This window comes from Peromyscus eremicus, chromosome 3 (genome assembly GCF_949786415.1).
Source record: "Peromyscus eremicus chromosome 3, PerEre_H2_v1, whole genome shotgun sequence".
Classification (NCBI taxonomy): domain Eukaryota; kingdom Metazoa; phylum Chordata; class Mammalia; order Rodentia; family Cricetidae; genus Peromyscus; species Peromyscus eremicus.
In genome coordinates, this window is record NC_081418.1 from 67337686 (window position 1) to 67459581 (window position 121896).

The 121896-nt window shown below is 44.9% G+C and overlaps 3 protein-coding genes across 13 annotated transcripts; 2 read left to right on the forward strand and 1 right to left on the reverse strand.

Moving 5' to 3' along the window:
- Nucleotides 1-58650: 58650 nt before the first annotated feature.
- On the forward strand, nucleotides 58651-81218 carry Nfe2l3 (NFE2 like bZIP transcription factor 3). The gene is given in 5 exon segments (XM_059256662.1): nucleotides 58651-58790; nucleotides 58792-59152; nucleotides 75417-75593; nucleotides 79063-79146; nucleotides 79992-81218. Coding segments are annotated over 5 exon segments (1983 nt in total). The 3' UTR covers nucleotides 81213-81218.
- A 2718-nt stretch (nucleotides 81219-83936) lies between these two features.
- On the reverse strand, nucleotides 83937-93687 carry Hnrnpa2b1 (heterogeneous nuclear ribonucleoprotein A2/B1). 7 transcript variants are annotated; one of them, XR_009378250.1, is made up of 13 exons: nucleotides 93453-93687; nucleotides 90842-90877; nucleotides 90634-90744; nucleotides 89999-90145; nucleotides 89596-89806; nucleotides 89366-89467; nucleotides 89208-89288; nucleotides 88522-88584; nucleotides 87625-87744; nucleotides 87289-87411; nucleotides 86259-86341; nucleotides 84831-84903; nucleotides 83937-84264 (listed from the first exon to the last, which is right to left on the reverse strand). XR_009378250.1 is itself a non-coding variant. In XM_059257836.1 (12 exons), exons 1-11 carry the CDS (start codon nucleotides 93456-93458, stop codon nucleotides 86280-86282), a joined length of 1062 nt encoding a protein of 353 aa, XP_059113819.1. In that variant the 5' UTR covers nucleotides 93459-93687; the 3' UTR covers nucleotides 83937-84264; nucleotides 86259-86279. The 7 variants fall into 7 exon arrangements, 4 of the variants coding, with proteins under 4 accessions (XP_059113819.1, XP_059113818.1, XP_059113820.1 ...); XR_009378249.1 differs by having other exon boundaries at nucleotides 84768-84903; XR_009378248.1 differs by having other exon boundaries at nucleotides 84768-85418.
- Nucleotides 93688-93892: 205 nt separating this feature from the next.
- Cbx3 (chromobox 3) lies at nucleotides 93893-107860 on the forward strand. Of its 5 annotated transcripts, none has more exons than XM_059257839.1 (6): nucleotides 93894-94303; nucleotides 95664-95715; nucleotides 98658-98800; nucleotides 101201-101363; nucleotides 105636-105730; nucleotides 106581-107860. In XM_059257839.1, exons 2-6 carry the CDS (start codon nucleotides 95692-95694, stop codon nucleotides 106705-106707), a joined length of 552 nt encoding a protein of 183 aa, XP_059113822.1. In that variant the 5' UTR covers nucleotides 93894-94303; nucleotides 95664-95691; the 3' UTR covers nucleotides 106708-107860. The 5 variants fall into 5 exon arrangements, with proteins under 5 accessions (XP_059113826.1, XP_059113822.1, XP_059113823.1 ...); XM_059257840.1 differs by lacking the exon at nucleotides 93894-94303 and adding an exon at nucleotides 94377-94493; XM_059257841.1 differs by lacking the exon at nucleotides 93894-94303 and adding an exon at nucleotides 94427-94497.
- Nucleotides 107861-121896: the final 14036 nt, after the last annotated feature.

A 121896-nucleotide genomic window follows, 5' to 3' on the forward strand; every position in this document is an offset into this window, starting at 1 on the left:
AACTTCTACTTCCTTCCCACAACCTAACCAAAAGCAAAGGAATCCACCTTATAACCACGCTAACAGAAAGGTTAAGGCAGAGAGCTGGTGTGACTCACAATTAAATCTGACCAAGTTAGGGAGGGCCAGGCCACAGGAGCTGAAGTTTAGAGAGCTCTTCCTGCCATAGCCGGAGAAGTTGCCAGAAGATAAATGTCTGGGGGCAGAACCACCCGCACACCCATTCAAGAATTTCCAGTTTCTTAAGATCTTCATTAGTGTCAGCTGAGGAGCACAGAGGGGATTATGTTAGAGAATAAACAATGGAAAGAACACAGATTAGAGCCCTTGAGGGCAAAAAGCAAAGGGAAGATTGCCGGGTGTGAAATGAAGGAGGTTCAGCCCCTAACAGAGACAGTTGGGTTGCACTGTCTCAGACAGACCCTGACCTTACACGGGTTGCCAGACTCCGCAATGGCTGAGAAGCGCAAGCTAACGATCATTGCTTCCCGTATTTCTAGCCTTTGAATCAAAATATGAGAACAAGGGCTAGCGAGATGGCTCAGCGGTTAAGAGAGCTTGATGCTCTTGAAGAGGTCCCAAGTTTGGTTCCCAACACCCATGTTAGGTAACTCAGAACTGCCTATAATAACTCCAGGGAATCCAACACTGTGTGCCGGCCTCTGCAGGTACCCACACATACATAAATAAAATTTTTTTAATGTTTGTTTATTTATTATTTATTTATTTTATGTACATTGGTGTTTCGCCTGCATGTATGTCTATGTAAGGGTATCAGGTCCCCTGGAATTGGAGTTACAGACAGTTGTGAGCTGCCATGTGGGTGCTGGGAATCAAACCCAGGTCCTCTGAAAGGACAACAAGAGCTCTTAACTGCTGAACCATCTCTCCAGCCTCCAAAATTAATTTTTTTAATTGCACTAAAACATGAGACGGGAAAAGACTGTATGGCTGGGGTCAGGCAACAGATAACAGCTGATGCTCAAACTTCATCAAACTTCAGCATACACAGTCTGCAGAGCCTTGCGGATGCACTGCATTATCCCTTCTTCCCAAGCCAGTCAAACTACGGCTTTCTTAGCTCCATTTTACAGATGAGAAAGACTGAGGATTGAGAAAATCAAACAGCATTTTTAAGAAAAAGTCTTGCTGTGTAGGCCAGGCTAGCATCCAGCTGACTCAATCCTCCAGGGAGCCTCGAGGGCGCTAGAATTGCAGGTGTGCAGCAAACATGCTCAGTGGAAGAGTCAAGTAACTTTTCTAAAAGTTACAAGCTAGTAAGCACCAATGGTAGAAAATTTCGATTTAAAATGTCCTGTTTTTGAGACAGAGTCTAGTGTAACCCAGGTTAGCCTTGATCTCACTGTGCAACCCACTAGAAAGGCTTTTCAGCAACTCTGCACTGGGTAGAGACACAACACACACACACACACACACACACACACACACACACACACACACACACACACACGCACTTTGCCCCAGATGTTCTGAAAGTAGAGAGCTCCTGTTTAGGGAGTCACTGTGACCACATCTGAAAGGTATTAGACACAATGTCACCCTCCTTCGCCAGCAGCATGATGTCCTTCCTGGAGTGACCAAGCAGGGAAGTGCATTGGCCAGGGCTGCGTGTGGACTAAGGAGACTGCATCGAAACCAGTGAAGGGCTGAATGGAAGCTGTCGTTGGTGGATTCTTGCCAAAGACTCTAGACCCAGATGTTGCACCTAAAGACCAGCTTTTGAGGAAAGAGAAGAGAAAATATCAGTGGTCAAAATATGTGATGGTTTACCGGGCAAATTTGTGTGTGTATTTGTGTACACCGCAAGTCTCAGCATAAAATCTCAAGCTATGATTCAAGAAGCTGGTGATCGAGCTTAACATGCACAAAGCCTTGGGTTGCACCCCCAGCCCTGTATAAACTGGGCAAGGAGAGGCATGTAGCTAATTCCGGCACTCCACAAGTGGAGGCAGGAGGATCAGAAGTTCAGGGTTGGGGATGGAGAAATGGCTTTATGGGTAGAGGAACTGAATCCAAAACCCCAGAATCCGCAGAAAGCTAAGTACAACGGCATTCATCCTGGGCAAGATGAGAGGCAGAGAATGCATGGTGGGCCGGCTAGCCAGGCTCACCCAGCAGAAGCCAACAAAGAGATCCTCTGTGAAACAAGACGGTGAGGACTAACACCAAAGTTGCCCTTTGACCTCTACACTGGCGCTGTGGCATGCTCTCGCTCCCCCCCCCTCCCTCTCTGTCTCTCTCCTATGTGTCTGTCTGTCTGTCTCTCTCTCTCTCTCACACACACACACAGCACACATACACACACAAAAAGAAAAGAAACTCAAGGTCATCCCTGGCTACGTAGCAGGTGTGCAGAGGAATCACCGGGGTGCTTGTCAGACATCCAGGTTCTTGAGTCCTAGCTCCAGAATTTCTGATTCCACTGGGGAGGGAAAAAAGGAGGTGGCAGAGATCCCCACCCACCCACACTTGGGAACCACTGGGAAAAAGAAGTGTTCCGTACACATACCAGCAGGAGCTCAGGCAGTTTCCATCTGTCAGCAAGCTTGGGGACAGCAAACCGAGCTGGAGCACGCTAGGGACCTACAGGTACGGCCGGGATTAAATAGATGCTGGGGTCTTGCCTTAAGGAGCTTACATGTGAGTTACAGCATTGTGTGCATGTGTAGAATGTACAAGTGTAATTTAATTAAGGGCAGGGAAATCAACGGGAAAGAAGGTAAGTAGAAAAGGATACACATGCTCTTCCTCCTCTGGAGTACTCGGGGAGTGAGGCTGCCGCCTCTCTTTTTTCTAAGACAATGATAAGGGGGATAATATGGACAAGGTCAGGGATCCTCAGAGAGGCTTTTCTCTACAAAGTGGAAGGAGGGAGCTGACCTTCAGAAACAAGCCGGGGGAGTGTCCGATCCAGACAAGCCATTCAAACACGCTCACCTGCTGTGAGCCAGATCTGAGAGAGGGCCAGTACCTGCCTGGCTACTGGGTGGCTAAAGCTAAAGTTGAGGCTAACAACAAAACAGAGACACAGACTTCTGAGCTCACTGTGCAGCAGAGGAAATGGAGCCTGGCTGAGGCAGACTGTTTGCCCAAAGCTGAGACAGGACTTGAACTGAAAGCCCCTTTGATGAGTATATTTGCTCTGCCTTTTTATTCCGGATATGAATGGTTGGCTGGCCACATATGTTTAAAAAAAATCAACAAAACTAAGACCCAAAGCTACAGTACAGTAAGTACCTGGAAACAGTTAGGATCTTAATAAATATTTGTTAAATGAATCCATGTCTTAATTAAAAGTTACATAATGTTAAGTCAGATGGCTGTGAAGGGGCCAGATGCAGGGCCTTTCTCTACGAAGCATGCTCAATAATAAAACACGCTAGCTGGGCTAGTGGTGGCGCACACCTTTAATCCCAGCACTCAGGAGGCAGAGCCAGGCGGATCTCTGTGAGTTCGAGGCCAACCTGGTCTACAGAGCAAGATCTAGGACAGGCACCAAAGCTACACAGAGAAACCCTGTCTCAGGGAAAAACAAAAACAAAAACAACAAAACAAAACAAAAACATGCTGTTTGATCCTTTTTGCATGCACACAGTATCAAAGACTATTGGAATCCAGCCCCTAATACCTTTTCCCAGAGTCCATAGAAGAATCTAACAACGAGCTGAGGAATCTAATCTTAACAATATCAAATGAATTTACATACACAAAACTCTTTAGTCCATTCACTTTATTCTTCTGAGTCAGTTCTCTCTCTACACGGCTTCTATTCTGCTCTCTTACTCAGCTCCTTTCTTGCCTGATTTCTCTCTGCATTTTTCTGCTGTTCCTTCTATGTGCCATCTTAATTCCTTCATCCAGTTCTGCCCATCTAGGTTCTCATCCGTCTAGTTCTTCCCATCTTAGCTCCTTTCTTCATTCTTCTAAGTTCTCTCTTGTTCTTCCCCATCTAGTTCTTCCCATCTCCTTCTTTCTCATCTAGTTCTTCCTTATCTTGTTCTTCTCCATCGTCCATCTTGTTCCTCTCTTCTAATTTTCCTCTTCCTCTCTCTCCAGTCCATTTAAAATACACACAATCTGCAGTTCTCTGGTTCAAGCGCTTTCTGGTCAGGCGGGGCAGGTCTGCTCGGTAGCTAGGCACCCTGTGTCACAACTGGAAGTACCTGGTAAGTAAAAGCCCTTTAGTTCTGGGTTAATTGTTAAAGGGAGAGCTAGATTTAGAAATAACACTTGGAGGAGAGGAGGGTTAAGCTTAATTAGCACATTCAACAGGCCTTCACTAACAGACGTCTGGATGCTTATCTGTCTGCAGTCAGTTCTTAGGAAGTCTGGAAAGTATCTCAGATAAGAGACTTTTGTCTGGAGAAGGTCCTGGCTGGATGTTGCCAATGACGATAATTACAGAAAGGCCTGAAAGGAAGGGTCTGGCTATGTGACTGCTTTTAGCACAGTTGGGAGATGTATATCCAAATACTTCAATTGTATAGGAGAAATTGTGCCCAATGAATGATCAAACACTGTTCTTAGAAAAAGAATTGAATGGAAGAGCTATGATAGCACGCAAGAAATTCATTGCAAGAGATAGCTAATATTCAAAAGCCAATAACACCAAGACTTCCTTGAGTCTTGGCTTTACCCTCTGGAAATGCCCTTGGCTTCTTCCAGGTGTAGCTTTGTCATAGTCAGCTGAATTCCTCTTCATATTTCTGCAGCTCCTAGCAACACAGGACAATAATAGCTAACACTGTTAACACTAGTGGCTAGCACTGCCTTTGTACATGTGACCCTAACCACATCTGTGATCTCTGTACTCAGAGGATGGAGGTGGGAGGACCAGACAATGTCAGTCTGGACTGTGATGTGGGACCCTGCCTCAAAACAAACTGATGACAACGATGATGATAAAGGGAACCAAATGACTGAATAAGCAAAGGCCTGGAGCCAGAATCAAGTGAGCACACACATGTTCCCCTGCCTGGAATGGGCAATGTGCCTGGGGGATTAGTGAAGCTGATAACTTGCATAATATAGGGAAGACTAGGACTGTAAAGAAGTTACAGGTAGGCAAGAGAGTTAGGCTGATTTTTGAAGAATGTCACCTGGTTTTTTTGACTAAGAAGTAACCCAGCAAGAACTGAATTGAAAAGATTCCAGTTTAGCTGGGCATAGCAGCACAGTGCTGCTGCAACCCCATGCTCAGGAGGCTGAGGCAGGAGACCACTGCCAATGTAAGGCCAGCCTGGGCTGTAGATAGCAAGACCCTGTCTCAAAAACAAAAAACAAAAAATGAAAAGCTTAGCGGCCAGAGCCTACAGGAACCATGGGAGAAGGTGGCAGGAGCCAGTCCAGAGGTCTGTATTCCACAGCTGTATCAATTCAGGCCAGGAGGCCATAGAAATTGGGGAAAGATTGTATTCATAAAAAATGGGGGGGTGGGGTGGAGAGAAAGGTCAGTGGTTAAGAGCACTGGTTGCTCTTCCAGAGGTCCTGAGTTCAATTCCCAGCACCCACATGGTGGCTCACAATCATCTCTAGTGAGAATCTGATGCCCTCTTCTGGCATAAAGGTATACATGCAGATCAAGCACTCATACATGAAATAAATAATAAATAAATCTTTAAAAAAAACAAAAAAACATGCTGTGTACCTCAGCTAGGCTGCACACGATGAGCACCTGTGAGTTCACCTAGAAAGCAGACTAGGGAATGGATTATGTTCCCCATTTTCAAGAAATAAAACTGAGGCCACGACTTCAGAGCCTGTACTGGGACTGACGTGGCTGACAGAGTCTTCTTCTGTTGTCAAAGGCGTGAGGGCAGGGAAGACGTTGGAGAGGATAATTCTGAGGTTTGCTGTGTCTGAGGTAAATAGCAGGGCATGTCTGTGCAGGGAGCTGAAGGACTGGGTGGGAACAGGGCCTCTCTGAGCTCCTGGCCCTCCAGAAGATGAGGCTGTGTGTGGAAGGGCGCGAGAGAAGGGATACACCCAGCCTCTACCTGCTACCTCGGTCTGTGAATTCAACAATCCTCTCCACCCTACAGAGTAGGCCTAGAAAAGGCGGGCGATGAGTCCCCAAGAGAGGCTGGGCTAGACTCCAGCAGGACCACTCTTCCCCAGATAAGATGCACATCAGGGTGTCTGCTGGCTGGCCTAGAAGAAGGCCTCTGTCTACAGATCTGTCCTGCAGGGCCCTTCACTACAGTCTGTGGATTTAAAAACGACCGGAAAGCACAATAGGGAAAGATTGCCTTTCCTCAAAGAACTCTGGCCAGGGAGAGCACCCAAAACAACACATCTCGGTAAGCTATCTGCACAGGCTCCTTTCCAGAACATTCATATTCCGCGAGTAGACGACAGCTTTTCCAAATAGGAGACAAGATGTGTCCCTGCAAAACCTTGTGAATGTCTGAAAAGTAATTTTGCGATCCACCAGCAGGTGTCGCTGTTTTGCCTGCGTGAACAAGGCTCTTTGTTCTCGGCCACTACACTTCACTCTCGCAGTTAAAAACATTCAGCCCGCGCTCAGCTTATCCCCAGAGACTTCAATATTGGTCTTCGGTCCGAGACAAAGAAATTCCTTCCTCCTTAATTTTTTAAGTGGAGAAAGATAATGAGATTACATCTAAATTCTCTAAAAACTTGCATTGACGTCTCCTATCCCGATTTCTAGGGAGTCATATAAAAGCAAGCTCACACTGGAGTAGCAGAGGGCTGAGAGGAAGAAGACAGAAATCATTATCTGATGAGGGTAGAGTTTTCGTTTCATAAGCTAAAAAGAGTGATGGGCATTGAATGTGGGATGCATTTAACACCACTAAACTGAGCACTAAGAATGGTTAAAATGGTAAATTTTAAGCTATCTGTATTTGGACATGTTGGTTGTGAGCCTAAACTTTGCTGGCTGAACCATCTCTCCAGGCCATACTGTGTGTATTTTATCACAACAAAACTTCTGAATAAAAGCTAAATAAAACCCAATGCTAAGGAATCTAGCCTCGTCTCTAGTCCCTGTTGTAAATCCCACTCATGAGTTGGCAATGTGAGCCTAGAGATGAAAGTCTGCCCTCTGGGTGCTCAGAAAGAAGGGACCCCTTTTCTTAAGAACTAAGAAAGCCTAGCCAGGCAGTCAGGAGGCAGAGGCAGGTGGATCTCTGTGAGTTTGAGGTCAGCCTGGTCTACAGAGTGAGTTCCAGGACAGCCAAGGCTGTTATAGAGAAACCCTGTCTTAAAAAAAAAAAAAGAAAAAGAACTAAGGAAGCCGTCTTGAGTAGAAGTCAAACGCCTCCCAGAGGAGTCCTGGAAAAGATACAGAAGGAAACATTTAAGCTTATGATGGGGTGAGTTTATATTTAAAGAACCCACTGTGTGAAACAGATTCTGTCCTTTCCTGTTACACCAGCTCCCTAGAACTCTGAACTTAAAAATCCAGAAAATAATTACTACTGTTGGCTGAGTCATCCCACCTCATCTAGTAGTATGAGCAGATGTAGACCCTGTTTTCAGTATGTCCACGTGGGCCTAGGGAACGCTGTTCCTTGTGTCCAAGCGGGTCCACCCATGCTGGGACCTGGTTTCATCTGTTTGTTTAAGACGGTCTCTATCTACAGCCCAGGCTGGCCTCGAACGCCTGCTTCTCCTCCGCCCAGCCTCCCAGTGCAGGAATTACAGCAAGTAACATTCTGCTCAGCTCTACTGGAAAAACTTCTCATTCAGGATCTCTGGTATGGGAATGCCCCAAACTAAAAACTCTGCTCTAAGAACTGTGAAATTTATCTGAAACAGCCAGAAATTCCACTTAAAATTCTAATTCAGGCCGGGCGGTGGTGGCGCACGCCTTTAATCCCAGCACTCGGGAGGCAGAGCCAGGCAGATCTCTGTGAGTTCGAGGCCAGCCTGGGCTACCAAGCGAGTTCCAGGAAAGGCGCAAAGCTACACAGAGAAACCCTGTCTCGAAAAAAACAAAAAAAAAAAAAAAAAAAGAGAGAGAGAGAGAGAGAGAGAGAGGGATGAGGAATTCTATGAGCAAGGGGCATCATGATGAGGAAACCTACAGAGACAACAAAACCAAGCTAGTGGGAACTTACGAACTTTAGATCAATAGCTGTGGAGCCTCCACGGGACTGGAGTAGGCCCTCTGCATAAGCGAGACAGTTGTGTAGCTTGATCTGCTTAAGGATAAAATTCCATCCCTGGTGTATGTGAGGGCTTTTGGGATCCCACTACCTAGGATGGGACACCTCGCATAGCCTTGAGGCAGGGGGAGGGGCTTGGACCTGCCTCTACTAAATGTGCCTCCCCATGGGAGGCCTTACCTTCTTGTGGGAGGGAATGGGGGGTGGGTTGGGACAGGGAGGCAGGAGGGGTGGGAGAAGAGAAGAAGGGGATCTTTGATTGGTATGTAAAATGAATTAAAAAAACCTTTTTCTTAATAAAGAAAGAAAACATACATTTTGAAATGAAGACTGAGCTTTGCCGAGGACGTGGTACTGACCTTCTCTGTGCATGGAAGGGTCTAGTGGCCTTTGAAGTGCATTGATTCGATCACTGTATGCCAAGCGAGTCTGGATTGCTCTTATTCACTGGGTGTCATTTTCCTTTGTATTCCAGAAGACACGGCTTTCGGTGTCATTTTCTTGAATATCTCCCCAACTCCCATGCTGGCTAACAGCGTCCTAATAAGTGACCAGACAGATTTTCAGCCGTGTTGGATGACAGAGTCAGCTGTGCCTTAGACAGACCCTCTCAGTGGAAAAAGCAACTGGAATGTGTCGGTTGGTGATGTCATGACACCGTGGCCTCTCACCATATCCTCCTTGTTATTTTTAGCTCTTACGTGACAGGTGAGTACCATCTCTCTCCTCCGCTGTTGCCCCCTCTCTGGAGCTGGTAGGAAAGTTCCAGGTGGTAAAAGGTGCTGGGATGGAGGGCACCACCATGCATGGGACCGATCTGCACAGTGTCAGAAGAAAGCAGGGACTTCACACCAAACATCCTCCCAGCCAAGCCCCAGCATGGAGGACAGCCACCTGGCTACCCCAGGGAAACCCAGTTCATAGCCAGAGGGAGAAGAGGAGCAGAGACCCAGATGGAGAGCTGTAGAGCCTAGCGGAGGGCGTGACGCCTGATCCTGCTTCCAAGGTGAAGTCTGATCCTGCTTCCAAGGATCAAGCAGCCTGCTAGGACCTGGCTGTTCTTTGTCACTGTTGGCCTGCAATACATTGAGTGAATCCTGAGGCCTCCGTTTCTTCATGTGGAAAACGGGGTTAAGAAAATCCACCTCCGAAGGCTGTGACGATAACTCAGATGGTAAAGAGCTTGCCGTGTAAGCATGAACGACCCGAGTTCTGTCCCCAGAATCCACAGGAAAGAAAGAGTGACTGCACCAAGCACAGCATACTAGAACCCAGGGCTGGAGGGCAGAGACAAGCAGACCCCTGGGGCTCGCGGGCCAGTCAGCCTAGACTAAAGTGAGTTCCAGGCAGTGAGAATATATCTCAAAAAAAAAGAAAGATGAGGACGGGCAAAATGTCACCATGGGTTGGGGTACTTGCCACCATGCCTGACAATCTGAGTTCAATCCCTGGGATTCACACAGTAGGAGAGAACAGACTTCTGAAAGCTGTTCACTGACCTCCATGCACACATACCATTGGTGGACACACACACACACACACACACACACACACACACACACACACACGTAATAAGAAATGTTAAAGGTAGACATCATCTGAAGAATAACACTGGAGTCATCCTCTGACCATCACACATATGTGCATATATACATGTACCTGCATGCACACATACACAAAATCCAAACATGCATGCTATTTTTTGATAGATGTAACAAAGTATAATGTATTCATGGGAGAGTGAACAAATTATAAACTCAGTCAGTTTTCACAAAGCAAATACACTGTGGTTTGAATGAGAATGGTCCCCATGGATTCGGATGTTTGAATGCTTGGTCCCCAGCTGTGGAACTGTTTTGGAAGGATTAGGAGGTGTGGCCTTGTTGGAGGAGGTGAGTCACTGGGGTAGGCTTTGTCTGGTGTTTCAAAGAGCCCAAGCCAGAGCCTGTGGGTGGTAGTGCGTATCTTTAATCCCAGCACTCAGAAGACAAAAGCAAGAGGAGTTCTGTGAGTCTGAGGCCAGCCTGGTCTACAGATCGAGTTCCAGGACACCTAAGGCTACACAGAGAAAACAGAAGAAAAAACAAAAGCCCGTGCCGCTCTGGGTCAGCAGGTGTAAGTTCTCAGCTACTGCTTCAGAGCCTGCCGGTCTGCTGCCATGCTCCCTGCCCTGATGGTCATGGACTCTCACCCTCTGGAACTGTGAGCCCCAAATTAAATGTTTCTTTTGTATGTAGCCTTGGTCATGGCATTTTTATCACAGCAATAGAACAGTAACCAAGACATACCCCTAGAATCAAAAAGCAACATTACCACAGGAACCAAGAGATACCTTATGCTGACATATAATATCATAGACTTAATCATATGCCTGATTTTGAACTAGATTTAAATGGACTCATACTGTGTGTGTTTCTTGTACTAAGTTTCTTTTTTTTTTTTTTTTTTTTTTTTTTTGTCTCTCAAAACAGGGTTTCTACACGTTGTTTTGGTGCCTGTGCTGGATCTCGCTCTGTAGACCAGGCAGGCCTCAAACTCACAGAGATCCACCTGGCTCTGCCTCCTGAGTGCTGGGATTAAAGGCATGCGCCATCAATGGCCGGCTTGTACACAGTTTCTAGCATTATATTTATCTAAGAAATATTCATAATTATTCCTGCTCATTGTCACATAATATTTCATTGTAATACAATTTTTTTAATTGCAGATCTGAAAAGATGGCTCAGAGGTTAAGATCACTGGGTAGGCAAACTTTAATTTAAAAAATTATCTTACTTACATAATTTTTGGTTTATGTTGTGGTTTGAATGAGAAATGTCCCCTCTAGGCACAGGTACTTCAACAGTTGGTCCCAGGTTGATGGCATAGTTTGGAGAGGTTATGGAACCCTTAGGAAATGCAGCCTTGTTGGAAGAAGTATCACTGGGTTGGGCCTCACCCCACTTCCGGTTCCTTCTCTCTGCTTCCTGTATGTGATTGACACGTGATCCCTCAGCTTCCTGTTCTTGAGGCCAAGCCTCCTCCTGCCATTATGGGCTCTTCCTCTGGATCCTTAAATCCCATAAACTCTTTGTTCTAGAAGCTGCTTTTGGTCCTGGTGTTTTATCACAGCAACAGAAAAGTAGCTAATATGGTTTGTGTTTGTTTGCAGTAATGGGAATGGACCTTTCCAGGGTACCCAGGGACCTTTACATGGTAAGCAAACATTCTTCTACCGAGCTGTAGCCCAGCTCTAGGACTTTGCTCGAACATGGGAGGAAACATTTCCTAATCTCCTTTAGCTCCCATTTTAAGAAGGAGAGGAGATGAGTCAGTTCTGCACCCCAACCTCCCTTCTCAGTCCAAGAGTGAAGCGGTACATTAGGTGAGAACACTTAGAGGAGGCGAGAGGGGAGTGAGGCCTCCCGCTTCTCCACTCAGAAGAAGCACTTCAGTGTCCCTTGTGCCCCTGCACACAGGAGCATCAGCCAGTGGGCAGCAGGCAGCCTGGGGCTTGCTCCTCAGCTGCCTCCGCTACCCTGGAGTTTCGGTCCTGTCCAGAAGTTCTCAGTTGTGAGAACTAACCAAGGGATGCAGGATAAAACTGAGCATGTGGCTAAGGAGTCTGGTCACCACGGTATTAATGAGCAGGTATTAATGAACACTCCCTGCAGTGTTGATAGGGAGGCCCCACACTGAGCCACCACATGCATGACCCAAATTATCGCAACACCTCACTTCTGCACTGGCATGAATTTGCATCCAGTCTGTTCTTTTCCTGAACTTTGAGGGGTCACCAATCTATTCCTGACCTTCTCATCATCATCTTGAGCTGAGCTGAGATTCAAAATTATTCCCACTGTGTATGTGTTCCCTCTCTCCGACCCCTCCTCCTCTCCACACAAGGTCTCACAGTATAACCTAGCCTGACCTAAGAACTGGAATTACAGGCATGCACAGCCCTGTTGGTGCATCGAATGCCTATCTGTATCATCTGTATCTCTTTTGAAGGCATACTTTGTAAGCCAGGCATAGACATATTCCTTATAATCCCAGCAGTCCAAAGGTAGAGGCAGGAGGATGAGCAGTTCAAGGCTAGCCTGGGCTATGTGAGCCCCCTAAGGTTCCATGTGTACAGGATTTTCCATGATAGCCTCAATTTTTAATCTCTCTTCCATTGTTTCTGTAATTTTCCTACCACTTTTCATACCGTGTCGTAAGTTCCAGGTTGGGTTCTGGAAAAAATAGTCAATATTCGATTACTATCTCCAAAGCGACCAAAGCAATTGTCCTGTACCTTTCAGACGAAGAGGAAAGGAATGTTTAGGGGCTTCCTGGGGCCTCAGCCATGCCTTACTTTTCCCACTCTTTGAATCCAGGAGCTCAGGAAATCAAGACTGCGGAGCAAGCCGACAGCTGAGCCTGACTCTGAGGAAGCCGGCTACCAGCACCTTCCCCCAACTTTCAGACAGAGCAGGTCTCAGCCGGCCTCAGGCATCATCCCTTGTTGGTGGCTCCTCCGTAAGCAATGAACCTTTCTCCTCCTCACTTTTCTTCTCCATTAAATGGGGCGAACAAGGGTGTTAAAGGACATAATTGACGTTTATGGGGAGCCTTAGCGTCTTGGATGAAAGTCTCTGGAGCTGGGGAAAGCTTGTCCAAGATGAGTTAATACTTTGATTAATGGAGACCAGGGGAGACAAACACACCCTGCGTCATCTGGAATTATCCTGCCTGGTGTGGTGTTCTAGTTTGGTTTTGTTGCTGTGATAAAACACTGGCCAACGCTAACTTGGGGAGGAAAGAGCACATTTCATCTCACAGCTTCCAGGTCACAGAGCATTGAGGGTAGGAACTCAAGGCAGGACCATAGAGGCAGGAACCAAAGCAGAAACCACTAGGGAACACTGGCTTGCTCTCCAGGGCTTATTCAGCCTGTTTTCTAGTACTGACCAGGACCGGCTGCCTGGGAGGACCACCCACAGTGGGCTGGGATCTCCTCTATCAATAATTAATCAAAAATATTCCACACTTTCTTGCCTACCGGCCAGTCTGATAGAGGCATTTTCTCAATCAAGGTTTCTTCTTCCTTGGTGAAGCTCGTTTATGTGGAGGTGACAGAAGCTAACCAGCCATGTGGGTAGCAAAGTTTCATCTAACAGGGGCTTATGGGGACTTTTTTGCCCTCTTTTTAACAGTGTTCACGATCCCTGACCTCTACTCCAGGCTTTGGTTACATGGGGATATCAGATCAGCAGGACTGCCGGCATTCAAGTTTCTGCTCCCACGCACATAGCAAATGCTCAGTAAATATTTGCTAGGGAAACCAATAAATCACTTTATTTGTTCAAATCTATGGAACAGGTTTAAGAACCACATTGCCCTAGTAGTTTCAAATCCCAAGATGATGAAGAACATAATGAAACAGAAGATTGTCTTGAGTTGTTAAGAATGCTCATTCGTTAAGAGTAAAGAGGTTGGGCTAGTGAGATGGTTAGGATAAAGGAGAGCACTGCCAAAGCTCACAACCTGAGTTCAATCCCCAAGACCCCTGTGATGGAAGGAGAGAACCAAGCTGCCCCTGGACCTCTATCTGTGCACTGTGGTGTGTGCATCCACACATATCTACATGCATACAAAACAAATAAATACAGAAAAAAAAAAAAAGAATAAAGACCTACGCAATCTCCCCAAAGCTGAGGGCAGTGCTTCAGGCAAGAGCAAATTCGGAGGAAATTCACTTTATTTGTATTATTTTCACCTTTAGAGAGAAAAACTTTATGCAACTAAACACATTGGAACACATTGCTGTTGTTGTGAACACAGTCTGGTAGGTCACATCTTTTTTCCAACATCATGTCATGGCTCAAAGCCTTTTAAAGTTTCTCCTTAAGAATTTTACACAGAATCTGCCGGGCGGTGGTGGTGCATGCCTTTAATCCCAGCACTCGGGAGGCAGAGCCAGGCGGATCTTTGTGAGTTCGAGACCAGCCTGGGCTACCAAGTGAGTCCTAGGAAAGGCGCAAAGCTACACAGAGAAACCCTGTCTCAAAAAATCGGAAAAAAAAAAAAATTTTACACAGAATCAGGCCTGTTATTTTAGTACCTGGCATAGTGTTAAATCTTCATGTTTGGAGAGCAAATGTGATTATTTAAAACAGCAAAAGGAAGCTGGATGTGGTGGCATGTGCCTTTAATCTCAGCAGGCAGATCCCTGAGGGGTAGAGGCCAGCCTGGTCTACATAGTGATTTCTAGGACAGTCAGGACTAGCCCTAGCCAGAGGGAGACCCTGTCTCAAAAAACAAAAACAAAATAAAATAGAAAAGGATGTTAGGAACACATGTACGACTGAACAGTCTGGGTAATTGACCCCAAGGGGGTGTGGCCATGATGTAATGGAAATTACCCCCTTGCAGAGCTTTGAAGCTGGATCTAAAGAATATTTTATGGAAGTGCTTTCAGAAGTGGCTTTTGTTCCATCTTTGGTTCAGGGGTTTTGTTTGGTTTTGGAATAGGGTTTTAGGTAGCCCACTGGCCTTGAGTTCATACATACTTAAAGATGACCTTGAACTCCTGATCTCCCTGCCTACACTTTCCAGGTGCCAAGATTACAGGCTTACTCCAGCACACCCAGCTCAGACATGGTTTTGAGGATTGGCTTAGTAAATCTTCCCACTCCCACAGAGAGGAGGAAACAATGAAGAAGGGCACCCTGTGTCCCAGCACCTGACACCTGTGCATCAGGCTTCAGCAGTGACGATTGCCTTGATCCAGGAGGACTGTGGCGGTTTGGGTCGGAATGTCTTCAACAGGCTTGTGTGTTTAGTCGGTCCCCAGATGGCTGCACTGACTTGTGTGAGGTGGTGAAACCTTCGGGACATCTGACCTGGTTGGAAAGATGTGTCCCTGGAGGCTGGCCTCTGAAGTCACACCCAGTACCAGTGCCTGTCCCCTTCTTTGCCTTCTGGCCATCTGAGAAACAGCAGCCACGAGCTCCCATGGCCAGGGAGTCTGTGCCGCTCCAGCCTGCCTTCCCTGTCGTGACAGACTGTCCCCTGAAACTGTGGGCCTGATGAAGCTGCCCTCCTCCCTCAGTCATTTCCTGTGTGCTGTCACAGTGATGAGAAAAGTAATTGCCTTTCTCATCTGGCCCCGTCAAAAGTCAGACTACAGGTCCAGGTTCATTGGGCACTGGAGAGTCTACAGGGTACAGCCCTGAGACAGACACTTTGGCAGTGCTCTATACTTAAAAACATCTGCTTGAAAATACTCCCCAATGAAAATATGTTACTTGTTCTCCCCCCCCCCCGTGTGTGTGTGTGTGTGTATGTGTGTTCAACCATGGAGGGGGTTATGTGTTCAGGTAGTCAGGTGAGTATAGACATGTGTGTGCATGTGCGTATAGAAGCCAGATGTCAACATCAGTCACCTTTCTCAATCCCCACCATCTTCTTTTTTGAGACAGGGTCTCTTACTGACTCTGGATTCCCCATTTATCTAGACTGGATGACCAGCAAGCCCCAGGAATCCCCCTGTCTCCGCATCCTCCACGGTGCTAGGACTCATGCTGTCATGCTTGACTTTTGTTTGGTTTGAGTCACGGTCTCTCTATGTAGCCCTGGCTGTCCTGAAACTCACCATGTAGACCAGGCTGGCCTTGAACTCACAGAGGTCTCTACTTTCTGAGTGCTGGGATTAAAGGCACGACCCCCCCCCCCCCACACACACACAGCTATGCCTGACTTTGCACATGGGTGCCGGAGGTCTGAACTCAGGTCCTCGTGCTCACATGGCAAGCACGTTACCAGTTGAGCCATTCTGCAGCCTCCAGCCTCCCTTCCCCCTTTTTCGTAAGTATCTCTAGTAGTTACACGAGTTTTCCAGAGTGAACAGGACCTCAAGATAAAGTATGCTCCTTGGAGGTCAAGGTGCCTAGACTACAAGGGCACAGGGAAGCGGTCTTTCCACTGAGCAGTACGAGCTGGGTGAAGCGGCCTCGTGTGAACAGCTAAACCATCAGAGCAAAGAGGGAAATCAGGGAGTTGGGAGACCACAAGAAAGGCCAGCAAAATGGCTCAGCAGAGAAAGGTGTTTGCCACCAAGCCTGATGACCTGGGTTCGATTCTTAGAACCTATATATATATATGGTGGGAGGAGGGAACTGACTCCTGCATGCTGACCTCTGTCCTCCACACAAGTGTGGTGGCACACATCGCCCCTGCCCTGTGTGAAAACAATCATTCATTCATTTATTCAATGAACATACAGAGTGCCTAATGCCAAGCATTGTCCTAGAAGCTAGGATGAGAGCGTGGAATAAAACACACCCTCGGCCTTCCTTGAGTTGACATTCTCGTGGAAGAGACTAAAGAGGGAGACCCTGAGAAACACGGTCCAAATTCTATGGCTTTATCCAGAGAGTCGGTGTTCTTCCCTAAACGTACTCATTCAATTAGAAAATCTACAATCTATGGAAAAGACATCGCTAAGCAACCAGATACCATCTGCGGGCTACTATACTGTCCCAAGCCAGAGCTGGAGATGATAACAGAGATGAGAGGCAGGATTTATGTAGTAATTATTGATAGCACAGTAGAAAGAGGCACACACAGGAAAGGGCTAATGTCATCCAGTTGGTGATGTCTTACAGAAACAAATTCTACCCCAGTAGTTGTCAAAATATACACTAAGAATCAAAACAATTTCTCTCTGGGCCTATGGGACTTTGCACATGGGATTCAAGTGCTGTCTACTCACCTACCAGAGGAGGTAGGACAATGGTTCTCAGCCTGTGGGTTGCGACCCCTTTGGAAACCTGACTGGCCTTTTCACATGGGGTTGCCTATCGGAAAACGCAGATCTTTACATTACAATTCATAGCGGTAGCAAAATTACACTTATGAAGTAGGAACAAAATAATGTTATGGTTGGGGTCACCACAATGTGAGGAACTGCATTAAAAGGTCGCATATTAGGAAGGTTGAGAACCACTGAGATAGAGGAAGATTGTCCCCAGAGTGACTACCCTAGTTTGTCCACAGTTGTCCTAGTTTAGGCCCTGGAGGTCTACATCACAGAAAACCCTCAGTTCCAGGCAGTCTGGGACAGACTGCTGAGCAAAGGGACCAGGCGCCAACGTGAGGGCAGAAGACACAGGGCAGGCATCAGCAGGGGTGGGAGACAGCTCTCCTGACCCCGTCCATTAGATCAGCATGCCTTTTTGGCTAGCGCTCAACTCCAGAACTAACTTTTCCAAACTTGTCACTCAACATGCTAAAGAAGAACATGAAGGCAGATTCCCAGTCCCAAATTCAGCCTCACACTGAGCCGGGCCACCCTTCCTTCCTGGACCTCAGAGCCATTGCGTGTTAAGTAAAGGGCTGGACCACATCGGAGCTACTACACTCCAGACAGCGGGTCCATTTTCATTGTCATAAGTTGATCAAGTGGATTGCAAATGCTATATTTTGTAATAGTTTATTACGTTTATTTATTGTGTATGTGTGATGGAGGCATGCACGTGCCACCACATGTGTGGCGGTCAGAGAATAACTTGCAGGATTTGGTTCTCTCCGACTACTAGGTGGGACCAAAGGATTGAACTCAGATCATCAGGTATGGTGGCAAGCAACTCTACCTGCTGAGCCATCTCTCTGGAACCGCAAAAGATATTTTTAATTAATGAAACAAATTAAGTAAGAGATATTAGAGATCATGGCATATCATACTAAGGAAGTATTGTTTGTAATCTGTATTTCTGCTGTGTATACATGTCCCTGTGTTGAGTCTCAGTGTAAACTGTAATGCTCAGTGTGGGCTGCAGCCAACCTTTAAAGTCAAAAGTTGGGTACTCCAACTGTCCTGCAGGTTCTAGATTTTTGTTTTATTGAAAATAGTTTTTTTTTCTCATATAATATAACTGATTATGGTTTCCCCTCCCTCTTCTCCTCAAAGTTCCTCCCCACCTCCCCTCCCATCTGGGTCCACCCCTTTCTGTCTGTCATTAGAAAACAAACAGGATTCTAAGGGATTATTATACAATATAATATAATGTAATAAACTATAATAAGATAAAACAAAAGCTAAGACATCAGAATAGGACAAAACAGAGGGAAAAGAGTCCAAGAAAAGGCACAAGAAACAGATAAAAATGCAGATACCCACTCATTTGAACACTCAGGAATCCCATAAAAAACGTTAAACCGGAAGTCATACATACACACACAAAGGACCTATGGAGGGAGGGAGGGAAGAAGGGGGAGAGAGAGAGAGAGAGAGAGAGTCTCTGAAACAGCCTGTGGAATGCTGCCTTCCAGCTGGAGGGACTCAGAGAGCCCAGCAAATGCCACAAGCATTGACACCACGGTCCCCTGGGGAAAAAGCCGGGAGAAGATGTGTGATGGAATTATCCACAGATGCACACTCACCGTAGCCACTTGCCAAGCGTGGAACCTGACAGGCACTGCCTGCACCCTGCTGAGGAAACCGTGGTCTCGTGACTTGTCATCTACAGTATCGAGATCCAGAATGAATAAAAGTTAGCGCTTTTCACATGAGGAGTCACCATCAGAGAACCCTTCGGTTTCCTACCCACCTCCCCTGCACACGCAAAAGGAGTCGCACAGGAATTTCCACACAGTCGAGATCTGGATGAAAATACCAGCGTCCTGAAAGAAAAATGTGGTTCGTTTGGTTTGGTTTTTCCTTTCAGGTCACCATTTCTTTCCAGTCCAGTTTGGTGACAGGATGGGATTGGAAAAGGCTGCTGTGGGTGGTCCCCAGTGTTTAAAAACTTAGGAAGTGATGTCACTCTTTCAAAGCATAAAAAATACCGCCCTTGCAGAAGACCCAAGTTAGTTCCCAAGGCCCACCTATGAGTCTTCTGGCCTCTGAGGCAGTGTATGCACACACACACACTTTCAGTCACACAAACACATAATTAGTAATAAAAAGAATCAATCTTTTAAAAACAGACAAAAATTTAAGATTTTACAGTGGAACCTGAATGTGGGGCTACCTCAGGGGCAGGGCTGGTCACGGGATGAGCTCAGCCCAGATGAAGGTGCCTGAGCCCCTGGGGCCACATCCCACACAGGTGAGGGGTGTGTGCCTGGGTATGAGGAAGCTTCCTATAGAGCTCACTGCCTTCTGGTTAGTCCCGGCAGTGGGTGGGGACTGGGTGTACAAACAGATGGCTGTACTAGTCGGGACCTGTCACTTTGGGAAAACAGGGTTTATGGAAAGGACAGCCATGCTCGCAGGCCCACCCTGAACTGAGCAGCCAGGCATCGGGACTGGAGGAACGGTAGCTGCTCAGCTCTGGCCAGTCCCTTCCTCTCCGTATTTCTGTGTTTCTTGAGGCTAGGTAAATATCAAACAGCCTTCAAATAAATCAAACAAAGCTGCGGAACTAGCAGCCACATTTCTCATGGTCTTTAGCTCCTGTTGCTAGACTCCAAATTCCAAGATTCTCTCAGCTCATCTCTTGGCTGCACATGGCCCCTTGCCTGGCTAGGATGGGGATGACTTCAGGGCAGCCTTGACCCATCAGCTGCTGCTAGGAGAACTTCAGAGCCCAGGAGAGCAAGCATATTGAGAGCAGGCAAGTGCCCAGGGATCCCGAAGCTTCAGGAGATCTCCACGGCAGGAGACAAGCAGGGCTCCCAGGAGACAGAGTCCTGAGGGTGGCATGGAATCCAAATTCCAGAGGAGTGAAGAGACAAATACCAGCATGGATCTGGAGCAAGAGAACAATACGAGTACCCAGTGAATAAAACTGGGGCGCTGTGGGAGGTGTCATTACAGGAAAAAGATCGCAGTCACCAGATGTGGGGCACAGACTGAGGGAAGCACAGAGGCCCACCTGAATAATCACCTTTCTTGCCTCGTCTCAGAGCGGAGCCTTGATGCCATAGGCAACTGATGAAGATAACCTGGCTGTCTAATTCGTTAGCTCAGCATTTTGTTTAGGCAACCCAGGGCTGTGGAGTATTTACATGAGTAGAAACTGGATAGGCACGCACGAAGGCAGGGCTGCATGCCCCTACATCAAAATCACCTCAAGAGCTCGTTTAAAATGCAGACCTCAGGGTTCCCCAAGAAACACAAGGACCCTAACCTCTTGGCCCAGGGCACTACACAACAGTAGGATGCAGGTCATCTTGTTCTGTTGGGAACAATTTCAGACTATTGGGTTCTGTTTGTCCTGAACAGGTCAATGTTCATTCATGTGAAGACCTCCTGTGTGATTTTCCCCCCCTGCCTGGGAAGACATGACACCTAGGAGAGTGTTATCTCACACCCTACCCCCACAGCAGACAGGTTCCCTCAGCCCCAGCTGCAGTCCGGGTTTTTGATGTAATCCCAATGTCCAGACCTCAGCCCCACCCTCCACCCACTGTGGCTATAATTATGCCATCCTTTCCAGACCTTGGCCGGAGCCCAGCCGCCCCTGCTCCTTGCTAGTCCCTAAAAGTGCTTCAGAGCTTTGGGCGAGGAGTCCAAAAACATCTCCAAGAGCCAGAATCTTCCCTGCCCTCCGCACACTGGCCTAAGCCATAAGAATGGCCTCTGCCTTCATTTCTTGCGCTAATTTCTTCCCTTCATTGAGAAACAAATATCTGTTGAATACCAGGCTACCAAAGAGAGAATGTCCTTTGATTCCCGGGAAATACTCACTTCTCAGGAAGAGTTCCATATTGGCTTTTTTTTTTTTTTTTTTGCTTGTTTTTCACTTTAAGGATAATTTCTAATGACATTTTCATATAAAGTTAGAGATTAAATATGTATTCACTAAGTAAAGGTCAAATGATATTACATTATGAGGAACAACAAACAGTCCAAACAAGTTCAATACATTTAAGCCTTGAGCATGCTCAGTAGTTTGGTATCTAAACTGGCTGGAAGGAACCTTGTAGCACTCAGAACCACAGAACCACAGAACCTGGGCCCCAGGTTGAAGCTCCCAACTTGTCAAAGTTCTTTTATTGTGGGCACGGTCATCAAGGAACAATAGAGAGCCTCTGTTCCTGATTCCAGCAATTATGCAATTTAGAAGCTTAGCACAAATCCCCAGGACACCGTGAAACGGCCGTTCTCAATGAATAAAACAGTCTCCAGCTTACCAAGCTGCCTCATTAAAAATGTGATTTCAGGAGTGCTTGAGGGAAGAACTTAACTCTGAAGTCTGTCTGTTCCAAAATCACCTGTGTGACAGACAACCTCTGTACTAGCACTTGGTCCCCCGGGCTAGGGACAGTAGAGAACTGGCTTCCTACTGTCATGCTCAACCGGACACTAGCTTCAAGACGACAGTGATGTCTACCATACAGGCTGGTGTAACTTACTCGTGTTATGTTGATGTCGAAGTTGTTTGGGCATCATTAATATGTAGACTTTGCTATACACATGCTTATGGAATGTTTGTGCTACGTGCTGGCCACCTTGAAGACACTTTTTCCTTTCTTTCTTTTTTTTTTTTTTTTTTTTGGTTTTTCGAGACTGGGTTTCTCTATGTAGCTTTGTGCCTTTCCTGGATCTCGCTCTGTAGACCAGGCTGGCCTCGAACTCACAAAGATCCGCCTGCCTCTGCCTCCCGAGTGCTGGGATTAAAGGCATGCGCCACCACCGCCCGGCTGAAGACACTTTTTCAATAGCACTTTTTATGGCTAGCCCTTTCCCCTCCCCAGGATGCTCAGCTACTGAGCTGTGTGGTCCTGCCCTACTTTTTACTATTACATTTTATTATTCTGAGACAGGGTCTCAATAGGTTAACCAGATTACTCTTAAACTTGTAATCCTCCTGTCTCACCTTCCCAAATGGCTAGAATTACCTGCCTGGACCATGGATTAGCTTTGTCATCCACACAACCCTATGAGATAGTTACTATTAGCTTCCTGTCTGAGTGAGTAAAACGAGGCACACAGCTTAACTGGCTTGGGCCTGGCGTGGAGCAAGCAGTGGTTTAGATCTGAACCAAGAAGGTCTGGCTCCAGGACCTGAGTTTTCAACCCCAAACTGCACTATTTTGTCATTTACATTGTACGTTCCATATACACAAATACATATATATGAAATTATATAAATAGTACACAAAAATCTTTAGATGTCTTCATACTTTTGTAAGTTTAATTTGTTAGAATAAAAGCATGTGATCCAATATTTATCTCATGATCATTTTTTCTTATTATAAACTAAAGTTTTGTGCCAAAACTATTCAAGTCAAAACACACACACACACACACACACACACACACACACACACACACACACACACACACACACACATGTGGTGGCTCTGCTAATGTTACGGAGCTGGATCCCAGGGGTGGTACACAGGCGGAAGGAACAGACGCCGGCTCGTCTCTGAAGCCCCGCCCCTTCCTCCACTCACCTCCCTGCTGAGCCCCTGGATATGCCCGATGCCTGATTCCCTATGAACAGTCCGCGCTGTGAGGTCGGCTCTCCCAGGATGAGAAGAAGCCAGACTCAGCTAGCATCGCAGTTTTTGACCCCAGCACAGTGTTAAACCTGCCCAGACCTCAACCCCACTGCACACCTTCCGCAGGGGAGGTGAGCTCCCTGCGGCACTCAACCCCACTGCACACCTGCTGCAGGGAACGGGAGCTCCCCTGCTGACGCCTGTGTGGGGTTACCATCACCAGCAGCGTCCTCAGAATTGTCTCCCTCTTCCCAGAAGAGAAGAACATCACGGAACCACTCGTCTCAGCTGTGTGTGGCCTTAGCGGCATCGTATCTTGTGCATGCTGAAGTCTCTGGTTCTTCGGTCATGCTGGGTTTTCTTTTCTTTAAAAATGACTTTACTTTTTCTAATTTTAAGGATTTATTTCTATTTTATGTGTATGAGTTTTGCCTGCATGTATGCATGTGCATCTTATGTGTGCCAGAGTTACGGATGGTTGTGAGCCAATAAGTGAACCAACCTTGATCTTCTGCAAGAACATTGAGTTCTCTTAACCAATGAGCCACCTTGAAATCCAATCACACTGTTAGAACTGCAGTTCAAGGAGCCCTGTGCCCAAAGGGTTCCCTTTTTTGTTTGTTTTTTCGAGACAGGGTTTCTCAGTGTACTTACTTTTGGTGCCTGTCCTGGATCTCGCTCTGTAGACCAGGCTGGCCTCGATCACAGAGATCCGCCTGGCTCTGCCTCCCGAGTCCTGGGATTAAAGGTGTGCGCCACCACCACCCGGCAGGTTCCCATTTCCTAACAAGTGCTCCACCCCCATACGTTGCATTAATTCACATAACTACAGCACCATAAAAGAAAGAGTTTTATCCCTGTTTTCAGCCTAAGAAAACAAGTGAGGTTAGCTAGTCTGCTGGAAACCAACCTGAGAAACAGCAGGGCTACTGTCTGACTTAATCTAGCCCCGCCCATAGTCCAAAGGAGCCACTGACTGTCTTTTTTTTTTTTAATATTTATTTATTATGTATACAGTGTTCTGCCTCCATGTATGTCTGCGTGCCAGAAGAGAGCACCAGATCTCATTACAGACGGTTGTGAGCCACCATGTGGTTGCTGGGAATTGAACTCAGGACCTCTGGAAGAGCAGCCAGTGCTCTTAACCTCTGAGCCATCTTTCCAACCACCACTGACTGTCTTATCAGTTCAGGCAGCTATAACCAAGCACCAGAGCCTGAGAGTCTTATCAACATCAGAAATGTGTTACTTGCAGCTCTGGGGGCTAGCAGTTTACAAACAGGGTACTAGCTCACCGGGACCTACTTCCTTCTGCAACGTGCGCGCGCGCGCGCGCGCACACACACACACACACACACACACACACACACACACCTTCTAACTATAAATCCATATACCCTAAGGCATTGTACTGAGTGAAGCATGCACAAGAACATGGGTTCAGTCCCTAGCCTGGCAAAAAAATAAAATAAAAAGGTAAAAAATAATAAAAGCTCACTGGTAGAGACTTCTCCCTTCATCAGGTCATTCTCTGAACTGGCCAAGGGAAAATGTCAAGCGTCGTTTTACAATGGTTCTCAAAGGCCCCTGTGCCAAGGGGTTGGGGATCTGCTCTGGCTCCAGGCCAGTCTCCCACAACACTCAACAGAACACCAGCTGCTGCCTACGTAAAGTTACACCCGGAAAACGCTGGCACCTGCAGCCATTATTTCTTCTCTTAAAACAGGAGGAAAGAATGTCAGCGAGGCATTTGCTGTGGTCTTGCCGATAGGTGTAGTAATTAATGAGCACGAACCGGTGCTGTCTACCCCAGTGCTACAGGTAAGAGGTGAATGTGGACCGGAAGAAAACCGTGCTCGCCAACAACCGTGACCAATCAGATCTTCCAGAATCAGGTCCTAAACTACGCAGGGAGAACTTTCTAGAGCTTCCTCCACACCGCCGCCGAACAACTGCCTCCCACGGGGAATAATCTACACCAACCAAGAGAATCGCTGGAGGAAGTCCATCACTGAGGGAAGGCTGCAACCAAGACTTGGCAAGACAGGCAGCCTGCAATGACAAACGGCCGCAGGGCCGACGCCAGCTGAAACCACAGCCCGGGCCGCCATTCAACAGGAAGCACCCAGCGGAGTTCTCTCCGGCCAGGATGACGTGTAGACTCATGCCCAACCTTGCTGCTGCAGCGGCCATGTTCACTCCTTTAAAATGCGGTGTTGCCTCCAGTGACCTGGGACTAGGGCACTGGTTTTCTCTACGCATGAGTAGGAAGCAAAATATTTGTTCACTTTTCATATTAGGATCTCAAAAATGATTTGCTTTCCATTTCTTTTCACAAAATACATTGATATAAAACAAAAGTGAGGTGTGTGTGTGTGTGTGTGTGTGTGTGTGTGTGTGTATGTGTGTGAACATCCCTTTACCAAATGGCACTACCACAGCTACTGTGCTAGCCAGGTGGCAGTGATGCATGCCTTTAATCCCAGCACTTTGGAGGCAGAGGCAGGCAGATCTCTGAGATCAAGGTTAGCCTGGTCTACAGAGTAAGTTCCAGGACAGCCAGGGCTACTCAGAGAAACACGGTCTCAGGAAAAGAAGAAGAAGAAGAAGAAGAAGAAGAAGAAGAAGAAGAAGAAGAAGAAGAAGAAGAAGAAGAAGAAGAAGAAGAAGAAGAAGAAGAAGAAGAAGAAGAAGAAGAAGAAGAAGAAGAAGAAGAAGAAGAAGAAGAAGAAGAAGAAGAAGAAGAAGAAGAAGAAGAAGAAGAAGAAGAAGAAGAAGAAGAAGAAGCAGCAGAAGCAGCAGCTTCTAGTAGCTGGGAGTTCTATTCAGAGAACAATTGCTATAAAAATGTACACACTCCCCTGAAAGCAAGAGGCCAGACCAGTGAGAATGAGCTCCGCTGCAGAGGAATATAGAGCTCACAGAAAATCCCAGGAGCTAGCAGTCTGTCACTGAGCCAAGGCTAGGATGCGAGGAGAGAGGAAATCACCTCGTGTGCAAATAAACAAACGAACAAAAGAAGAAAAATCTTCTACAAGACAAATTTTACCCATGTTCGTTATATTTAATATTATTTATCTCAGATATATGGCTCAATGGTTAAGAGCACTTGTTCTTGCAAAGGACCTAGGTTCAATTCCCAGCACCCACATGGAGCTCACACCCATCCATAACTCCAGTTCCAGGGGATCCAAGGCTTTCTCCTAACCTCTGATGAGGACCACCAGGCACACACATGGTGTTCATAGAAACATATAGGCAAAGTACTCATATACATAAAAATAAAATAAATAAATCTAAAATATTTTAAATATACTATCTATCTTGCGCCTTTAAGTTTCTAATACTGCTTTAAATTCAAAATCTTCCTGCCTCAGCCTCCAGAGTACTAGAATAACCATCCTGAGCCAATATACTTATCCTAAACATGTAACATGAACAAAATATCTTTCTTCCAAAGTAAGCTTAACCATTACATTTTTATTCAATGAAAGAAGAATAAATACATGTTTTTAACAAAAGAAGGAAAAAACCTCAGTGTTGAGGGTGTAGCTCAATGGTAGAGTAAACCTGTCCAGCATTCGCAAAGCCCTGGGTTCCATCCGCAGTACTAAAAAACAAGACAAACAGAATAAACAGCAACAAACCTGTCCCCAAACACCCAGGAAGTTACCTCACACACAAACCTGGTACGGTTGCCGAGGGAATGGAGAAAGGAAGCAGAGTCTTGAAGAGGAAGCTTAAATCTTTAAATGTGGGCTGGAGAGATGGCTCAGAGGTTAAGAGCACTGCTTGCTCTTCCAACTTGCTCTTCCAAAGGTCCTGAGTTCAATTCCCAGCAACCACATGGAGGCTCACAACCATCTGTAATGAGAACTGGCGCCCTCTTCTGGTCTGCAGGGATACATGCAGGCAAAATACTGTATACATAATAAATAAATCTTTTAAAAAAAAAAAAATCTTTAAATGCTAACATTTCCCAAGCAATCCGCAAAGTGTTTAACCACCGCTTAGTTAACAACTGCCCACGAGAGGAACTTGGCTCCCCAGGGTAGCCACAACACTAAAGGGTAAAGCCAGAGCAGTGAACAGGGTTGGTTATGCCTTCCTGTCCCGAAGCTAACACAATGTATCCGGTAAATTAGTGGTCCTACGTGCAGTCAGCTCATCTCCCCTCCAATCTGCATCCTGAGTTCCAGACCTCACAAAATGGCCTCTGACTGACTGCGAAGTCAAAACTGACAGTGATGTGACGGGAAGAGGCTAATTACATCCTCCCTGGTGCCCTGTGGAGAGGAGACGGAGTACAGCGTTACGGTCTAGGCCCCCACCACAGGGCACCAGACCCAATGCATTTCCATGCCCATTTCAATAAAGCCTTGATGGCCAAAGACCCAGGGTACTTGGCTCTCTGTTCTCTCTGGTGTGCCCGCTTGGACACTCCAAGATGTCTCTTTACATCTTACTGAAGGCTCTTTGACCTTCCCTCTGTGTCGGCCTCACTCTTTGGAAATCTAGAGACATCAGCCTTAAGTCACCTCACCCAAGAATCAGGTGATTCTTTGGTCCTCCTGCAGCTGACCTTTATCCCTAACCAAGAAGCATATACTACTAATGCATTCTCTGTGCTTCTGGAATTTTCCTGTGTATGTGCCTATGTATTCATTCCTCTTTTATTGTTTATGCAAGTGAGAACACGCTGTGTTCACTTGTCATGTTCATTGGTTGTTGTTTTCAAGACAAGATTTCTCTGTGTAGCCCTGGCTGTCCTGAAACTTGCTGCATAGAACAGGCTGGCCTCGAACTCAGAGACCCACCTGTCTTTGCCTCCCAAGTGCTGACCACAACTGCCCGGCACACTTGCCATTTTCACTTGACCTCAGACCTCAGACCAATAATCCATCTCAGTACAAACAACCCATACCATGATCCTTTAAAGAGCTGCTCAGCTTTCTACTACACCAGAACACTATAACACATCAACCACTTCTCTATCAAGAAACATAATTCCTTAGCTTTTCTTTTTGTGCCCATCTTACAAATGAGGTTGTAAGCATTACTTTTCTTTAAAATTATTATTATTTTTATTTAGGGCGGGGAGAGGAGAGGAGGAAATGCCACCTGTGTGAGGATGCTCAGAGAGACCAGAAGAGAGTATCAGATCCCTTGGAACTGGAGTTCAGGTGACTGTAAACCAAACTCCCAGCCTCTGAAAGAGCAGCAAGTGTGTTGAGTGGTCTTCCAGCCCCAAGCATGATTCTTTTCATCTAGACTCAGGGCAATCAGAAGACTCGGATGTTGTAGAATACAATATTTGCTTAACTATGTAAAGATGTGTTGCATTTGTTTATGCTGCATTTGTTTAATTATGTAAAGATGTGTTGCTGTTTCACCTTGTCTGCCTAAGGCATCTGATGAGTCTAGTAAAAAGCTGAACGTTAACAGCTAGGCAGGAAAGGGATAGGCGGGGCTTGTGGACAGAGAGATGGGGGAGCCAGCCAGCCAGCCAGGGCCCAGCCAGCTGGGGGTCAGCCAGCCGGGGATCAGCCAGCCAGGATAGAGGAAGCAGGAAAGCAGGATGGACAGTCGGTAGATGAGGTAAACGAGCCTCAGGGCAGCACATAGATTAAAAGAAATGGGCTAATTTAAGTTTATATATAAAAAAAAAGCTAGCTAGAAATAAGCCTAAGCTAAGGCTGAGCATTCATAACTAATAATAAGTCTCCATGTCATGATTTGGGGGTTGGTGGTCCAAGAAAGCCTGCTACACTTGGATTTCCTGAATAATTTTAATTTAATGCAAAAAATTATCTTGAGCAAACGAACTTGTATGGATTAAAAAAAGATATGGCAAATTTTAATGCTTCATTTATGATTTAAAAAAAAAAAAAAGATTTACGGAGCTCAAGAGATAGCCCAGCAGTTAAGAACACTGTCTGCTCTTCCAGAGAATCCTTGCTGGATTCCTCGTACCCACATGGGTGCTCACAGCTGTCTGTGATTGCAGTACCAGGGGATCCGACGTCCTCTGCTGGCCTCTGAGGGCCCCAGGTGTGCGGGTGATGCACAGACATACGTGCACACAAAACACCCACAGGCAGAAAGTACAATAAACTGTTTTTTTAATTTAGTGAGACTCCTTTAGTATTTATTTATGATTTACGTGTTTATGTGTTTTGTCTACATGTACGTCTGTGTACAACATTAATGCAGTGTCTGTGGAGACCAGAGGAGGCCAGCAAATCCCCTGGGACTGGAGTTACAGATGGCTGTGAGCCACCATGTGGGTGCTGGGAATCAAACCTGGGTCCTCTGCAAGGACAGCCAGTGTTCTTAACCATGGAGCCATCTCTCCAGCCCCATGCTTGTTTGTAATTTCAGGCTTAAAAGGGGAATAATGGAAGTTTTTACCTTAAGAGTCAGAACAAGACACCACTACTGTTCAGCATTGCTCTCGAGGCCCCACGACATGATGGCACATCTGCACTCCAGAACTCAGGACACCACAGCAAGAGGATTGAGGACTCGAGGCCAGCCTGGGCTACAGAGAGAGACCTGAGCGGTAAAGGAAAAAGAAAGACTATCAATAAGGAAGTAAAATAATCCTTTCCTGCAGATGATAAATTACATAACTCGAAAACCACAAACAGCCGGGCGGTGGTGGCGCACGCCTTTAATCCCAGCACTCGGGAGGCAGAGGCAGGAGGATCTCCATGAGTTCAAGGCCAGCCTGGTCTACAGAGTGAGTTCCAGGACAGCCAGGGCTACACAGAGAAACCCTGTCTTGAAACACCCCCACAAAAAAAAGAAAGAAAGGAACAAAGGGAGGAAGGAAGGAAGGAAAGAAGGAAGGAAGAGAAAGAAAGAAAAGAAGACCACAAACACAGTTCCAACCACAAAGCAGTTAGCAGCAATAAGAACACATCAGCTCTCCCATACTGTTGGTGACTGGTGACCTGGAACAACCACTTAGGAGCAATCTGGACTGTCTGTCACAGCCCACTGAACCTGAAGCCTCACTTCCAGAAGTGTGCCCTTCCGTTACAGCTTCCTGTGAGTGTGCCCTTCCGTTACAGCCTCCCGTGAGTGGAGGGACGCATGTGGAACGAACGTGTGTCCATTCATCAGTGCATTTTCACAACAGCAAAAGGTTGACGACAACTTTATTTCAGAGATCCCTATAGATCTGTGAACTAGTACTTGATTTTTTCCCCAGAGAGTAGCCAAGATGCAGGGCAATGGTGGTAATATACCTATAATCCTATCATTTGGGAAGTGGAGGCAGGAGGATTGGAAGGTCAAGGTCATCCTCAGCTATGTGTAAGCCCAGCCTGTGCAACATGTGGCCATGTCTCAAAAAAAAAAAAAAAAAAAAAAAAAAAAAAAAAAAAAAAAAAAAAAAGGCCGGGGACATGGTTCAGTCCATCAGGCAGAACTACCAGCCAAACCTGAGTTCAACCTCCAGAACCCACATGGTAAAAGGACAGAACCAGCTCCAGAGAGCCGTTCTGTCACCTCTGCACACACATGCTGTGCCAATTGCACACTCACATACACAGTATTGAAGCCAAACCGGTTTCAATGTCGTCTTTACGGAATGAGGCCTGGGAAAGATAGAAGGGCGTTTTATATGTCACCATTTATAATGTCGGAGCAGTCTGTGGGCCCCAAAAGGTTGCCCTAAAGTATGGCTCACTTCTGTCCCCACAGATGAGTCTTCTCATTAATCATCATAAAATGCTTGGTCAAAGAAGACTGATTTTTATCTCAAAACAGATGGATGCGGTTTTTCCGGGAAAGAAAGTGCTTTCCAGGGACGCTAAGGTGAAGGAAACCATTCCTCCCCTGTGCTTTGTCTGACGACTTGAGTTCGACCCCCAAAATCCACACAAAAGGGAAAGGAGAGATCCCATTTCACAAGGGTGCCCTCTGATCTCTGCATGCACACGGTGACATGTGTGTCCCCACATCCTACCATGCACACATACCACAACCTAAATTAAAGACTGGAGTCATATACCTATCTCTCTACTCGTCAGTTAAGTTTACAGGTCAATGCTTATCAAGTCCTGTGGCCAGAAAGCCTGGTACCTCACTGAGCCTGGCGAAGCTTCAGATACCTAACCCAGGAGCGAGTAAGCTTCCCATCAGTATCACAGCGAGCTGTGATGGTCAACTTATGAGAAGGTAGATTTTGGCCCTCTGTTTTGGAAATTTTAGTCCAACATCAGTCTACCCTGCTGCTTTGGCCTGTGACCAGACAGCACATGGTGGATGGTGGATAACAATGTGGAGCCACTCAGCTCACGGCCAGCAAGTAGATTTGTTTTTATTTTTAATTATATGCATGCTTCTGTGTGTGGTGTGGGTAGATGCACGTGAGTTCAGGTGCCCATGGAGGCCAGAAGAGCATTTCAGGTCACCTGGATCTGGAGTCACCGGCACTTGTAAGCTGCTGGTGTGGGCACTGGGAATTCAACTCAGGTCCTCTGTACTAGCTGGGCCTGCTCTTAACGGCTGAGCCACCTCCCTGGCTCCCTCATGGCCAGGAAGTGGGAAGGAAGAAGGGAAGAAGCAAGGCCTCGTGCCACAAGCTACTCCAGGGACTGAGGCAGAGGGACACGAATAATAATAAAACGAAGGGGCTAAGGTCCTACTCTCCCCTCCTAGGGGTAAATACAGAACTTACATACATAGAACATACACACAGCACCAACCAAAAAGCATTTAGCAGCAATAAGAACACATCACAAAACAGCTCTCCTATACTGTTGGCACCTATGACCTGGAACAACCACTCGGGAGTAATTTGGACTGTCAATCACAACCTAGCACACTCCAATGACCTGAAGACCTTCCAGGAGGCCTCAGCTTGTAAAAATTCCACTGCCTCCTAATAGCACCCAGCACCCTGGGGATCAAGCCTGTAACACACAGACTTTAAGGAACACTTAAGGTGCAGACTGTAGGGAGGTGCAGACAAGTATAGGTCTCTAACTCACAAAGCTCGGTTCTAGCTGGAGCAGTGGGAAGAGGACAGAGCGCCTCACCCACTGGCTGCTCTGCTCCGTGGCCGACTTTGCTTCTCTACTTCCTGTAGTGGTACCTGCCAGTGGCAGCACTTCCCCTTGGTTCATTCCTCTGCTGTCCACTCCTAAGGTAGAGGGGTGTCTCAGTCAATGTTCTACTACTGTGAAGAGACACCATGACCATGGCAACACAAAGAAAGCATTTCATCAGGGCTTGCTTTACAGGCGATTTGCTTTACAGGGTTTGCAGTTTCAGGCGGTTATTCCATTTCCATCATGGCTGGGAGCATGGTGACATACAGGCAGGCAGATGTCGTAGCTGAGATCTGCCAGAAGCAGGAACAGAGAGCCCCTGGGCCTGGTTTGGGCCTCTGAAACCTCAAAGCCCACCACCATTGACATACTTCCTCCAACAAGGCCATATCTCCTAATCCATTAAAATAGTGTCACTCCCTGGTGACCAGACATTCAAATCTATGAGCCTATGGGGGCCATTCTTATTCAAACCACCACGAGGGAAACTTGAACTTTCTAGATTGGGAGAATGAAGAAAAGGAGCAAGGGTGTGTGGTATTAGCAAAATAAAACTCTATAATTGTAGCGTGAATTCTAATTGGTCTTAATAATAAAAAACTTGGAGTCAGATATAAAGGTAAATGCTAAAAGATCAGAGACAAGGGAACAAGCCACAGCCACTTTTATTTCACCAACTCCTCAGCCTGAAAGGGACTGAGCTCCTGTCTCTTCCCGCCTTATATTCCTCTCTCTACCCAGCCATATCACTTCCTGTCTCCACCTCCCTAGTACTGGAATTAAAGGTGTGTGTACCTCCCAAGTACTGGGACCAAAGTCATGAGATCCCAAGAGCTGCGATTAAAGGTGTGTGCCACCACTGCCTGGCCTCTGCACTCTGATCTCCAGGCAAGCTTTATTTGTTAGAGCACAAGCAAAATATCACCACATATATTTCTACGTTTAATAACAATAACATTTACTATAAGATTCCTCAAAGGAAGACTCTACTGTGAAATTTCCAAAGCCTCATCCAATAGAACCAAGACATCTGCCCCTGAATCTGTAGGGGAACATCCTTCAATGGAAAACTCCTTATATGTCCCCAATACATATTACTTCACTGAGTCTGGGGTAGGACTGCATTTTAAGACATTAAATAATTAAATAAAATACCCATATTTTAAGACATTCCCTGAGTAGTTCTGATGGGCAGCCAGGCTTGAAAAACACAGGTATAAATTATTCAGCTACATCCAAATTATTGCGACCCATCATAACAATCTAATAAATTTGGATGTCACCCTTTGGGGGAGAAAATCCTAAATAAAAAAATATATCATAAAAGAATTAAATTAGTCCTCAAAGGTGGATAAATTAACCTCGGTAAACATGTTACACTCGTGGTATTAGGGGAAAACTCTGTCTGCCTAATCAATAATGAAATAAGCAGAGAGGAGACATTTGAGAGCCTCGTGTATCTGCAGGGGACCTTATAATTCAAGCACTAGCCTGGCGCTGGTAAATATTTTATAGACAATCAATTTTATTTCATCCTGCTTTAGAGGAAGGGCCCGCACTTCTGTGCGGCAGCATCAAGTTCTTTAAGCTATAAAGGCTAGGGTGTTGGCTAACACGGGGTGACTTTCAAGCCACTATCAGTAGCTTCAAGAGTAGAGGGCACTAGGGTACCTTCCTTCCTCAGCACGAGCCACGTCAAATGCCTGAGCCAGTCTTTGGCCCCTGTTTTGAAGTCCAGTGTTGTTGGCCACTGTCTTAGTCACTGTTCTATTGTTGTGAAGAGCCACCATGACCAAGGCCACTCTTACCGGGGAAAGCATTTATTCTGAGGCTGGCTTACAGTCTCAGAGGTTTAGTCATTATCATCAGGGCAGGGAGCATGGCGGCATGCAGGTGCAGGAGCGCTAGCTGAGAGCGACATCCTGATCTGTAGACAGAGATAGAGAGAGACTGGGCCTGGCCTGGGCTTTTGAAACCTCAGAGCCCACCCTTAGTGACATAGTTCGTCCAACAAAGCCACACCTCTAATATTATTAAAGAGTTCCACTCCCTGATGACTAAGCATTCAAATATATTAATCTATTGGAGCCATTCTTATTTAAATCACCACATTCTATTCCCTGGCCCCCAATAGGCTATAGCCATATTATAACGCAAAATGCATTTAGTCCAACATCAGAGTCCCCATTGATAGTCTTCTACCTTTTCCTTTGTTTAAAAGTCCAAAATTCAAAGTCTCTTCTGAGACTCATGGCAATCTCTTAACTATAACTTCTTCCAAAATCAAAATCAAAAAGCAGATCTCATGCTTTCAACATACCATGGCACAGAATATACATTGCCATTCCCAAATGGAGAAAAGGGAGCATGGTGAGGAAATACTGAATCAAAGTAAGACCAAAAACCAGCTGGGTAAATTCCAAATACTGCATCCCCAGGTCTGATGTCGAAAGCCTCTTCAGATCTCCAATTCCTTTCAGCTTTGTTGACTGCAACACACTTTCTTGGGCTGGTTCCACACCCAGTCTGCAGCTTTCCTTAGCAGGTATCCCATGACTCTGGCATCTCTAACATTTGGGGATCTCCAACACAATCCAGGCTTCACCTTCTCAGCTTCATGCAATGGCCTTTCTGGGCCTTCATGCAGGGACACCCCTGACACATGTCTGACCTCAGTGGCTTTCTTTGGCCAAGGAGAGAGATTCCATACCCCCTTTCTGGTATCCTTGACTCTAAAGCCAGAACCACGTGGCTGAAGCTGCCAAGTTCTGCTGCTTGCTGGGGCTGGAACTTGGCCCCCTCTGTCAAACACATCTGTATCAGCTGTCTGTTGTTGATGGTTTCCTTCACTGATTAAACTTTCCATAAATTTCTTTTCACAAGTTAGAAGCTTAGTCAGGTGGGATCTTGCCCTGAGGTCACTACTGATAGACCCACAACACACCCCCATGGTTGCGCATGCCTGGTGGACCTAGACATTTCCACCTAGCCAGTTCCAGGTCAAAATAGCCATTTCTGGGTCAAGGCATCTCACATGACCAGGACCCCGTGCTTTGCATGGTTGCATAAGAGCATGCAAGCAACCATGTGATCTGCATGCATGCGTGGAGTAGCCACATGGACCTTTGTACGTATGTGCCACCCAGCCTTTATAAGCCAGTGCCATATTCCCTGGCTTTCTTCTTCTTCTTCTTCTTCTTCTTCTTCTTCTTCTTCTTCTTCTTCTTCTTCTTCTTCTTCTTCTTCTTCTTCTTCCTCTTCCTCTTCCTCTTCCTCTTCCTCTTCCTCCTCCTCCTCCTCCTCCTCCTTCTCCTCCTCCTCTTTCTTCTCTATACACGTGTCTCTTCCGCAGGCCTGAGCACTCATCTGTCTCTCTCATCTTAATAAAACTCTTGTTAGTGGGTTCTGTCGTGTTTCGTGACATTTCCTCGCAGGGTAAGAGCGCCGCCAAATAACTAACAACTACTCTGTTTATTCCATTTAGTATCAGGATTTTCTTTTTTCTTTTTCTTTTTTCCTTTCTTTCTTTTTTTTGGGGGGTAGGGGTGGGGTTGGGGGTAAGGTGGGGTTGGTTTTGATTTTTCGAGACAGGGTTTTATTGCATAGTTCTGGCTGTCCTGGAGCTCATTCTGTAGACCAGGCTAGCCTCGAACTCACAGAGATCCACCTGCCTCTGCCTCCTGAGTGCTGGGATTAAGGGTGTGTGCCACCACTGCCCAGTCAGGATTTTCTTTAACCTTTCAGCTCTTTGAGCACTGAACTTCGTTCCATTCCACTTCCTGGTGCCCCTGTTCTCTTCAAACTGTATATTTTGTGTTTTTCCTCTCTCTGCTTGCTCCTTTTCATTATAGATCTACATGAAGAGTAACCACTAAAACCGCATGACAAAGTCAATACTAGGTTGTCTCGAAATCTCCTCAGCCAACACTATCAATCTAAAACTCTCCAGTTTAGCCTCAGGCAGATTTTTAGGGTAAGGATAAAAAACAGCCACATTTTTGCAAAATATCACAAAAGTGGTCTCTATGCCCCTTACTAATATTCTTTCCTTCTGAAACTTCATGAGTTGGGCTGTTACAATTTACATTGCTCTCAGCACCACTATCTAGGCTCCTACTAGCATGGCCCAGTAAGCTCCACTTAAAAGCAATTGTGCTTTTCTAGTTCAAAGTCCCAAAGTCCCCATTCTGCCAACATGCAGCATGGTCGTGCCTGTTGCAACAATATCCCGCTTCTGGTACCAGCTTCTGTCTCAGTCACTGTTTTATTGCTGTGAAGAGACACTATGACCGAGGCAACGTGTACAAGAGAAAGCATTTAATTGAGGGCTTACTAACAGTTTCAGAGGTTTAATCTGTTGCCATCACGGCAGGAAATATGGTAGACAGGTGCTGGAGCAGTAGTTGAGATCCATATATAGGCAGAGATGGAGAGAGACTGAGCCTGGCTTCAGCTTTTAAAACTTCAAGGCCCATCCCCAGTGACACACTTTTTCCAACAAGGCCGTACCTCCTAATCCTTCTAATCTTATCAAAGAGTTCCACTCTGTGGTGACTAAACATTCAAACAGATGAGCCTATTGGGGGCCATTCCTATTCAAACCACTACAACTATCTTTTGGAAGAGATGTACCCACCAGACATACCAGTTTCTCTAGAAGGAACCAGATCTGTAGATGTCTGATGCTGATCCTCCTTATCCTCTAGCTGAAAAGCTTAGGAACCTCCCTACAAAGCAAGGGAAAGAAAGAAAGAAAAGCAGGTTATTTTATTCATCAAGGTCAAACAAAAAGGATCTGCTGAGGATAGTTGAGTTTGTAGTAAATATCCATAGGGTGTGCAAAGTGTAGAAATCTGTCCTGAGTTAGTGTTTCATCCTAAATTAAGTAAGATGTTTTGTAAAGGATAAAGTCAAACCAGCCAAAAAAGACAAACCAATACTTTACAAATTAGATATTTTCAATTTTCCAAAGTTGCAGGACAGGTCAGCCCGACAGATCCAAGAAAAACTGGAGTTGTCAAGAGAAGCTGGTTGCTAGAGACTTAGCCAAAACTTTTCTCCTAGAAAAAACAGAAACTTTTACTGTTTGCCCTGACCGCTGCTCATGTGGATGTCCAGATACAGTGAGTCACTCTGAGACTGAACTGGGATGCTGCGCAGGCCTCTAGAGGGCTGTGCTTGAGCATACCCAGGCTTCTCTACACAAAAAGGCAAAGGGACTAGAGGACAAAGATCAAGCCCCAGACCAGAGCTGCCCTTAACCTAAGTTACCCTAGAAGACAGAAAACTAAGGCAAAGAAAACTGGAAAGTTGTGTGCTTTATTCCAAGGCCAAGGAGCACAGACCAGGCACCTGCACAGTAGTGTGCCACACTAAGGACCCCTGCCAGATGCCTTGGGAATAATGTAACTGGCCACATCCTGGGCAGGCAGAACCATACTCAACACAAACTGTTGGCTGCTGATTACTCAAAAATTAAAACAGAGGTTACCAGGGGCTGGAGACAGGGGAGTGAGGAGTTACTGTGGTAGTTTCAGGCGGGAAAGGTGAGGAAGTTTTGAAGATGAAGGACGGTGGTGGTCACATAATAATGTGCGTGTACTTAGTGCCACTTACCACGGTTAAAATGGTTTTTATATTGTGCATATTTTGCCAAATATCAAATAAAAAGAAATGAAAATATAATGCATTTACCTGTTCTCCTGTCGATGGGCATTTGTGATGGTCCCAGGTTTATTTGTTCCTTTGTTTATTTTTATTGCTACTGTGAACATTCTTTTACATGTCTCCTGGTGCATATCAGCAAACAATGTTGTAGAATTGTTGTGTGACAACTGGGGAGTCAAGAACAAATGTCAATTTACCTCAGATAGAGCATCTAGGACAGATGAAAGAAAAGGGTTTCACTCAAGTCTAGCTTAGTGAACCAGTGAGCTTGTTGAGATTACTTACAGGAGCATGGAATAATCAAGGGCTGCTGCATTGCTAAGAGGCCACTCCAGGATAGGTGACAACTCACAGAAGCTTCATCCCTGGAGCTCCATGTGTCCTTCAAAGGCAGCTACAGTAATCAGAGTTTCATTTCCCCAGCAACTGCTGCCCCTTATATAACCTTGTGGGTAGGGCCTTGTGAATCTTGTAAGTTTCAGGGGCTAACTAAGACTTGTGGGGTTTCATTTCCAGTGCCCTGTAAATTTCTTTGCTTCTAAATCCTATTCAAGCTCTTCTCTCCAAGAGGGATTGTCTCAACTTAAAGTGAATGCCTGCACAGTAAGAGTCTATCTATAACAATGAAATTACTAGGTCAACTTTACCATTCCAACTTGTTTTTCAAAGTCGTCCTGCTACAGATATTATATAATTTCACTCATAAAACATAATTTGTGAAAGATGTCCAGGAAATGCTAAATTATAGTCAAAGGAAGTGAGTAAATCTCTCAACTGGCCCAGCCATCTGGAAGGACATTGTCCAGGGAAGGGGTCTCTGGCAGACTTATCTGCCTTATTTCACTATTTTGCTGAGTATCTAGTTTGAAAGCCATTGGCTAATGGATACCCAGCTAGCAGAGAACCTCCAGGATGTGTGAAACAGGGTCACTGTTACCAACCTATCAGAATCTGTTGAGATAGAACAGTCCCACAGAGACAACATGAAGTGAATTCTTAGAGCCAGACAGCAAGGGAGAACATGATATCAAGACTTATTGCAAGCTAGTCCCCTAGGACTTAAGAAATCTGCCAGAGGTAGATGAAGTATGTTCACACATGCTCCCCTCTACATCTGAGACCCCAGACACAATATTCCCTGTGTTTCATACCCCATGGAACATGAACCACTAGGCTAAAATATCAAGGGACACCCTGTTTCTAGAGGACACTGAGCAGAGGCCAGGCTATGCCCGCCAGTCTCCTCTTCTTTAGACACACCACTCCCAGCACAGTGATTCTTAAGAAGTACAATAAGAAAAGAACTGTGTCAGCGCCAAGGAGCCTGGAGAACCTCCAGAATGCTCTAGAGACCCTTCCAGGGAGGAGCAGCTGAGCAATCTGAATATGGGGCACAGGAGTCTCTGGAAGATTCTAGTTCAAAAACACACTTGCTACCATTTGCCTGGTTAACTCACCAGTTCTCTCCAGGAAGGCCATCCTTCGTAATTAAATGAGCAAAATCAGAAAGATTCAGATTCACAGAATTAGCTTGGAAAAGGAAATGGGTAAGTTAGAGGATGCAGGAGATCTAATTTCAAACATTAGAAAACATTCTTACAAACATTGGATTCACTTTGGGAAGTCCCAGGGAGCAGGCCCAGGGGTTAAGGGAATGGGAGGACTTCAGAAGCCTGAAGCAGGCAAGCACCTGGGAGCTAGGGGCATTTGAGGACTTGGACATGTTCAACTACCAGGTTTTCAAAAATCTAATCCCAGGACAGGAGGTTGGAGAAGCCAGAGGAGAGGACGGTGGGCGTCTTTGCCCACTCTGTGAGCATGATTCAAACGCAGACAAGTAGGTACACAGGGCACCTGCCAGCATCGGCTGACTCAGAACCCCTCAGTCGACATTTATGTTGAGTTGCATTTTCTAGTTGTTCTGTAACTGCTTTGATCTTACCATGAATCAGATGAGCCTGTTCCACATAAGTTGCAGCCCCTGATGTATTAAGGCTGCTGCCAAGGCTTAGGCTTCACCACTTCTAAAGTCAGTGGTAGATCCCACTCATAAAAAGCCGCTCAGAACAGATCCACACATCTTTTCTTCTTTTCCTTATCCAGACAGTTCTCGTTCACGCCTCATCCTATTAACAGCTGTATGACCTTCTCAAGGTTTTCTCAACCACAAGCACTTGAAAGAGCTCAGTCTACAAACAAAAGTCCTGTTGCATTTTATAGAAGCCCACAAAGTACTGGTCTTAAAGATCCCTGTAAAGGGCCACACACGGGAAGATTCTTTTGACACTATCCAAAAAAATCAGCAGGAAGGGACACAAAGACTAGGGAGATGGTTCAGTGGGTAGGACCTGAGTTCATTCCCCAGAAGCCATGGAAGATGGAGAAAATCAACTCCAGAAAAGTGTCATCCAACCTTCACACATCCTTTCTATACACCCCCACATACACACACACAATAATAACAAAAAAATTTTAAGGGACCTCAAAACAAGTCATCTAATCACATGCCACTTTAAGCTCACTGAATGGTCAACATGGATTCCTCTTGAACCCCATGATTGATGTGATGCTTGGTGTCCCTGGCTGTTCCCTGGTGCCCAAATCTGGCAACTTCTTTGCTAAGCAGTAATTACATCAGTGGAAATTATATGTAGTCATGTGACTAACTCAAACATTTTTCTTAGCACCCATGAAACTCCAAGTACAAGGATGCTTTTAGGCAAATTAGGAATGTTGGGTGTATGCCAACCTATTTCTCAAGCAACCCTGTGGAAGCCAGTTGTCAGCTCAAACATGTGCTCAAATGGGGAAAGGCTTCAGAAATTCCTGATAACACAGCCAGTGGGGCTCTCTTCTCCCTCCCTGGTGTCCTCTGGATGATATCTATGTGGTTTGTACATGAAGCAAGCCTCTCCAACCCCCATCTCAAGAAGCTCACATGTTGAAGGCTTCATCCCCAGCTGGTAATACTATTGAGAGGCAAATGGATCACGTGGATGCTGACCACAGTGATCCATAGATGAGTCCATCAATGAATAAATTATTAGAAGGTGGGGCCCAGTTGGAAGAAATAGATCTCCAGGGACCTGTCTTGACATGTCTTGCCACAACCCCCTCCTTTCACTCTCTGCCTCCTGTCTCCACAAGACCAGCAGCTCTACTTATCTGCCATGATGCTCTGCCTGCCCACAGTGATTGAGTGAAGGAACAGGAACCTCCAAAACCATGAGCCAAAAAATCAATCTTTCCCATGTTCCACCTTTCCTGGGGAGACAAGAACAAATGCCTATTTGCCTCAGATAAGACACATAGAAGTCACCTTGTTGTTAAGGTCCATGAGAAGTCCCATAAAAGACCACCAGACACATATGCAATCAACAAGAGCATTTAATTCTCAAGAGCAAAAATTCCAGCATGCAGGGGTCAAACCATCTGACAAAGTGGCAAAATAGTGACCCCAAGAGAAGCCCACAGGCTCCTTTTCAGCACAGCTAGGGGGATTCCAGCAGTGGTTAAGTGTACTTTGAAGTGATTGGGTATAGAATCTTACTGGTACAGGAATCATTTTATGATTGGCTCATGAAATCTGGTCAGCAACTGTGGTTGCAGTGTCATGGTTCTGTCTGCTGTGTCAGGGGTCTGTCTGCTGTGTCAGGGGTCTGTCTGACTGAAAATAGCAAGAACAGTTTCTACTTGTGGCCAGGTAGGACCTTGATTGACTATCAGACTGGACATACTTCCTGAGGGTCTCATTGAATCCAGACATGAGTCAACATAGGATGGTGGGGTAATATGGGGCAGAGGTCTTAGCAAACTGGCCCCGGGGGGGGGGGGGGGGAATCAACTGGCCCTGTTAGGGTCAGTCCTGTTATAAGAGGAGATGGCTGCTTCATCCATGAGAACAAAACAAAACAGTGGGTAATGAAGCTCTGTGATGAACCAGACCAAGTGCAGGAGTGAGGTAACTGCTTAGGGCCCACATTAGAACACTTCAGCTTCGGGCAGGTTTGCTCAGGAGTGTTTCCCTCTCTACATCACCCACTATTTTGTCTTGTTTTTCAACTGAGTGGCTCCCTACTCAGTGTACCCTAAGTTGGCTGCTCCATTTGGCACTATTAGCCTGTGTGACCGTGTCCTTTTGTTCTCATGAGGTGACTTCTTTCTGGGGGCAGAATCACTTCTCCACTCAGGTCACACATTTGTGGCTGTTGTGGGACTTTTCCCAGGGAAGCTTGAACAGAAGTCTACTCATTCCAGATAGGGGACCAACAACAGACCCAAGTCCAGATTCCGCCGAAGTCTGGCTTCCTTGTGAAGCATGAGTAAGGAGTCACAGGCGTGTGGATGACTAGAAGGCGGCAGCATCACCAGAAAGCACCCCCTCCCCAATGTGGATGACAACCCACAAGAGCTGCATCCCACCGGGAGGGGTGGCACACGCCTTTGATCCCAGCACTCAGGAGGCAGAGGCAAGTAGATCTTTGTGAGTTACAGGCCAGCCTGGTCTACAGAGCAAGTTCCAGGAAAAGAAAGAAAGGAAAAGAAAAAAGCTTCAGTTAGAGTCCTCCACTGCCCACCGCTCCCCCCCCCCCACCACCCTGTAGCAACTGCTAGCTGGTATGTGACCTTGGGGAGGTGCCCTGTGAACGTGTAAGTCACAGCTTTCTGAGGCTCCCTTTGTGTGCGTCCTGAGTCCTAATGAGCCTCTGTTCTACATCCAGGAGGGAATGTTTCAACATAACACAGTGAATACCTAGACCTGGTCCTGGGACCACCTGTGAAGACTGGCAAGGCAGCAGCCAGTTCCTGTGTGTGACCTTGGTAACCTCTGACAGCCTTTCTCCTCCTGCAGAGGCTCAAGTCTGTGTAGACTAGGTGAGAAAATGGCTTGGGTTCACAAGGAAAACCCTTCGAAACAAGCAACAAAAACCTTGGCATCTCTGCTGCCTCAGTGGGCGGCACCACGCAGGCACCAGCTCTAAATGGGTATGGCCATTAAGGCTGACAGGGATTGTGAACTGGGGATTGGCTCTCACACTCACACAGGGGTGGAGGCCCTGCCTAGAGGATGCCAGGGTGATGTATTAGAAACTGCTGGGACTTTGAGGTGCCCGTGAAGTCTGCCTTTAACACATTACACTGCCCTGTACTTCACAGCAGCGATGTCTGAACTGAGGATTGGGAGCTAACAGAAGACACAGGGGTGAGAGGTGGGGAAAGAATAGATTCTCTGTGTCCTGGATGCTTTCAGCTAAGAAAAGACTGAGAGCCAAAAGGGGCAGGTGGGAATGCGGAATGGGTCTAAGCAGAGAGTGTTGGGACACTGGTGGAGAGGACAGCATTGGAGTCTTCAAGACAAACATGGGGGGCGGGGGTGGGGGGTGGGGTATGCTGGGTGCCATCTCATTTTGTAGCCCAAATTGCCACAGAACCAATCTGTAGCCTAGGCTGACCTACTAGAACTTAAGAGTCTCCAAGGGCTGGTTTTATAGACATACTACTACATCCAGTTAACATTCTTTAAAAAAAAAAAAAAATTGAACAAATTCCAGAAGTATATTTCTAGAATTCAAAGGAGAAAGAAATGTTAAATTATTCAAAATGAAAACCAGGAGAGGATGGGTTGAGAAGGAGCATGAAGCTTGTCTAAAGCTGTCCCTTAGGGGTTTTAGGGGATGGGGAGATAGCTCAGTGATGCTTACACAAGCATGAAAACCTGAGTTTCATCCCAGCACCCACATAGAAAGCCAGGTATAGAGACGTGCTTGTCACCCTAGCAGTTGAGAGATGGAGACAAGCAGACTCCTGTGTTGGTTAAGCAGCGGCCATGCTGACAGAGGAGAGTGTTGGATCTATCAGTGATGGAAGAGTCACGAGCTGTAGTTACCATTCTAGGGCTTTACTGGGAGAGAGAGAGAGAGAGACAGAGAGACAGACAGACAGACAGACACCACGCGAAGAAGGGAGAGTACAGAAGGAGAGTGTGGAAAGAAAGAATACAGAGAGAGCACGCCCGCTTTTTAGGCTGGGACGCCGTTGCAGGCTGGTGACGTAATGAAGGACATAATCCTTACACCCTGGACCTCACAGACCAAAAGCCAAAAGCCACCAGTGAGCCCAGGTGCCAAAAGACCCAGTCTCAAAAACCTAGACTGATGGCTACGGAGGAACAACATCTGAAGCTGACCTCTGGTCTCAGTTCAGACACATGCCGGCAACCCCACACAAATATACACACACCTGCATGTGAACCTGTGCCTGCACACACAGGCACACGCACACGCAGACACGAGTGCTGTCTCTTGATCTGGCATTAAACAATTATGTAATAAAACGAACTAGAGCAAGCAAGAGGTTGTGCACACCTTTAATCTCAGCATTTGGGAGGAGGCCGGAACACAGGGACATCCCCTGAAAAGGGGATGGGAACCCCTCAGGGCCCCTGAGTGCCAAGGGACCAAACAGTCAGCCAGTACACAGACCTCGGACCCTTAGGGCTCCTGGACACCTTGGTTCAACTCACTTGGCAATTCCGGGCTACTCACCAGCCCCCTTTCACAATATTGTAAAGGAAAAGGAAAGGTGTGATCAGTGATTCTAGAGTGGACTTCCTTTCCTTCCAGGAAGAACTAGATCTTTTCTCATGCAGAGCAGAAAAAGAAAGAACAAGGAGTGGGGGTGTGTTCAGAAAATGTTATAACTTAATATACTAAGTGAAAACTTGTGACTGGTCTAAAGAGAACAGGACACCACACCCACAGCAGCCACTAGAGAAGGTAATCGGGAGGTGGAGAGACCGTAGTCCACCGTGATCTGGGCCTAATAGATTAGCCTGGAAAGGGAGGGGTCTGGTTAGCTTTTCTGCTGCACCTCAGGGAGGACCAGGTTTATTTCATCTGAGGTTACAGTTGATTGGGGAGGAAGCTGAGGCAGAAACTCGTGATGGGAGCTTGAGGCCAAGACCACAGAGGGACACTGTATACAGCCTTGCTCCCGGGCTCACGTTCATCTACCTTTCCTGTAAAGCCCAGGCCCGGGGCCTCTCACACCTATCAGCAATCAAGAAAATACCCCCCAGACACGCCCACTGGCCAGTCTGGTGGAGGCAATTCCTCAATTGAGGTTCCTCTTGCTGGGCGTGTCAAGTTGGCATCTAAGACTAACCATTGTGGTCATAAACCACTCTGTTCCCAAATGACCCTGTCTGTGGGAGGACATGCTCCAGCTCTGCCCCTCTGTGTCCCTGGCCAGGTGTGTCCAGCCGGGAGCCCCCTCCCTTCTCTCCAATGCTTATGCAGCTCACACTCAGCTCCTGGGGGCCTGCCTGGAGTTCCGGCCTTTGCCCTGCAGTGCCCCACATGAACATCACTGGTTCGCCCTGTAAGACCACAAATTAATGACACCATAGATAGATTGCTCAGCATGTCTGCTTGCACCAGGTCATCTCTTTCCTTCAGGCAACTTAGAGGCTTTCTCCCTTCTCAAAGCCAGACTTTCTCTGCTTGTCTGCCTGCCTGCACACACCCATAACACCCCTCTCCTCCCCTTCATTCATTATCTCTGCTCCATTTTTCTTTCTAGTACGCGGTATCCCCCAACAAATTATTTGTTTATTGTCTGTCTCTGCCAAATGGATTGCAAGCTCCTTGGACCTGAGGCTTTGTTTAATTCATAGGCTAATGTTCTCAGTGGAATGCCTAACATGCAGTAGGTGCTCATCAAGTATTTACTAAAATAATTAAATTTAGCTCAAACCAAACCTACTAAATAAAGCTGCCTGTGTACCTCTAGGGGAGGATTGATATGTTTACACAGTGGCCAAGGTCTTTCTGGATTTAACATAGAGTTAAACCGTGCAAAACACATGCAGAGCAGTTGAATGCCTGCTGGGAGACAAGCTATGCTCTTCTAGCCCATTCCAGCCTGATGCAGGGACAGCTGGAGCACCTGGCCTGGGGCTTTCAGTGAGACTGGGGTGGCTGCTCTGTCCTAGGGAAGAGTGAGACTGAATAAAGGGCTAAAGGGCAGCATCAGTGCCCGTGCGATGTGAACCCGGAAGAAATAACATGGCTAAGCAAAGTTCTGGAGTCACAGACGATTGTAGAGTCAGACTCTACAGAAAATGTGAGGTCCCAGGATTTGTCATTTTTCGGGGACGAGTTAGATGACACACAGATGGACTGGAGACTCTAAGTGGCAAACATCCGACCAAGTGGTGTGCTGACGAAGCCCTGGTCCCAGAAAGCTGTGGCAATTGTCACTGCTGCCCAAGATGACCTCTCCAATTTCTCTTCATGGTGCTTTTCTAAAGAATTGAGCTTTCAAGCCGGGCAGTGGTGGCAAATGCCTTTAGTTCCAGCACTCTGTGAGTTTGAGGCCAGCCTGGTCTACAAAGTGAGTTCCAGGATAGGCTCCAAAGCTACATAAAGAAACCCTGTCTCAGAAAACAACAAAAAAAAAGAATCTGAGCTTTCTTCAGTTTCTTCAAAGAAATCCAAGAGGCTAAGACCTTCTCTTGGGACTCAGGATCATAGCGGGCATTGTTGTCACATCTAAGTGCTGCTGATGATGCAGATGAGGTGGCATGGGACAGAACCTCTCATGCTAGGTTTTCCAAGTACCACTTCAAATCGCAACAGAAGTGAGTTTCCATCCCTAGAAGGAGGAAGTAGCGAGTTTGTTAACTTCAGAGGCAGCATGGTTTACGGCAGGAAGAAGGGAGAGTTCCTGACATTAGCATAGAGACGGTTGGTATTTTTAATGTTTTTGTTTTTAAGTAATCATCAGAAAGAGTCTTGACCATTGACATGGTTCAGAGGGTAAAGGCACCTGCCAACAAGGCTGACGGCCTGAGTTCAAGCCTCAGAACCCACCCAGGAGGAGAACTGAGTCCCCCATGTTGTACTCTGACCTCTACACAGTCACTGCAGCACCCCTGCACCCACATACTCACCAATGTCACACACACAACAAATCAATAAGCTGTAATTAAAACATCTGTTGCAAACCAAATTACCGTGTTTTTATAAAAATTATATAACTCAAAGCTGAACATGGTGACATATGCCTATAAGTTCAACACTTGCAAAACAAAACTGTTGGCTTGGAGAAATGGCTCAGTGGTTAAGAGCACTGGCTGCTCTTTGAGAGGACCCAAGTTCCAGTTCCAGCAACCATATGGCAGCTCACAACTGTAACTACAGTCCAGGAGGATCCAATGCCCTCCTGCCTCCATGGGTACCAGGCACACACATGGTATGCATATATGCACACAGACAAAACACCTGCATAAGTAAATAAACAAATATACGAGAGAGAAAAACAGAATTGTTACATTCAAGACCATCCTAGGCTAATTATACGAAAGCTACCTTTAGAAACTAATAAATGTATAAACATGTAAATATTGCATAGAAGAAAGCTGCCTGGGGTGGCAGACTTCTAGGTGATGGTAATGTCTTATTTCTTTCTGTGTACTGTCTGTAGTGAACACAAAACATGTCATCTACAGCCAGGAGGAATCAAATACCATTTGCTATTTCGGAACATGGCTACAGGTAGCATTTAATTAAGTACTCTGAAAGAGGGTGGCGTGAGGTAGCACTTGTTGGGTCCTCGCTACAGGTCAACGGAGAAGGACAAGGACTGATCTCTCTGAGGAATCTCGTCAGACAAGACACCACCCCTCTGAGCAGAACACCTCCCACCTATCAGCGTCACCATGAAACAAGTTCGGGCCTCCTCTGTGCCAACAGTTGAGCTCCCAGGACAGCAGTCTCCCACCATGCCTGGCTCCTAGGCTGCCCTCTAGGGCCTCCTAGGGGCACCCACAGCAGGCCAGATTTTACTCAGAGACCAGTCCTTTTTATGTTGGCTTTACTGAAGTACAACCAGCAACTAAAAATGTATACATTCAAGGAACAATATAGTCATTTGATATGGAAATATACATTGTGAAATGGTTACCATGTTAACATAACAAATAAATCCACCATCACAACTAGTAACAGTTTACTTGTGATTGTGTTCATTGGGGTGTATGTGTCTGTATGTACACTTAAAATTAAGCTACAAGGTCACCACTCCTGTGACGTGTTGTACATTAGAGCCTCTTTTAGTTGCTTTTCTGTTGCTATAAGACACTGATCGAGGCAACTTAGAAAAGAAAGTGTTTAATTTGGGGCTTACATTTCAGATAGAGTCCATGATGGCTGAACAAAGGCATGGTGGCAGGAACTGCAGAGAGAGCTTACGTCTTGACCTCCAAGTTGGAGACACAGCTGAAGAGAATGGTGTGAGCTTTTGAAACCTGAAAGCCTTGCCCCAGTGGCTACACCTCCTAATCCTTTCCAAACAGTTCCACCAAGTGGAACCAAGCATTCAATCATATGAGCCTATGGGGGCCATTCTCATCCAAACTGCCACATTCCACTCCCTGACCCTCATGGGCTTGTGGCCACATCATAATACAAAAGGTATTTAATCCAAATTCAAAAGTCCACCTATTATCTCACAGTCTCAACTCAAAGTTCAAAGTCTCTTCTGAGATGTAAGGCAATCTCTTAACTGTAAACCCCTCTGCCACACACCTGGCCTCAGCAGCTCTGCTTCACCATGGAGGAAGAATCCACAACCTCTTTACTCAGGTATCCTTCATGACTTGAAAGCTGGAACCAGACGGGCACCACTGCCATAACCACAGATCCTTAATTCAAAATATGGGATGGTTCCAATAGAATCTTAAGAGACTCTCAAACTTCCCTCGGAAACTTCCCAAGCCAGACGTTGATTGTCAGCACTGCTCTCAGGACTATTGTCTAAATTCCCACATTAACAGCTCACCAAGCTTTGAACACCCTTTTCTAGTTCCAAAGTCCTTCCACAGTCCTTCCAAAAGCATAGTCAGACAGGCCTGTTAGAGCAATACCCCACAAACTTGATACCAATTTATGTTCTGGTTAGGTTTCCATTGATGTGGTAAAACACCATGACCAAAAGCAACTTGAGAAGAAAGGGTTTATTTCATCTTACGCTTCCACACCATAGTCCATCATCAAAAGAAGCTTGACCAGGAACCTGGGAGCAGGAACTGAAGCAGAACCCATAGGGAATGCTGCCTACTACTTGCCTTTTCTGGCTTGCTCAGTCTGCTTTCTTATACTATCCAGGTCTATCTATCTGCCCAGGAGTAGAAGAGCCCAAATGGAGGACCAAGGGCTGAGGATGGGAGGACCAGGGGCTGGGGATGGGAGGACCAGGGGCTGAGGATGGGAGGATCAGGGATTGAGGATGGGAGGATCAGAGGCTGAGGATGGGAGGACCAGGGGCTGAGGATGGGAGGACCAGGTCTATCTATCTGCCCAGGAGTAGAAGAGCTCAAATGGAGGACCAAGGGCTGAGGATGGGAGGACCAGGGGCTGAGGATGGGAGGACCAGGGGCTGAGGATGGGAGGACCAGGGGCTGGGGATGGGAGGACCAGGGACTGAGGATGAGAGGACAGGGGCTGAGGATGGGAGGAGCAGGAGCCAGATCCGCAGAGGCTCCTGCTTTCTTCAGGGGAAGAAACCTGAAGATTTTACAAGCCCTGCTCTTATCTGCCTGGCTCATCAGAGAAGGAAGACTGCCTTCAAGACTGGCCTGGGCCTCCAGAACTTGACCAGCTGCTGAAAACAAAGAGAATTGTCCCTGCAGCTGTTGCCAGCCTCCAAGGCCTGCTGCCCCAGATACCCAGGTCTCCAGCCTCCAAGGCCTGTTCTGCCGCCGCCGCCGCCGCCGCCGCCGCCGCCGCTGCTGTTTCCGTGGGTGAGCTGCAGACTTGACTGTAAGGAACTGCTTGCTCTCAGCTGGCCCCTCAGAGATCGCCGAGAGCCTCTGAGGTGTCACTCTTCTCAGAGCGGTACTGGCTCCCAGCTGACCTACTGCTGAGTTCAACCCTGTTCCGTTAAATCCCAAAGTCCACTAAACCCCACTGTTTCAATTGTTTTGTCCTGTTTTAGGTTGTTCCCAGATTGACAAAGTACCTCCAGTTTGCTCTCTTGGCTGTCTCTCCACTCCGTTCTTGAAGCAGGACATGTAAGAGCCTGAGGACAGGAAATGGATCCCTGCCAACTGATTCAAGGGGAGTTCCTGATTTCGGCCCATCCATTGGAAGTTTAGGGAGTATGGGTTGGAGATTGGCATCTGAAGTGGGGTGATCTTTTCTGCTGGCTTTTAACTCATGAGGTGGGAAAACTGAACTGACTTGTGAGTTACTCCACTGGTGCCCCCAGGGTATTGGAGATTAGTTTTGTGTGGAAATATCACACACACACTTTGTTGTCTGGAACATTGGATGAGAAAAAGTCTTCTTATTTAGATGGTTGCAAGAAATCTTACCCCAGTGAGATGATCCATTCTCATATATCAGGTTCCCATCTTACCCTCCAGAACTGGAGTGGACAGACAGTGAAAAGAAAGCAAGGGACATTTCATTTTCTATGGGGCAGGGGCTAACAATTCAAATGGGAAAGTAAAATCTTGAATGGGAGAGGAGAAACTCTGAGACCCTTGGCAGGAGCAAGATGCCAAGCAAAAGAGGCAGAGTCATATAGTTGTGACCCACCGCTCAGTAGCTTCCTGATGCTAGCTGGGAGACTTTTAACAAGTGTCATGGGTTTAAATGCTTAAGGGTACTGAGAGGCTGGCCTAGCGTAGTCTATTGCAGAACAAGACCATAGAGATCGGGTCACCCACAGGAGCCGGGGTGGTGGGTCAAGTCCCTCTGCTTGCAGCTGAAGCAGCAGGTGTATAAGGCTGAGGCAGATATGGTGGGTTTTGAAAGAGAAGCAGTGACCCCTAAGACAGGAGCAAGTTGCCTTCATGGGAAGCAGGTGCAACATCTCCTAGAGCAGAAGTAATGTAAGAAAGTTCCCCTTTCTGTGGCAGGTCTCTGGCATGGCTGCCTTTGTCCAGTCTCAGGAGCAATCTTCTTCTGCAAAGAACACCTGGGGGTTAGGCCCCTGCCTGAGCCAGGAGTCAGGGGAGAGCTGGATTCTGACAGAGTGTTGGACTCTGAAGTCTTCCTCTTCTTCCTCCTTCAGTAAGTATCTGAGTCTGCACATAGCCTGCATATCCTGCTATGTAGAGACCAGTGTGCTTTGATTGGCTGGGAGTCTTCACATGCAAACTGAGGTGTAAAATGGGACCAATCAGGAAGGGGAACTAGACCACTCTCTAAAACCTGAACATGTTCTCAATTAGGGCTGCTGCTGCTGTGTCCTCGCCTGCCACCCAGTGACCTGTAGAAATGGGGAAAGTGGAAGGAGAAGGCTCTCCACCATCATGCCTGGGGGCTTGAACTTGTCTTCTGCTGTTGACAGAAGCCCAGTCTCTGCCTGCAGGGTTCGTCTATAGAATATATAAAGAACTAAAAGAACTGAACACCAAGAAAATAAATAACGCCATCAAAAATGAGGTATACAACTGTCTCAGCTAGTTTTATGTCAACTTGACATAAGCTAGAGTCATCTGAAAGGACAAGGAGAGTTTTCTTTCTTCTGATATGTCACCAATTTGTTTTTTCAATGTCTTAAAGTTATATATATATATATATATATATATATATATATATATATATATATATATACACACACATACACACACACACACACACACACACACACACCACACACATACATACAGGCATTTACTTGCTTGGTTGAAGTTATTCCGAGATATTTATTTTTTGAAGCTATTATGAAGGGTGCGGTGTCCTGACTTCTTTCTCAGTCTGTTTGTTTTTTGTAACTAGGAAAGCCACTGACTTTTGTGTGTTGAGTTTTGTAACCCACTACTTAGCCGTACAAGTTTCCTGGTGGAGACATTGGGGTCTTTATGTATGGAATCATACTATCTGCAGATAAGGATGCTTTAAATTAATTTTTTCTTATCCTCTTGATCCCTTTCAGTTGTATTATTGCTCCAGATAAGACTCCAGGTACCACGGTATTGGCATAAATACAGACACATTGACCAATGGAATTGAAGACCCAGAAATCACTCCAGACACCTGGTTTTTTGACAAAGCAGCCAAAAATGCACACTGCAGAGTTAGTGCAGTGAAGAAGCCAAAAATTCACACTGGAGAAATGGAAACGTCCTCAACAAATGGTGCTGATCAAACTGGATAAGCTATGTGTAGGAGAATGAAAACAGATCCATATCTATCACCCTGCACAAAACTCAACTGCAGATGGATCAAGGACTTCAATGTGAGACCAGATAGAAGAGAAAGTGGGGAATGTACTTTAACTCACTGGCACAGGAAAGGACTTTTTGAACAAGACCCCAGTAACATAGACATTAAGACCAATAATTAATCAATGAGACCTCATGATGCTGAAGTGCTTCTGTACAGCCAAGGACACCATCATTCAAGCCAAGTGGCAGCTACAGAATGGTAACAATACCAACTATACCTCTGACACAGGGTTAGCCTCTAGAGTATATAAATAACTAAAAGAAAACTGAACATCAAGAAAATAACCCAATCAAAAATGGGGCGTACAATTGTCTTGGCTAGTTTTATGTCAGCTTGACACAAGCTAGAGTCATCTGAAAGGAGGGAACCTCAATTGAGGAAGTGCCTCCATAGGATCCAGCTGTAAGGCATTTTCTTAATTAGTAATTGATGGAGGAGGATCCAGCCCATGGTGGGCGGTGCCATCCCCAAGATGGTGGTCCTGTAGGCTGAGCAAAGTCATGGAAACAAGTCAATAAGCAGCACCCCTGCCATGGCCTCTGCATCAGCTCCTGCCTCCTGGATCCTACCCTGTTTGAGTTCCTGTCCTGACTTCCTTAAGTAATGAGCAGTGCTGTGGAAGTGTAAGCCAAATGAAGCCTTTCCTCCCAAAGTTTCTTTGGTCATGGTGTTTCGTCACAGCAATGGTAACACTAACTAAGACAAGAACTAAACAGAGAATTCTCCAAAGATGAAACACAGATGGCTGAGAAACACCTTTAAATGTTCAACATCCTTAGTCATCAAGGAAATACAAATTAATACTACTTGAGATTCCATTTTACCCCTCATCCAGAATGGACAAGATTAATAAAACAGATAACAGCAGCTGCTGGTAAGGAGGGGTGGGACACTTACTCATTGTTGGTGAGAGTGCAAATTGGCACAGCCACTATGGAAATCAGTGTGGCATTTCCTCAAAAAGCTGAAAATGTATCTACCACAAAATCTAGAAATACCACTTTGGGGAACTATACTGTTTTGAACAAGAATGCTCCCCATAGGTTCATATATTTGAAAGGTTGGTGGAACTGTTTCAGGAAGGATTAGGAGGGGTGACCTTACTGGAGAAGTTGTGTCACTGGGGGTGGGCTCTGAGGTTACAGAAGCCCATACCTGGCCCAGTCTTGTTCTCTGCCTCCAACTTGCAGATCAGGATGTAGCCCTTAGCTGCTGCTCCAGTGCCATGCCTGCCTCCCTGCTGCCGTGCTCCCCACCATGGTGGTCATGGACTCACCCTCTGAAACTGTAAGCAAGTCCCCGATTTAATGCTTTCTTTTATAACTTACCTTGATCATAGTGTCTCGGCACAACAATAGAAAAGTAACTAAGACAAACATATACCCAAAGAACTCCACATCCTACTACAGAAATACTTGCTCACCCATATTCATTGCAACTTTATTCATAATAGCCAGAAATTGGAAATGGCCTAGATTTCCATCAACTGATGAACTGATGATAAATGGCAGAGAGAGAGAGAGAGAGAGAGAGAGAGAGCGCCTAGGCCTGGCATGAGCTTTTGAAATCACAAAGCTCTCAGTGACGCACTTCCTCCAAGTCCACACCTCCTAATCCTTCTAATCCTTTCAAATAGCGCCACTCCCTGGTGACTAAGCATTCAAATACATAAGAGACTGGGCGGGGGGCATTCTTATTCAAACCACCACAGCAGAGGAGAAAAGTAATCATTAATCTCCTCCAGCTGTGAACTCTAAGTCCTGCAACAAAGACCTACCTGTAAGATATACTGATGCAATAGTGGCACAAACATGGGAATTCAATCCCTTTTTGATTGAACTTAAGATGAGTTGGAACATATACCTGATATTGTTAAGAGGCCAAGAACCTGAGACTAGATAGGTCATGAGCCCTAGGGAAAAACCTACTACTATTACTCTGCTAAATGAACTAGCAATAAATGACTCCTAATGACATATTGCTGTGCCCATAGTTCAGTATATAGCTCAATCCTCATCAGAGAAGCTTCTCTCTTCTTGCAGTAGATGGCAATTAACCCAGAGACCCAAAAATAGACAGTGTCTACACAGTGAGAGACCTTGGAGCACTCAGGCTTAAACAGGATGCATTTATCAAACCCCACCTCTCAAGGCTCAGGGATCTCTGCAGAAGAGGAGACCCTAAGAACCAAAGGTGATGACGGATGACTCCAGGGAAACAGTGTTTTCTAGACACAACAGTGCAGATGCACAGAAGAACTCACAGAGGTTGTGACAGCACACACAGACCTGCACAAATTCAAGCCTGACACAACTCCAGCAGAGAGAAGGGGAAGTGGGCACAAATCCCTAACCAAAAAGCAATTTGCAATCGATACCTTTTAGAAGGGGGAAAATCAGTTTTTTTACCAATGAAGTAATACAAAATATATCAACTATACTCCAGGGCAAGTCTCATGCTCAGGAACAGACTCTCTCTCTCTCTCTCTCTCTCTCTGTGTGTGTGTGTGTGTGTGTGTGTGTGTGTGTGTGTGTAGTGTATTATGGTTTGATGTATTTGGGTTTTGTTTTCTTGGGTTTTGTTTTGTTTTGGTGCAAGAGAAAGAGCATGAATTCGGGAGGATAGGAAGTGGGGAAAATCTGAGAGAACTTAGGAGAGGGGAAAATATGATTAAAACATATTGTATGAAAAAAAATCAATATAGTAAAAAAGTGACCCTAAAGGTTTAACCAGAAAAGTCTTATTACTTTCAGCTAAGTGGAAGGATGTAAAATTAACACACAAAACTGAGAAGCCTTCCTATACACTAATGACAAAGATACTGAGGAAGAAATCAGGGGAACAACCCCATTCAAAATTCTATAAAAGAATGAAATATCTCAGAACAAACCTAATCAAGGTAGTGAATGACCTCTATAATGGAAACTTTAAAACACTCAAGAGAGAAACTGAAGAGGATACTAGAGTATAGAGATACCTCCCATGCTCCTGGGTTGGAGAATCAATATTGTGAAAATGGGCACCCTACCACAATCCATCTGCAGATTCAATGCAGTCTCCATTAATATACCAATTCATTGTCCACAGATATATGGAAAGCCACCAAAACCTCTTTAAGAGCCAAAGCAACCCTGAACAAAAAGAGCAGATGCTGGTGGGATCCCAAATTGGGTTTCAAGTTACACCATGGTGTCACAGAAACTACAAACACAGGCACACACATGAGCATGCAGACCAATGGAATAGAGGAGAAAACTCATACACAAACCCACACTGCTTGTTGTTTTTGCTTTGTTTTTACAAAGATGCCAAAAATACTCATTGGAGAAAATAAAAACAGCACATGTAGAAGAATAAAAATCTATCCTTATCTCTCACTTTACACAAAAATCAACTCCAAATGGAGCAAAGACCTTACATGAAATACCTGAAACTTAGAAAATGCTAGAGGAAAAAACACTTCACGGTACAGGGACGAGTGGGGAGTTTTTGGAATGACTCCGGTTACTCAGGAAATACGGCCAATATGGACAAATGGGACCTTAAAAGGCGTTTTGTACAGTTAACTGAGTGAAGAGGAAGCATCTAGGATAGGAGGAAAATATTTGCCAGCTATATACTTGACAAAATTAATATCTAGAATATATAAAGAACTTACAACAATTAAAAACCACAGTGACGGTGAGATGGCCCAGCAGGTAAAGGCACTTGTCACCAAGTCTAATGACCCGAGTCCAATCCCCAGACCCACATGGAAGAAGGAAAGACCCAACTCCCACAAGTTGTCCTCCAACCTCCTCACAAGCACTGTGAGACAAGAGAGAGTGTGTACACACGCAAAGTTAATAAATGAACAAAAAAGCGGGCTGAGGAGCTGCACAGAGCTCTCGAGAGAGGAAGCACTCTCGATTCCTCCTTCCGTGCTGAGGTAGGTTCAACCATCCAAAGAGCAGAAATATTTGAAAAAAAATTGTCAGCACTGAACTTGTACAGACTTTTTTCTCGTCCTTAGTCTATGAACAATAAAGCTGGACAGCTGTTTACATGAATTTGCATTGCATTAGGAATTATAAAGCACAGATGTCTTTGGCACCCCCAAAGAGGGTCTTGGAACTGATCTCTTACAGAAACCAAGGGAGAAGCTTTAATTCCTCTGGATCAGAACGTTTTCAGATGGGTACAAGTTTCAGACTCTTTGAGTAGCACTGATTGAAGGATTTTACAAATACAGGTAACTTTTTTAAATGCCCTTCCTGCCAGGTGTAGTGGCCCACACCTTAATCCCAGCTCTCAGGAGGCAGAGGCAGGTGGATCTGGATCTCTCTGAGTTCAAGGCTAGCCTGGTCTACATAGTAAGTTTCAAGCCAACTACCCTGCTTCCCCCCTACCCCACACCCTGCAAAAGAAAGAACATATCCTGTCCCTACTCTCTTCAGATGGCCTCAACATACATCTTAAGTGGGACCTCTTCAGTTCAAATGTAGGAAAGGCATTTACTTTTTTTAGTCCCCCCCCCCCCCCATTTCTTAGACAAGGTATCGTGTAGCCCAGTCTGGTTTTGAACTCCCTAGGGATCTGTGAACAATTTTGAATGTCTGACCCTCCTGCTTTTTCACCCTAGGTGCTGGGGTTGTAGGTGGGCATCACCACACATGCCTGGTTTATGTGCTGCTGGGAACAAAAAACCAGGGCTTGGGCTGTGGACATGGCTCATCATGTAAAGACACTAGCCACCTAATCCAATCACCTGAGTTCAGTTTCTGGGACCTACATGGTAGAAGGAGAAAACCAACCCTTGCAAGCTGTCTTCTGAACTCCATGTGTGTGTAGAGCCATGTCTTCAACCAGGGAAGACCACACACACACACACACACACACACACACACACACACACACACACACACGTACACTCATACCTACAATAAATAAAAACAGAATGTAACAAGGGTTCATGCTAGGCAGGCACTCTATCGTCTGAGCTACATCCCAACCCAAGGAGGGGAAAGAAACATTTTTTTGAGCACCAATTGTGTGCAAGATTCTGGAAGGTGCTACCATGACTAAGGGATCATCTGTGTTCCCATTTGGTTCACAGCATGTCCTAGAGAAGCCCTTAAGTCACTTACATCAAAATATTTTAGGACTCAAGTACCATCTTTGTTTCCAAGAATTTCACAAATTTATATACACTCTCCCTAACAGCCTACAGGCTATTGAGCTGAAGTATCTATCCCATTTCATAGCCTTTCCAATCTCCAACAGCACACCAGAAAGTAAGTCAGTCTATAAAAAGCTGAATGTGGCAGACATTTACTGAGCCAAGATCATCCCGAATCCTCTGTTCAATGACTAAATGCTGTGATCGGGGCTCTGTCCCAAGTCTTGCTAAGTGATAAACAGTCTCTTCATCCTCACCATGCTTCCTCACCCCCAATCATTCAAGGCTTGAAGCTGCCAGGCATGGCAGTACACATCATGTAATCCCAGTGCTGGGAGGCAGAGGCAGTCAGGGTTGGAGCATTTGAGGCCAGCCAGGAATACATATTGAGACCCTGTCTCAGAAAACCAAGGACTGGATATGTAGCTCAAAGCATTCTATCCCTAGCAACCCCTAAGACAACAACTCGGGCTTCTGCCCCTCTGACTTTCGCTGGACAAGCTCTGTCACACTAGATAGCTCCCAAGGAGGGAGGGGGAGAGAGACAGAGACAGAGACAGAGAGACAGAGAGAGACAGAGAGAGCGCCTTGTAAAATTTCTTAAGCAGTTGACAAACCTTCAATGTGGCCTCTCTCTACCAGAGTCCCTGAAGGGAAGGAGCAAGGGTTGACAAAACCTCCATTTGCAAAGCCCATGTTGGGTACTGTGCAGGTACAAAGGTGAACCAAACAGGTTCCTGGCCCTCAAGAATTTACAGTAGTCACATCAGCCTAACCCTCAGCCTCGGCAAAACAAAGTAGAATGGGCCAAGTGTTGCAATGTTGGCAGCTGGAGAAGCACTGTGGGAGAACAGATGGGGGAGAGATTAATCCCATATGCTGAATATTCAGAGGATATAGCTTTGGGGGCCACCCCTTCGAAGACAGGGGGAAAAAGATAGCACAAAGTACTCCTTGCCAGTACAGTGGTGCTTGAAGGTTTGCCTGAATCTCATGGGAGACACACAGAGAGTGAGTGTTTGCCCAAGATCAACCTAGGAAGCAGTGTTGGGGCGGGTGGATTTGAACATACACAGACCCTGTGGAGCTGGTGTTGTTCTCAGCTCTCAGGTAAGGAGCAAAGGATGTCATCGGGGAAAACTGGCCATTTGCGGGGTACGTCTAGGGAATAGTGAAGACTCTGAAGGTGTAGGTTCCTATGTGCGTGTGTCTGCATAATATTCTTTCATGGAAAAGGCTTGGAATGTGTATCAATTCCTGACTTTTGTATATTTCACCTGCCTCTGCCTCCTGAATACTAGGATTAAAAGCGTGTGCTACCACGCCTGGCTAGGTCTACTTCACTTACCCTCGGGGCTGGTCAGTGGTCGGGACATGTGCCTTCATGCCTCGATGCTGTCCAGCTACTCTCCCCCTAATTTGCACATCCTGTCTCCTCCCACTCAACTCCCCGAACTTTCCTTCACTTCTACTGCTAGTTTTTCAGCTAGAGTGGTCCAGCTCACTAGCATAGGGCTGCCAGGGACGTCTGGGATCCCTAAATCGCTTCTATTCCAAAATGCCTTGAGGCCCCTCCTATAAAGAGGCTTGGAGCCCAGGACAGACGTGGGCGTGTCCCAGGGGCGATGCCTGCGGTCCGGGGCGGGGCGAAGCTTGACTGGGGCGGGATTTAATTTCGGGGCGTGGCCAGGCAATGGGGCGGGCCCAGAGGGTTGGGTGTTGCAGGTGCCTCCTACTCCGCCTCTCCGGATCCCCGGCCGCGCCAGGCACTGTGCGGGTAGCCGTGGGAGCGCCTTTGTGCCCGCTTGGGGTGAGGCTGCGACGGCCCCTTGTACGCCCTGGTCCATTGTCTTCCCGGCTGGGGCTGGCGACAGGGTCCCGCACGTGCCACCGCGGCGGCTGGCGGGCCGGGCCGGGTGGGCGCCCGCATCCCAGGCGCGCCGTGGGAGATGAAGCTCCCGAAGCCGTGGTGGGCGGGCGGCGGCCTCCTGAACCTCACGCTGCTGCTGAGCTTGGCTAGGCTCCCCGTGGACCTGGACCTCGGCCTGCCGCCACCGGCCGCCGCACTTTGCGAAGAGCTGCTCCCACTCTGTCCCCACCCGCCCCGCCTCGTCTTCTAGCCCCTTCTCGGCCCCGGGAGGTTGGGGACACTCCCCTCAGCTGCTTGCCAAGGGCCGGCTACTGCGCGAAGTGCGCGCGCTCGGCGTCCCCTTCATTCCCCGCACCCGCGTGGACGCGTGGCTAGTGCACAGCGTGGCGACCGGGGACGCAGACGGGGCCCACGGGCTGCTCGGCACCGCCGCCTCGTCCGCCGTGGGAGACGGCGGCCAGGCGGCCCCCACGGGCGGCGGGGACTCCCGAGAGGCTCACAGCAGCCCTCTGGCTGCCGAGGAGGAGAAGGCGGCGGAACCGACGGCGCAGGTGCGGGACACAGGCGGACGCGGGAGCCAGGTAACCTAAAGGGACGCGAGCAAGTGGCGCGTCTACCCAGGGCTGGAAGGACTGGCCCCGAGCTCTAGGGTCGCCACGGCTAGGCAGGGCCACACCCGCGCCGCGCTCCTTCGTGTCCTAGGTAGTTGTAGGTTGCGGGACAAGTCTGCCCCGCCTCTTTTTGAATGAAGAAGGTGAGTGCTGGGATTTGATTTTGAGGAAAGTGGATGAAATCGATTGGCGTGCGGAGAACGCCTTTCTCGTGTTTGATGGGTGTGGAAGGTAGTTTGGTAATGGGGAAGCGAGAGGGGATGGTGCTGTTTGGTTTACGGTCTTTAACCAGTACCCCGAGTGCATTAAGACGCCTTGATGGGGAACCTGTGCGGGACTTAGAGGGTCTGGAGGAGGCCTCGGCCTCTGAGGAGATGCGCATCTCTCTGAAGAACCACGCACCAAGCCAAGGCAGCGCCCTCGCCCTGAATTTAACCTTACTGTAGCCCGTTTGTGGTTGTGTTTCTGGGATAAGGAGCCACAGTGTTTAATGCAGTTGGTCCCTCTGATCTAATCATCCACCCCCTCACTTAAGAATCCTCCCTAATGGAACGTGTGAAATCCCTTATTAACATACACAAAATACGTATTCTTTCCTGGGACACGCAAGTTCCCTTTGGTTGCCGGTGCTCCCCTTTAGCTGAACTTAAGAAAAAAAAAAAAAAGAAAAAGAAAGAAAGAAAGAAAGAAAACAATTCTCCCAAGATCTATGGACCAAAACTGGAAAGACTTCTGCATCTAGAGAGCTCCTGCCTCCCCGAGCTTCCTTTTAGGCCCAGAGCTCGACGTTACTTGATGTGAATCCGCAAGTGTTTGTAGGATGTTTCTGTGAAACGCAGTCTTATGCAAAATGGGAATTGGGGCTAAACTGGTTTGTTTGCGGCTCTTCAGAATCACCCTGTTTGTGTAGGCAGTTGCCCGACGGGCTCCTCCACCCTTTCTTGGAGGGGTCATTGCGTGAGGTGCTGGTGATTCACTGTTATGCTGATCTGATCCCTTCCTCCTCCCGGAGATGGGAACTAATGGGGTGGGGGTTGGTGCTAGTCTTGGTAGGCTGCTGTTGGTTTAGAACAAACAGGAAACCACTCCCCATTCCACTCTGCAGATCTGAACTCCGGGGGGGGGGGGGCGGCTGTCATCTGAGGAGGGGCACCTGCTGCCCCCCTACCTTTTCTGGTCCTGCAAAGTGTGGGTTTGAAATCCTCGGTAGAGTCTGTACAAAGTGGTACCACACCTCTCTCGGCCGAATGTCCTGTGGCTTGCTAAGCCTACAAGCCTTTGAAGGGAAGGGAGGTTTTTCTCTCCGAGAACTTCTTCCTACCATTACCTGGCTGATAACCTATATAGACTGGTGGGCTGGTTTTCGAGGCAGATCTGATGGCCTGGGAACTGAAACACAGGTTATCTAGAAACTCATGCAAGGTAAGAAAACTGGCGAGTGATGGGGGAGGCGGACTCTGAATCAAGGTGTCAGGCTCTTCTAATCTTTCCCTCACCCTCTGTGTCAGCCACTAGTCCTCACATGGAGGACCTGGAGTCCCTGTTCCTTAGAAGAGATGATAAAGCCATTGTGGCCCATCTCCTCCGCTCTCCCACCAACCCCCCAACACTTCTCCTGGCAGGGCCTTCCCTGGCTGGGCTGGCATGTGCACCTGCTAGACAATGGTGGCAGTGGGGGTTTGGTTCTGTTCAATTAGGCAGTGATCAGCTGTTGAGGACTCCAGATGTCGGAGCCAGCGCACTGATGTGGTAATGCCATTTACATGTCTAATTTGTACTGAAGGAAAAGAAACCCAGGTCAGGGAACTTGGCTAAATCCACACATTAGTTAATGCCAGAAGTGGACTGAGAACCCGAGTCTTCTGTCTCCCAGGCCGGTATGTAAATTAAGTTCTGTAGGCTGTACTCAGGTCCTCTCCAGAGGAATACATCTGGGATGAGATGAATCAGGCCCTGACTCAGCCTGTCTCTGGGCTGCAAGACAACTGCTTTCTGGTGCTGGATTTGTTTATTTGTTATCTGTTTGATTGGGTTTTTGGTGGTGGTGGTGGTGGTTTGTGATAGGGTGTCATGTATCCCAGGTTGGTCTTGAACTTGCTCTGTAGCCAAGGGTGACTTGAACTCTTGAGGTTTTCCCTCCCGCCTCTAGTGATGAGATTACAGGCCTGAGCTACCACAACTAGCTTTATTGAGTATTGTTGACCAGGCTGCCCTTGAACTCTTAGTCCTCTTGTCCCAGCCTCTCAAGTGCTGGGATTCCAGGTGTGTGTTCACCATGCCTGGCTTGGATTGTTTTTTTTTTTTTTTTTTTTTTGGTTTTTTTTTTTTGGTTTTGTTTTGTTTTTTTTGTCTTGAAAGATAGGGTTTTTCTGTGTAGCTTTGCGCCTTTCCTGGAACTCACTTTGTAGACCAGGCTGGCCTCGAACTCACAGAGATCCACCTGCCTCTGCCTCCCGAGTGCTGGGATTAAAGGCGTGCGCCACCACCGCCCAGCGGATTGTTTTTTTAAAAGCAGGTTCTGGACTGGGATAGAGCTCAGTGGTTAAGAGCATTGTTTGTGTTTGCCGAGAAGACCCGGGTTTGGGTCGTAGCACTGACATGGTGGCTAGCAACCATCTCTAACTCCGGTTTCAGAGGATCTGACGCCCTCTTCTGACCTCTGCAGGCACTGCATGTACACAGTGCTCAGAGCTGCATTCAAGCAAAACACGCAAACACATTAGGTAAAAATAAATATTATTTAAAAAAATAGTAAAATAAAAAGCAAGTTGTGCATTCATAATGAAGACTATGACTCTGGGTAATATGGGCTAGAGAAATAATGCCAGTCTTTGCAATTACCTAGACCTTAGCAGTTCCTCCCGTGGGTTATCTGAATCACTCCAAGCCCCCGTGTCTCAATAACAGTGGGAGAGTGAAGTTTTCCTGGAGTTTTGGGCCAACTAATGGGGACAGCTAGGATGGACTGTCACCCAGCAGATGACAGCTAGCCAACACCGTGCATGGACTACATTTGTTCTTTTCCCTTCGTTTGAAATCTGCACTTGTCCCCACTTACTGTTCGTTTTCCTTTGGACTTGTCTGTCTCTGTAGCCAGCTTGCTTATTAGGGACTGAATGTGTAGGATTGGTAGGAATGTAGGTGGAGAACTAGATAATTGATAGATAACTCCAGTGACTTACATATGAGTTGTAGAAGATTCTGGTTTTAGAGTATCATTTCTCACAACTTCTATGCATATGCAAAATCATTTTAGAACTGGAGATTTTCAAAGTATCAAAAACAAGTCTTGCTTTGATTTCCCTTCTTAGAGGGGCTAATAATTCTGAAAACGGACTCTGGAATTCCCCGGAGCTGACAGCTCCCTTTTATAGCCATGGCCATTCACTTACAACTGATGAAGCCCATCCCATGCTTGGCTCAGGGAAGTGTGGGGTTCTCAAGAAGTAAAGTTGTGGGGGCTAGAGAGATGGCTCAGGGGTTAAGAGCACTGGCTGCCCTTCCAGGGACGCGGGTTCTATTCTGTGCTACTCCAGTTCCAGGTGACGCCCTCATCTTGCCCCTGGTACTGCATGCATTTGCTTCCCTTGCAGAGGACCCAGGTTTGGGTTCTAGCACTCATATGGTGGCTATCAACCATTTATAGCTCCAGTTCCAGAGGCTCTGACATCCTCTTCTGGCCTCTGCATGTACAGGGTGTATAGACATACATGCAGGCAAAACACCCATACACATAAAAGAGAATAATAATTTTAAAAAATCTAAGATAACAGTTTTGTGGAGTTGAATATATGTCAGCGTTTCAAAGAGCTGTTGGAAACTTGAGTTGGCTGTGGTCATCTGTGTCACCTGTCATGTTCCAGAACCCCTCTGCTGTGTGAGCAATCCTACCAAGCACCCTGGCTTACACAAGGATAGGTCCCTTCCTTCAGTCATGGAGTCACATAGAGTCCATATTTAGTCCGCAGAATGAAGGGGAGAGAAAGACCATTCCTGATTGTTGAAGTAAATTTGATTTCTATTTCAAAATCAATAGTATCTCCTATGCCTCAGCAACTGGTCCGAGGTGGGAAGGTCAGAGGTCACACTTCACTAAGCCATGGTACAGGCATAGTCTTCTTTCGTGGCAGTGTGACCTCACAGTAGAGTTTTCATTTTGCTATGAGTGGATGTTGTAGAGGTCTATTTTGGCTCCTTAAATGGGAAAGGTGCACACCTTGAATTCCAGCATCAGGGGAGTCAAGGGAGTTAGAGGCAGGCAGATCTCTGTGAGTTCAAAGCCAGCCTGGTCTACAGAGCGAGTTCCAGAAAAGCCAGGGGTACACAGAGAAACCCTGTCTCAAAAACCAAAAGAAAAAAGGAGGAAGAGGAGGAGGTGGAGGAGGAGGAGGAGGAGGAAGAGGAGGAGGAGGAGAAACCGAGTGGGTCAGTTTGCGTACAGGGCTGTTTGTGGCGGCACTTGGTATGTCCTGCTGAGGACGGGGTTTGCTGGCTTCATGTGCAATCCTGGGAACCTTAATTCAAACCGTTGTCGTGATTACGGTTTGTTTGTTTGTTTGTTTGTTTGTTTTTGGTGGGTTACAGAAGAAAACCGTATCTGTTCAAGTATTCCCTCCTTTCCATCCCCCTGCTTCTTAGCTCACATGGTAGGAATCCAGTATACAGGGCCCCGGATTTGGGGCGGGCCAGTCTAGGGGTCAAGGTGCTAACTAGCACTGTGCCAGGCCAACTAGGTTGTCACCAGCGCCTGTGTGATGATGACATCTGCTGCGCACACCTCACCCCTCTGAACCTTGGGCTCTCTTCTCTGTAAAAGGGATGCTAACAGGGCTGTTGGGGAGGGTAAATGAGAAGGTGAGTTTGTGTGCTGTGGTCCTTCTTCTTAGCAGGATCAGCGACTGTTAATTGTCCTGGCAGGGCTCCAGAGTCCCCTGCCCTCCACTTCATTCTGCTGCGGGTGCTGCTTCCGTTCTAGAGCCTCCACCAGCCCCTCATTACCTTCCAGCTCCATATTTTGCCATTCCAGGCTCCCCAGGTGTGGCCACGGTGACACCGACCTTGCTGAACTATTAGCCTGCTGATAAATTGCCTGTGACCTACTTCCCAGTCCAGACCTGCTTCCTTTCCTTTCCCCAGACGGCCTCAGGATCACTTTTGCCTCGCTTCTCTTTGCCCAGAATACCACCTTTCATTCCTCTTCACCGTTCAGTTCTCCACCTGGCTCAGCTGTCACCCATCCGCAAAGCATCTCCTCCCCCCTTGAGCCGCCCTGCGCGCTGGAGCTGTTCTAGCACCCTCCGCGTTGAGCTGGAGTGTGGCCACTGAGGCTCACCTTAGTCTGCCCAGGGCCTGGAGCAGAGGTTGGTGCAGCTTGTCACATCTGCAGTCACTCTGGAGGGCTTGCACTTCGTGGATGTCATGACCGTGATGAGTTTTGGGTCCTTCAAGGCCAGATCACGGAGCAGAAAGTAGGTCAGCTCTGAAATCTTTTTTTTTTTTTTTTTTTTGTTTGTTTTTTGTTTTTGTTTTTCGAGACAGGGTTTCCCTGTGTAGCTTTGCACCTTTCCTGGAACTCACTTGGTAGCCCAGGCTGGCCTCGAACTCACAGAGATCTGCCTGGCTCTGCCTCCCAAGTGCTAGGATTAAAGGCGTGCGCCACCACCGCCCGGCTTCAGCTCTGAAATCTTGACCGCTTCACGCCATCCACTCAAGTGAGTGGGGGCGCTGAAGAGCAGACTTTCAAGTTGCCATTGTAATTGGCTCTGGTGGCAAGATTTGGGACTGCCTAGACTGATAGAGCAAGTTAGTGGTGACCTTGTCTGGAACAGAGCTGTTCCTAAGCACCGAGTAAACCACACCTCCCACCCACTTGGAAACTTCAAAGGGAAAAACAATCTTCTCCCATTCAGGGCAGCCTTGTGAGGGAGTGGCTCCTCAGACACAGCTGTGAGGGATTTGTGAGAACTCGTACATCTCCTCTCCGAGCAGCTGGAGGTGGCGGAGGCATGCGCCCGGGTTGATTTGGTTGAGTAGCAGGTGGTGGCTGGCAGAATGTGGCCATGCCTTGGGAGGCCTCCAGGGACTGGAACTGGGTTCCCGTCTTATCAGCCAGGCTTTGCCGGGAAAATGGGACGAACAGAGTCTGAATGAATAAACACACACTTGGACAAATCAAGGAGTTGGCCAACACAGCTGTAGGAACTGGCAAATCCGGACGGTAGGACAGCAGGATGCCCTGGCAGCTCACCAGAGGCTGGGACGCTGCAGGCTCATGCTGGATTTCCCCTCCCAGGAGCCTCAGGGTTGCTCCTGAAGTCCTTCAACTGACTGGATGTAGCTACTCGATTACTGAAGATACTTAAAATCAGCTGGTATAACCAGGTCCATAGATTCCTCCAGAACAAATAGCCTGTTCAGTTGAGTCCAGGACACTGGATGCCTTGACAGACACTCCGGTTGGTTCCACCTCCTCCTGGGAGCTCTGCAGACCTGGCTTTCCAAACTGATGAGAAGAGAATATTAATGTCCTTTCTTGGAGCAGTCTTGTGAGGAGTAAGTGGCATGTTAAAGGCCCTGCTTGGTTCCTGTATGTTGACAGATACCATGAGCTCCATGTCAAAGCCCCAGGAAACCTCGTCTCCAGGAGATTGCTGAAGATGGTCTGACCATACAGAATGTACTTCAGCATGGAAGATCTGGCATTTTGAGGACCAGTTGGGCTACTTAACTAAACAGACAATAAAGAAACAACACCACACACACACACACACACACACACACACACACACACACACACACACACCTCTCACCTCCCTAAACACTCCCAATACACTCCAGCCTGCAGAAGGGGCTGTGCGCAGGAGCAACAGCTCCATTTAAAAGGATCCTGGGGGTTGGGGCTTGTGTCCTTGTGTTTTGAATTGTTAAGGCTTCTATTTGAACGTTGGCCTGTTTTTTGGTTTTGTTTTTTTGATGTTGTTGTTTTTGTTTGTTTGTTTGTTTTTGTGCTTCTCCCGGTAGTTAGCCACACTGAATATGAGGCTCCTGTGTCTTAGCTTTGTCTGCTGAGAGGATGTCTGCTGTTGTCTTGCTGACATGCTGCCTCCTCCAAGGGCCTTCAGAAGTGGATTTGCATGCCTCAAATTTTACTACTGAAACTTTCTAACATATGTTACAAGCGGAGAAAATGGAGCCTGGGGAAACAAACCTCTTTCCCACCATCCACCTTCACCTTGTCTGTTCGTAGAGGGTCCTGACTGTCTGTAGCTCCTGCCTATACCAGCTTAGCAAGGGTGAGCTTCAGGGACACATACATGATCTAGATGGTTATTAAGAATCAGTACCGCCAGGTGATGGTGATGATGAACGCCTTTAATCCCAGCACTCAGGAGGCAGAGGCAGGCAGATCTCTGAGTTTGAGCCCAGCCTGGTCTATAGAGAGTTCCAGGACAGCCATAACTATACAGAGAAATTCTGTCTGGAGGAGGGCAGGGAGAGAGAGAAAGAAAAGAAGAAAAGAAAGAAGGAAGGAATCAGCCCCGGGCTTCTAGCTGGCTATGGGATGAAAATGCCCACCACCAAATGTAAATCCTGTCACTCACTACTGTGTGACAGAAGGTTGGTTGGTCTAACTTCTGTGCCTCAGTTTCCTTCCCTGTGAAAGGAATGTTGACAGTACATACCTTGCCAGAATGCCGCGCAGCCTACAGTGAGAGCTTGGTGGACCTGAGCTGTAATTATTGTAAACTGCTATTAAAATCCACCCAGGCCAAGCAGGACACAGGCTGTCTTTATCTGGCTCCTTGGTTCTCTCTAGGCCGGGTGACTCCAGGTTGCCTGCAGCCTAGAGACAGGCCTCAGGATTCTCAGCTCCCTCTGATGTCATCCCACTCACAGGCAGCGCTCTGTTCTTTGTCTTTGAAGGTTCACCCAACCCTAAAAGTCAAAGCAGGTCTCTTCACTCCTCCCCCAGGTGAGAAAAAGAAGGGGCCGGTTAGGCCAGCTGCAGCTGCTCACAAAGGGAATAGCCGGGGTAAGCGCTCCACCCATCCCTCAGAGTCCTGTGCAGTGGTATTGATCCATGCTGCCAGTAGATGGGTCTTCGGAGAGTTTACAAGAGAAAAGGAAGGAAAGGAGGGAGGGAGGGAAGGAAGGAAGGAAGGGAGAGAGAGAGAGAGAACTCCCAAAGACAAGCCCAGCTTTACTTCTTCCCCTCACACTTCTCTTCACTGATAAAGAAAACCTTCACTCCCAGGCTGCTCCTTTCCTGGGTGACAGGTAAACAGGCCACATGATGTTATTAGGGAAGAAAAGGCCCCAATAAGATGGGCTAAATGCCATAAGAGAAAATCATGACGTTTTGGGGACAGTCTGGTCCAAAGGTCTGAGCCGAGGTTCTGGTGGTTCCTTACAGAATGAGAGTGGGATATGGCGTGGGCAGTTCTGCAAATACCAGCGCTCTGAGAATCACATAAAGTGCTCTCCCCACACACATTTACGCCGGCTTCCTGGGACACACATGGGACCTTTCTTTTTAAATTTTTTTAGTGGGGTTCCAACCCACTAGGGTAAATCTCACCTACACACAAATAAAAGTAACTTAGTGGCAGATTTAACTTGCCTGTGCCTTAAGAGCATGGGCCATAGACCTCAGGCATGGAGAAGACATCCCCAAGCCTCAGCTGCAAGCCAGCAAGTTGAGAGAAGCCGGGAAGGAGGGAACAGAGATCATAAAGCTGCCCATGAGGGAGGGCATCGCTTTCTCTTGGAATGCCAATTGAGGTGTTGGCAGCTGTTCACAAGATAATCAAGGCTCCCAGGTCAGAAGCTGAAGAAAGGAGTGATTCGTGTGTCTTGAAATATATGGAAGGGCATTTCCCCAACTATTTAAAAGTTTAATTCCGTAATATCCCCTCATTTTAGAGTTAGGAAAACTGAGGGTCAGAGAGGTTTAGCAAGTGGTCCAAGTTTACAGAGCTGCTGGACCCGGGTAGATCCTTTCAGTTAGCTTGGAGCTGAAGTTCCCAGTACCAGGCCACTTTGGGCTTTGAAAGCTGTACAGATTATATCATGGAGGCAGCAAGCTCTTTTGACTCTGTAAATACAAACACTGTAATGGTGAATCCCCTAGCCATCTCTGTCTCCTCCCTGCAGGCCCAGAGGCAGAATTGCTAGCTAGCCCAAGTTGAGTTGTCTGGGAAGCAGACCCTGAGACCGAGTTGAATGTGCAGGAGAGAAAGGGCACACAGAAACCGTATACATCAGGACCAGTCCACACTGCCCCATTATGGCCTGGCCTCTTCCCTCCTTAACCTTTTCAGGCATAGGATGTGGGTGCCTGGGAAGGCATGACCTGACCATAAGGGCTGCCTTGGGTCTCTAGCAGCTGTCACTAGTCTTTCCTTGTGGGGGATGACGACATCTTCATGTGTGTCCCACAAACCTAGGGTACTCCCTCCTCTCTTCATCACTGCTTGGGATCCCTATTTCTCTTAGCTTCCTAACAGGCTGTCTGTTGTAGCTAGAGAGTTTTCTTTCCGGGTCCCGCCAAGCCCCGGCAGTCCAACAGCCCACTTATAAAATAAACACACAGATGCTTATATTATTTAAACTGTTTGGCCTAATGGCTCAGGCTTTTTGTTAACTGTTTTTATATCTTAAATTAACCCATTTCTATTACTCTATACTTTGTCACGTGGCTCGTGGCTTACCGGTACCTTACATCTTCCTTGTCATGGCGGCAGCTGGCAGTGTCTCTCTAACTCAGCCTTCCTGTTCCCAGAATTTTCTTTTCTGTTTGTCCCGTCTATATTTTCTGTCTGGCTACTGGCCAATCAGTGTTTTATTTATTAACCAATCAGAGCAACACATTTGACATACAGAACATCCCACAGCAGTCTGTCAGTGAGGAGCTGAGTGAATACACAAGGATCTTCAGAGAGGATGCCTGTTAAACACCTACCCAGTGTGAGAGGAAGCATTCACTCCTAGTCCTGGTGGACAGCATCAATAAAGGTGTTTCTGTCTGCCTTCCAGATCTTATGTAGCTGTTGGGTGTTCTGGCATGCACTTGGGACCTAAAGGCAAAAGGATCATGATTTCAACCCTTGCTTAGGCTACATAGTGAGATCAGTAAGTTTTATTTATACAGGTGTTTTTCTGTTTTTTGGGTTTTTTTTTGGGGGGGGTCTCTTTTTTAAAGATTTACTTTATTTTTTTATTTCACGCGTACGAGTGTTTTTCCTGTATGTATGTATGTATGTATGTATGTATGTATGTATGTGCACCATGTGTGTGCCTGATGCCCTTGGAGGCTAGAAGAGAGTATTGGGTCCCCCAGAAGTGGAGTTACAGATGGTTGTGAGCCACCATGTGGGGGCTGGGAATCCAACCTTGGCCGTCGGTAAGAGCAGAAAGTGCTCTTAGCAGCTGAGGCAGCATCTCCCCAGCCCCTTGGTCTTGTAGGGTTTTGTTTCTCCTTTTTGCAGCTGGTGGTTTTGACAGTAGTTCTCAGAATGTACTGCAGGCTGACCAGGAATTTGTGGCAATCCTCCTGCCTCTGCCCTAGCATATCTCATCTTCAGAACGCAAAGTATTGTCTTGATCCATGTCTCTATTCCTTCCTGTAACCAAATCTTGAAAGGACGGCCTGTCCACTGGTGTAGTTATTAGCTGTCACTTCTCATTTACTCTTCACAGAGGCCATTGGCTTCTACCCTAAAAGAATATTGAAGGCCACCAACCTATTAGCAGTTCCTGTGGGTACTTTCAGCTCAAACCACCTTGAAGCATCATTGTAGAAGACCTACCTGCTCCTGGGCCAACCCTTTGCCAAAGTCATTTTGCTATATAGAGATTTTTAGGATGATTCTTTTTTTTCTTTTCCTTGTCTTTGTTTTTGTTTATTTTGTTTGTTTGTTTTCCAGTTTCTCTGTGTAGCCCTGGCTGTCCTGGAACTTGTTTTATAGACCAGGCTGGCCAGGTCTATAAATTTGCCTACCTCCGCCTTCTAAATGCTGGGATTAAAGGCATGCACCACTACCACCCAGCTAAACTTAGGGTAATTCTTTACCCCAAAATTTAATACAAATGTAAATAATAAAAATAAATGTAATTTCAAACTTTAAAAAAAAATGCAAGAGCTGGGTGTGATGGTACATTCCTTTAATCCCAGCACTCAGAAAGCAGAATCAGGTGGATCTCTGTGAGTTCCAGGCCAACTTGGTTTACACAGCAAGTTCTGGGCCAATCAGACATATACATAGTGAGACCCTATCTCAAAAAAAGGGGTGGTAATGAGATGGTGGTAGAGAGATGGTTCAGTGGTTAGGAGCACAGGCTGCTCTTCCAGAGGACCTGGGTTCAATTCCCAGCTCCCACATGGCAGCTCACAACTAGTCCCAAGGTACCCTCTTCTGGCCTCTGTGGGCATTGAACACACATGGTGCACAGACATACATGCACGTAAAACACAAATACACATGAAATAAAAATCTCAAAATTTTAAGCAAGAATATTAAATAATGTCCTTTATCCAGATTTTATTTTTCCCATTTGACTTTATATTAATAACTATCTGTATGTATAAATACATAATTCTTTTTTGTTATGACACATTTAAAGAGTGAATCAAAGCCATTACTTCGCTTAATATTGGATATATTTGTGTGTTTCCTCGGAGTGATGGTTTTTTTTGTTTTTGTTTTTGTTTTTTTTTCCAGAGCTGAGGACCGAACCCAGGGCCTTGTGCTTGCTAGGCAAGCGCTCTACCACTGAGCTAAATCCCCAACCCTGTGATGGTTTATTTTTGTTTGCTTGTCTGTACTCAATTTCCAGAGTAAGGAAATTTATTATGAACCTAGATCATTGTCTTATCTGTCTGTATTCGGAGTCTGTCCCCATTAGCATCTAACCAGCCACACACTGTCTGTCACCTCTATTCTGGAATGATTTTTGACAGAAAAACCATAGTAAGTATTGTTTCCTTCATAACAGGGTACATGGCGACCCTCTCCAGATTATAATGATAGACTTGGCCATTGCTTAAGATGGTGTCTGCCAGGCCTCTTCCGGAGTGTTATTTTTTTTTTTTTTTTGTAATTAACAAGCAATCTACAGAATGACAGTCTGAGACGCTTTAAATGTCTTTTCATTATATTTAGCATCACCATGTTTTCAGTTGTAATCTACTGTGAGATTCCCCGCCACACACACACTCATTTGGTCGTTTTATACTTGAGTGGATTTGCCCTTTTGTTTGCTCCTTATTCAGTGAGTTGGGGTCCCCCACATGCACTTTTGTGGGGTGGAGATGGAGGTTAAGACAGGATGTCGCTATGTAGCCTTGGCTAGCTTAGAGCTTGGTATGTAGACCACATTTGGCCTTGAACTCATGGAAGGCTGGCCTCAGTCTCCCAAGTGCTGGGGTTAAGGGTGTGTTGTCCCTCCATGTGTATGAGTGTTTTGACTGCATGTAAGTCTATACGGTGTTCATGTAGAGCCCTCAGAGGCCAGAAGAGGGTGTTGGATCCCCTGGGAGTTACAGATGGTTGTGAGCCCCCATGTGGATGTTAAGAATGAAACCCAGGTCCCCTGGAAATATACAGTCAGTGCTCTTCACCGTGGCACCAACTCTCTAGCCCCAATTTTAACCAGCTGTGGCCTCTTGCAGTGCTGTTCTGGTCATACAGAATTTTTGTAACTTAAGTTTTTCCCTGAGTTTTCCAGAAAGTCATACACACATTTGTCACCAGCCCGTCACTCTCTAGCCGCCGCCCCCCCCCCCCCCCCAGCCTTCCCAGACTCCTGTTCATCTAATCAGTTTCCTTACAGGTTTGACCTAGCCTGTATGTGCTGTGCATGACATCATAAGCACGGCCTTCTGTTTGCATATTTGTGTGAGTGTTCTTGTATATTGAATTATCTCATACATTACAGATTTTATAGGCTCCGTCCAACCACAGCAGTTTTACAAACAAAATCAGCTTTGTTGAGAATCCAGTATTAAGGGTTAACAAAAGAAGCCTTGCAGTAAAATAAATGAGGATCAGTAACACCCTCATACACTCCCCACACCCCCCAATACCCCTGTGCTTCCCAATTTGGAGAAATCAGCACGATTCTGTTTGGTTTTTTGTTGTTTTGTTTTGTTTTGTTTTTTTCGAGACAGGGTTTCTCTATGTAGTTTTGGTGCCTGTCCTGGATCTCACTCTGTAGACCAGGCTGGCCTGGAAATCACAGAGATCTGCCTGGCTCTGCCTCCCCAGTGCTGGGATTAAAGGCCTCACCACCACCACCTGGTTGCACTATGATTCTGTAATTGCAAGAAGGAACAATCTAGAAGGATTCCTGCCGAAGTCTAAGGATGTTGTGCCTAAGATTTGACTTCAATAGATATTTGCTGAGGGGCAATAAATGACAGGCTCTGGAGTAGGTAGAAGATACAGAGTCCCTGCCTTCAAGAAACTACTGTTTTGTGCTGGGCTTGGTGGTGCACACCTTTAATCCCAGCACTGAGGAGGTAGAGGCAGGTGGATCTCTGTTGAGTTTCAAGGCCAGTCTATTCTACATAGTGAGTTCCAGGATAGCCAGGGCTATGTAGAGAAGACACCCTTGTCTCCAATGAATGAATGAATGAAAATAACATAAGTAAAAAAGAAGAAAAAGAAACTACCATTTGGGGACCTGGGGAGAGAGCTCAGTGAGTAAGAGTGCTTGTCCTGCAAACATGAATACCTCAATTTAAATTCCCTTGTAAAAATTTGGGCACAGCCACTGGGCACCTAGAACCCCAGTGCTGTGGGGAGCAGAGACAGAGCGGATTTCTGGGGATGAATGGCTGCTAGCCTGGTTCCAGGTTCAGTGAGGGAATAAAGCAGAGAGTGATATGGAGCAAGACACCCAACGCCGCCTTCTGGCTTCTGTGTACATTTGCATGGGTGCACATGTGCACGCAGAGAGAGAAAAACTACCCTTTTAGTGGACAGACAACAAACAAATAAATATAGCTGCTGCTAAATGGTACAGAAAAACATTAAGTATTGGCAGTAGAGGTGCTTTTAAAAATATACGTAGAGGGACTGGAGAGCTGACTCAGTGACTAAGAGCACTGCCTGAGCTTCCAGACAACCCAGGTAGATCCTACCTCCCACATGCAGGCTTACCACTGTCTGTAACTCCAGCCCCAGGGCATCCAACACCCTCTACAGACTTCCATGAACACCAGGCACACATGAGGTATGTAGACATACATACAGGCAAAACACCCATACACCTGGACAATAGAAAACAAATCTTTACTATATTAGAGAGAGAGAGCTAAGAAAAAAAAAAGGGATGATAATACTTGGAGAGAGTGAATTTGAGGACACAGCCTTAGGATGGTGCTCAGTTTTAGAGATCTGAGGATCAAGAATGAGCAACTTAGGAGGCCTGGCAGTGGTGGCGCACGCCTTTAATCCCAGCACTCAGAAGGCAGAGGCAGGCGGATCTCTGTGAGTTCGAGGCCAGCCTGGTCTATAAGAGCAAGAGCCAGGACAAGCACCAAAACTACACAGAGAAACCCTGTCTCGAAACTCACCTCCCCCCCCCCCAAAAAAAAAACCTTAGAAGTCTCTGGTGACTTAGAAGAAAGGCGAGGTGCTGGGGTGCCAGAAGGAAGCAGTGGTAACTAAGTCAGAATTTTCTGATGGGGTCAGATATAAGGATTGAGAGCCTTTAGATGTGGGAGACATTGGCAAACTGTTTCAGTAGTGTGCTGGGAACAGAAATCCTCATTGGAATGGATTGGAGAGAAAACACACTGAGTGCAGATCACTCTTGGAGAATTTTCCCATAAAAGTGGGCAGAATAATGGGATGGAATCTACAGGAGGGATATGTGCCCAAGGGAATGGTTCTCTAGCTAGGAGGCACCAGGCCACAGAAGGGAAGAAAGTAGTGGGAACCACTCCTGAACATCAGCGTCCTGAGAAGCGTGCCCATGACTGCCCCGGGGAACAAGACACTTCAGTGTCTGGAGAGAAAGCGGAATATCACAGAGTGCGGTCAAGAAAACCACGTGGGCTGCTGGGACTCTGGTTTTCTGTGCTGCCCCGCACCCCTACTCCCTGTTCTTAGCATTTGTAGGTGTTCATTTGGTTGACATTTACATTTTTCAAACATTTCTGTGTGTTGGAGGGGAGGTGGACCCTTGAGTTAAACCTGTTAACATCATGCTCCTAAACCATCCCAGTACTCTGCCGGGGGGTGGGGGGGGTGGGGGGGGTATATGGAAGAGGCTCATGTCTATAATCCCGGTGCTGAGGGTCAAGGCTGAAGCCAGAAGATTGCAGCAAGAGTAAGGCCAGCCAGGCGGTGGTGGCGCACACCTTTGATCCCAGCACTGGGGAGGCAGAGCCAGGTGGATCTCTGTGAGTTCAAGGCCAGCCTGGTCTACAGAGAGAGATCCGGGAAAGGCGCAAAACTACACAGAGAAACCTCGTCTCAGAAAAAAACAAACAAAACAAAACCAAAAAAAAAAAAAAAAAAAAAAAGAGTAAGGCCGCCTAAGTCTCAGAGTGAGACCTTGATTTCACAAAAAAACAAAACAAAACAAACAAACAAACAAAAACAACAAAAACCAGAAAACAGATGTTTGGGTGATGTTATAGTTGAGCAAAATATGCTGAGCCTTTCAGTGTTGTGATTGAAAGTGTCCGTAGATAGTGCCTGCTCCACGGTGACTACTTTTGAAGAATCCTCTCACTAGTTAAAAACTTTCCTAGATGAAGTAAATTAACAGCAGGAAGGAGTCTTCTGGGTAAATAAGTGAAATTGAAATATCTAAGCCAAAAATAAAAAGAGTTTTTCTGATTGTAAAAGGAATACACGTTTGGTCTGCAAAGTGAATCGAACCCTTTCCCAACCTGTCCCCACTGCATGTGCCTTTCAGACAGAACACAGTATATAATTTTAAAAATACTGCTTCCTGGATTTTTCTACATACATATACTACATTTGATAAGTATTCACTTCCAACTTATAAACTGAGAACTAAATAAAAACTGCAGATTAGACTGTCCTGGGTCCAGAAGAAGGGCAGGGCGTGAGGCTGACCTGTTTCAGGATCAAATGCTCCTCTGATAGTGAAATGATGAAGTACCAGCCTCAGCTGATGACCAATGTGGCTTTTACAGAGTTTTCCTATTTGTTGATGATGGTTTTCTGCTTAGCAGAATTTTGGGTGTTTTTTACAGGAGAATGATATACTAAAAGAAAAGTGCGAAGCTGTGGGTCACAGTTCCCAGCATGAGGAAGGTGAGGAAGAGGCGTCAGCCCATGTGAAATCGCTACAGCCGGGTAGGAAAGATGAAAACGCAATGTCAGATGCACCTGACTGGGAACCAGAGACCATCCCAGAGTCCAGGAATGAGGTGAGCATGGCAGAAGGTTCCAGGCTTGCCATTTGCCTTTCATGAAGACTGTGTTGTTAATGAATTATGTGTGTAAGTATGTCTTCAGCAAATCTGGTGTAAGAAAATAACATTTAAAAGTAAGTGTGTCTGTGTGTGTGTGTGTGTGCGCGTGTGTACACTGTACTTACAAAGCAATTAGCCCATAGGCTCATTTTCTCTGGTTAAAGACAGAACTTACTAGTAGTTCTGTTATTTGTGTTTGCCAAGACAAGGGATAAAAGACAGCTGGCAGCCAGGCAGTGGAGGCTGATACCTTTAATCCAACACTCTGGAGACAGAGACAGGCAAAAATCTGTGAGTTCAAGGCCAGTCTGGTCTACAGACCATTCCAGGACAACCAAGACTACACAGAGAGATCCTGTCTTGAAAAACAAAAGAGCTGACATCCAGGTTAGACTGTCCAGGTCTGGGATATCAAACAAAGGACCAACCTTACAAACATTTCCCTCAATTTCCACTAAAGCTCAAACCCAAGTCTTCAGTCTGCCAGTGGGTTGGTACCCAATAGCCCATTTCATACCCTGGCCTCACTTAGGGCTAGGTCCAGGCTCCTGGGGCATCTCTCTGTACTTCTCTTGGCTGAACAGGGTGAACTCCAGGAACCAGGTTGAAGGAATGGGTTCTTTCTGTAGTCAGTGCTTCCTCTGGTTTCATGTGGGCCATACTCTGGTTTTGACTTAGATCCAGATGGTTCTAGCCACAAGTTTGGCACATAGGTGCTCCAGAGATGACCTGAAGGTTCACAGATACACATGACACTTTTACCTGCAAAGCACCAATGCTCTGGTGGTTGACTTCACCATGACCAGGTCTAGTACCTGTCTCTCAGGGAGGTGGAACCTGGGGCTCAGTCTTGAAAATCCTTAGAGGATGGAGAGTACATGCCCTGGCCCATAGTCAGCCCTCATCACCACGTAACATTACATCAAGAACCTGACTTTGTGGAGTATTTGATGTAAAAACCACAGTCCTCATCTTAAAGAGAATAAGAGAGTTTATTGTGGAGTCATTAGAGTGACCATGGCCCAGGAACACAGATTTAGGTTACCCCAAATTCCATGTTCAAACATGGAAGCAGTTTCATGAAGTATACATAGAGAGAGACAGGTTGGAAATACATTGGTGGGTACATCAGGAAGCAGGTGCAGTGAGATAGGGCAGCTTTCCTGTAGGCCCACCAAGATGCAACGTGAGCTTTTTTGGGTTGGTGGAAGCAAGTGGTCTGTTAATTTAATAGATCTCAAAAGCTTTTATCCGTTAGTCACAGAATATTAGTTCTGACACAGGTGGGCAAGAATGGCTCTTCTGGTGGACTAGAACTAGCCCAAGATAAGGTAACTAGCTCATGGACCCACAGCATTGCAGTCTCTCCCCAGTGCTACAGTTCTAACCAGCCAATCGTCTCTGCAGACACAGCTTCTTTGCAGGAGTTTTCAGAGTGAAATCAGGATTGTTCTCTCTTCCCCTACTCTTGCCTCTCTTCCAGGCTGCTCCAGTGATAGGAACTCATTCTTATACCATGGGTGAGACCTAGGCCAGGGTCATGGCTTCTAGAGATTCAGATTAAGAAATCCCCCTGGTTGGCTGGGAATACAGGCCAGTGGTAGAATGATTGCCTAGCACCACAAGGACCTAGTGCAATCCTCAGCACTGGCAGGAGCGGAAACTAAACACTCTCAGGTCATGGGAGTGTAGCAGTTGTTAAGGTGTTATCTGACTGGTGCTATCAGGCAGTGTTTCTCTTACTGGTGGGATACATAGAAAACTGTTAGATGTTTATAAGCAACTGTTCCATATTTATAGGCATTTTCATTTGTTTGGTTCTTTGAGAACACATACATCCAAAGCTAGAGCACTTGGCTTTTTCCACCAGATGGTCCTTTTAAGATTTCTGAATATTCAGTAGAATGTCCTTCCCTTTCTAGGTGGTCTTCTAAACCACTTAATGGCTGTCCAACCATATGGCTCTGGACACCTGCTCATTACAGGGAACATTTAACAATTTGGAAATGGCCTCCCTAGAGCCTCTTTTGCCCGCATTTTAAGGAAGAACACTCTACCTTTGCTCCCTGCCTAACCTGTCCAGCTGCAACCCTCATCAGCCCAGAGTATCACTCTAAAGCTTGAGAAGCCATGGTACAGGCCTATAATTCCAGTGACAAGGCCAGCCTGGGTAACTTGGCAAGACCCCATCTCAAAATACAGAGAGACTTCAGTCCACTTTCCCTAGTGTCCCAGTCACCCAAAGAAAAGGCTGTTTCCAGTGCTCTTTCACTTACCATGCAATGCTCTATTGCCTCATGCTATTGGTTACTAGTCCCCCTTGCATGACGGCACCAGTTCTTACTCCTTCATTCGTTTTCCCAGGAAAGAAACTTTTTTTGAATTACTTGTAGTAACTAAATCAGTTAGACATGGTAGACTCATTACATACTGAGATAAAGTAGGGAGCTATAATGTAAGACAAAAGGCAGTTCAGACCAAATTTTGCTGAAACATACTAAACACCCAAAGCAAGGCACTTTCTTGGTCTGATGTAGCCCAATTTGGCCAAAACTGATCTTAAATTCATGATCCTACCTCCACCTTCCAGATGCTGGGATTGTAGGCATGTGTTATCATGCCCTGCCATGCCTTCCTTACCAGGCTCATGTCCCTGGCCTGAATCACTGTGTACTAGAATTGTACCTTTGTTCTCCTTGAGATACTGTGTTGCCTAAGCTAGTCTCAAACTTGTGAGCCTCAGCCTCCATAGTAGCAATATTTCTCAAAATAGCTCTGACAATATACTTAAAAAACAAAATTTTTGTGCATGGGTGTTTTACCTGCCTATATGTCTTTGTAGCATGTACATGCCTGGTGCCTGTGGGAGGCCATAAAAGGACATCAGAGTCCTGGAACTGGAGTTTACAGGTGATTGTAAACCACTGTGTATGGGCTGGGTCTTCTGCAAGAGCATCCAGCACTGTCTGCACTTTTGATGTATTTCTTAGTAGGGAAACAAAACCAGTGTCAGATCAGTGAGTTACTTTGAGTAGAAAGCCTGAAAAAACACCAAGGATCACTGGTAAAATGTGGCCTCGGCTCAGAATGCAGGCAGATAATGTAATTGATATGAAGACCATCAATTCTCACTTAAGAAAAATAAAGCTTGAAATACTTTGTTTTAAAAGATAGCTCTATTAAGTGTCTCCTCTCCACGTTTTTTGAATTCTCAATCTAAAATGAGATTTTAAAAGTCTAGCTTCCAGCTGGGGCATGGTGGTGGCGCATGCCCTTAATCCCAGCACTCAGGAGACAGAGGCATGAGTTCCAAACCAGCCTTGGTTACATAAGCTCTTTAAAAAAAAAAAGGGAGGGGGGCCCGCGGGGTGGGCAGGGAATTATTGTCATTTTCTAACGGTGTACATTTTCTGTTTATATACAGAGCCACGTACGTTGGTCCAATACATCTTTCTCTCTAGAAGATTTATTTCAACTGCTTTCATCACAGCCTGAACATTCCCTGGAGGTAAAAGGAATCTTACTTGTATTTAAAAAATGAACTTAGGCCGGGCGGTGGTGGTGCACGCCTTTAATCCCAGCACTCGGGAGGCAGAGGCAGGCCGATCTCTGTGAGTTCAAGGCCAGCCTGGGCTACCAAGTGAGTTCCAGGAGAGGCACAAAGCTACACAGAGAAACCCTGTCTCGAAAAACAAAAACAAAAAAAAAATAAATAAAAATAAAAAATGAACTTGAGCTGGGCAGGGGTGGCGCATGCCTTTAATCCTAGTGCTGGGGAGGCAGAGCCAGGTGGATCTCTGTGAGTTCAAGGCCAGCCTGGTCTACAGAGCGAGATCCAGAGAAAACCCGTCTCAGTTAAAAAAAAAATGAACTTGAAATGACCTGTGTGTGTGAATTAGCAGTTTCTACTTGGATGACATAGCAATTTGCCAAGTACATTAAGTATAAAGGCTTTTCAAAGAAACAATCACTTTGGAGAATGTAAACATACACCATTTTGTGAGATTTAGACCACTCATACTAGTTAACTTTTCCTTGTAGCACTTACGAATCCTTCCTTGCCAGACTGCTCATGAGCTTCTCCTTGAACCTTCACAATGTAGATTTTGGCTCCAAAAGCATTAATAGCTGCAAGTTACAAGGCTTAATGATAATCAGCTTAATTCTCTGATTATTCAATAGACCCCTTTTCCCCAGGTACAGCAGCATATTCTGATTTAGATCACATTATATCCCAAATAAGTTATTCATAGTCAATAGTATATCCATATTAGTACAGAGAAATTTGATTAAAGGGATGTGATATTAGATAATGGTTGAACTCCTTTTGAAATAAGTGTTATTGTTCTTCAGGGCATCTCGCTGGAAGACATTCCACCTTTTCTAAGCAGTGTCAATGGAAGTGCGAATTCCCCAGCACATAGCATAAATTTGAGCCATGCAATAAGCCATGATGTCAATCTTCATGAAGCCATGCTGTTGCATCCCAACAACACATTTAGAAGAGATCCAGCAGCAAAGACTTCACAGGCACAAGAATCATTTCTACAGTTATTAAATTCTCATACCAATTCTGAGCAAGCCATTCCCGCAATGTCTCTTCCACCTGTTGACAATCAAGTGAGGAATGTAACAAGCCAAGATCTCCTGTATGACCTCGATTCAAATATATTTGATGGACTAAACCTAATGTCATTGGCCACAGGTTTCAGTCCACTGGAAGTTTCTCATCTTTTTGAAGACCTGGACTCTGATTCTGGGCTCTCAATAAATTCAAGTTACAACAGCACCTCTATCACTAAGTCTAATTCTTCTCACTGTATGTACGATGGTGCTATAGGTTACAGTAGTGACCTTCAGTCTCTTTGTCATGATTTAGGTGCTGTAGGAGGCTGCTACCCAGAACCCCATAAACATCATCATATGGATCATAGGACTGTGTCTGGCCTTCATCAGGATCTTGAATGTCAGCAAATATTTCATGACCACACTTACCACTTACAGCCAGGGGTACCAGAGCCCACATTTGAATCTGGGAAGTCACAGAAAATCACTGGATGCTTTGACGACCCAGATAGAAACTTGAGTCGTGATGAACAACGTGCTAAAGCTCTGCATATTCCCTTTTCAGTAGAAGAAATTGTCCGCATGCCTGTTGACTCTTTCAACAGCATGTTAAGCAGGCACTACCTGACAGACTTACAAGTTTCTCTCATCCGTGACATCAGACGAAGAGGAAAAAATAAAGTTGCTGCTCAGAACTGTCGTAAACGTAAACTAGACATCATTTTAAATCTAGAAGATGATATATGTAACTTGCAAACAAAGAAGGAAGCCCTCCAGAGTGAGTTGGCTCAATGTAACAAAGCTATTGTCATAATGAAACAGAAGCTGCATGACCTCTACCATGATGTTTTTAGTTTCCTAAGAGATGACCAAGGTAGGCCAGTGAATCCAAACCACTATGCGCTTCAGTACAGCCATGATGGAACCGTTTTGATTGTACCCAAAGAACTGGCCACATCAGGCCACAAAAAGGAAACCCCGAAAGGAAAGAGAGGGAGGAAAAACTGAACAGACTCCAGGACCTGCATCACACTATTTTCAGATTTTTACAACTACTGCTACTTGAATCATTCAGTTAAGGATACATGTTAAAAGTTTTTACTGATAAATGTTTAAGACTCAAAGTTATGCTTCTGTGAAGTTGGGAGAATTCACATTTTCATGAACCACTTCTGCACTGAATTTCATAAATACATGTTCATGTAATCTCCAAGAACTTTTAAAACCACCTTTTGGTAACTTGGTCACTTGGAAGTTTTAAGATGCTTATAAAATGGAAGTAGCCTTTAGTGTCTTCTGAAGGCGTTTTTCAATATTTAACTTGGAAAAGTGTGAAAATAAATTTTATATTTGAATTTATAAAAATCTTATTTCAATAAGTCAAATTAAATTTACCTTATCCACCTTTCAAAAAAAAAAAAAAAACCACTCTAACCCTTATAGTTTGTGTTAATATGCCAAACACAGATGCTTCCAAGGTTAACATTAAGATTCAGAGCAAAGTACCCCAGCTTTCAGAAAGCAGTCACAGCCCTATATCCAGATGCAATGCAAATAAACACCTGTATCGAGAAATATATGGCAGCAGCACTTGTCTATGATGACCTCACAACCTAAAATATTCTGAACTTTCAGGTATTGAGCTTAAAGAACCATCTTAAATTTCAGATGTTTAAAACTGGTAAATAAGACAGTTAAAAATGAAGCAGTAACCAATGATCTTTGAAATTACAATGAGTCATAACAGTTCAGATTATAACAAAGTACAACCTGTCAAATTTTGATAATTTTAATGCTGTACTGACATATCCCAGTTCCATGGAAATACATTGCCCAGTGGTCAGCCATTGCAGTGAGTCAACCATTTCTCCTTTCCTAAATGTCAAAAATGCTTGTTAACAGATTTTAATCCATATACGTGGTAGTAAATCACGCTGAATGTGAGTTGTGTGAACCAATGCTTCCTATATTCACATCAGGCATATAAACCACTTAGAAAGGACATGAAAGTGTTAGAATAAGGATCCTCCTAGCATGACAGCAAAGTAAAAATCAACAGCACCAGTCAAAAGTGAGATGGAGATGGTGAGTGTATTTACTGGCTGCTCTTCTGAAGGACCCAGCTGGAGCCCTATCATGCAATTAACTATAGTTCCAGATGACCCATTGCTCTACACGCATAGTAGACATAATGTAGACAAACATGCATAAACCAACATATTTTGCATTTAAAGTAAAACTTCCAACACATCTTGTTACATTTTCCACTAGCTCCTGGAGGTGACCAGGCAACCAGCTACTACTATGACCAGAGATTGTCTAGTAGGTTGTCTGCACGTTTGAGACCTTTTGGAAATCTGCCCTCTTTACAGGTTAGGTTCAACCTTGACCTCCAAATTTGATTGTGCCCAGTATTAAGGAAAAGTGAAGATAGCATGGTACTTTCATTGCCCACCAAATTCCATACTGGTAGTTAAGTCTATGCATCCAAACTATAGCTCCTGCCTAAGTGTGCTAAATCTTGACCAAACTTAGAAGCAATGTTGTCAACTTAGATGTTTGCAGGTTTGTCCCTTTGTAACACACTGGACCAATCCTACCAGCCACATGTGGAGACCAAACATACCCAATTTGTTGTTTTCATGATAAAAGCCTTGTTACCAATGAAAGGGCTCAGCATGTGAAGGCCTCTTCCCGGGGCCCAGGGACCTTTGGTGGCCAGAATGCTAAATGAACTGACTGGTTCAAGTTGCCCTTATACTGCCTACAAATTTAAACTATTAATAAAATTCTGTAGTAAGAGCTGTTCCACAGGACCCAAATTCAGTTCCCAGTGGCACAGATATGACAGATACCCAGGTCCAAGGTATCCAAAAGCTATGTGCACAACACGCAGAACACTTCCAGTGATGATGCCTCCAGTATGGCTAGCCATTTTTTAAGGGCCCCACATAGTAAGCACATATATACTATGCTTAGTCCCATACCTTCCATGAGGCGACACCACCATTGATTTTCCCTTTTGGGGCATTGCCTTTACTGTTTTATTAACTTGTTTTTCTTACAACTGTGTTAATACTTTTTTACTTTGAAGTCCAACTTAAAAAAAAAAAGGCATTTCTTAAACCCTGATTTTTTGAGGGTATGAGGTGGGGGATGAGCTCTCAACCTCAACTTCACAAGTGGTGGGATTAAGGGCATATATTACTATCACATTCTAGCTATTTTTTGGACAGATTGTTAATAAATGTGCTAGTTCACAAGGTCCAAGGGCTCACTTACTAACCGTTGACTTACCTATATTGCATCATTATCAAATAGTGTTAAATTAACTGCTTACTCCGGTTATTATAACTCACCAAGTCATCATTAAGTTTAAACCACAAGACTGAGTTTAACCACTACTATTCACCGACCAAGTGTAAACTTGAACTATTTGGCAGGACTCTTGGTGCTTTGTACATATTAACATCAAACACTTAATCTGGTTAAACCCATGGTTTCAAAATGTAACCATTAATGTTCAATAGTTGTAGCAATGTATAATTCATAAGAGTATTAGGGACAGCAATATGCCCATTAATGCTTTTCCCATTTGTCTATTAATATTGAAATTGTAAATGTGTAGTAGCTTTGTACAAAACTAATTTAAAATTTAAGGGGGTGGCAATCTTGTAGACAACTGGTGTCGACTGAACAAGATTCACACTTGTGTGTAAGCATTACACCACGTTATTTGGATACAAAAGTTTATTTTATAAAACTTGTACTCAAAATAGAGCTTTTCTCTGTCTACTCACAAATCCTATTTTAAAACAATACATTATCCTTAGCTAATTTGATGTTACCCTTTACAAACAGCACTCATTTCATTTTGTAATTTTATCAAGAACCTGTACTAATGAAGTTTTTAATCAGAAAACATTCCCTTTTATCTTAAAAGTGCTTCTTAAATGAAGGCACCAACAAGAACTACTTTCAGATGGTACAGAATTTCTTATTTCTTGAAGACTCTGTGGTTGACCACTTCTTCATTAGTTACCTGCAGCAAGACACCTTCCTGCCAAAGGAAAAAAAAAGTATCTGAAGAAGTTTATCATGTTTGTCCAAAGAACCTAAATAACTTCAGTGGTGGTTTTAGGATTAAAGCAGACTCACTGATGTGTATAAGCCCTGAATATCTCATTTCTGGAAAGGCAATAAAGCCTAGAAATTAGAGGGTAGTTTTAAGAAATGAATTTCAGTAGCCAACCTGCAGCAGTTTAGAGGGTAGGACAACGGGCAAAAATTACCAAATTTCAACCCAATTATTTAGTACAGGGTACACAAAAGGTTTTTGTTGTCGTTGCACAAAAATTTCAATGTAGTAAAGACACTATCCTTAACCTCTGGTCAGTCTCATCCTGACAAGCATGTAAAATAAGAACCATAAAGTAATAAACACAATGCCTTTCATTGCCTAGTTGACTCAAACTGCTTGATCCAGGACAGGTGAATAAATGCACAAGGGTGGAATGATAGGTAAATCTCATTTATTGAACTTGCAGCCTAACTTTTACCTACCATTTTACTACCAACACCACTGAAGGAAGCAAGAAAAGCTTTATTAATGATCACTTGGCTTGCCTCAGCTGTTGAAATGAAGCACTTTACAGTCTTTGTGGCAGCAGAATATACTTGTCCATGGTTCATATCAATGCTAAAATTCCAGCAGGGAAAAAAATGATATGTTAAGCACCTGAATCTTCATGGAAAGGGAGGGGGTGAGAAAGAAGGAAAAAAAAGGGAAAACAACCAAAATAATTTAAGTAAATGACAGATTGGAAAACAGGGTTTATAAAATTATCTTGAGTTTATTATTGTTAAACTCAAATTTATAGCTATGTTAAACTACATAAGAACCACTATACTGAAAAGACCATTGAAGAGTTTATTAGTTTATCTTTTAGGGAGGAAAATTAAGAAAGAAAAAGTAAATAAGATCTTACCTAAAGAAGTTTAACTGAAGCTTAGAACTACTTTGCTCTACACCCTCAGCTTTCGTTGGCATCCTTATCAACTACTGTAGTTTAAGCTTTGTAGATACAGCACAGTTTTTTAAGACTGGCTGAGCTTAGTCGTCAAGAGTTCTCTTGTACTAGACCTGTGTCCCTGAAGAGTACCTCGCTGGGGTTATTTCCTTTCCTTGCATTGAAGAAGCAGCATCTAAAAGATCTAAAAAGGTGTTTCTCCTTGCAGAGATATCCCTTAAGTTAACTAGATAATTTAATCCTGATGAATTGCAGACAACACACTTAAATCTGACCAGCATTTATCTTACACAAATACAACAACAGCTTTGCAATGGACCTTAATTATACTACCCACTCCTTAACTTATTTAAAATAAAAAGTCTATAATTACACAATTTCCTTTAGAATTATTTTATTAAATCATAAATGTACAACAGCTTCTTAACTCTACACACGCACTTAAATTTTTAAAGGAAAAACGTTATGTCTTATTACACCATGATCCTGGCTAATAGCTTTTCAAAACTTTTGAGAAAAATCTTAAAAAAGGTTTCACATGTCACCTGAAACTTACAAATTTAACATTATCAAAGAAGGAATGCTTCTACACTCTTACAAAGACCACTAGAAAGAAACAACAATTAAAAAGCTAAGAAACTGTCTCAAAGGCATTTTTTTACAATCCTTCCTCCACAGTAAGGTAATGTTATTAAATAATCCAATCCATTCACAAAATGGCTCTCTGCATCTGCTCTGGTGTCTTCTGCCATATCACTGCATATTTATGCATGACTGAGATAAGAGTTTCCTTAACATTGTTATTTCGATAACCTGAAGCTGTTCTGTTACCTCTGGGCTCTCATCCTCTCCTATTTATACAGTGAAGCCTGTTTCAACAGAAGTAAAGAGTAAAAAAAAATAGGTTATGAAATTATCCATCTAACCAGACTTTAAGGAAAGATAACATGATCCTAAAATGCTTTAATTCCTGCAGCTAGTACTCCCAAGATAATAATAATTGTAAAACTCAAAAACTACTTACCCATGGTAAGTAGGAAGAAGCTCAGTATCGGCTCCTCCCACCATAGCCCCCACTTCCTCCACTTCCTCCAGGACCATAGTTTCCTACAATGATTCAAGTAAAAAAGCAAGCTTAGCACATCTATAAATCTGTAAGCTTCTGGGCATCATCTTTAAATTTTGTAATTTAAATTTAAATTACAAGTCTTCTGCTTTTATCACGGATAGTCTCTATATTGGGCTGGCTGTCCTGAACTCACTATGAAGCTCAGGCAGGCTGGCCTTGAACCCTAACTCCTTCTAAGTGTTGGGATTATGGGCACATGAAAGGTGCAGATAGCTGGGTGGTGGTGGCACACGCCTTTAATCCCAGCACTTGGGAGGCAGAGCTAGGCGGATCTGACTTCCAGGCCAGCCTGGGCTACCAAGTGAGCTCCAGGAAAGGCACAAAGCTATACAGAGAAACCTTGTCTCAAAAAACCAAAAAAACAACAAAAAAAAAGAAAGGTGTGAAATATAACACCCACCTTTTAAGTCCATTACTTTTAAGTACAAATAGCTTTAAAAAATTGGACCTTGTCTCAAAAAAAAAAAAAAAAATCAAAACAAAATGAACTGTTATGTTAAAAGAAGCTTCTTCAAAAAGCTAAATGGCAGGGTATTGTATTTGAGACATGGTTTCACGTTTGAGAGGCCCCTTGCCAGGATTACTGACAGTACCTTGAATAGCTGTTACTTAAATCCAAGAGTAACTAACTCACCCAGCTTTAGCTGGGAATGGTGGAACCACCAGCCTTTAATCAGACAAGGAAGAGGAAGGTGGATCTTTGTAGCTCCAGGACAGCCTGGACTACATAGACCCTGTCTCAAACAATAGCATCTCTGCCATCCCCAATTACCTAACTTTATACTTGAGAAGTACACTTTAACAACTCAGTAGCTCAGGAAAATTTCCTTCCCACCTCTAGTAGATTCTTCCCCTTCTGAAATGCAAAGCTGTTGGACTTCTGTATCTCTTAATTTAGCTGAATTGCAAGTCCTTAGTAAATTACCTCCACCATATGGTCCTCCCATGTTCCTGCTACCACCAAAGTTTCCACTCTTCATTGGGCCATAGTTAGAAGGCTGCTGGTTATAATTTCCAAAATCATTGTAATTTCCACTTCCATAATTTCCTATGAAAGAATTAGAATATTAACTAACAAACCTCTGAACCATTATAGAAACATTAAACCAAATCTAAATTTTTAGGACAAATTTTCTACAAAAATTAAAGTATAATACCTATCTACATAATCCTACAATTAAAGTATCTAAGTGACAATGAAAATAAATGTCATTAATTCTAATCCAAATTCCAACATAAAGGTTGTAGATGAATTTATTACCTCCTCCATAGTTGTCATAACCACCTCCGTAGCCCCCACCCTGGTTGCCATATCCAGGTCCTCCACCACCATATCCTCCTCTTCCTCCTCCATAACCAGGGCTACCTCCAAAATTGCCACCTATTATAAAATAAGCCTTTAAGTAATTGCTTAAATTTTTCAATTCCATTGAATTGTCTTTATTATACTTATTTCTGTTTTTTCAAAACACAACTTTTTTATAAGGCGAATTATTTGTTTCATGGTCTATTCTAGAATAGACTCAAAGGTAAAATAAATACCTATTCTTTTGGACAAACATTTCAGGGTCACAAACCACCATACAAAGCAACTTTGAAACAACCTTTAATACCATGAACTCTACTTTGAACTGGATAACATTTCAAATTCTTATGCTCTGTAGTTTGAAGAAGAAATACTAAGGGCAACATACTGGCAAGATTTAAAAACTCTGACAGGCTGATCTCAGAGTTTGAGGCCAGCCAGGTCTACATAAAAATCATGTCAAAAAACAAAACAAAAACTTGTAATACCTGGATAAGTCCCTTAGGTGAAATGTTATCCTAAGGGACCCACCAGCACTAACAATATAACTGCTCTTAATATATTCCCCCTTTACACAGAGACCTCAAATTCCAACATTCTAGCTTTTCTACAAAGTTCAACTCCCCATCTAGATCCAATAATTTTTCCAACTGGATCCTCAATTGATTTGTACTGTATAGCAATAGCTACAGATATACTTTGCTTGTTTACAAAACTCAAAGTGCATTTTAAAAAGCCAAACAACCATTACCACCAAGTATTCTGACAGGCAAAACAAGTGATACACACATTTGACCATGCCCAAATATGATGTTATGTATATTAAGATACAAAAATAAAAATAAAACTAACCTCCAGGTCCTCCTCCATACCCATTATAGCCATCCCCAAATCCACGTCCACTTCCATATCCATCTGTTTAGAAAAAGTAGTAAGATTACACTTATTTTATTCTCTACCATTCTGTGTCAGTATCTCAGCATGAGGAAGGCTGGAAATCTTACCTGGTCATTCATGGGGGGTGGGGGGAAAGAGACACCTCTCTATGTTAATTCCATTTTACTAACAAGGCAGCCACTTTTTTAAGCACTGCATTTAGATCCAGAAATCCCCTAACTATTAAGGGGGAAATGTTTTTTTTCTTAATATAAAAGACAAAATGTGTGGTATCATTAAAACTTTAAAGTCACAAGTCACTACATTCATTTATACAAGCTGAAAGCCAAAAGAACATCTATCACTTCTGGCAAAATTGTCTTTAGACAGGGACTTACATACAGCCTAGGCTTGTCTTGAATCAATACACGTGCGTGGCTAAGGAAGACCTTATATTCACAAGTACTGAAATTACAGGTATCATGTCTCATTTTGTAAGTTGCTAGGGAGTCGACCTTAGGCTAATAGCATGCTAGGCACCATACATGCTCAACATGTGCTCTCTACTCCAGCTCAGGATTTCCTAATCCCCTTGAAACCACTCTATTCATTCAATACCTCCCCAAAAAATCCTATCGCACCCTTTAAAAACACTAACTTACCAGATCCCCCCCTAAAGTTGCTTCCTGGTCCTGGTCCAAAATTGCCGCCGCCACCACGAGAATCCCCGAAACCAAAGTTTCCTAGGATACATGTTCTGATTAGCAAGCATTCAGACAAACCATTATATGTAGATATAATATATATATAAATAAGTTACCTCCTCTTCCACTCCTTGAACTTTGGACCTCCTGCATTTCTTGTCTAGACAATGCCTTTCTAACTTCTGCATTGTGACCATTGATGGTGTGATATTTTTGCACTGCAACAAACAAAAAAGAATCATCGATACATTCTAACAGTAAGCAATCTGAATGTTTTAACAGGCTGTTGTTAATATACCCAATATTTTATATGCACACCACACCTCCTGTGCGTCTGGACACTTACATACAATTTTATCCACAGGATCATGGTCATCAAAAGTAACAAAGCCAAAGCCTCTTTTCTTCCCAGACTGCCTATCAGTAATTATTTCAATAGTATCAATTTTTCCATATTCCTCGAAATAATCTCTAAGGTGGTGTTCCTCAGTATCTTCTTTAATTCCACCAACAAACAGCTTCTTCACAGTCACATGGGCACCTGGTTTTCCAGACTCCTACAACAGATAGTGATGGGAAGGTTACGCTGACAGGAAAATTCCACCATGACACATCTAACTTATACTTTTATCTTAATGTCAAATTCCTTCTGATATAACAATAGATTTAAATGTTAGTGTTGGAAAGACATGTACAAAAGCTAGTACAACCTAACCCCCCCCCCCCCACAACACATTTTGCTTACTTACCTCTCTTGCTACAGCACGTTTTGGCTCAACTACCCTGCCATCAATGGAATGAGGCCTTGCAGCCATGGCAGCATCAACCTCGGCCATGGAGGAGAAAGTTACAAAACCAAATCCTCTTGATCTCTTGCTTGCAGGATCTCTCATAACCTTTAAAACCAAAAGATGTTAGCATTTAATTTCATGGTGTTATGAACTAGCAACACCAATTAGAAAGCCTATTTTTTGCCGGGCGGTGGTGGCCACACCTTTAATCCTACCACTAGGGAGGCAGAGCCAGGTGGATCTGTGAGTTCAAGGCCAGCCTGGTCTACAGAGTGAGATCCAGGACAGGCTCCAAAACTACAGAGAAACCTGGTCTCAAAACCCATGAGAAGCCAGGCGGTGGTGGCGCACGCCTTTAATCCCAGCACTTGGGAGGCAGAGGCAGGTGGATCTCTGTGAGTTCAAGGCCAGCCTGATCTACAGGAAAGGCGCAACACTACACAGGGAAACCGTCTCGAAACCCCCCCCCCAAAAACACCAATGAGGGAAAAAAAAGTCTTATTTTTAATACTGATTTTCTATTACTCAACCCAAAATTAACGCATACTGAACAGTTAATCTAAAACCTGCAGCCCAACTTTCAGTTGACGTACCACACAGTCTGTGAGCTTTCCCCATTGCTCGTAGTAGTTTCTCAAACTTTCTTCTGTGGTTTCAAAGCTTAAGCCACCAATAAAGAGTTTACGGAATTGTTCCTTTTCTCTCTGCAAAGGGAAATACCATTTCAATTTTTATTTACATTTTCTCTTTGTATGCAGGAAATTAAATTCTTAAATATGAGGTGACCTGCTGGCAGAGTACCTTTTTCCTCTCCAAAGGAACAGTTTCTAAAGTTTTCTGGGGGGGAAAAAAAAAACTTACATCAAATTTAAACCATATGTTAAACTGCATATTAGTTGTGTTACACTACACCAAAAATTGCCTCAGCTGAACTATACAAGTTTTTAAATCACTAATACTTGATCTAACTTTAATTCACATAAATTATCTTAAACTGATCATAGATTTTCTTCAAAATCTTTGAGAAAAACCATACCCAACTCTGTGGTCATTTAAGGGGTATTAAAGAACTTATGAAAGTCTTCATTAAATCCTATAACTCAAGCACAGAATTCTACTCAAGTTATCTAACTGAAAAAACAAAACAAAAAAACCCTACTACTGTTTCCATATCCACCACTTCAGGATTCAGGTTCTAAATAGTGGTAGATTTGAATTTCCTTAAACTGCCCCCTCTGGTGTTAGAATAAGTATCTCAAGGGGTTTAAAAAAAAAAAATCCTGTAACTCTGAAAACAAGCTTCATGAAGTTGAAAACTCCAGATACTGGTACCACCTTAAAAGAGTATTCTTTTAACTTAGGAAAGTTTATTCCTATAGCAATCATTATCTTAAGTGCAAAGTGGTTCTGGGAGGCACTCCTTGTCTGGTATTTAAGCTACAGTACAAACAGGCACATATTTACAGTTACCACGGCAAGTTCATTTAAAACTGTTACTGTTTGTTTTTAATAATTAAACCAGCTTATACTTGTCCACTTTAGTGGCCTTCTGACAAATCATGGAACAAAGTCGTTCTCTCAAAGATTTCCAATAGAAAAAAGGCCTGAAATAAATATTAACTGAAATTGTGCTGTTTATTACTGGTTTATAAATAACTAAGCTTAAAAAAAGATACTCATAAACTAGGTCATACTACTCAGGACCTATCTTGATTGCATAACAAACTGAAAAGACAGAATTGAAATTACAAAAAATATTCGACAACTCTTATTAAACTCAACCCAAATCTACAAGGTTCTGTCAAAATCTTCTATAAAAAAAATTCTAAGTTTACTACTGCCCTTCTCAGGTTCTGAAATTTGAAAAATGGAAATGACAAAATAAGTTAAATATTCAAATACTTCTAATTGCTTAACATGACTGCAAATGGAGTTTCTAGGTAGTTCTACTTAAATGCCACTATGGCTCAAAATGTAAATATAAAAATACACCTATTAATTTCATATCACTAACAAAAATCAAAAGCTCATTACTTACCTCGTAGGTTTTTCCAAACTTACCCGACGTCCACTATCGATTATAAACAAGGTTATTTTATAAACATGCTTAGGGTCAAAGAAAATAACCAAGCAGACCCCCTTCAAGTTGAAACCTTATGCTTATCAATGTAATGATCAACCATAATTGCAAACACAATCAGAAAAGCAAATGACAAAGTTCAAATACATTTGGGGCCAGAACTGAAAGTTTTTATATATCTAGTTCATAGATTAATGTTGACTGAGCCATGCTTTAAGCAACGGGTAACTATAAAAAAAAAATAGTAGTTATTTCACTTCCCTAATGTGGCCATCACGTGTGAGGATCCAACCATATGCTGTTTTCCCTTAAAAATGATCCTAATCCGAACTATTTCAAACAGAAGGATCCTTTAGGATAATAAAGGTACGCTGCAATAATAAAAAAAGAAATCTCCGCCCAAGATAACATAACCTCACTACAACTGAGCATTCTGAACTTGCTACAGTTAAGTACTTTACCGCTGCAGTCTCATAAAACCCTCAAGCAAAGATATTGGAGGCTAGAAAAAAATTGTTAAAAAAAAATGTTTTTTTTTCCAGCAAGGCTCCCTTCGGCAAGCGGCCCGGGCCTTGATTGTACTACATTCCCTGGGCCTGCGCCGGGAACCCTGGTGGAGCGCCACCACCCCCACCCGCTCTTCTGTGTGTGGCTTCGCAACGCAATGGCGCCATTTCATCGAGGGGAAGGCAGAGCGCCTTTAACGAGGTGCGCAGGACTCTAAAATCCGAGCTCCAAAGCCTCCCAATCCACCCCGAAACGGCGTGAAAACGGGCCGAAAACAGAGAAAAGCCACTAGCCGCTGCCACGCGGTGGTGAAAGGGACCCGACTAGCAGACCCGAAAAGTGTTGAACGCAAAAAACCGCTGCGAGGAAGGAGACGGGAAAATGGCGGACGCCAAATCCGGTTCCCGGGAGGGGGGGAGGGGAGGCTCCGCAGACTCGCTCCCGAGACCCGGGGGGCCGCCAAAACGCTCCGCCGCCGGCACGCCCCGGCCCCTGGGCCCGCGCACTTCGACCGGGGGGCGACGACGGTCCGCTCCCGCGCTCCCCGAGCCGCCCCGCCGCCCCGCCGCCCCGCCGCGGCCAGGTCCCATCCCCCACCCCAGCTAAGGGAAATGGCGCCGGGCGGCTGAGGGCGGGGAAGGCGTTCGGACAATCGGGCCTCCGCCAACGAGCCCGCACAGGCTCCCCCGGGCCAACCGCCGCTCGAGCGGCCGCTTTCCCTCCGCCGGCCCGCGGAGGCGGGGGGGGAGGGGGGCCGGCTTCCACGGCGGCGCCTTCGGCCTCGCCATGCCCTCTCCAAGAACTCATTGATTTCAAACCCGTTACCTCCATCGCGGACTCAGTCGCCTCAGCCCGATTTCCCGCAGCCGAGCGAGATGAGAAAGATCTCCGCGGACGAACGCGCACGGGACTCGTCCTGACGCTGTGGGAGAGCAGCCGCTGCTCCGAGACACCGCGCCGCGGGGGACACCTGCACACAGGACCCGGCGCCGCTGCTACTGCCGCTGGAGCCGGGACCGCCGCTTTTCTAGAACCTTCCCCCCACTAACGCGTCTTCGCTGACGTCAGGCCGTTACGTAAACGTCCTAACCGCCGCCAATGGCGGGAAGGGCCTACACGCCCCTCCCGCCAACTGCGTGCACCTCCCCCCCTTGGGCTGAGCGAGACCGCCTTACGTCGCTTGCGCAAGTGGGCTCAGTGAATGGCGGAAGGCTCGCGCCGGGCGTGTTACTACGTCCGGAATGAGGGCCGGCTCCCCCCCCCCCCCACCTCGGCGCAGGGAGCCGAGAAACGGTCGCGCAGTTTGAAATTAACGCCGGCGGGCGGGGCCTAGCTCGCAAGTTCGGGCGGGCGGGCGGCCTTCTCCACCCTGCGGCTCCACCTTCGCCAATCCTAATCCGGGCTCTCGGGCCACCCTCATCTTTGTACCTGCCGCTAGGGTCCCTCCCAGCAGGACTCGCGGTCCAACGCCCGAGGCCCACAGGCCTTGGGAGCCCGCGCCCCGGGAGAGGTGGTGCTTGAGGAACCCCGCGGCTTCAGCGCCCCAGCCCGCGGGCCCAGGGCGAGGAGGTGGGCGGAGCCCGGCTTTGGCGCGCGGCGCGACGCAGCGAGGCCTCGGCGGTGCGGCCTGCCTCCCCCACCCCCCAGGAGACCCCCAAGGCGCCACGCCGCGGACGGTGAGTGGCGCGCACGCCGCCCCCCGCAGGACGCGTTCCCGGCGGGCCCCGCGCGGCCCGAGCGTGGGCGGTGCCTCCCCTCCCCCCCGGCCGAGCTGCCCGCGCCCCCTCCCCTCGGATGTGGCTGAGCTGAGGCGCGCAGCCGGAGACTCTGCAGGACCCGCGCGGCCCGGAGCATCGGAGCGGTGAAGTCGGTGCCCCTTTGCTTTCTATCTCGCTGCGTGCCGGGGGTTAGGATGCTCCGTGCGCCCGGGCTTGCGGGGAAAGCTGCGGGCCTTGCGCTCCGCCGCGGGCCCCCGGGGCGGCTCGGGGCGGGGGGTGGGGGGGGGACTTGGCGGGGCCTGGCCGCCGCGCCGCGCCGCGCCGCGCCACTGCACGGGGAGATGGTGCGGTCGTGCAGAGGGTGGGAGCGCGCTGACAGCTGCCGAGACTCCAGACAAAGCGCGGGGCTCCCCTCCCCCAGCCGCGCCGCGGGCCCGCGGGGAGAGCGGCGTCGGCCTGGCCGCCGCGAGGCCCGAGGCCTGGAGCCGCTGCGGCGCGCTCCCCGCTACGTGGCCGCCGCCGGAGGGGGAGGCGCGGGCTGGTGGCGCAGTGCCCTTGAGCCCCCTCCGCCGCCGCCTTTGTTTCTCCCCGCGGAGGCGCTGACCACGAGGCCCGCGCTCCCGAGTGGGGGGCGGGCTCCCTGCCTTAGTCTGTCGACGCGGGAATCGAGCAGGGAAGGGGCCCTCTTCGAAGGGGAGCAGGCATGGAGGATTCGATCCCTTCTAGCTTTGTCAGGACCGTGCTTCAGAGGCCGGAGGCAGGAGTCTTCCCTGGAGTGGAAGCCCAGACTGGGCTGTAGAGTGATACCCACCCCCCTTTAAAAAAAAAAATCAGAGAAAGGCCAGGAAATAGGACTGAAACATCTTAGTGTTTTCCTTTTACTTCATGAGTGAAGAGGGAGGGCTTCTGAAAAACATCAGGTTGGATTTATCTGGGAACTCCTGGGACTGTTCAGAAGTCCAGAGGAAAAATATTACTGTAATTTACCGATAAAAATTAAGTAATGATGCCTGATTTTGAAACAGAAGCTTGCCTTTCATACAAAATAAAAAGAATTTGTTACAAATGAGATTTAAATTGGAAAGGTAATTCTCTATTATCACCAAGTAAAGTAGTCTGAGGTACCAGTGTCCTTGGTAAGGTTATCTTTACTAATTGGTTAAAGCACTGACATACTCAAGTAGGTAACACTAATAACGAACTCAGAAGCGTTTTCGCTGCATTTTTATCAGAAATGTGCAGGTTAAATTCCACACAAAACTTGTAGCTGCCATTTGTGTCTTGAAAATTTAACTCATGCATTTTTTTCTTGCAATAGTTCTTCAAGTCTTCGATTTAAAAAAAAAATGGCCTCCAATAAAACTACATTGGTAAGTTTGTAAAACCCTAAAACATGTAAGAATCTTAAACTGAAGAATTTTTTTGTTCTTTAAAAATTACAACTAAGAAGCCTTTAAGGTAGTGTGGCACACGCCTTTAATCTGAGCAAAGCGAAGGCAGAGGCAGGCAGATCTCTGAGTTGGAGGCCAGCCTGGTCTACAGAGTGAGTTCTAGGACAGCCAGGGTACTTCCTGGTACTCTGAAGAAAACCTGAGTTGTTGATTTTGAAATATTCTTACTGGCTTTCCAGTGCAGCTTTTAAAACCTGATCTTAAGAGGATTACATAGTAAAACTTTAACTGAGTGTTTTTATTTCGAGATAAAAATGCATATTTGGGGCTGGCAAGATGGCTCAATCTTCCACCCAAGGAAAAGGGGATGGGGAGAGAATAAGATCCACAAAATCGTTCCCTGATCTCCACACAAGTGGAGATACACTACCCCGTGATAACATTTTAAATGAACTTAATTGTGAAAAAAGTGTTTCATGGGGAAATCTATAAAGTCTTAGTTGATTGGTGTGATTGTCCTTAAATCTGTGCAGAATTCTAGAGACACCAAGTATTAATGTAGAATTTTAGGAAAGATACTTTGTGCACAGTGAATCAAATATAACAACTGCATTGTGTTTCCTTTAACAAGAATTACAAACTATGTCTACGAATGAAAGAACAGTAGATCAATTCTGTATCTTTTGAGCAATTTCCTATTGCTAAACCCAGTGTTTGTATTCTTGGGTTTTCTAGCAAGTTAGACAAATTTATAAAGACATATTTGTTTATTTTTGTCACGTTGTAGTGTTAAAAAAAAAAACACCACACACACACACACACACACACACACACACGATAAAACTAGGTCATCTGGACAGTGGTGGCGCATGCCTTTAATCCCAGCACTCCAGAGGTAGAGGCTGGTGGATCTCTAAATTCGAGGCCAGCCTGGTCTACAGAGGGAGTTCCAGGACAGCCAGGGTTGTTTCACAGAGAAACCCTGTCTCAAAAAAAAAAAAAGGATGACTCCTCTGGTAAATTCCATAGGATGTTTGTGTAGGTATGCCCCTATATGCTAATAGATTTAAGTATCTTGGTGGTCTTGGGATGCTGCTGTTTTTTCCTGCTTGGATCCTTCATTTGGGGGATGGTTTTAGTAGTGACTAGGCATTTGAGGGGTCTTTTGTTTGGTTGGTTTTGTTTTGATTTGGTTCATTTTAACTTTAAGAAGCACCTGTGCACACTTACAGTGCTGGCACTGGGGGAGGCTGAGTCCGGAGGATCACAGCCAGTTAAAGGCTAGACTGGGCTACTGTCTCAGAGTTTGTAAAGACTACACAGCACTGTTGGGGAAATGAAATGATTGAGCATACTGTGTTGGGTTGTGGTGGTGTCCCATAGGGGCTTGTAATTAACTATTTCGAGGTTTTAAACACCTAGTTTCACTCCCCTTAACAAGCCTGCTGATGTGCTGAGAAAACACTCAGGAGTGATGCTGTACCCACCCACCCACCCACCCAGAAAGGAAAAACTTGGATTTTTTTTGTTTTTTGAGATGGTTTTCCCAGGTTGACACTGAACGCATGATAATCCGCCTATTTCAACTTCCTGGGTGCTGCTAGTCCGCTCATCATGTACACCTCATGCCTCTCCAAAGTAAATTTAACCGGCTACCAGTTAACCCTCTAGGTTGAAAACCCAGGAAGGAAGGAATTTTTTTCTCCCACCTGTAGAATAAAACCACCATTTTGGACTCTTAAAGTGATATTATTAGTTTTGTTTTGAGTGGTCAGGAAAAATTACATGTAATTATTATGGGGAAAATCTTGTCCTTTTTAGTTTATTCATGATCTCCATGACTAAAACTCTTCATTTTGCAGCTAACCTTATCCTTGGGACAATTTTAGATTGATACTGCCATTGGGAAAGGGATGTCTTAGAGCTGCAGTTTTAATAGATTTACTCTGCTACACTTAGTAAGACCTATCATTTAGTGGGTTGTTGTGGTGCACACCTATAAACCCAGTACTTGGGATGTGGACACTGAAGGATTGGGTATTCAGGGTCTTTCTTGGCTACAAAGTGAATTGGAGGCTACCCTGGGCTATATGTGACCCTGTCTTGAGTGTTTTGTTTTTGTTTTGTTTTGTTTTTCTTTTTTGCTATCACACTTCATTCTCAGTTGCTCTTTATTGCTGTGGTAAGTCATCGTGACCAAGGCCACTTAACAGAAGAGTTTATTGAGATTTACAGTTTAAGAGGATGAGTCCATGACCATACTGGTAGGAAGATGGCAGCAGGCATGGCACTGAAGTAGTCGTAAGAGGTCCAGTTTGATCTACAGCAAGCACAAGGCAGAGAGTTCCGAAATGGGAATGGCATTGGCTTTTGAAACCTCCAAGCATCACTCCCGGCCCCACCCCCACCCCTTAACATACCTCCTCCAATCCTCAAACAGTTCCGCCACCTGGGGACCAAGCGTTCAAATATGTGATCCTATGGAGCCATTCTCATTGAAACCACCACTACTAATACTTATTCCATTCTCTGTCGCTGTCTAATGTTTTCTAGTTATTTGTCACTGTGTTGTTATTAAAATGAGTGGCAGTTCTGATGAACATGGTCTTGTAGGATCCTGGAAATAAAACTGGGAGAGGATAAGGTTATTTCTCAGATGGTTTTGTTGTTGTTGTTATCAATTCTGTCATACTGGTGAAGGGTATTGGGTTACAAATGTAAATCAGTGGAGCAAAGCTTTTGTTTTATTATCTATTGACTTTCTAGAAGATGCCTACCCTGGGTCACAGAAGTTTAAAAAGGGTGTTGTTGGGTTTTTGTTTTATTTGAAAATAAAAAATTGTGTCAGATGAATAAACAATTTGGCCTTAAAATGTACTCAAGATTTTTTTTAAATTTTCTTAATTTCTCTTTTGTTTTAGCAAAAAATGGGAAAGAAACAGAATGGAAAGAGTAAAAAAGTTGAAGAGGCAGAGCCTGAAGAATTTGTGGTAGAAAAAGTACTGGACCGGCGTGTAGTGAATGGGAAGGTGGAGTATTTCCTCAAGTGGAAAGGGTTCACAGAGTAAGAAACTTCTTATGGTTTGTTTTAAGCCAGGGTGTCTTATATAGCACAGATTATACTTCCAAGTGCTGGCATTAGAGGAGTTCAACATGCCTCATTTATGTTTTTACTTATTTTTTTGTTCTGTTAGACATGTTCTTGTGAATCCTAAACTACTCTTGAACTTGCTATATGGCCAAGAATAACCTTAAACTCTGATCTTTCTGATTCTGCCTCCCCAGTGCAGACATGCACCGCCACACCTGGTTTATGTGAGACTAAAAATTGAACCCAGGATTTTCATACATGCTCGGCCAGCACTCTTTATCAACAACATCCCTGGTCCTTAACTTTAGAATCTGTAATTGTACTTAGAATATTCTTAAATTTTACTTTTAGCTTAAATATTTTACCACTTTGCCCAAAGATTTATTATAAGTCAGTTTTAGTTCCAGAATTACCTTGTTTCAGGTTTATTTAAGGCGTTAGGGATCTGAAGAGATGACTCAGTGGTTCTTAGAGAGGACCAGGGTTCAATTCCTAGCACCCACATGGTAGCTCATAATCATCCATAGCTCAGGTTCCAGGGTATCCAGTGCCATCTTCTGACATCTTAAGCATCAGGCACATACATGGTGCACATGCATACATAAGTGCAGGAAAAAAAGAGACACTCATACACACAAAAAAATAAATTTAAAAAACTCAAAGCTTTAGCAGTGGTTGAAACTAACATATTAGAGTTTAATTTATTGCTATAGAGTCAAACTTAGAAAATTAAAGCAATTTTGAAGCTAGCATGCAAAGGACTAAATGCCGTGGCATTTTTAAACAAAGCATGTTGTAATGGATTCTCATTCCCTTATCTCCCACTTCCTACCGCAGTCTCTCTGCATCTTTCACGTCCCAGTGTGTTCTTTCACTAAAGCATTTTAATGTTGTATTAAATATTGTACTAATTTGAATATCTATGACCAAGAGCCTAAATTTTGCAGTATAATATACTTATAATGTAGAAGACAATACTGAAAATAACACTAAATTTGAGGTATCGGCCCTCCTCCCAAAATTAAGCTTTCCCAATGTTACAGTCTGAAGATATCAGCAGACCAAATTATTGAGTACCAAATGTTACTGGCACCAAATATCTCTGAAATTACTCATTCCATCTAGTTCTATAAAGATACTTGTGGCTGGGGCACAAAACAGTCTATGCGTTGGTATAAGGTGACCATACTTCTGTATTTGTGAGGTGATGCTCATTTTCTTCACAATTCTTCTGCAGAACATGGGAATGGTTACTTCAGCCTTGTGCTGAGGCAGGAGTTGGCAGTCTCTTCCCCAAAGCATCTATATGTGCTGTTTTAGGCTTTGTGGGCCATTGATTTGTCTACATGAGCATCATAAAAGCAGCAGTATCTAATGTATTAAATGAGCATGACTATTTCAGTGACAGCTTATGAACCCTGCCTGAAATTAATTTATTTTCATTTCTTCCCAACCTTAAAAAGTTTTTTTAAGGAAAAAAAAATTGAGCTGGGCATGGTGGTACAGTACTATATATAATTGCAACACTGTGAAAACTTAGGAGTTGGAGGCCAACCTGGGCTACATGGTGATGCTATATCTTTTTAAAGGGGGCAGGGTTGATGCTTTGCAGACCATGCAACAGGCTAGATTTGGCTTTTTTTTTTCTCCCCAGCCCTTGCTTTATATCATTTCCCAAATTGAGAACCCACCAAAACTTGAAAACATTTCACATATGAGAATATGTCAGAATCTTTATTTCTAGACATCATTGGAGATCCCAAACCTAGGCATAATATGTAAGGAATTAGGAATCACTGTTTTTAAAAATCCTTCTATAGTTCCAGCATTGAAAGATCTTCACAGCCAGCTTGTGGTACATATGACACTGTCCCCCACTTAAAAAAAAAAAAAAAAGGATTGGAATGTGGTGTAGTTTAATTGGTACAGTGCTTGCCTGGCATGCACAAAGCTTTGGGTTTGGTCCCCAACACCAAATAAACTGGGTGAGATAGAGAATGCCTTTTATTCCAGGACCTGGGAGGGGGACAGGAGAATGAGGACTGGGTTACAGAAGAAGTTGGAGGCCAGCTAAGGTTACATGAAGGGAGTTGCATAGGAAGCAGAAAGATACTACTATTGACTGCCTTAGAGTCAGGTTCAACTGCCTTGGGGTTAAAATACCAGATTGCTCATTTAGGCATGTGAAGAGGGGCATGAAAGAAATTGGACATTTTTAAATAATATAAGGAATAGAACATTTCTTTCTATTATTATTCTACCAGTATTAGTGTTTGTCATATGGGAACTTTTTTCCCCAGATAGTTATAAACCAGTCCAGGTAATGGCAATGTTTAATTGAATCAACCTTTTGTTTTCTTTAACTGAACACAGTGCTGATAATACTTGGGAACCGGAAGAAAATTTAGATTGTCCAGAATTAATTGAAGCATTTCTTAATTCTCAAAAAGCTGGTAAAGAAAAAGATGGTACAAAAAGGAAATCTTTATCTGACAGTGAATCTGATGATAGCAAATCGAAGAAGAAAAGAGATGCTGTAAGTATAAAGTCCTGCCTGTTAGACTGGGTCTATGTAACAAAAGTTAATAGCTTGAATTTTCATTACTTTGAACCTTCCTCCGCCTCCCCAGCTAGGATACTTTTTATTTAGTCCATATTTTGTTCTTTAGCTTCCAAAGTGATGGGTTTTGTTATGGTTTTTAGTTTTTTTGTTTGGGTTTTGTTTTGTTTGTTTGGGGGGGGTTGTTTTTGTTTGTTTGTTTTTTTGTTTGTTTTTTTCAAGACAGGGTTTCTCCGTGTAGTTTTGGAGCCTGTCCTAGATCTCGCTCTGTAGACCATGCCGGCCTTGAACTCACAGAGTGCTGGGATTAAAGGCATATGCCACTGCTGCCCAGCTTGTTGTGGTATTTTCATGCATATTTATCATTATACTTTGTTCTAATTCATCTCTCTATCCCTTACCTTTTTGGTTAGTTTCCTTTTGAGGGTTGGGTTTGAGGCAAGGTCTCATATAGCAGAGAATGGCCTTGAACCACTCATCATTTTACCTCGGCATCCTGATACTGGATTCACAGGTGTTCACCACAGTGCTTACTTCAGAAAACTAGACTAGGTTAGGGGTTTTGGAGACAGGGTTTTACCGTGTAACCCTTTCTGGCTTCAGAGTCACAGAAATCTGCCTGCTTTGCCTCCTGAGTGCTGTAATTAAAGGCGTTACCACCATGCCCAGCTAAAACTAAAATGCTTCTCCTCCCCCCCCCCCCCACGTGTATGGTATTTTGCCTGCCTGCGTGCATGTGCGTACCCACCACATGCCTTCTTGGTGTTCCAGAAGCCAGAAGAGGGTATCAAACCCCTTGGGACTGAAATGCAGGCAGTTGTGAGCGACCATGTAGATGCTGGCAATTGAACTCAGAATCTTTGGTAGAGTAGCAAATGCTTCTAACTGTTCCAGCCCTAGAATACTTTTTAAACTCCAATTGAGAAAAAAAAAGAAACTTTTTATAGTCATTCGTGATGGATAAATAAGGTAATCTGTACTTTTGCCTTTAAAATCATTGAATTTACCTTGTCTATTGGCCTAGTGTGATAATTGAAGGAAAAGTCTTGGTGCTGAATTAGTCACCAACTCCAAGCATGCAGCACACATTAAATTAGTAAAGGACTAATGGGCTTCAAATGTGGTCATTTGAATAAGTATCAAGAATTTACATATGTAGGTCATTAATTTTTTTTTTTTATGTATGTAAGTCCATTTTTTTTTTTAGGTCATTAATCTTAATACCAACCCTGTTAAGTCTAGATAATGACCCAATTTATAGATAAGAAAACAAGATTATTATAGATGAAGATCTGAAAATAAAGCATATATATAAGGGAAGCAGAACTTTGGTAGTAATGCCTAAGCTATATTGAGCCAGCAGTGTTCTAAACAGTTTAATTCATATTGATGCACTCCCAAAAACCTATGACATAGGGACTGATTGTTTTTGATAAGTAATTGACTTACCCAACCCACAGACCTTTAAAGAGGTAGAGTTGTCATTCTAACCCAATCTGACTCCAGAGCCTAGTTACACTGATGTGAAACTTTAATAATTTTAATTTATTGATATCATTAGTTCTCAAATACACTCCAAAATTATGTAGGCTATAACTGCCAACATTTTTGTTTTGTTTTAGAAATTGAAAAACAGCCAGGTGGGGGCCTGGCTTTAGTCTACTAGTGCGGGGGAAGCAAAGACAGATGGATCTCTCAGATTCCCAGAGCAGCCTGGTCTATAGAGTGAGACCCTGTGAGGGGTCAGGGACAGACAATTTTAGGTCTGGAGAACTGGCTGGAGAACTCAATACTTAAGAGCAGTTGCTGTTCTTTCAGAGGACCCGTTTGGTGCCCAGCACCCACTTGGTGACTCCTAACAGTCTGTAACACTAATTCCAGTGGGTCTTCTGACTTCCACAGCACCAGACACACACATGGTACACAGTCATACATGCAGGTAATACATGCAAGTGCCTAAATAAAGATTTTTCTTTTCCTAAAGAAAACAGTTTTAAAGTACTAGTAATTAAAGAGCACAAACTACTCTAGTAGAAACCCTCAAGTTCAGTTCCTAGCACCTATGTGGATACTCAAAATTGCCTGTTACTCCAGCTCTAGAGGATACAAAACCCTTTCTGGCCTCCAAGAGCACCCATACTTACACAGAAAAATACACATAATTTTTTAAAAATAACAATACCAAAAGAAAAACAAGTAATGGTTTAAGGCCAGAACTGATTGGAAACTGGGCAAAGTGACATTCACCTATAATCCCAACACTTGAGAGGTAAATTCAAGGTCTTCGGCTATACATAGCAAACCTTGCCTACATTAAGGCCCTAGCTTAAAAATTTTTAAAAAAAATTACATACAAGTATGCATATAAATAAAAACCTATTGGGTGTTAAACATGTTGTGAAAAAGCGGAGTCTTTGGTGTGTAAGGAAGACAGAGCTGCTCATGATGGTTCATACCTACAATCCTAACACCTGAGATACTAAGTTAAAAGAATTGCTTTAAGACTTTGAAAATAGGGGCTGGAGAGATGGCTCAGAGGTTAAGAGCACTGACTGTTCTTCCAGAGGTCCTGAGTTCAATTCCCAGCAACCACATGGTGGCTCACAACCATCTGTAACAAGATCTGGTGCCCTCTTCTGGCCTGCAGTCATACATGCAGACAAAACACTGTATACATAATAAATAAATCTTTAAAAAAAAAAAAAGACTTTGAAAATAGTTCAGGCTTCAGAGACCTGTCTCCAAAATAAGGAGATAGTCTCATATGGCCCAGGCTGGCCTTTAATCCCTTATTATCCAGCTTCCATCTAAGTGGTGGATCAATCTTGGGGCTTTATGCCACCACTCTTGGCTTGCTGTGATATATTTAAAAGAACTGTGTAAAGATAATCTAAAACAGATAAGTCAAAAAAGGAGACCTTACAGATTTATTTGTGTGTGTCTTTAAAATAAGCAAATAATTTAGACTTAATTCCTAGAAGTAAATTCATTGTGTTTTATTTGGGATTGGCTTGGTAACTAATTGAGGCAGGGTCTGTACATATCTCTGGCTGGCTGTCCTAGAATTTACTTTGTAGACCAGGGCTGGCCTCAACTCAGATCTGACTACTTCTGCCTTCCAAGTGCTGGGATTAAAGGTTTACATCACAACGCCCAGCAGTAGTAACTAACATTACATTAGAAATGTTATATATATATATATATATATATATATATATATATATATATATATGCACCATATATGTGCAGCTACCACAGAAGTTAGAAGAGTCATGTCCCTGGAACTGAAGTTAGACGCAGTTGTGAGCCATTAAGTGGGTGCTGGGAACTGAGCCCAGGTTCTCGACAAAAATCAGGTGCTCTGACCACTCAGCCATCTCTCCAGCCCCTTAGGGTCTTCTCATAAGTGTATATTTTAGGCCACGGTCTTGCTATATAGCCCCGGGTGCACTTAAAACCTCTGATCTTCCTGAGTACTGAGATTGTAGGCTTTTGCTACTATAAGTGGCTACATATTTATTTACTTGTTTTTGTTTTTCATTGGAGGAATGATTCTTGGTCAAGTTTGACTAAATAGCCCAGGCCAGCCTTGAACTTACTATGCCTCTACCCTCTATAAAGTGCTAGGTTTATAGACATTGGAAATTTAATTTGAAGACTATATAATTTCTCAGTATGTTGTTGCATACTTGTAGTTCTAGCAGTCAAGAAATTGAAGCAGGAAGATTGAAAGTTTAGGACTAGGAGTTGGGGATTTAGTTCAGTGGTAGAGCGCTTGCTCAAGCGCAAGGCCCTGGGTTCGGTCCTCGGCTCAAAAAAAAAAAAAAAAAGAAAAGAAAGTTTAGGGTTAATTTAGGCTACATAGTAAGACTTTTTAATTTTTATTTATTTATTTATCTATTTTAATAAGAAAAGGTCTTGTCTAGCCCAGGCTTGTCTTAACTCCTGATCCTCCTGTCTCCAGCTACCAAGTGCTGGACCAAGCCCAGGATTTCTTGCATACTAGGCAAACACTGCCAGTTAAACTACAACTACATCCCCAGCCCCAAGCATGTTTTCCTATCTAACTTGGGTTCTTTTTGATTGTTTGTTTTTCTTTCTCTTTGTAGCCCTGTAACTTGGGTTCTTACTCTAGTTGTTCCTGTCTCACTGTTGGGAGTTGGTGAAAGTTGTATTACATAAAGAATTCTTAATTTTATTTGTTTTATGAAAATATTTATGCAGACTATTACTTAACCCTCTAAACAGGCTGACAAACCAAGGGGTTTTGCCAGAGGTCTTGATCCTGAACGAATAATCGGTGCCACCGACAGCAGTGGAGAATTAATGTTTCTCATGAAATGGTAAGTGCTCGAGCAGTTGTCTTAGTGTGTTTTTCTTACTGTGTTGTGTGCATGCATAATGGCAAGGGCAGTACATGTATCACAGTACATGTTAGAGGACAGCTTTAAGGAGTCCATTCTCCACCTGGATGTGGATTCATGAGTTCAAATTTAGGTTGCCAGGCTTGTGTGCCAAGCATCTTTACCTGCTGAGTCATCTTACAGTTTAAAATAAAAAGAAAAGGTTAGAAAGATACATTGATTAGTTTTTGTGTGGGGGTTTTGGGGAGGGAGGAGGTTAAGTAGGGTCTCATTGTATACCCCTCTCTGGTATGTTATTCTCTATGTAGACCAAGCTGCCCTCAACTCACAAAGTTCCACCTGGCTCCAAGAGAATTAGGCCTGACGGGGAGAGGGTGTTGATTCTCTGTTATACACAAGGTTTCTTCCTTTCTTTTTTCTTTTCAAGACGGGTTTCTCTGTGTAACAGCCCTCACTGTCCTGGAACTTACTCTGTGGTCCAGGCTGACATTGAACTCACAGAGATCCCCCTGCCTCCCAAGTGCTGGGATTGAAGGCATGCGCCACCACTGCCCAGCTATACACACAAGGTTTCTTAAGTAGTTCCTAAGATAAAGATGGGAAGTACCTAGCTGAGCATGGTACCTGTAGTCCCAGTGCTCAAGAGGCTGAGGTAGGATTGCCACAAGTAAGTGAAGGTTAAGAACAAGCAAATGCATAGCTTCTGGAGAAATGAAGTTCACTGAGATGTAACCACACTGCCACGCAACCCTGCTAGCACTTACTTTCCGATGACAGGCACAGTTCATATGTTTAACGTTTTGGTTTTTTTTTTTCCCCCTCACAACAGGAAGGACTCAGATGAGGCAGACTTGGTGCTGGCAAAGGAGGCAAATATGAAGTGTCCTCAGATTGTCATCGCCTTTTATGAGGAGAGGCTGACTTGGCATTCTTGTCCAGAAGATGAGGCACAATAATTGTTTGCATTTTTATATATATTTATATATATATAAAATCTGGATCTTTGGTTTTGAATTACTAGTGTGGAAAAAATAGCGTTCTAATGAAAATCGAGTTTGATATGCTGGTTTTGAAGTATTGACAGTAGTTGGGATATTTTTGGTTTTTGTTCTGCATCAAAAGGCACTGATTCCTTTGAGCAAATGAAAGCTTTCTGTAGTTGCTTCTTTAACAATAGAATATTTGATACCATGTTGTATTTCCTCGGCTTTGAAGAACAGCTTTTCTTAAACGCTGAGGAGATTTTACAGTCATTACTCAATCAGAACTTATTTTTAACTGGGACACAGAAGGACCATTCTGAGTTTTTTGTTTGTATGCGTGTGTATGCATAAAACACTTGCGTAACTGTTTTTCATTTTGTCTTGTTTTTTAATGCTCAAAAACTGTAGATGAAAACATGTGTTGATGAGATTCCATCATTGTGAACGTTTTCCTAAAACCATAACCTTTCAGATTAAGTAGATGATTCTGTAATTTATTGGATAGTTTTACAGCAACCACATCCGAATTTATGTATTATCACATAAATACAGTAGTTTATTTACAAAAGTTTGTCCTTACAAACTCCCCCTTCAGAAAATGGAATTAGACAAAGTAGTAGTATGATTTAATAACAAGACTTAAGCTGGGTGTGGTGATGCATGCCTTTAATCCCAGCATGAAGGCAGACGGACCTCTGATTTAGACTAGATTAGCCAGGGCTACACAGAGTCCCTGTTTCTAAAAACCAAACAAAAAGACTTAAATGGGCATGTAAATGTTCCTCTAGTGAACCGTTCCTTTATAGAAAGTTGAAATCTACTAAAAGGTTATGATTTGTGGGATATCTGTTTGCTGTGGAAATGGGATCATGGTTAGAGATGATGTTGGCAAATTCAGACCCGCTGACAAAATGAACAAAATTTGGTAATATAAATTAATGACTTGCATGCTTTTTCTGTACCCTGACTCATTCCTTACTGGTAGGATCAATCTTTTCAGTATTTGGGTTCTGGTTCAATGAGCCAGAAAAGTAACTTTGTAGTATCAGAATGTCATCCAACTGTATATTTACTTTATTGTAAATAATGGTGAACAGTGGTCAATAAATAGTTTTATATTCCTTTACGTGATGACTTCTTTGTCATTGATTTGCTCTGTAACGAGGGTGGAAACACCTAATCACAGAGTTCATCCTGTATTGTTCTTGAGACAGGGCCTCTTTGTTTGTAGTTCAGGCTCTCCTTGAACAGTCATCCTCTCTCAGCCTCCCAAGTACTTCTGGTTTTTTATTTTGAAATAACCTAACCTATCCCAGGTTAGGCTTAAACTTCCAGTGTTCCTGCTTCTACCTCATGAGTGCTGGAATCACAGACATATCACCACACATCTTGTTTATACACGTGTGAGTGTGTTTGCAGTCAATATGGGCTGGGTAGTCCCAACATTGACCATCTGCACAATGGAGAGGCTAACAGTCCTTTAACTTCATGAAACTGGAAGCCTGAGCTCTGTCATCCCAGCCTGGTGCTGAAGGGAGTCAAGTACATGTTGGAAGGCCCAAGAAGCTAGAGTGTGGATGGTAGATGCAGGGATAGACTGACTAGTCATGAAGCAAAGGTGGGCATGCAATACTGCTTTTTCTTGGACCTCTTAAGATTTTATTTTTAATTATGGGAACTGGGGACTGAGTGCCAGTACCTTTATATAGAGGCCTTATATCCCCTGGAGTTATAGGCAATTATGAGCTGCCAGGAGTAGATGGTAGGAACTGAACTCAGGTTCTCTGCAGGAACAGAAAGTTGCTCACTGCTGATCCATCTCTCCAGCCTGCCTTGGACTGCTTTATATCTGGGTCAGTGTTGGAAAGGCTGCACACTCTAGGGAGAGTCTTCACCCTCAGTTAAGCAAATACCCACAGAAACCCACACAGAATTGTATGTATTGATTCCAGTCCATTAAATTGACCTTTAACCTTTACATGTCTTTTTTTTTTTTTTTTTTTTTAGTCTTAACTAGACAGTGCTTGTTCAAACTGTCAGGAAGTAGGTTTTAATGATCATTTTTTTCCCTTTCTGACACAACACCTCAATTTTGTTTTGTCTCAAACATACCACTCAGTTCCTTAGCCAAAAAAAGGCTTACCACAGGCATTATTGGGGGTGGTTGTATGCATATATACCATTTGTGTATGCGTGTTAGGTTTAGGATAGTAGCCTCCTAACATGACTCCTCCATGGTATGGTTAAGGAGAAGATTTTTATTGTAGGTAAAGAGAACAGCCAGAGGCATCTGAAAGAGTCCAAAGACTGACCATGTTCAGAAGACAACCTGGTCTTAAGAGGGGAGAAGAGCAGAGAATAGAGAAAATACAGATGGAATAGCAGGGCTATAAGGAAAAGCAGCAGCTGGGGAAGGGAAGCCTGGGAGCTTAAGGTAGGAGGTGAGAAGGACCAGGATGTGTGACAGGTACTTGAGATACCAAAGGAGCTTGGAGGCCAGCATGCACTTTTATAGGCTGATAGACAATACAGGTAGCCATTTGTCCCTTCTGCCAGAGTTAAGGAAAATGACTCCTTTGGTAGAGAGGAACTGGCTTCACAAGTTCCTGAGGATGGCTGGCTATTACCTAACAGCCATAAATCCATTGTAGTCCAGCTTGAGCCCATTTCTAGATATTTGGTCTGCTTTTGTGAGTTTGGGCAATTGGAGTTTTCTTTGGACCTGACTACGTACATCATCATGTCTGGCTAAATGTATTTTTAAAAAGACAATAATTTAATTCCAAGTATGACCGACCGTACCTGATCTCAAGTTATATTAGAGTCAATGCAACGAAAGCAGCATGGTACGGAAACAGAAATATGGGTAAATGGAACAACAGAAGATCCAGATACAAATCTGTGCAGCTGAAAGCACCTGGTGTCTGACAAGGACACCAGAATCCTGGAGAAGGTTAGAATCCAGACACTCGAGCTGCAGTCTCTCCTGTCACAGCTGCTGCAGACGGCGGACAAGGCCATGCCCAGCTGCAGTCTACCCTCCCTGCTCACACAAATATCCAAGTACTTATCTACCCCACCCCCACTCCTGGGAATGGTCCCTTTCAGATAGCAAAGCCATGAACAGAAGAGCTACAGGCAGGACAAATGACCTGTCATATCACATACTAACTAGGCTTACTGTTCTTCCTGAAGCTCCTTATCCTGAAATGTACTTGAGACCTTCAAACACTTGCCTCAGCCAGAAATATAGAAGACAAAATGTCTTAGCCTAGTTAGATGATGTCACCCAACCTTGGCCCCATTTTCTGTGGCACAACACCTGCCCTCTCAGGTTAAAAAAAACAGGTTCTGTTATCCTAGGCAGGCTGAAGCTTTTTGCTTCTGAATGCACAACTATATCTGAACCTTTCCCTGAAGAACAATCCAACTTCATGTTTCTCTGGAACCATGTTTCTTCCTAAACACCTAACAGAGAAAAGACAGCCTCTTTAACAGACAGTTCTGAAAAAAAATGGATACCAGCCAGGTGGTGGTGCATGCCTTTAATCCCAGCACTTAGGAGGCAGAGGCCAGCCTGGTCTGCAGAGCGAGTTCCAGGACAGGCTCCAAAGCTACACAGAGAAACACTGTCTCGAGAAAAACAACAACAACAACAAAAAAAAAAAAAAAAAAAAAAAAAAAAAAAACACTGGATACCAGCTGCCATCCTGGTTTGCTTTCTGTTGCTGTGACAAATACCATGACCCAAAGCTGCTTAGGAGAAAAAAAGGTTTTTTCAGCTTGCAAGTCAGAGCCCATCACTGAGGGAAGTCAGGACAGGAACTCAAGCAGGAACTGATGCAGAAACCATGGAGGAATGCTATTTTTTTGTTTGTTTTGTTTTTCGAGACAGGGTTTCTCTGTGTAGCTCTTGATGTGCTGGATCTCGCTCTGTAGCCCAGGTTGGCCTCAAACTCATAAAGATCCTCCTGCCTCTGCCTCCCAAGTGCTGGGATTAAAGGCGTGCGCCTGCGCCGCCCAGTGAGGAGTGCTGTTTACTGGCTCATGCTTAGCTACCTCAGGCTCCTCTACAACCTGAGCTGCCTGCCTAGTGATGGGACTACTCACAGTGGCCTGGGCCTACCTACATCAGTTAAAGATCATGACAGAGTCCTGCAGACTTGCCCACAGGCCAACCTGGTCCAGGCAATAGTCAATTGTGATTTCTTCTCAGGTCATTCTAGCTTATGCCAAGTTGACAAGAAAAGCTAACCAGCACACTTAAGAACAGAAGAGTGACATGAGGTCTTTATCTGGTTCTACACAAAACTAAACTAAATAGAGGACCGAGATGTAAACCCTGAACCCTCTGAAACTTCTAAAGTGGAGAAGACACTTCAAGGTGTAGGGGCAGGAGGAAAGGAGATGAACCTCGTAGAGTTAAAATGCTCTCCTAGCAAAGGAGATCATTAACCTCGCAAAGAGACTTCAGAGTGGAAATCTGCCAGTCATAGCTGACTGAGGATCCATGTCTAGAATATACAAAGAGCTTGAAAACTAAACTAAGCTAGTAACCCAATTAAGAAAAAAAAATTAGTATAAAAAATGAACAGAGTTCATAAAAGAAGATATACAGCTGGGTGGTGGTGGCGCACACCTTTAATCCCAGCACTCAGGAGGCAGAGCCAGGCAGATCTCTGTGAGTTCAAGGCCAGCCTGGTCTACAGAGCGAGATCCAGGACAGCAAGAGCTACACAGAGAAACCCTGTCTCAAAAACCCAAAACAAAACAAAGAAAGAGAAAGGAAGGGGAAGGAAGAAAAAATACAAATAGCCAATAAATATTTTGGGGTTATTGTTTGGTTGGGGTTTTTTGAGACAGAGTCTCACTATGTAGCCTGGGCTGTTCTGGAACTCACTGTGTGGACCAGGCTGACTTAGCTCACAGAGATCCACCTGCCTCTGCCTCTGGAGTGCTGGGATTAAAAACATATGTCACCATGGCTAGGCAATAAACAGTTTTTAAAATGTTCAACATCCCTATCGATCGAGAAAATGCAAATTAAAAATACCATGAGGGCCGGGCGTGGTGGCGCACGCCTTTAATCCCAGCACTCGGGAGGCAGAGCCAGGCGGATCTCTGTGAGTTCCAGGCCAGCCTGGGCTACCAAGTGAGTTCCAGGAAAGGCGCAAAGCTACACAGAGAAACCCTGTCTTGAAAAACCAAAAAAAAAAAAAAAAAAATACCATGAGAACAGAAGAGTGACATGAGGTCTTTATCTGGTTCTACACAAAACTAAACTAAATAGAGGACCGAGATGTAAACCCTGAACCCTCTGAAACTTCTAAAGTGGAGAAGACACTTCAAGGTGTAGGGGCAGGAGGAAAGGAGATGAACCTCGTAGAGTTAAAATGCTCTCCTAGCAAAGTTCATAAAAGAAGATATACAGCTGGGTGGTGGTGGCGCACACCTTTAATCCCAGCACTCAGGAGGCAGAGCCAGGCAGATCTCTGTGAGTTCAAGGCCAGCCTGGTCTACAGAGTGAGATCCAGGACAGCAAGAGCTACACAGAGAAACCCTGTCTCAAAAACCCGAAACAAAACAAAGAAAGAGAAAGGACTGGTTACCATCAACAAAACAAAGAAAGCCTGTTGTGATATTTTGTTTGTATTCTGACAAATAAAGCTTGCCTGGAGATCAGAGAGCAGAGCTAGCCACTAGTTAGCCATAGAGGCCAGGCAGTGGTGGCACACACCTTTAACCTAAGCACTTGGGAGGAGGAAGCAGGAAAATCAGCAGTTTAAGGCCACCCTGGGCTGCACAAGATTGAACCAGACTAAGAAACAGAGCTGGACAATGGTGGCTCACGCCTTTAATCCCAGCACTAGGGATGTGGAGACATGATCTTCCACCCCACTCCCCTTTCAGTCTGAGGATTTGTAGAGACAGGATCCGTCCCATTCAGTCTGAGATTTCGTAGAGATAAGAAGTCTCTAATGGCTGCTGCCCTGCTTTCCTCTGATCTTTCAGCTTTCACCTTTGATATCTGACTCCGGGTTTTTATTGATAAGACTAATTAGGGTAAGTTTCAAAAACCATATGTGGTAATGCACGCCTTTAGTCCCATCACTCAGAAGTCAGAGGCAGGTAGAGTTCAGAGTTAGCCTGGTCTACATAGTAAGTTCCAGGCCAAAATAATATATATTTATGACATTTTTATTATTTATTACATATAATATATATTATGAACAATTGGTTGTTGTTGTTGTTTTTCTTTTTGAGACAAAGTTTCTCTGTGTAGCTTTGGAGCCTGTCCTTGAACTCGCTCTGTAGACCAGGCTGAACTTGAACTCAGATCCGCCAACCTCTGCCTCCCAAGTGCTGGGATTAAAGGTGTGCACCACCACTGCCCGGTTTATGAGCAATTATTATTGGTGGCCAAGGTCCAGGCCAAGTCTTTCCAGGCACTTTTTAATCCAAAGAACTGAAAATAAGGACTCAATCAGTTTTTTTGTCGGAGAGCAGAGAATCTATTTCATCCAGGCTGACTTGGAACTTACTGTGTAGACCAGGCTGGCCTCGAACTCATAAAGATCTACCTGCCTCTGCCTCCTCCAAGTGCTGGGGTTAAAGATGTGCATGGTGGCCGGGCGGTGGTGGCGCACGCCTTTAATCCCAGCACTCGGGAAGCAGAGGCAGATGGATCTTTGTGAGTTTGAGGCCAGCCTGGTCTACAGAGCGAGATCCAGGAAAGCTGCAAAGCTACACAGAGAAACCCTGTCTCAAAAAAAAAAAAAAAAAAGATGTGCATGGCTGGTTATCACACAGACTTTTAAAAGAAGCAAGACAACTTGATGGAAGGCTAAAGGAAAGTACAAATTATAGAGTGATACAGGGTCAAGACTGACATCAGCCGCATAAGTAAGGGCACTGAGAGGGTCTGAGTGTTGCTTGAGGCTTCCTTTCATGGGGTTCAAGAGAGGCAGGGGCCGTTACTAAGGGGTGTAGTGAGGGTGGTTCTGTTTTAATTGATAGATTAGGTTTTATATTAGTTTTTCCTGCTGTATAACGCATTTGATTTTAATCATATCAGAAACATGTCAAGTTATGTGCAGGCATAAGATGGCAAGTAGGGGATCTCCCTAAAAGTTTATTTGAGGACACAGTTTTACCTCCTACGTATGGCGGTTCAAATGGAAGACGTCCCCTATGGGCTCACATATTTGGACACTCGGTCCACAGCTGGTGGCATTGTTTGGGAAGGCTATGGAAGGAATAAGCACATCACTGTGGATGGGCTTAGAGTGTATAGCTTTACCCCATTTCCTGTCAATTCTCTCTGCTTCCTGTGTATGGAGATGTGATCTGTCAGCTTCCTGCTCCAGTGGTCTGCTGCCATGTCTCTCCTGGCATAATGGACTCTCCCACTGAAATCATAAGCCAAAATCAACTCCTTCTTCCGTAAGACACCTTGGTTCATGGTGTTTTATCATAGCAACAGAAAAAGTAACACACTGAGCACCCATCCAAAACCAGCCAGATCAGCCCTTCTATTTTTCCTATCCAGGTATGGTGGAGGTAGAAACTGTCTAAATGTGATTGTTACTAAGGGCAGGGAAAGGTATTGGATTGTTCAGATAGGGGAGTACCTGGAGCCCAGGCGGGAGGTGAGGAAGGTTCTGAGGCTGTGAGGCATATTGTTTGGAAAGAGATGTTTGTGCATAGCATCAGTAAATGAAGGAACTAGGCAGAGAAGTCTGTTATTACAGGAGAGAGGATGTGCATAGCCACACAAAATGGTTCCCAGGCTCAACTGACCTGTGTTTGCTTGCCTCAGTGATTTATTTAACAAATATTTGCTAAGTATCTATCATCTAATTGTCGTATTGGCTACACATTTATCTTTATACAGTAAGAAATATAATTTTGAAACCAGGTATGTTGGTATATGGCTGTAATCGGAGCAATCAGGAGGCTGAGGCAGGAGGATTTTGAGTTTGAGGCCGCCTTGGCATCCATAGCAAAATCCAGCCTCCCAGCAACAGACTTCTGGACGTAGTGGTTCGTGCCTTGTGATCTTACCAGTCAAAAGGCAGAGGTGGCAGATCACCACGGTTGGAGACCAGCCTGGTCTACATGGTGAGTTCCAGGCCGGCAGGGCTACACATGGAAACCCTCTTTGGAGAAAAATGAATTAATTTTTTTTGTTTGTTTTTTCAAAACAGGGCTTCTGTGTGTAACAGCCCTGGCTGTCCTGGTCCTCACTCTGTAGACCAGGCTGGCCTCGAACTCACAGAGATCTGCCTGCCTCTGCCTCCTGAGTGCTGGGATTAAAGGCATGTGCTACCATGGCAGGCTCAAATAATTATTTTCAGTGGCTATATATGCTGGGTAATTTTATGCCAACTTGACATAATCTAAAGTCATCTGAGAGAAGGAAACCTCAATTAAAATGTCTCCATAAAATCAGGTTGTAGGCAGGTCTGTAAGGCATTTTCTTTTTTTTTTTTTTTTTCTTCTTTTTTCAGGGCTGAGGACCGAACCCAGGGCCTTGTGCTTGCTAGGCAAGCACTCTACCACTGAGCTAAATCCCCAACCCCAAGGCATTTTCTTAATTAGTGATTGATGAGGGAGGGTCAGTCCATGGTGGGTGGTGCCATCCCTGGGCTAGTGGTCCTGGATTCTACAAGAAAGCAGACTGAGCAAGCCAGCAAGCAGCACCCCTCCATGGTCTCTGCATCAGCTCCTGCCTCCAAATCCTGCCCTGTTTAAATTTCTGTCCTGGTTTCCTTCAGTGATGAACAGTGATATGGGAGTGTAAATTCAATAAACCCTTTCCTCCCCAACTTGCTTTTTGGTCATGGTGTTTTATCATAGCAGTAGAAACCCTAAGACAGTATATATATATATATATATATATATATATATATATATATATATATATATATATGGCATAAGTTAATATAAGTAATCAATCATCTATTATCATTTGAAACTGTGCTTAATATTTGTGCACCCATCTATGCATACAGAATTATTTTTCTTCAATTCCCAGAAATGAAAATATTGAGACTGGGCTGGAGAGATGGCTCAGAGGTTAAGAGCACTGACTGCTCTTCCAGAGGTCCTGAGTTCAATTCCCAGCAACCACATGGTGGCTCTCAACCACCTGTAATGAGATCTGGTGCCCTCTTCTGGCCTGCAGTCATATATGCTGTATACATAATAAATAAATAAATCTTTAAAAAAAAAAAAAAAGAAAGAAAGAAAAAGAAAATATTGAGACTAAGGACAAGCACAATAAAAGTTTGTTGCATGTGCCTAGATTATCCACAGAAATGACGGTTTATATCTCCTACAGGTTATAAAGAGTTCTTTGTTTGTTTGTTTTGTTTTTTGTTTTTTTGAGACAGGGTTTCTCTTCGTAGCTTTGCGTCTTTCCTGGACCTTGCTCTGTAGACCAGGCTGGCCTCCAAATCACAGAGATCCACCCGGCTCTGCCTCCCGAGTGCTGGGATTAAAGGCATGCGCCACCACTGCCCGGCAAGAGTTCTTGTTTCCCAACATCTCTTCCTAAAGGGGAACCCTTTGGGAGTTTTGCTAATCACGTGGTCACAGTGGATACATTCCTGCAATCCTAGTATTTGGGTAGCTACAACCAGGGGATGGATTACTGTGAGTTGGAGGCCAGCTTGGCTACATAGTGATACCCTTTATCAAAAAACAAATCAACAAAATGCAGTTGGCATGGTGGTGCCCTAGAATGCACAAGTACGCAATCTCTATGCGCAGTTTTTCATCCCTTGAAGCAAAGCGTTAGCACTTGGCTCCAACCGGTTATCACTGATCCAACTGGAAACTGGCACAAATACTGCGGGGCTGGAACAGTAGCCACATTTCTTACTGTAGGTGTTGACTTCCTTAACAATTTCCTCTTTTTCACCTGTAGTGCCAATCAGTAGAATCACTCTGTGAGGACCATGGGTTAGTTTTTTCATACCCAGTGTGTAAACCAGAAGGCTTGCTCAGGGGTCTGCCCATCCTTGGAAATACCAACTTCAAATTCACCACCAGCAGCAGCAACAGGAATCAGGACAGCAAGTGAGCCTGGGAGGTGCTTGCCATCCTTCTTCGGACTGGTTGAGCCACGGATGGTAATCACGTAATACTTGCAGTCCTCAGATTTCCACTGGAAGTATCAATGGTAATACCATGTTCATGCTCAGCTGTTTCGCATGCAGAAGGATCATCAAAGAAAAAAAAAGTCAATTTAATAACACCTAAAAATTTTCATGCTCCAAAGCCCAAGTGACCTGACTGTTACAAGCCTAGCTCCTTGCCAATCCTATCAGACCATGGATGGAATTATTACCTATAAGATCATGTATTATCTCTGTCTCCTATGTGGAGCAGATACCCAGTCACAGCTACAACTATATGATGCACAAGCATCAAACTGAAAAGTAATCTTGAATATTGTCAACACAAAAACCACAGCTATCATCTTAAAAGGAATAAGAGATAGTTTATTCTAGAGTCATATTCAGTGATCATGGCCCAGGAATACAGATTTAGGTTACCCCAAATTCCATGTTACAATGTGTAAGCAGTTTCATGAAGTTTTTATAGTTTAAAGAAAGTAATAAATCAAAGCAAGTTTAAAATACATCGATGGGGACATCAGAGAGATGGGTACAGGGGGATGAGGTAAACTTTCTATAGGCCCAAGATGCTATCTGAGACATTCTTAGTTTGGGGTTTGGCAGAGGTTAGTGGTTTGCTAAATTAACAGATCCCAAAAAGGCTTTATCTTTTGTCACAAGATGTCAGTTCCGACACAGAAGAGGGCAAGTTATGGCTGTTTCAGAGAGCCAGAACTTAGCCCAAGACAAGGTCATTAGTCCCCGGACCTGCACGGTTCCAGTCTGTCCACAGTACTGAAGTTCTAACCGGTCTCTGCAGACCCAGCTTCTTCCCAGGAGTTTTCGGTCACAATATAAAACCTTCTGTTTTTAGAGGGAGCTAGAGAGATGGCTCAGTGGTTAAGAGAACTTGCTGTTCTTGCAAGGATCCAGATTTGCTTCCAGCACCCAAACAGCACCTCACAACTGTCCAAAGCTCCAATTCCAGAGGATCTAAAAGCTCTTCTGGCCTCTTGGGACACCAGGCACATACATAGTGCATATACATACATGCAGGTGAAACACTCATGCACCTAAAATTATAATATATGTTTTTGTTTTGTCTTGTTCTTTTAATTAAGAGCTAGTTGTTAGATTTCTGAAGCAGCAGAAAGAGACAGAAGGCAGAAAAAAACCAGAGTATGACCTCAACAGATCTGTGTTTATTAGTGCACACAGTAAAGGGCAGCCTCTCTCCCATAGGAAATTGGTGGGGTCAGCCAGGAGAGGGTGAGGAAAGCTGGCAGGGACCCTTTGTAGGGCAAGGGTGAGGGGCTTGGGAGTGAGGAAATTGTGGCAGCTGTAGGGGACTGTGATTATGGTCTCTCCTTCCTGAAAGTATTTTTCCATGGTGAGCCAGGCTATCAGACATTCCCCTCTGGGATGACTGAGGAACTGAGCATGGTCATCTGCAACCTCACAGGAATCCTGACTCACGACCAAGGCTCTCTGTCACTGCAGAGATGGCCCAGTGCTTAGGAGCACACACTGATCTTATAGAGGACCCGAGTTATATTCCAGAACCCATGCCTGGCAGCTCACAACTGCCTCTAACTCCATCTTTGGATTGGATACCCTCTAGAGAACTCTGCAGCCACCTGAACTCACATACACATGCTCACACACAGTGACACACAGTGACACACAGACACACACACACACACACACACTTGAGTGTGCATGCACAAAATTTCTAAAACAATTTTTAAAACATTTTTACCTTTTTGTTACATTTATTTATTATTTGTCTGTCTGTTTATTTAGTTGGGGGAGACACGTGGGCCGCACCATGAATGGAGAAGTCAAAAAATCGATTCTTTCCTTCCACCACGTTGGTTACAGGCGTTTGACAAAGGTTGGTGACAAGTGCCTTTACCTGATGAGATCTCTCCCTGGCCTTCTGTTTGTTTGTTGTTAAGATTTATTCATTTAGCAGGGTGTGGTGATGAATGCCTTTAATCACATCACTCAGGAAGCAGAAGCAGATGGATCTTTGTGAGTTCAAAGCCAGTCTTGTCTACATAAAGAGTTGTTGCCCACATTTTTTTTTTTTTCAAGACAAAGTTTCTCTGTGTAACAGTCCTTAGCTAGCCTGGAACTCACTTTGTAGACCAGACTGGCCTCCAACTCACAGAGATCCACCTGCCTCTGTCCCCCAAGTGCTAGAATCAAAGGCATGCCCCGCCACCACCGCCCAGCCCCCCTCATTTTTTTTTAAAGATAAAATCACATACTATCTGGCGCTGACCCAGAACTTACAACAATCCTCCTGCCTCAGTCTCCTGAATATCTGAGTATTGGGATTATAGGCATCAGCTACCATATAGAATTTTTTATTATTGTTCGGTTGTTGTTGGTGGTGGTTTGTTTATTCTGAGGCAAGGTCTCACACTCTAGTCTAGGTTGGCCTGAAACTCATCATGTATATCAGGCTAGTCTCAAATTCACCTCAGGTCCCCAAATACTGTACTTACAGGTGTGAGCCATGTAGGCCAACATTTGTATAAGTTTGAAGCCATCTTGGGCTACACAACACCTTGCTCCTAAAAACAGGAGCTGAACATGGTAGCACTTGCCTTTAGTCCCAACACATGGAAGGCAGAGGCCTTTAGAGTTCTGTGTGCTCAAGGCTAGTCTGGTCTGCTTAAGGAGTTCTAGGTCAGCCAGGGCTATGTAGTGAGTGAGGCCTTGTCTCAAAAAAAAAAGTTTCGTTTTTTTGTTTTGTTTTATTTTCTATTCTGTTTTGCTTTGTCTTATATTTTGAGATAGAGTCTCATATGGCCCAGGCTGGTCTTAACTCCCTCTGCAGCCAAGAATGACTTTCAACTCTGGATCCTTCTGGTCCTGCCTTCCAAATGCTGAGATTACAGGGGTATACAACCACACCTGGAAGAGACCCGATCAAACAGAACTCAGTGAAGGCAAAGAAGACACAGAGAAACTGGTGTTCCAGGTTCTTGTTAAAAATAAAAGATGTCACGGGTGATTCAGGAGACAGGAGGTGGAGAGGAACTCTCCTTCAAATAGGAACTTTATATGGAGAGTTATAGCACCATGCCCATTTGCAGCCATGATCAGATAGATCCTTTGGTTCAGAAGAGCACATTCATTAGGACAGACAGCCATCATAGATAGCATCATAGATAGCATCAGGAGAAAGGAAAGAGTTTTCTATTCTCTTCAATCTACAGACTAGAAGGAGAATTATGTGTGTTGATTGCATTAAGAAATGAAGAAAGATAAACTGGGCAGTAGTGGTGCACGTCTTTAATCCCAGTGCTAGGGAGGCAGAGGCAGGGGGAGTTCTGAGTTCAAGGCCAGCCTGGTCTACAGTGTGAGTTCCAGGACAGCAGCCAGGGCTACACAGAGAAACCCTGTCTTAAAGAAAAGAAAGAAATAAAGAAATAAAGAAAGAAAGAAAGAAAGAAAGAAAGAAAGAAAGAGAGAGAAAGAGAGAAAGAAAGAAAGAAAGAGAGAAAGAGAGAGAGAAAGAGAGAAAGAGAGAAAGAAAGAAAGAAAGAAAGAAAGAAAGAAAGAAAGAAAGAAAGAAAGAAAGGAAGAAAAAGGAAGGAAGGAAGGAAGGAAGAAGGAAGGGAAGAAAAAAAGGAAGAAAGAAAAGAGTCTTCCTCTTGGAGTATCTTAGACCAAGAGTGAGCCCAAATCTGAGTTCTTCACTCCAGTGTCTTCTGTCTGTGGTTTGTGGTCAATGTGTGTCTCATGTCTGGCTATCACTAACAAAGGGTTTTGTTGGGTTTTTTGTTTGTTTGTTTTTTTTTTTTTTGCTATCTATTTTTTGAATGTCACAGAAGACAAGAGGTGGGAAAGGAATTAGGAATACTTTCTACAAAAATCTTTAACAGGTTTTGAGGGAAGAAGTTGCCTTACAGAATCTAACTAACCCAGAACAGCACTCAGAACTGCAAACAGATGTTCTCAAACTATATACACAGGTTTCTCCCTATATGCATGGTGGATTTTTTTTTTTTTAGTTTTTTGAGACAGGGTCTCTCTATGTAGCTTTGCGCCTTTCCTGGAACTCACTCGGTAGCCCAGGCTGGCCTAACTCACAAAGATCCACCTGGCTGGGATTAAAGGCGTGTGCCACCACCGCCCAGCCTGCATGGTGGATATTTATCTTAACATTACTTTCAACCTGTTGGCTGCTTTCAGATTATAATATACTTAAAAAAAAAAAAAATAGCCGCTGGGCGGTGGTGGCACATGCCTTTAATCCCAGCACTCAGGAGGCAGAGCCAAGGCGGATCTCTGTGAGTTCAAGGCCAGCCTGGTCTACAGAGCGAGATCCAGGGTAGGTACCAAAACTACACGGAGAAACTCTGTCTCAAACCCCCCTCCCCCCCAAAAAAAATAGCAGAGTGGTGGTAGCACATGCCTTTAATCCCAGAGGCAGGTGGATCTCTGAACTTGAGGCCAGCCTGGTCTACAGACGGAGTTCCAGTACAGCCAGGGCTACACAGAGAAACCCCGTTTCTCAAAAATTTAAAAAACAAAAAACCCCACCAGAGTTTCACACCTATAATCTCAGTCCTCAGGAAGTAGAGGCAGGTAAATCTCTGTGAGTTTAAGGCCATCCTAGTCTACAAAGCAAGTTCCAGGCTAGCCAGGGTGACACCATGAAACCCTATGTCGCCCGGTGGTCCCAGCACGGATTCCAGGCAGATCTCTGTGAGTTCCAGGACAGGCTTCAAAGCTACACAGAGAAACTCTGTCTTGAAAAACAAAACAAAACAAAAACCCTGTGTCTTAGTCAGTGTTCTCTTACTGTGAAGAGAGAAGAGACACCATGGCCATAGCAACTCTTATAAAGGAAAGCATTTAACTGGCACTGGCTTACAGGGTCAGAGATTTAGTCTATTACTGTCATGGCAGGAAGTATGGCAGCACACAGGCAGACATGGTGCTGGAGAAGGAGCGGAGAGTTCTACATCAAGATTGACAGGCAGCAAGAAGATAGAAGGCCTGGCTTGAGTCTTTGAAA

Coding starts and splice junctions, on each gene's coding strand:
- Cbx3 (XM_059257839.1), top strand. CDS start 95,692: ATGGCCTCCAATAAAACTACATTG. Junction 95,716..98,657: donor CCTCCAATAAAACTACATTG/GTAAGTTTGTAA, acceptor CTTTTGTTTTAG/CAAAAAATGGGAAAGAAACA. Junction 98,801..101,200: donor AAGTGGAAAGGGTTCACAGA/GTAAGAAACTTC, acceptor AACTGAACACAG/TGCTGATAATACTTGGGAAC.
- Hnrnpa2b1 (XM_059257836.1), bottom strand. Junction 90,745..90,841: donor TTCCTTTGGAGAGGAAAAAG/GTACTCTGCCAG, acceptor TTCCCTTTGCAG/AGAGAAAAGGAACAATTCCG. Junction 89,468..89,595: donor TCCTGTGGATAAAATTGTAT/GTAAGTGTCCAG, acceptor TGTTTGTTGCAG/TGCAAAAATATCACACCATC.